The 144,179-nt window shown below is 40.2% G+C and overlaps 5 protein-coding genes across 10 annotated transcripts; 2 read left to right on the top strand and 3 right to left on the bottom strand.

The window, feature by feature from the left end:
• Positions 1-22,855: 22,855 nt before the first annotated feature.
• On the bottom strand, positions 22,856-34,328 carry LOC120109027 (ubiquitin carboxyl-terminal hydrolase 24-like). Of its 4 annotated transcripts, none has more exons than XM_088702836.2 (8): positions 33,845-34,300; positions 33,505-33,618; positions 31,795-32,463; positions 31,518-31,702; positions 29,841-30,088; positions 27,943-28,085; positions 23,519-23,695; positions 22,856-23,198 (listed from the first exon to the last, which is right to left on the bottom strand). In XM_088702836.2, the coding sequence occupies exons 3-8, from the start codon at positions 32,188-32,190 to the stop codon at positions 23,010-23,012; spliced, it is 1,338 nt and encodes a 445-aa protein (XP_088558962.2). In that variant the 5' UTR covers positions 32,191-32,463; positions 33,505-33,618; positions 33,845-34,300; the 3' UTR covers positions 22,856-23,009. The 4 variants fall into 4 exon arrangements, with proteins under 4 accessions (XP_088558962.2, XP_038978690.3, XP_038978688.3 ...); XM_039122762.3 differs by having other exon boundaries at positions 31,795-32,460; XM_039122760.3 differs by lacking the exon at positions 33,505-33,618 and having other exon boundaries at positions 31,795-32,460; positions 33,845-34,328.
• Positions 34,329-58,191: 23,863 nt separating this feature from the next.
• On the top strand, positions 58,192-61,220 carry LOC103698576 (pentatricopeptide (PPR) repeat-containing protein). The gene has a single exon (XM_026801644.4). The coding sequence runs from the start codon at positions 58,788-58,790 to the stop codon at positions 60,945-60,947; it is 2,160 nt and encodes a 719-aa protein (XP_026657445.4). The 5' UTR covers positions 58,192-58,787; the 3' UTR covers positions 60,948-61,220.
• A 13,284-nt stretch (positions 61,221-74,504) lies between these two features.
• GPT (UDP-glcnac-adolichol phosphate glcnac-1-p-transferase) lies at positions 74,505-86,674 on the top strand. Of its 2 annotated transcripts, XM_008778760.6 has the most exons (11): positions 74,507-74,920; positions 75,481-75,568; positions 76,780-76,871; positions 76,996-77,114; positions 80,398-80,513; positions 80,632-80,759; positions 80,873-80,959; positions 85,125-85,185; positions 85,267-85,307; positions 85,384-85,504; positions 86,374-86,674. In XM_008778760.6, the coding sequence occupies exons 1-11, from the start codon at positions 74,577-74,579 to the stop codon at positions 86,431-86,433; spliced, it is 1,257 nt and encodes a 418-aa protein (XP_008776982.1). In that variant the 5' UTR covers positions 74,507-74,576; the 3' UTR covers positions 86,434-86,674. The 2 variants fall into 2 exon arrangements, 1 of the variants encoding a protein (XP_008776982.1); XR_015967983.2 differs by lacking the exon at positions 85,125-85,185 and having other exon boundaries at positions 74,505-74,920.
• A 1,859-nt stretch (positions 86,675-88,533) lies between these two features.
• Positions 88,534-96,397, bottom strand: LIS (WD-40 repeat family protein / small nuclear ribonucleoprotein Prp4p-like protein). Its single transcript, XM_008778761.6, has 5 exons — positions 95,526-96,397; positions 89,789-90,242; positions 89,464-89,661; positions 89,277-89,358; positions 88,534-88,829 (listed from the first exon to the last, which is right to left on the bottom strand). Exons 1-5 carry the CDS (start codon positions 96,284-96,286, stop codon positions 88,735-88,737), a joined length of 1,590 nt encoding a protein of 529 aa, XP_008776983.3. The 5' UTR covers positions 96,287-96,397; the 3' UTR covers positions 88,534-88,734.
• An 11,360-nt stretch (positions 96,398-107,757) lies between these two features.
• Positions 107,758-118,219, bottom strand: LOC103698726 (uncharacterized). Of its 2 annotated transcripts, XR_016396164.1 has the most exons (3): positions 118,088-118,157; positions 114,597-114,666; positions 107,758-114,490 (listed from the first exon to the last, which is right to left on the bottom strand). XR_016396164.1 is itself a non-coding variant. In XM_088702835.2 (2 exons), the coding sequence occupies exons 1-2, from the start codon at positions 118,215-118,217 to the stop codon at positions 115,193-115,195; spliced, it is 1,200 nt and encodes a 399-aa protein (XP_088558961.2). In that variant the 5' UTR covers positions 118,218-118,219; the 3' UTR covers positions 114,790-115,192. The 2 variants fall into 2 exon arrangements, 1 of the variants encoding a protein (XP_088558961.2); XM_088702835.2 differs by lacking the exons at positions 107,758-114,490; positions 114,597-114,666 and adding an exon at positions 114,790-116,262 and having other exon boundaries at positions 118,088-118,219.
• Positions 118,220-144,179: the final 25,960 nt, after the last annotated feature.

Raw genomic sequence — 144,179 nt, 5'->3', positions numbered from 1 at the left:
GATACGCGCGTTCTTTGAGGCGGATGCGGCCTGGGGCGCGAGCGGAGATACGTGGACCTAGGGGTACAGGCCACCCGGAGTGTCCTGCACAAAGAATGCGATTAAGGAGAATGACGCTTAGGAAATCGCGGGAAGATACGCCTCGAGAGCCGGATCGGCTCCGGATTCAATGCGCCCGCATTTATTGGAGCCACCCGCATCGGAACGACCGGGGGGCCGCAGTTTGGCTATAAATATAGGTGCAGGTGCGATGAAGCCTGCCAAGCCGGAGCTGTTCAGGTTGCCATGGATCGTGGGCCTCCTCTCTGACGCATGGTTGAGAGACCCCTACCGAAGGAACGGGAGACGCGCCCTTCGCGACTTCCGCCAACTAGCCGTTTCATCTGGGATCAACAAGGAGGTTCTCCCCGGCGGAACTCCGCTCTAGGCGTTTCATCCGGGATCACGTCTCTCCTCCTTGAAGTTCGGCCTCCCGATTGAGCTCCGCACCAGGCGCTTGATCCGGGACCGCGCCTCCATATGCTCTTCTCCCATGTATTCCTTCTCTCCCCTAACACTGGGGAGGACCGGAATATCCCTTGGAGGTGGCGTTCCCCTGGAGGCAGCGGGAGCTTCGTCTGCGGCGGCTCCTCGTCTTTTTCGTGAGGCGTGGATGGCGCCTCTGGGTAGGAGCAGTATGGACTTCTCCTTCGTCCAGTTCTTCTTCATCCGCGCCGGCTCTTCGTCTTCTTCGTGAGATGCCGATGGCGCCTCCGGTTGGAAGCACCCACTCCCGGCGGGATTGCAGCCGCTTCGGATGGAGGTTTCGGGATCCCAGATCTTCAGCTCCTCGGAGTCTCCACCTCTTCTTTACTTTCTTTACGCCCTAATTCCCCTCTGGAAATTCCTTGTAATCACACGAGCACGCCATTGTAACCAGAAATTATTGAAATGAAAAGTGTTATACATTTTTGAACTGTCTTTCTGGCATTGTCGTTCTACTGGTAATACATCCGCAGGTTAGCGGAATTCCAGCTCCTTGGAATTTCTCGACCATCTAGGGCCTCCAACTGGTAGGAGCCAGGTCGGTTTACCCAGCGAACCCTATACGGGCCTTCCCAATTTGGCGCTAGCTTCCCACCTTCCGCAGGTTGAGATGCTTTAGCTCGCCTTAGCACCAGATCTCCGATTCTGAAAAGCTTCGGTCGGACCTTGGAGTTGTAATATCGGGCCACCCTCCGCTGATACATCGCCATCCGAACCTGCGCCACTTCCCTTGCTTCTTCCAAGAGATCCAGGTTCCCTCGGAGTTGCTCCGAATTGGCCTTGGGTCGGTGCGCGGCCACCCGAGGTGAGGGGAGTCCGAGGTCCACGGGGACAACGGCTTCCGTGCCATAGGTTAGGCTGAAAGGCGTCTCCCCGGTAGGGGTCCAATGCGTGGTCCGATACGCCCAAAGGACGTTCTCGAGTTCTTCGACCCAAGCTTGCCCCGTCCGACCGATTCGTGCTTTGATTCCTTGGAGGATTGTCCGATTTGTGACCTCGGCCTCGCCGTTGGTTTGGGGATGCGACACAGATGTGAACCGATGCTCGATCCCAAACTCCTCGCAGAAGTCACGGAAATGCTTGTTGTCGAACTGTCGACCATTATCCGAGATGAGGACCCGAGGTACCCCAAATCGGACAATGATGTTCTTCTTCACGAACTTCCGGACTTGCGCCTCCGTGATAGTGGCCAGCGGCTCTGCCTCCACCCACTTGGTGAAGTAGTCGATTGCAATAATCAAAAATTTCCGCTGAGCTGAAGCGACGGGGAATGGTCCGAGGATATCCATTCCCCACTGGGCGAAGGGCCAGGGTGCAGTGATTGGCGCCAAGGGGACAGAAGGGACTCTCTGGACGTTGGCGTGGCGCTGGCAGGCGTCGCATTTCCGTACATGATCCTTTGAGTCCTCCAACAAGGTAGGCCAATAATAGCCTTGCCTCATGATCTTGTGCGCCAAGGACCTAGCCCCCAAGTGTGATCCGCAAACGCCTTCGTGGACTTCGCCGAGGACGTAGGTCGCTTCCGAGGGGCGGAGGCACTTTAAGAGGGGGGCGGTGAACGAGGTCCGATACAGCCTCCCTTCATAGAGTACGTAGTGGGCGGACTTCATAACAAGTCGCCGAGCTTGATCTTCGTCTTCAGGGAGGATCCCTTCGGCGAGGTAGGCGACAAGCGGGTCCATCCAAGACGGCTCCGGATCAATCGCCATCACCGCTCCAGCCTCGCCGATGCTCGGGGCATCCAGGGTCTCCAGGTAGATCGCCCTCGACAAGTTGTGCGCGTCTGCGCTCACTAAGCGGGACAACTTGTCGGCCCTGGCATTTTCACTTCTTGGGACCTGCTGGATGTCGACACTGCCGAGGTCGGGAATGAGTGCTTGCACCTTCCGGACGTAATTCTGCATGGTCGGGTTCCGGGCTTCGAACTCCCCACGGACCTGCCCGACTACCAGCTGGGAGTCGGTGAAGACCTTCAGGCGCCGGATGCCGAGCTCCTTGGTGAGTTTGAGTCCCGTGACTAGGGCCTCGTACTCCGCCTCGTTGTTGGTCACTGGAAATTCGAACCTCAAGGCATACTCGGCTATCACTCCATCTGGACTGGTAAGGACCAGCCCGGCCCCTCCACCTTCGGGGTTCGACGACCCATCGATGTGAAGCGTCCAAATCGGGAGGTCGAGGCTGGGTGTTTCCGGCGACCTAGGTTCCGCCTCCTGCACCGTGCACTCAGCGAGGAAATCCGCGAGCGCCTGGGCCTTGATGGCGGGTCGGGGCTGGTAGCGGATGTCGAACTCACCAAGTTCTATTGCCCACTTCACCAGCCGTCCCGCATTCTCTGGATTGCTGAGGATCTGCCGCAGCGGTTGATCGGTCAAGAGGGTGACAGAATGGGCCTGGAAATAGGGGCGAAGCCTCCTGGTCGCGGTCAGCAGCGCGAAGGCGATCTTTTCAGCCTTCGTATACCGCGTCTCGGCATCCCGTAGGACCCGGCTGATGTAGTACACAGGCTTCTGGAGCTTTGCCTCTTCCCGAACCAGTACCGCACTGACTGCAGTTGGGGAGACCGCCAGATAGAGGTAGAACATCTCCCCTTCTTGCAGCTTGGACAGCAGGGGAGGAGACGCCAAGTATTCCTTGAGCTGGTCGAATGCTGCTTGACATTCGGCCGTCCAGAGGAAGTCTTTCGGACGTTTCAACACCTTGAAGAAAGGTTGGCAGCGTTCGGCCGATTTTGCCACAAATCGTCCGAGCGCGGCGACCCTCCCAGCGAGCTCCTGAACCTCCTTCACTTTGGTCGGAGGGGACATATCTTGGATGGCCTTGATTTTGTCCGGGTTGGCTTCGATCCCCCGCTGGTTGACAATGAAACCGAGGAATCTCCCGGCCGAAGTGCCAAAGGCGCACTTCGCTGGGTTCAGCTTCATGTGAAACTTCCGCAAGGTGGCGAAAGTCTCCTCCAGATCCGCGATGTGCTGGTCTGCAGGGCGGCTCTTCACCAGCATATCGTCCACGTACACCTCCATGTTCCGGCCGATTTGCTCTTTGAAGATTTTGTTGACGAGGCGCTGGTAAGTGGCGCCAGCATTCTTCAGACCGAAGGGCATTACCTTGTAACAGTACAGCCCCCGGTCTGTTATAAAGGCAGTTTTCTCCTCGTCCTGTGGAGCCATCATTATCTGGTTGTAGCCGGAGAAGGCGTCCATGAAAGACAGCAGCTGATATCCGGAAGTCGCGTCGACCAGTTGGTCTATCCGCGGAAGCGGAAAGCTATCCTTGGGGCATGCCTTGTTCAGGTCGGTGTAGTCGACGCACATCCTCCACTTTCCGCTTGCCTTCCGGACAAGTACGACATTTGCCAGCCATTCGGGGTAGCTGACCTCCCTTATGAATCCTGCCTCCAAGAGTTTGTCTACCTCCTGGTCGACCACTCGGATCCGATCCGGGGCACAGTGTCTCTTCTTCTGTTTTACCGGTCGGCGGGTCGGGTCGACGTTGAGGGCGTGAGAAATGACCTCCGGGTCGATCTCAGGTACATCGGCCGCCGACCAGGCAAACACATCGACATTGGCTCGGAGGAATTCCACCAACCGGGCCCGAGCTCCCAGGTCGAGATTGGCGCCGACCCGGATCGTCCTGTCCGGGCGACCTTCCTCGAGGGGAACTTCGATCACACCCTCGGCCGGCTCCCCGTGCCGCAAGACCACCTGGTCTCTGGCGTCGAGGGACTCGACGCTTAAGGCTTCTACGGGCTTCTTCCCTTTGAGAGTTGCTAGGAAACATTGCCTTGCGGTCGGTTGGTCACCTCGGACCTCTCCAATCCCGGCCGTCGTGGGGAACCGCATGAGCAAGTGGTACGTAGAGACCACCGCGCGAAGGGCGTTCAGTCCGGGTCGTCCGAGGATAGCGTTGTAGGCCGAGGGAACACGGACGACCAAGAACCCGAGCCGCACCGTGGCTTCTGCGGGTGCAACGCCCGCAGTCACAGGCTGCTCAACGACACCTTCGGCCGAGATAGCGTCACCAGTGAATCCTATGAGGGGGGTGGATGTTTTGTGCAACAATTGTCTGGACAAGCTCATCTTTTGGAAGGCCTCGTAAAACAAAATATCAGCTGAGCTTCCACTATCCACAAGAACACGCCTTACATCATAGTTTGCCATAGTGAGGGAGATCACCATGGCGTCATCGTGGGGGGTCTGAACCCCCTTTACATCTTCATCACAAAAAGTGATTACATTACCGACCCTCTGCCTCTTCGCGACGGCTGTCCCTGACGCTTCAGTCGAGCCCCCTGCGTTCCTCTCGGGCCGGGGGCAGCCCCCAGTGATAGTGTGGATCACGCCCGCGACGGGTCGATTCTGCTCCCGAGGCTCCTGAGGGGCCGGGTCGGCCGGACGCGGGTCTGTAGGGGGACGTCGGTCGTTCACATATCGACCGAGACGCCCTCGACGGATGAGAGCCTCGATCTCGTCCCGAAGCTGGAAGCAGTCTTCGGTGTCGTGGCCGTGGTCCCGGTGGTACTCACAGTACGCCCGAGAGGGCCTCCTCCCAGGAATCTTCTTCATCTGTCTCGGGACCGGGAGGTCCTCCCGCCCCTTGATTTCCATGAGGATCTGGGCCCGGGGAGTCAGGAGAGGAGTGTACCGGTTGAAACGTCGGGGCGGAGAACGAGAGCGTAGGGCGCCGTGGTTCCTCGCCGGCGACAGGCTCCTGCGCCGACGTTGAGGCGTCGGGCTCCTCCTCTGGCGTGCCTCTTTTCGCCTTTTCTTCCCGAGCTTTGGAGGGATCTCGGCGCCCTCCTTGCTCCGGTGGGCGGCCGCCTCCTCGGCGTCCGCATACTGGTTCGCCCGGGACAACAGCTCCGGGAAGCTCCGCGGCAGGCGTTTGTCCAGGGAGAAGGTGAGTCTGCCCTTTCGGAAGCCACGCTTCAGGGCTGAAAGAGCCACTTCCTGGCTCAGGTTCCGGACTTCCAGCGTAGCCTTGTTGAAGCGGGTAAGATAATCCCGCAAGCTTCTCCCTCGTTTTGCCGGACATCAAAGAGGGAGTCGGAGACCAGTCGCCGCCGGCTACTGACGGCGAAATGGGTGATGAAGAGGCGAGTAAACTGGTCGAAGGACTGGATTGAGTTAGCCCCCAAGCCGGCGAACCACGCCCTTGCCGGGCCACGGAGGGTCGCCGGGAAGGCCTTGCAGAGGAGAGGATCTGATGCTCCGTGGAGGAGCATAAGAGTCCTGAAACTCTCGATGTGATCCCGCGGGTCCGCCGCCCCGTCATAGGGCTCGATCGCCGGCATTTTAAACCCCGGCGGATTCGGGGTCCGCAGGATCCTCGAGGCAAGCGCCGGCTGGGAGGAGATCTCCAAGTCGGCGAAGGGATCTTTGGAGTGGCCCTTCAGGACCTGGAGTTGTCGGTGGAGATCGTCCACCCGCCGGTCCAGGGAGCGCGACCGATGGGTGGGGGACAAGGTGCACCGAGAGGGGGACCGACTGGAGCGCGGGTTCCTTGAGGACTGGGGGGTCTGGGAACGCGCCCGGGCCCGCCTCTCGTACCCCGCGCAGCTCCGATGGGAAGGTCCCGGCAGAATGGACCGTGCTCGAGAATCTTCCTCGCGCCGGCGCTCCTCCCCATGGGAGAGGAAGGAGCGCGGGTTGAGGAGGACAGGCGAGCGCTCAGGGAGCAGCGGCTCCTGGGCCCGCTGCGGCGCCCGAGACATCACACCCTGCAGGTTCTGCACTGCCTCCGCGAGGGTGCGAACCTGCTGGGCTAACTGGTCGAACTGAGCGGCTTCGACCATCTGAATGGGGGGTGGAATGGTGGAGTGTTGCTGAGAATGTGTTGGAGACGCAGCGGCCTCCCGGCCGGAGGCGCGAGAGGCCCCACGACCGGAGGCATTGGAAGCTCCACGACCACCTCGCCGTGCCATTACGATCGCTCTGAGATTCGGGCCCTTCCTCTAGCGCCATCTGTTGCGGGATTTTCACCCTGGCAACAGCCTTAGTCCCAACCGAGCCGAGCAGAAAGAGACCGCGTCCCCCACGAGGTATTGTCCGCTTTGGGCGCTCCGGTCCGCGCGTCCAGCGCTGACGGAGGGAGATGTTTCCGGCCCGCGCGTCCAGCGCTGACGGGGGGATTGCCCTCACGGTTTTGTCCCACAAAAGGGCCCTCGTGAGGAAAAGGCTTCGCCCTCCTCATTATGAGGCACGGAACCTTTCCGCTCTAGCCGATGTGGGACTAAATTCAAGGCCTCCTCCCCCCCCCCCACAACATAGCCCCCCCAGCGGGAAGGTTCCGGCCAGGTTTTACCCCAACGGGCCCCCACAGTCCTGGAGGGTAGTCAATGGAGAGAGGAGGCTTGCCCTCCTTCTAGCGCCATCTGTTGCTGGTGGTCCAAACCGAGAACGATTGGCACAGCGGTGTGAACGGGGTTCCGTTTGGGTTGCCTTGGTTGGTGTTGATTGCGCTCCACTTTCCACCGGGAAACCTGCAAGCAAGCCTCGCACCACCACTGGGGTAGTGGGGGCCCTCCGACGATCAAGTCAGAGGAGATTGGAGGAGAAGGAAAGATAATAGTAGCAAGTAGGAGAATGCTCTGGAAGTTCTTGCTTACCCTCCCCCTTCTCCCTCCAGCCGCATATATACCAGGCTGGGGGGCCCTTTTGGGGGGTTGGTCATCGTGTAGCACGATGGAGCTGCCACTGACATGGCCGTTACAGGGCGTCGTGGGGCAGCGCTGGGTACGGCCATGACAGGGCGTAGTGGAGCTCCGCTTTGTACAGCTGTTACAGGGGATCGTGGAGCAGCGCCGGATACGACCGTTGCAGGGAGTAGTGGAGCAGAGGGCCGCGGCGTGCCTCTGGGAAATAGCCTGTCGTTGTCGAGAGATGTCCGACTCGGGGTCGGGCTGCGGAGACGAAGATGTCCGACTCGGGGTCGGATTGCTGGATCAAGGGGCAGCCGACTCGGGGTCGGGCTGCGGAGCCGAAGATGTCCGACTCGGGGTCGGATTGCTGGATCAAGGGGCAGCCGACTCGGGGTCGGGCTGCGGAGCTGAAGATGTCCGACTCGGGGTCGGATTGCTGGATCAAGGGGCTGCCGTAGTCTTCCTGGGCGCGCGTGCCGGTCACGTGGGGCATGGTGGCTAAGTTCCCCCGTAACACTTTTTAATTCAATTTTTTTCAAAATGCTCACCATGTGTCACCATAAAATGCTTATTAGAAGCTCGGACATCGGAAGCTGGACCTTGGGGGGGGGGGGGGGGGGGGGCGGCCTGGGAATGTTCCACCTGAAATGCTCGACCTGAGAGCTTGATTTGGAAGTGCTCGGCCTCGGAACTAGGTTTGGGAGTGCTCGGCCTAGGAGCTCAACTCGGAGTGCTTGGCATGGAATGCTTGGTATGAAAGCTCGACCTAAAGTGCTTGACATGGGAGCTCGGCCTAGGAACTCAGCTTGGAGTGCTCAGCATGGGAGCTCCGCTTGAAATGTTCGACATATGTGCTTGGCTTAGGAGCTCGACCTAAAGTGCTCGGCATGGGAGCTCGGCATAGGAGCTCAACCTGGAGTGCTCGGCATGGGAGCTCGGCCTGGAGTATGCAACCTAGGAGATGGGCTTGGAGTGCCTGGTGTAGGAGCTTGGTCTAGAATACTCAGTATAGGAGCTCAGCCTGGGAGCCTTTGGCCGTTTATTTTCCTCCCCCTTTGGGATCCCTTAGCCCTATTTATACATAGAAGAGCATGGATCTGTTATGTTTTGGAGGCAAAAATTAAAGATTGCTGTAACCTCCTTTTTTTTTTTTTTTTTTTTACCTAAATTTAAATCCGTTGTAATCTCATTTTTTTGTTTGGACGCTACCATTTTTTTTTCTTTACAAAATGCTCACTGTATATCGACCGCAATGGATGAATTAACTTTAAGGCACATCAAGCGCTATTGATTTTTGTCGCATTATTATGGCCTGCGACAATAACACGTGAGGCATGCTATGATAAAATAGCAGGGTATCAAAATTTTTTGATGTCCCATCACATGCCGCCCACGTTGTGCCTTGCAATCATTTAGTAAAATATGGCCACCATCCATTTAGTCCAATTATTTTGTCTATTTACTTTGAAAGGATATCATTTTTATTTATGTAGACTACGAAAAAATAAAATAATAACCACAAATCTCATTATATAACAATAAATACGATCATAAATAACATATAAGGAACAACCAACTGTTGGGTGCCTATAAGATACGACAAGTGTGATGCATTTTTTTCATCTGACATCAGCCTTTGTCGCAGATCAACATGAAAGTCCTTGACATCACATGCACAAAGAGAAAGTTATTATCATAGCAAGAGTCTTTAAAATTGTTAAACTATTTCCTACAATGCTGCTAATAAATTAATTTGACGGTGGAGTAATCAACCTATATATAATTTGCTGTACCAATCTGAATGAGATGGTACGATGCATATCGTATAATACCGATATTCGATATAGATGTATATCGATATTTTATGTAAAAAAAAATTTATATGGTATCGATATAGTGCTAGTATAGTATTGAGTCTGAGTTCGGTATGGCATGGGGACGGCAGATATACAGAAGTTTGTTTGATTGTTTGCGTAGTTATTTATATGCAGAATTTCGGATGGGACAACAATGACCTGGTCGGCTCTTATAAGTGGGGAGGCGTGTTATTTGTTTACGGTGAGCCACGATGTTGATGGGTGGGAGTACGAGAAGGACTCCTACGGAAATGGAGCAATCAGAATTGTCCAATTGGAGGCCCTGGCCGAGATCATACGGCTATGATCGCGTGGAGAGGAGTGGGTACAGGCTAAGGTGGGGGTGGCCCCACACACGATTTGTGCGTACCCGTGGAGCGATGGGGGAGATAAAGTAGAAGCTAGAAATATTAATTTGTGGAGTCACACCGGATCACAGGAGAAGGTGGTGGCATTTGTGTTTATGCGGTCATTGTTTGCATCATTAAAGGGGGAGGGGAGAGCGCTTGGCAGATTCTGTTAGAAGGCGAGTCATATGGGCATGCTAGGTCAGATCTACATCTAGAAATGTTTGATGCTTGTTGGTGAGTCTTGACTCATTTAGGAACGTACATATATTCCAAAAAGCGAACAGTGCGGCTGACTGGATCGCCTCCTTCGCAGCACATCATGCCGGAGCCTTCTCTTGGAATGGCATTGATTCCATTTTGTGGGGACAAGTCCATATTTTGTATTTTGGTATTTTGATTCTTCGTGGCGTATTCACACATAAGACGCCGATAATAATAATAATAATTAAAAAAAAAAGAGAGGAGAGGTACTAAGATAAAAGGGTTTTGACTGTTACAAAGGGTGGTTAAATGGAATTTGGAGAACGATTACATATATTGATCACCATATGAATTATAAAAACCATGGGAGGAAGGCCATGTTAGATTTTTATTAAATAATAATTAAAAGTTTTCATACTTAAAACATATATATTATGTATATATGTTAAGAAGGGAGTGTGGTGTGGATGGTTGGTGTGCCCGCTTGAGGTGCTTGAGGTAGGTGGTTCGAATCTCTGTTCCCTCCTTTTTTAAATCTCTCATATCGAGGATTTATTTACGTGAAGGCTCGGTTCTGTGCCTGTGCTCGTCCGACCCGACGGTCTTTGCGCTCGAGCCTGTGCTCGCTCGGCCCTGCTCGTCCGAGGTTACTTGCGCCTCACAGGCCCTGCTCGTCCAAGGTTCCTTGTGCCTGTGCGACCAGAGATTCTTTGCGCATGTGCCCTGCTCGTCCGAGTTTCCTTGCGCTCGTGCTTCTGCTCGTCGGCCCTGCTCGTCCGAGGTTCCTTATGCCTGTGCTCGTCCGAGGTGCCGAGGCTGAGGTCGGACCACAGGTGTGATGAGCCCAGAGGAGCCGAGGTCGGACAACGGGTACGATGAGCCAAGAGGTGCGTGGGCCGTGCCTCGCACCCATAGCACGAGGAGCCACGTCGCTTCCTCGTTAGCACCTCTTCGCAACCGACCTCGCATCCGCTGGCCATACTCCCAGTGTTTTTTCAAACTTTCTTACCGGTTTTGACCGTTGGATCGGTTTTGGGTCGCGTCTGTCCCGAAGAAGTCTATAAATAGACCTCTTCGGATTAGACAGGTGACATATATAATTTGAAAGCAGAAAACTACTATTCTCCCTGTTTGCTATTTTTCTTTCAATCAACGGGCTTGCTGCATACTGATTCTGGGTTCGAAAGCTTCTTTGATCCGTGCAAATCATTGAGGCAGAAGGAACAGTGCGAGAGGCTGTTGTATCTCAGGAGTAGAACGCCATCCAAGCCTAGTGCACTGTAAGGCGGCGAAATCTACTTCAAGGAAAGTGACCAACATACCACGCCTCAGCATCTCGGGTTCCATTTTTCCACTTTCTCTATTTATTTTCTCTAAGCCTATTTCTGCCTATTATTTATTGAAGTAGAGTATTATAGATTTAAAATTTTCTGGGACAGTATATTCCCAACATTCTTGAAGTAGATTCTCCTACATATAATAGGCTAGTACTTAGAGTTACCCCAATGGCCAATGCAAGTGACCCGGTTCCTCCTGAAAAATTTAATGGAAATAACTTTAAGCGTTGGAGACAGAAAATGGAAATCTTCTTAACCACACTTGGGTTATTTTCCATAATCTTTGACTCTCCTCCAAATGAGGAAGAGAATGAACCAGCTAGAACTTGTAATTTGGAGGAATTTAAGAAGAAAGACTACCTGTGTAGGGGAAGGATTCTGTCCTATCTTACTGATCCCCTTTTTGATGTCTACTGCACTTTTAAAACCTCCAAGAAGATTTGGGATGATCTTAATAAGAAATATGGTATCCAAGATGCCGGAATGGACAAGTATGCTGCTAGTCAATTCCTGTCTTATAAGATGGTTGACACCAAGCCCGTAGTTGATCAAGCCCACGAGTTAACAGTAATTTATCATGAATTAGGCTTAAGGGGAATGGGTATAACTGAGAGCCTTCAAGTTGCTTGTACCATTGACAAGCTCCCACCTTCTTGGAAAGACTTTGGGTTATCCCTGAAACATAAAACCGAGGATATGACAATGAAAACTCTATTGTCTGCCATTAGGATCCAAGAACAACACCTTGAGAAAGATAATGAGCAACTCATGAATCCTGAGCTTCTAACCAAGGTGAACTTTGTAGAAGGCCAGAATAAGACCCATAAGTTCAAATTTGAAAAGGGTGGACCTAGAAACAAAAGAAAACCTATGAAGCCAAAACATCATATCAATAAGACTGATCGGAAGCCGATTTGCTACAATTATGGGAAACTCGGTCATATGGCTCGAGTATGCCGGATGAAGAGGAAGAAGTATCAGAACTATGAACATGCGCTTTCTCAACCTGCAAATCCACAAACCAACATGGTGCTATCCAGTACTGGTCCTACTAGTACTGATGATCGGTATGTAACTTTAAGTCCAGAATTAAATTTGGCAATTTGCTCTACCGATTGGTTAGTGGATACAGGTGCGAATGTTCATATGTGTACTGATCATACCCTTTTTACTACTTATCAGGTCCGGAGTGGCCTAACAGTAACTATGGGGAACTCCACCTCGGCACGAGTGCTTGGAACTGGAAAAGTACTTCTAAGGCTTACGTCTGGGAATGTGCTTACACTATTTAATGTGTACCATGTGCCCGATGGAAGGAGGAATCTGATCAGTGGATCTCTTCTAAATAGAAGTGGTTATTCTTTGTTATTTCAATCTAAGAAAGTGATTATAACAAAGAATGGAACATTTGTAGGCAAAGGCTATGAGTGTGATGGCTTGTATGTAATAAATAATGTATCTTTGGATTTTCCTTCTGATAACAATAATAAAATTGTGCTTTCAATATGTTCTTCATCTCTTTGGCATGCTAGATTAGGACATGTGAATAATAACACTATTAAAAGAATGATTAGCTCTGGTTTATTACCTAATGTTTCATTAAATGAAAAGGAAAGGTGCCAAATTTGTGTTCAATCTAAACAACCTAGAAAACCATTTAAAATAGTAAATAGAAATTCAACTTTATTAGAATTAATACATTCAGATGTATGTGATCTAAATGGAACTTTGACTAAAGGGGGTAGAAGGTATTTCATTACCTTCATAGATGATTATTCTAAGTATTGTCAAGTTTATTTAATGAAATCTAAAGATGAAGCATTTGAGATGTTTAAGACTTATAAATCTTTAGTAGAAAATCAACTTGACAAGAGAATAAAGATTCTCAGGTCAGACAGAGGAGGAGAATACACCTCTAATGACTTGAATGAATTCTGTAGAGTTAATGGAATTCTACATGAAGTTACACCTCCCTATTCACCTCAGTCTAATGGAGTGGCTGAAAGGAAAAATAGGACTCTGCAAGATATGGTAAGATCTTTGCTTGCCAACTCAGGTTTACCTGAGGTTTGGTGGGGGGAAGCAATGCTTACTGCATGTTTTCTGCTTAATAGGGTTCTATTTAAAGGTTCTAATAAATCTCCTTATGAACTTTGGAAAGGAAGAAAACCTAACCTAAATTTTGTAAAAGTTTGGAGTTGTTTGGCTAAGGTTAATATTCCTTTAATCAAGAAAAGAAAATTAGGACCTAATACTTTTGATACTGTGTTTCTTGGTTATTCTCTTAATAGTGTTACTTATAGGTTCTTAGTCATTAATTCTTATATTAATGGCATAGATAAGAATACTATAATTGAATCTAAAGATGCTTCTTTCTTTGGAGACATTTTTCCATTTAAGGATAAAATAGAAAAGCATGTAATAGATAGATCTAATGATGCATCTTGTAGTTCGCCATCTAATTCTCTAATTATTCCTAATAATGAAAATGAAAATGAACTTAATGATATTAATGAACTTGGTAAAGGAAAAAGAATTAGGAAAAAGAAAGATTTTGGATCTGATTTCTATACTTTTATGGTTGAAGATGATCCTAAAACTTATAAAGATGCTATGAACTCATTAGATTCTATGTTTTGGAAGGAAGCTATTAATAGTGAAATGAATTCACTTATGACTAATAAAACATGGTTTTTAACTGACTTACCACCTGGTAGTAAGGCTATAGGTTGTAAATGGATATTTAAGAAGAAATTAAGACCTGATGGTTCTATTGAAAAATACAAAGCAAGATTAGTTGCTAAGGATTTTTCTCAGAAAGAGGGTATTGACTACTTTGATACATATTCTCCTGTAACTAGGATAACCACAATTCGTACTTTAATTGCACTGGCTTCAATCCATAATTTGATAATTCATCAAATGGATGTCAAGACTGCCTTCCTTCATGGTGATTTAGAGGAAGAGATCTATATGGATCAGCCAGAGGGATTTGTGGCTCAAGGACAGGAAAGAAAAGTTTGTAGGTTAGTCAAATCTCTCTATGGTTTAAAACAAGCTCCTAAGCAATGGCATAGGAAATTTGATAAAATCATTGTTTCTTATGGCTTTAAAGCAAATGAATCAGATAAGTGCTTATATTCAAAGTTAGAAAATGATTCATCTATTATCTTGTGTTTATATGTTGATGATATTTTAATTTTTGGTACTGATATGAATATGGTGACTGATATCAAAACTTTCTTGTCTAATAATTTTGATATGAAAGATTTAGGTCAGGCAGAGGTAATTCTTGGTAACAGGATTACCAGAATACCTGATGGTATAATCTTTGATCAATCACAATATATTGAGAAAATATTGAAGAAATTTGATAAGTACAACTGTAAACCAGTGAGTACACCTTATGAGCATGGTTTGAACTTGAAGTGCAATAAAGGTGATCCAGTGGCCCAAGAGAAATATGCTCAAATTATTGGGACACTGATGTATGTTGCAAATACAAGTAGACCTGACATTTCTTATGCTATAGGAAAGCTCAGTAGGTTTAATAGTTGCCCTAGTCTTAGTCACTGGGAAGCACTGGATAGAGTACTTAGATACTTGAGAGGTACCATGTATTATGGTTTACATTACTCAAGATTTCCCGCTGTACTTGAAGGATACAGTGATGCTAGTTGGATTACTGATTCAGTGAATCGAAAAGGAACTAGTGGATACATATTCATGTTGGGTGGTGCAGCTGTTGCTTGGAGATCATCCAAACAAACTGTGATCACAAGATCCACTATGGAGGCTGAGATTGTAGCCTTAGATTCTGCAAGTCAAGAAGCAGAATGGTTTAAGAATCTTATGTCTGAAATACCTATTATGGAAAAGCCTATACCTGCTATCTCTTTGTTATGTGATAATGAAGCTGCAATTAATACTTGTAGAAATACTGAGTATAACAAGAGAAACAGAAAACACATTAGTGTGAGACATAAGACTATTAGATACCTAATTAAAAATGGTATCATAACTTTGGAATTTGTTGGATCTAAAGATAACCTAGCAGATCCTTTAACTAAAGGACTGGCTAGAAGCAAAGTCATAGAAACATCAAAGGGGATGGGACTGAAACCCATAAGGAATCATTGACAATGGCAACCCAACCTTTTCTGACTGGAGATCCCAAGACGAAAGGTTCAACGGGAAAAACAAGTTGTTTAATGATTAGTTAGCACTATAATAAAATGACTTTATGTCATTTGGTCTCTCCCTGTGATGTGAGTGCTAAATACAGCAGAGGTATACGGAAGAGTTTAAAACTCTGAATGAGTCCGAGACTATGGCAAGGTGCTGTGCTGCGAGCACCCTTAGAGGACTCACCTATGTGAGTGTGACTGTGTGGCCGCAGTCTATGGGGATAAGGGTTTAACCCCTAGAGCACTCATGAAACTGAGATATTGGTGCATAAGGCCAGAAAAAGCACCACCTATAATGAACCCAGTATTTGCATTTGTCATGGGTGAAGTATATAGAAATCTGAACCAAAGGATTTGGTTCAAAGCTTTTTAGCTACCACTATACCTTTCAGATGAAAATATACTTTCACTAGGTAAAGGTTCAAAGCCGCAAGCTACCTTTATTGAAGTCGTGACATAAACAAGCCCAGTTTGACTATTTTTTATTTTATATAGTTTTTGAAAACATTTTAATCAGGTGGGGGAATGTTAGATTTTTATTAAATAATAATTAAAAGTTTTCATACTTAAAACATATATATTATGTATATATGTTAAGAAGGGAGTGTGGTGTGGATGGTTGGTGTGCCCGCTTGAGGTGCTTGAGGTAGGTGGTTCGAATCTCTGTTCTCTCCTTTTTTAAATCTCTCATATGGAGGATTTATTTACGTGAAGACTCGGTTCTGTGCCTGTGCTCGTCCGACCCGACGGTCTTTGCGCTCGAGCCTGTGCTCGCTCGGCCCTGCTCGTCCGAGTTTCCTTGCGCTCGTGCTTCTGCTCGTCGGCCCTGCTCGTCCGAGGTTCCTTATGCCTGTGCTCGTCCGAGGTGCCGAGGCTGAGGTCGGACCACAGGTGTGATGAGCCCAGAGGAGCCGAGGTCGGACAACGGGTACGATGAGCCAAGAGGTGCGTGGGCCGTGCCTCGCACCCATAGCACGAGGAGCCACGTCGCTTCCTCGTTAGCACCTCTTCGCAACCGACCTCGCATCCGCTGGCCATACTCCCAGTGTTTTTTCAAACTTTCTTACCGGTTTTGACCGTTGGATCGGTTTTGGGTCGCGTCTGTCCCGAAGAAGTCTATAAATAGACCTCTTCGGATTAGACAGGTGACATATATAATTTGAAAGCAGAAAACTACTATTCTCCCTGTTTGCTATTTTTCTTTCAATCAACGGGCTTGCTGCATACTGATTCTGGGTTCGAAAGCTTCTTTGATCCGTGCAAATCATTGAGGCAGAAGGAACAGTGCGAGAGGCTGTTGTATCTCAGGAGTAGAACGCCATCCAAGCCTAGTGCACTGTAAGGCGGCGAAATCTACTTCAAGGAAAGTGACCAACATACCACGCCTCAGCATCTCGGGTTCCATTTTTCCACTTTCTCTATTTATTTTCTCTAAGCCTATTTCTGCCTATTATTTATTGAAGTAGAGTATTATAGATTTAAAATTTTCTGGGACAGTATATTCCCAACAGGCCACATGCAGAGGTGGGATGCCTACATTTAATTTCGAATCAGAAAGGTGTAATCTGGTGGGCAAACATTGTGTTGGGTACTGTACCTACTATTTACACATGATTCATCTGCTCTAACATTGGGTTCATAGCATTTAGGTTTTGGACATGGTTAGTTTTGCTAGCTGGGAAGAACAATAGGTTTTCATGATTTTAAGTACTCTAATCTGCTCAACTTTTTTTGACAATTTGCATCCAAGATACATGAAAAGATTTATTTATATCCCACAATGTTGAGATAGCAACGGATCGGATATAGATCAGATAGGTCATTATCCAGATCTATCCCATACTTGACTCAGGTAGGACGGGCGGGTAAAGTCTTAGAGTGGAATGGGAGGAGTAGAGTTAAATGTGGTGGATTGAATGGATCGGGTCAGATAAAACTATAAAAATTAAATTTTTTTTATTTGAAAAAAGAAATTTGTGAAGAGTTATATACATCCATTGCAAGTTGGATAAAAGCTATCTTATTCGAGTCAGGTCCAATCGGATATCTGATGGGACAGAGTAAATTGCCATCTCTAACAACATGCTTGAATAGGAAGAAGGTTTAGGCCTTTCTCTTTTTTTTTTTGTTTTGATTGGGACCGAAGAAGGTTTTAGGCTCCTATCCAACTTTAGATAATAAATTTTAAATGATATAGGTGGGGCTCAAACATAGGTATGCACTAACAACTCCCAGCAACTTGACTGGATAATAAATTTTAAATAGTGTACGTAGGAGGAGCTCTAGATTTCGAAACTTCACATATATGACTATGGGTATGTAGGGGCGGTAATGAGAGTTGATAGCTGGCTAACCAACCTAAAACCGACCTAGAATATAGATTTGGAGCATGGAAAAGAGGCCAAATAAGATATTGAATTAAGTATGTGTCTTAGAATTAGACTCAAAGTCTTAATGATTCAAGTTTGGATGTAGGCAAAAGTATACGTGAAACTAAAAAATTTACCGGATCATATAGTATACTCATGTCTTCAAGTTCAATAGGTTTAACTTTTCTCTTGCTATTTCCTCATGTCAATTGGAAAATAATTTTTCTTCCTCCTTTTCTCTTCAAGATTGCATCTTGGATTATTCTTTCCTTTCTCTTACAGTGAATCTAGCAATGGTTGTATAAATTCTCTAGAAATATTGATGCAACAAGTTGATAACAGCAATTAGCAACTTATCTCGAGTACAATTAGCTAAGTTTTTGGAGGTTGGTATCGATGACCTAGATTGGTAAGGAATGGTGCCGGCCATGACATGGAGTTTGGCTGTAGTGTACAAATTGACTTGGTTTTTGACTAGTGTATGTGTATCTTATTGGTTTGGCCTCTATGAGCCATGTAGCCATAAAAAGTTCTATTTGCCATGTAAATTCTAAAATATTATATTAAATATTTCTCGAGAGGAAGAGATTAGGCTACCTTTTAAATATGATGCTTTGACCCATCTCGATTATCCTATGAACACCTGCCATTAATTTGGCCATACATGGCATGCACAAGAGCGTTCCTTTTCCTTTAGGGTTGTGAACAATACCAAAGCTGATGCAGGACAACTGCAGGAATGAGAGGGAAGGGGGAAGAAGAGGAGGGGAAGAGGGGAAGAAGAAGAGAAAGAGGAGAGGAGGAGGAAGAAGAAGAAGACTAATTTTCATGCATTAATTCATTAAAAAAAATAACAAATGCATGCCCTATATATATATAGGGCCACCAAATAACAAATAAGTCCCAACTAAAAAAACAATTCGAAAGAGGCCCTCATAAGACAATATGCAAACTAATCCAACCCACATAAAATAAATAATAATAAAAGAAAATCATCAATTAATCCAGCCACAATGAAAGTGGCTGGACCGTCTTCCTGCGACAACCATAATCCCGCAAAATAATCAGTCCAGTATTCGTGTCCGCACCAATGGAGTTGAAATACTGTAAAAAAATTTCATTATTTGCCTTCAATGGTGCCTCAAGACACATTCCCTGCCACTCAATATATGGCATCAAAGTAGTTGTTACAGATATCAAAACATGGGCCATTTATGAGTAAACATAATGGTCAACAAGACCAGGAATGGATTTGGAGTCTACAAAATCCAGCATCATTTTATAACTTAATTTACTTACAAAACTGACAAGCGGGCAAGTAATCCAAGTCACCAAAACCCACAAGATCACATGATGAATATAAGCATTACCATATGAACCAACTAAAATCTAGTCCGATGTGACACTAGAAAGGGAGAGGTAGAGAACGAGATGTGAATCACACTCTGATAGACTAATTATACAAGCTTATTAGCTAGCTATTCTAGCCTCACTTTTATACCATCCAAGTATTTTTTTTTTTTTTTTTGTTGTTGTTATTGTTGTAGTAATGGGCATGCAGGACTTTTTGAGAACTTAATTTAGTTCAATTTGTGAGACTGATCAGTGGGCAAGCAATCCAAGTTACCTCACCACCGGATCACATGACTGATTAGCATTACTACATGAACCAAACTCAAATCTTGGTGCGATGCAACACGAGAAAAAAGGAGACAGGAAGCGAGATGAGCTTTAAAGTATTTCTTGTTTGTAGATTATCTTTTCTTGATCATCAAAATGTGAAATTTTAAGAAGAAAACCTGCAAGCAAAGGTGGGCCCTGCATCGTTCCATGATATGGTTAGTGATCAGGTCCAGCATCTTCTCGTAGCGTCGGCAACTAATGGTCGGGAGTAGGCTATTTTCCCAATATATTTGCCAGTTTATCAGGACTTCCATCGGTTGGAAATATTTTTGCCTAAAACTATTATATTTTTATTTTAAAAAGTCTTATAAAAGAATAATCTACTAAAATATATTAAAAAATTGAAAAGAGTTTGCCTGGATTGAGACGTGTGATATACACTATCTTAAAAATATGATTCGCCCCCTACGTGCAGGTTTGCGGCAATTTCGTCCCCAAGATACAACAATTCGGCTCAGTTCGATTCTTCTCTAACGAGCACGATCGCTATGGAGGCTTGATCCGACCGACTCCTTTAGTTGTCCAGAAAAGATGAAAAACAAAAAGTTGAAGGATGGAAGAACTGTGTTTGTGAAAGAAACTCTCGGAAGACAAAGTACCAGTGAGAAAGAGATTGGATTGGATTAATTTTAGTGAAGTCTATTTATAGATTCTATCCGACGACCGAAGAGACGCAATAGTTCCAAAGATACATAATGTTTCGGAAGGGCTATAGCTTTTTGGAAGTCAATGTTTTCTTTGAAGAGTCACAACTCTGAGCAAAATAGGGGCATCTCACAAAAGAATATTTTAAAGCATTTAAAACAACTAGAGTTTAGGGGATAAGAAAATTTAAATTTTCTTTTAATTAAAACTCCAACACCATCTATCCTTGATCTTGACAAAATGTTCCATTTCATGTTGCCTAATTTGCAAAATAAAGACGCTTCACGTTGAAAGCATTTATCTCAAAAACAATTTAGTGTTCAGGAGACATGGATTCCTTCGATTCTGCGCGACCTATTGGATCAAATACTATGGTCAATGGTTGTGTTTTAGTTATTCTAATGCCCAAATACATCAAAATTAATTGTATAGACACTCAACTAGTTTCTTAACTTTTTTGAGAAAAGGGAGGAAATAACTCTATCCGCTAAACTATATTATTATTGCGTGCATCTGAGTTCATGTGCAGGTGCTTAAGTTGGTATCACACAAACCCTCACTCCCCTTCAAGCTGCATGATAATAAACAAACATATACGATAATTTTCACGAGCAAAGAAGGGGACAGACTTGGAGACCATATAAAAACTCCATATGCACTCGGCATTTCAAGAAAGACACATGGCTAACCAGTGCACAAGTAATCCAATTTACCTAATTTGCGAGACCGAACCAGCGTTACTCTATTAACCAACCCATATCACAATGCATCACCAAAAAGAAGAGGTAAAGTGGGTTTGTGCCGGAGCCCAGAGAGTTAACCGTCCTGAGCCCACGGGTGGGGAGAGTACGAGTAAAATCGGCCGGCGTGCCCAACACACGGTCATTTCTGTCTGTATCGAATATTCTCCTGGCAGGATGGGGGCCTAGTGGGAGCTGCTATGCGGAAGTGGGCTTGTCCCTTTCTTCCCCCTTCCCCTTTTCATATATCCAAAAAAAAAAAAAAGAAGAGGTGAATTTTACTTTAATAAAGACTTATTGCATCATTGTATAAGTTAATCTACCCTGCCATCGATTTTATCTTGCAATCTTTCACATGGATAATACATTCTAAAGTAACAATTTATTGCACTGAAGAGTGAAGCGTTACCTTAATATAATCATTATATGTAGAGATACATGCACTGAGAAGTCAAAGGCTCCTAAGATGGATGAGTCTTGCTTTTTTTTTTTTTAATTTTTTATTTTTTGGATATGACTAAGTTAGTATCCAAATATGGCATGTGTGATACCCATGGCCAATATATATATATATATATATATATAGAGAGAGAGAGAGAGAGACATGAGGTAGAGATATTTGAACTACAGGACATGTCTTGTAAATGATCATAGAAAAGTTCACTCAATCTCTCTTGTTGGTTTGCAAATACAACAACCGTGATTGGAAACCTATATCGACCAAAGAAGTACCATTTTGATTCTTTCGACAAGTCTTACGTGGCTGGTTTAAATGGTCTTCAGCACCAATCAATCCATGGACCTACATGCATTTGAGGGACCAAAATGGGTCCAACCTTTCTTAACCATATAACCTTATGCCTTTAACTGCACTAATGCCTTATGTGATTTGTTTTTTTTTTTTAAACAAATTACAAAAACTTTTTTAATATTAGAGATAAATTACAATTACACTATAAAAAACCAACGCTTACTTTCCTAAGATTTATTTTTATCTAATATTTTAATCCATAAGTTAATAAAATATTAATCAAATTGTTAACTTTAAATGAGACTCAAATATCATGTCAGAAAAAAAAAAATGACCCAAATAATCTAACATGACATAATAGCCACTCAAGTGCATAACAAAATATATGTATCCTCCTTCTCATTCAAGAATAATTTTGACTTAAGGTAAATGGATTTACTAATGCCGTTATTTTAACATTTTAACCAGATGTAAGTGTAGGTTTTACAAACTAGTATAGTTTTTACAAATTATTAGATATAAGTATAAAAAATATAAACTTAAAGAAGGATTTTATAATTTATTTATTTTTGGTTGGTCCCAGCAACACCGTTCCTAAGGTCCAGATTTATTTAAGTTCATCACAAACTTTTGTTTTTTATTTTTTTGAAAAGAAAGATACAGCCCATCCCTAATCAAAATCGTCAGAAAAAAACCAACTCGCATGAATATATCATTATGAGTCATTTTAATGGTGGGATAGAATCTTCTCCAATCCAAAATTGAGACCATAATTATGACATAGGCCTCCTGAGTTTATTGAATGTTTATGTTAACGTCCACCTATTTAAGCAACGGTAAAATTTGCATGTACGCAATTATTAAAGTTCAAAAGTCTCCGATTACGGCCCCTATTTTACCTGAGCTCATGAGTGTGGCTCAAGAAGAAAGAAGTTAAGCAAAAGCAGAAGGCCTGGAAATATGTCAAAGTTTTTCGCTGTTGATTGCCTAAAAAGTGTTGCAGGTATTGAAGCAATTGCAATTGAAAAGTATCATTATTTTCAAAATCAGAAACAAAGAAAAGCATCCAAGCATCCATTATTTAGCTTCACTCAAAAGAACCAATATGGTACGTCAGGACAGTTCATGGTAAGCGCTCAAGCCAATTCCACACCACACCTTTAGAGTTGACCATGATGGGTTCAATTTTGAGAAATCTGTTGTTTTAAAGACTAAGTAATGGCCATCAAATTAGGATGGAATAATCTGTTCGAGTTTTAGCAATCATTTCATTGCCTAGCTCTTTTATGCGGCCAATAATCTCAATTCATTCAAACTAAAGCATGCCTAAACTTAGTAGTGCCAAAAAATACACTATCAAAAATACAAGATTAGAAGCTTTACCACCAACCCCACATACCCATTCCCATACGGCAAGATGTATGTCCCCAGGATCCCTCTATCCATCTATTTATCAATCCATCTATATCTATATATATATATATATATATGTATGTATATATATACTAACTTGTAAATTTTTAATGACTTTTTGTTACAACATTTCCACACTGGGAGTTAGAAAAACAAGAAGGTACACCAGCAAAATCCAGCTCAATTAGCTTTATATACATTATCAACATTGTTTCTTTTGGTCCACAGTTTTCGGCAATTTTATTGACATATAGATCAGCTAAATAACAGTTAAGCATAAACACCAACATGACTATAGAAGAACACGCCACCCACTTATGTTTGTCTGTAAAAGAGAACATATGCCTGGTCATGCAGGACTTCGTTTGTATCCACAGCCGTGACAGATGCATCATCAAACCGAAGCCAGCAATCATCAGAATACCTTGCATCGGCAGTATAATGACCTCTAGAGGGCTCTCTACCATGGTGAGTGATGGTGGCCACGAGCTCATATTTCCGACCCTGCATAAATAAATTGGGAAAAGCGAAAATCTAATGATTCTGTAGGCCAGTCCGGCATCCAGAACAGTAATTAAAAAAATTGTGTCGAATTTCCAGATGTAGATTTCTCCCGTTCCCCATCTTTTCTATTTTCACCCTTGTTTAAGCTTCAAATAAAAGGAATTCAACCGATCTGATAGTAGATGTCAGATGTGGTATGGAATCGAAAGTAACTAAAAATTGAACAGAGGAGGAAAGAAGGACAGAAGGTTTAGAGGCATAATCTGGAAAGAAATCGGGAAATAGCACAAACAGAAATACAAGAGGATGAAAAATGTCACCTTTGATGATGGAGAGACAAGTAACTCACGGCCAAGCACTAGCTCAAGGGGGAACCCGACAGGCTTACTCAATTTTGTGCTTCCTTTTCTTCCATAGCTAAACCTCATCAAATGAAGTATCATTATCTTGGACAGTGTCTGTATTTTTATAGACTTGCTAGCACTAACCACCCCAGCCTGCACAAAATTGTTTCAATCCATAAGAACCAAGAAATAATTTGACACTGGAAGGGATGCGATGGTTAAGGACCTTTTCAATCCTTTCTTCTATTAACAGGTTCATAACAAAAGATATAAAATAGAACACGAAGAATTTGCTAAACGACATATTACTATAAAAGAGAATGCCTATGCATAGCATGAATTTCAATTCTTTAACGATTTTTATGCTGTAATATGTGAAGGTGAGTTCAATGAAAGTATGGCCAGCAGTCATAATGGTCTGGACTTTAACTCAGCATGAAGTATGGGAGCAATAGTTTGACATAGTTCAAGACATAATTTTATATTATTGGTTAGACTCGTATTCCCAAAAAACATGCATGAATGATAACTGATGCAGTCCACATTACATTTGCAGCAAAAGGAGTTTGCTTGGCTAGTTTCTGCACTGAATGCTACTGAAAATAAGCATCCTATCTTTTCATTAATGGTTTAGCATAAGATCATTCGAATTCGAAAAATTCGAACCACAAAGGAAACTCCAAATAATGATTTTCATAAAGAATAACTGATGTTTGTCGGTTGAGAAACATTGAAATCTGGTCTCTTTTTTTTGAAAAAAACTTATGACAAAAAATAATTGTAATGTCATATTGATCTAAAAAAAATTATTTCCCCTTAAGCAATTCGTAGAAGGATTTGCAGAGGATGACCTTGGAGCATAAGAGGCTAAAAGAAAAAGGCTGCAATTGTCTTGTAGAAACAACTTTCATGGATGATTAACCAGATATAAATCCTGATAGCAGTTAGCTAACAACAACTACCCATAAGTGACTACTTTTGCAACATTGATTCTAATGAGGACATGGACTGAGATGTTTCTACCAGTATGAGAACATGTCGAGTGTCACGTGAATGTGATACTGTAATGATGTAATGTATGGCAAGAAGTTCCACCTACCTTGAAACCCATATAGTGTCTATAAATGTTAGGCAGAAAACAAGGTGCCAGATGAGAGTTGAGTATAGCAGTGGTAGGAAGCTGTGGATATATATAATTTGTATGTATATATATATATATATATATATGTTTATATATATATATATTTGGAAATGTTAGAAAAAATTAAGTTGAATCTTTGAAGTTGCATTTGCAGCGAGCATGCTTAAATAATTTGGTCAAAGGATGATCGGAAATGCTGAGAGGTACACAGGTATTGATGAAGAGTAGGTAAAGAGGAGACATCTAAGAAGAAATGAATGAAAGAAAGATGGAAGAATCCTAAGATGCTTCCCAATAGCAGTGCACTTAGCTGTTGCTTGAAACGAAGAGTAAAGGGAGACGTAAAAGCTAGCATTAGAGTAGCACTATGAACTGATGCAGGATTGAAAGAGGAGGTTTCATGACTTCTGCTATCATGCATGGTACTTGGCTATGATCTAGAGTTGAATTGGCATCTCTCCCCCCTCCTGCCCAAAAAAAAGTGTACATGTGTGCACTTATCTGCTGATTGAGATGAATAGTAAAGGAGATGCAAAAGCCCCAACTACAGTAGCAATGTGAACTCATATGGGATTAAGAGAGACTATCTCCTCCCCTCCTCGACACACACACACACACAAAAACAAAAACAAATCCCCCTCCAGACCTATGCGTGCACTTATCTGTTGATTGAAGTGATTGGCAAAGGGAGATGAAAATGCCAGAATAAGAGTAGCAATGTGAGCTAATCTAAGATGGAGACAGATAGCAGCTTTCATGTCTTCTGTTACTTGAATTATACCTGCCTATGGTCTAGGGTTCGATTGGCATCTCCCCCTCTCTATCCAACCTTCCCCTCTCTCCCTATCTCACCCCCCCCCACAACAACAAACCAAAAAAATAGTGTGTGCATTTGCACATGAGCAAGTTCATGTATGTACCTTTCTATTCCAGGTGTGTAACTTTCTGTTGCAACTAAAGGCATATCTTCCTAGTTCCCACTAACCAACTTTAGCCAAGAACCAAGAACTTTGCATTTTGAAGTAGCTGCGCACCTCCCACAAGCCTAGTGGCACAAAGAAATGTTAAACTAATTTGTGGAAGATCCTAGTGGCGTAAGCGAAAAATGTTGGCACAATTTGTGAAAGAGTTTAATCTGAGGTTGGCAGTTAATCGTAAAGATCTGCTTGATTTTTTCACGGAGAGTTTTTAGTTAAAGATTCATCCTCCACGGCAAACTCCAAGTTGTAGGGAGGAGGGACCTAAGTATGAGGAAGGTATCGAGGAATCACATCAGATTTTTGACTTTGTATATTAAAAAAACTTTGTTAGAAAAATTATGGCAACAATAGTAAAACCTGCCATCAAACTTGCATGAATTGTTCATACTTCTTAACTATGTTGCCCAAACACAATAATATTTGGAATTTAGGGTTTGTCATGGCATATTTTAGAGTCTGAACACTTTCAGATGTTAAGAGAAAACAGTCCTAGCACTCTTTGTATAGCCTTAAGTGTCAGCATTTGGCATGGCCATTCGACACTTCAATGCAAATGTACTTTGCACTCAACCATCTAAAATAAAAAAAGATGTCCCAATGCACAAGGCTCCTGCAACTACAGGATCTGGGGAGGGGTAGATGTACACAACTTTATTCCTGCATGCAGAGAAATTGTTTTCGTCTTTCAAACCCGTGATACCGAGGTCACAATAAAGCAACCTATCATTAAGCCCTGCCCTCTTACTCAACCATCTAAAATGCAAAACTTTATTGAGATAGTGTGTTTGAAGTTTGAGCACTTTTGTTTACATACCTTTTCTTCTTTTTCTTCCATGATACATAGCATTTTTTATTAACAATTATCACTAAGTAGCCAACCTAGTAAACTAATATACTTTTATACAGTTTGTATATTTGCTTTGTATTAAACTGTCCTTGTTTCACTTTCTTTGGAGAATTTTAAGTGCCGTCCGCAATGTGACACCCAACATTAGGCTACAATGTCAGATGTTGAGGTAACACTCTCAAAAATTCATTTTCATCCTCCAGGCTCACCAATCAATGTTTTTATGGCTAGTCAAATGCTCATTGTTGCAAAAGATATGTCAGCTGTAAATAATGCTGTTCTAATAATAAAGAATGCTCCTCAAGCATGAAGATGAAGTTTACTGTTAACTTCATGAGATAACTGACATTTTAAAAAGAAAGCATATCTTGACTGCAGTTTAACTGGTTCATATCTTGAGTGCTTATCTGCAATGTTGATAAGGTTGGGATCGAATCGTAAACCATAAAGGTTAGATTGGATTGGATCGGATCCGCTCAAGTATCAGATTGTAGATTCAAAGATTTTTCCTGATTTGTTTAAAATTTTTTAAAATATAGAACATATACAGATATTAAAAAAAGAGCCAACTGTGATGTAGATGAATGGAGAATAAGAGCACATACACATAAAAAATTTAGTTTTCACCAATTCTAAGTCCATATATAGCATGTTCAATGAAATAAAAACTGTCTACATACTTGCGAATTGCGATATTCAAATACGACAATAAATTCAATTATCCCTTTTAGGTAGGGTTTTTGAAAAACTAAAAACACAAGATTTCAACATGTGCTTGTGACTATGAAAATTTTGCATCTTATTTTTAACTTCACAAACTCCAATAACAAGCTTGCTTATTTTATAACTTGAAACTTAGTAGAGATAAGAAATTTAAAAGTTATATACTTTAAAGAAATCACAAAAAACAGACACATGATTTAATAAGTAAATAGCATAGTCGAGTTGGATTTATGAACCAAGGGGCTGTGTAATTCATCATACAGATCTATATCCTATATTCCCAACCGATTCTGATCCAAGTATGAGAACTGGATTATTTAGGGCCTTTCTAATCTGGATAGATCCGGATTGTGAATTGTAAGATTTTAACAACAATGCTTTCGTGATCCTTGCTGCAAAGTTCATATGTGAATATACATTCTAAAGCATACACTATTTATAGATTTCCCCGAAGGGCTATCATCTACCATTCATGGGCTGGCAAGGTACAACATTGTACCCTCTACCAGTCATGTACCTTTGTACCATTCTCGTACCTGTCTGGCCGAGAACATACCATATGGTATGGACCAATAGAGGATGGTAGATAAATTCTTGGTTTCCCCAAATCTAGTCAAGGATATTGGAGGAATATGAATTTGAAAATAAGATTTCTTCCAAATGGCTCTTTATAACAAATTATATCAGATAATAAAGCACGGATCTATACCTTGCCAGATGAAGTTTTGTATCCTTCGAGAGTTTCTGGAGCAGAAAACAAATGAAATGCATCTCTAATAGTATGAACAGCTTCAGGAAAAATATCAAGATGGAGCAAAAGGAAGGGCTGAACTGTAGCCGAAGCCTTGTTGCCTGCATCATAAAACATTAAAATTAATCCAACTACGCATCATGAGGAATTATTCATCATATATCATCAATGTATTGTCAGTAGAATCAGTATCAATATTGAATAAACTACATCATCCATTGCTGGACATGACAAAGTATCAGCTCACAGTATCTAAATAACTGGGAAATTCAAGGGCACAGCTACACAGACACGTGAATACAAGATATCGGGCCTCTGATTCTCAAGCTGGAGGATTTGAGGACATGGCTGCCAACTAAACTACATGACCACTTGTACTCCACGATGAAAATATCAAAGAGCAGATATAAAGCAAGTGTCAAGAGACATAAAAGCACTATCAGGAAATACATACAACAAGGACCTAGCATTTCAAACAGAAAGACAGCTCATACTATTTTGAATTTCGAAGAGTGGCTACAGTTAGTATTCATGGACCTGCAGACTCCAAGTGACAAGGAATCTTTTGTGAGCTAATAACAGAATAAAAGAAACATGGTAAAAATTAATTTTCATACAAGGTTCCAAATAACTGAGATAAGGCTTGTAGGCAAGGGTGTGTTTGATAAAGTTGTTGTGGGATATATTATAGGTGGGCACTGGTTAGTATTAACTTAAGGTTATAAAATTAGCATTTCATTATCAGCATCAAAACTAAAATCAGATTAAAAAAAAAAAAACAAAAAGTCATCATGTGTTAATATAACAAACAGTCTAAGATGCCCTGATGCTTTAATTTTGAAGGCAAGCCTGGCTTTTGAAGCTAACATAAATGCTTAGCATGGAACCCATAGACAGGTAAAGATTTACTCAAAAATTAATCCAAATAATGAGGTAGAACTTTTCTATCAAAAGTACCAGTAGCAACCACCATCTTACTCAAAGAAACTACCACAAATCCATATAGTATTATTCACAGGAGAAGGGCATCAAGAGTATGAGCTATCCAGCTAATAAATATATTTGATCATACGGGATTCAAAACATGGCTTTAAATAATTACATCATCATTAATACTCTTACCAACTTCAATTTTAAATTCAAAAATTTCTATAGGAACCTAAGGTTAAAAAAATGTAATAGGAATAACTATTCACAATTTCAAGTTAGGTACAAACTTAATGTGACTCAGCCTGCTGCAAATAATACTTTTTAACTAGAATCATTCAACTAAAGCGAATTAATATTATTAAAAACCAATTTTCATGTTTTTAGTGAATTTCCCCAAGCATATGAGCCCCCTGTGCATTTCCCTTAGCTGACAGAGATTAAGCATAAGAAAAATGCAATCAGTTCATAAACCTGCTTCTTCAAGTCACCCTGAATGCAAATAGTCATTTTAAAAGAATAACCAATATTGCCAACGCATCAGACATTTTATTATGGTTACAAAAGTATATCAAGCAACGGCAATTTTAAGACAGCAGCAAAATTAGTTTGTTAAGGTGTTACAGCTACACAAGTGTCTATGGTTAGAAGTTAGAACAAATAATAATCTCCATCAAATCAAAAGCCATATCATTTGAGATCATTCTCATGAATCCACATGCAAGAACCTACAATAGCATCACCCAAAAAAACCGTTAAAGAGCTGGCCAAGGAGATAGAGAATTGAATATTCGTGCTTCCAAACAGAGAAACCTATAATTAGGAAACTGCCAGATTTGGAGATGTTACTGAACAAGTAGAGAAGAATATATACAAACACTTAACACTACTTGCACTCTAATCTCTATAATGCAACAAAGCCAACCTACCTGTGGTCTTCACAACACTTCTTAATTGACCCCCAAAAATTGCACTTAACTCAGATGGCACAAAGTTCTGAGTTCTGGTCACTTCAGACTTGTTTTTTGGCCCAACAGTTTCCCAACCATCTTCTTCAGAAGAAGAAATCAGAGGCAATTTTGCTTCATTAGAACTAGGAGATTGGCCATCAAGTTTCAACAGTTCATCGTGCATTTGATTCATAACAAAACTCAAAAACTCCTGAGCATCTTCTTGTCTGCAAAAGAATTGATGTTTAGATAATAGGTAGATGACTAAGAAAATACTCCATCTTACTGATAAAGTCGCTTAAGCAAGGCATTAAAGGCACATGCCTATTGTTTGCCTTTCGCCAGAGAGAAAAATATGGATCTGATGATAAAAACCATCAAATAAAAAATGAATGAATGCTTACAAGAAATATTCAAGCGAATGACATAATTTGTTCTTAAATCTGCATGCAGTGGTTACGTAATTAGAATTCACCAAGACTACAGCATAGTATCACTGTCTAGATAGTTTTGAACTTTTCTTGGCCTATACAAAGAGTAAATCAAAAACCTTGAGGAAGAATTATAGACTTGGAACTAAAATACTTCCCTGTTAGAATGCAGCATGCATGGACACAGACATGCACAAACACATGGAAGTCAAGGCTTTAGACCAAGTTCATCTACTTGCTTTGGGTTATACAGCCATCATAGTTTTATCATCAGGCAGTTCTTCTATTAATGGAAACTATTAATTCTGCATACTTTTAAGTGACAAAACCAAAAGCAAGAACAAAGATATATGATCGATGAGATAAGTTCATAAAGTATCAAGATCTATTATCCTTCATCGATTTTTTAGTGAGCTTTTAGGCCAAGTTTTGTAGTACTTGTTTATAATACCCATACCAATATCCAACTGGTATAGTGTCAGTACGATCCTTGTTCTTGGTACTAGCACTTGACTAAGTAGGACTGGCAATCAACAGGTCAGGTCATGTTTGGGTTGGGTTGATGACATATATCAAGACCCATGGGACTTGACCGGAACCCAACCCGATCCTTCATGCTAGTGGGTCAAGAATTTCTAACCGAACTCAACCCACAGCCAACCTGCCAACCTGCAACCTACCCACTGACCCATTTAAGGCCCAAGGCTATTTAGTTTTAGGCTTTATGTTAAAATGGGCAGGCTATCTTTTTTATAGCATTCGGACTATTTATGCTACAACTCATCTCTCCTTCTAGTTCTAAGCCATTGGATGATCCAAACACACATATATTACATAATTTTCTAAAATATATATGAATATCAATATAAATATCTTAAAAATATATGGATTATATACCCCCCTCCCCCCTCTCTCTCTATGAACCAATAGGTTGAGGAGGCTTTATTGGAACCTCATCAGACTCGCTGGCGGGTTAAGATTGGCTGACCCACACTTGACTTGTGAACCTGATGGGTTGGGTCTTGGTCGGGTAAATGGTATGGGTCAAAAGTTGCCACCCTTCGACTGAGTATCTTTCTGCTACCATTACGAGTTGGCATGCTCGGTACAGGCCAGTACAGCTCAATACTACAAACCATGCCATAATCACAATTAACATAAGCAAACTGTTATCACTTGATGCTATGGAAGGAAATCAGAACAAGAGCATTGTACAAGCACACACCTTGGCCTGCCTGATATTCCAGTTGGTAAATCCGGGGTAAACCTTTTCAGAACAGGATCAAACATAACGGGACTGAAAGACTTGGTTTCAAGAGCTCCTCGCTCGTTATTCTTCAGGCATGAATCATCAGGCATGCCAAATTCAGAGATAAACTCCACAAATGCAATTAATGTTGGATAGCCAATCTAAATAGAAGCAAGTAATCTAAATAAGGATAAGGAAAACACCAAAAAAAAAGAAAAAAAATCATATAAGTAGTGTTGTGAGTTATTAAAACCTTAGGAATGTCTCGATTCCTTAGATCTTGCAAAAGCTGAACAAATGGTGAACAGGAGAGAAGTGCCTGCAGTGTTGCATTAAGGAAGCACATATTTCCTGAATTTATTAAGCCTCGTGGAAGAATTCGTGTAGCCAATGATGCTTTCTCCCTTGATGTTTCTGGGACATCCACCACAGGATTCACAACTGCTGAGGAATCAACTAATATGTTCTTGCATTTAGGTGTTTGAATTCCATCCTTGTGCAAGTTTGGGTTTGATAATGACTCTGCATCAGCAGATTCATTTTCAGATATTTGCAAAGGAACTATATCTAAGGCATCACTTTCATTTTCAGTAACCCCATCAGTGCGGGAAAAACAAGGGTTATGGCCTCCATTTGCTTGGGCCTCCATATCTTTTTTGAAAGTATTACATGCTTTGGCCTTCTCAATCTTGGTCTTTTTGTCATCTGCAACCAGCTTTGAACCTTGGATATCCTTTGATCTTCCAAATGAATCAGTTTCTTTGGGTTCAGCAATCAAACATTTAGATGACTTTGGAGAAGAAAAGTCTAAAGATTTGGATTGCAACCCTGCCTTTTCCAAAGGATGCACATTGCTTTCGACTAACTGTCTTTGGAATAACCTAGTCTCATCTTCGGTGAATGACCCAAATATTAGGACCTACTAAAGCAAATGCAGACAAGATTAAAGGGGGAAAGATATACTATAATGTAGCATAAAAGTAAAGATTTTTGAAAGCTTCAAATTCCGGTGAGATAGAAGTATGTCTCTTGCAGAGAGGCAAAATCTGTAATCAGTCAAAAAATAAAAGGTGAAATTATAATAATTAACAATAAAGTAACATCACATATTAAAATGAACATATTAAAAGTTGCCAGCATGCACGACCATGATCTACAACAATCACATGAAGAAGAATATCTAGAGAGTTTAAAAGTTTTGTGCAATTAACTTAGTGGAGACCTAATCTACCAGAAGCATTTATTTGCACAGCACATCTGTACTAGCTTTGCAAGCATTGATGAATATTTGTAAAATTTGTTTCTTAGCATATTTTCCACCAACATTTAAGTCCAAATGATGCATCAAATAGCAATGAAACTTATCTTAAACTAAAATTTGCCTATAGTGTAAATTTGGACCACATGAATCAGCCTAATCAAACCACCACCCTTAATCCAACTCTCCATGCCAATGCCATACTTAGAACCTAGCCTATCATGTTTACGGCTGAACTTGAATGTGCATCAGATACCATCAACATTGATATATGCAAATGCCAGACATCATCCATATGGAATATATGGGACTGATACCTATCCAATTTACAAGGAGAATAGATTTGTAATATGATCAGTAATAAAGTGAACCAACCTATGATAATGAATAAGCATATTTAGTCTCCATACATATAATAATTGCTGAATTGATTGCGCTATGCTGTCTAGTCAAATTAGTAAAAAGAGACACCCAACATCCCATCTGAATTTATGAAAGACAGACTAGAGCTATCCAACATCCCATGTTTTACTGAACCTATTACAAGGTTAAGTTCCAATCCAAATAGCGCTCTAAATGAAAGAATGGATTGTTGTATTACTGTGCTGTCATGAATGAAACCTGATATACTGCATTCAATAATAAATAATAGATTCCATATACAGATAAGAAATAACAAAAATTATTAGGAAATCCTGTTGATACCTATGCATCCTCCAAAACAGGCACATCAAGGGAGCAGTTCCGGAAGTGGCAAGTTGACCTCTTGGCCGCTAAACCAAAGTAGCAGGGAACAGAAAGCCAAATTTTTCTACATGCCTAAATTTTTCAATTTGAGATGAAATCCTCATCAAGCTTCCAATCTCAATGATAACGTAATGAAAATCCTTACTTTCTCAACAAACCAAGGAATACCCAAATCACAAAATCGAACACCAAAAAACTAAACAGTCCAAAGATGAAAACTTTATTACTCCTTAGTGATGCATAGAGAGCAAAAACAAAGAGGCAAGATTACAAAGACTAGGGTTTCACAAAGATGTACCTTGTGATCGCTCATTTTGACCGAGGAGTCAAAGAACCACCACTAAACAACGGGAAAACGTCAAAAAAAGCTTCTTTTTTCTGGCGATCGGAGCAGGAAGGGAGCCGTATGGGGGAAGAAGGATCAGGAGAGGAAATTAATATTTGGAACCCGGTCCCGAGGAGGCGAGCCAAGAAGGTGAGGCCGAGGGAAGACATGAAAGGAGGCGAGGCGAGGAGAGGGAGAGAAGGGAGGAGGGCGAATAACATTTAAGAGGGGGCTCCTCCTCTCTCCAGGCCGCCTCGATCAGGATACCGCCGCCCGAGCGGAGCATCGACCGCAGGAGAGTTGAGGCGAAGCGCAAGAAGGAATGGAGGCTTCCGCAAATAAGAGGAAAGAGAGAGATTTAGTTTGGGAGATGCGTGAAAATTAAAACTTTATTGTGGGTGGAGAGCAGGGCGTTGAGAGGGGCAGGTGGTTTCCCTAGCTTGTGTTGATTTTAGCCGAATAATAATCAGCAAGTATTGGCAATATATTATATTAAAAAAATAAAAATTCATAAGAAATTATTTTGTTGTAAATTTATTAAATTTTTATTTTTTAATTATAAGTATTATGATAATAAATAACTAACATGATGTGGCATGTAAGGATTTGTCCAGCTCGTGACTTATGTGGCAAATTACGTGCATCCGAAAATTTTCTGAAGCATTCTAGTCGAGCTTTTTTAGGCAGACCAAAAGGCTAGATAGGGCATATCAGAAGTGGTCAATCTCTGAAACCAACACCTCTCAGCTTAGCTCGGTGACCTCCACGACTGATTCGGAAAGAGCAGAGTGCTCCTTGCAGAAGAAACAGCTTGGTCCTTTCGTCTCAAAGGTGCACGCAATTCAGCCACATGTTAAATTGTTACAGCATGTCTCCAGAGCTATTATGCTATGCCAGCAGTTTATCATGATACGACCTCGAGTTTGTTGGGATTCAATTTTAGAAAATTTGGGGCTCTAGCTACAAATAGGTCCAAAGGCTCTTTAGAAAAGAGGAAGAAAAAATCACTTCAGCTAAGGAAGACTTTATCTCTCTGTTTTTTTTACCCCTCTTTCTTCATTCCCACTGCAAATTCTCCCTAACTTGAGCATCGAAAGATCAAGCCGGAGCCAATCTGGCAAGCTCTCGTTCTTGTTTATTGTCTTGTTGGTCTATGGAGTTAGTCTACCTTGATGTCCTGGGATCGGCGGCACCAACAATAATGATTAAAATTGTTATTTCAACAGGCCTTGCTATATTAGTGATGGAAGAGAGTAGAGAATTTTTTTTTTAAAAAAAGAGTTTCTTTGGTATTGTTGTTGCTTTGCGTCACTATTTCTGTACAAATTAGGCAAGTAGCAAATGGTAATAGATGTTAAAGACAATATTTGCTCAAAATTTTTGCTATTCCTCTTTCCTAGGATATATGAAAATAGGAAGAGAAAACAAAAATAATAGCAGATGAATTCTTAGACATATTAAAAATTCTAGAAATTAAGATTTTTGAATCCTTGAGTGCAGGAAATTTCAGAAAGAGTATGGGTCTAGTAACTCCCTCTTCCTCTCTTTTGATCTTTTCTCCTTTATTTTATATTTTTACCGATCCTCATTGCACATGCCTTTAGCTTAGTACCTAACTCTCAGAATCAATACAAAATATATCCAGACTCGAAGAACAAAATAAAATACCAAGTTATATTAACATCTTCTTTTCCTTCTTTAGTAGCTAACTAGCCGGCGGTTATATTAGTTTTCCAATAAGTGGCAACTATGTAATGATATTCCACATTGTACAAAAGAACAAATATATCCTAAATCCGTAGCCTAATCATCCAAGGGACAAGATAGTTACTTTCAATTATTAACCCTCATATTAATAGTTATTTGCAGGTCTAAGTAGTACAACTGTATATAAGAGGTTAATAATTAGAAAGGATCAAGTATATGCAAAAGGTAGCATAGTGGGGTTAGATCTAAACAAAAAACCAGCCTCTACCCCTTCTTGCCTAGACTAAAGTAACCATCTATCTTGTTCCTATTTAATCCACTTTGGTTGTGCATAAACAATCCTATTTTTAGGAGACTTGTCATTATGTTGAGTCAAGCACATCTCCTTTGTATGATCCCTTGATAATTTCTCACCTATAAAAAATATAAATGAGTTTCTATTTTTCAACATGCGTCAAAACAAATTTAAAAAATATTGCAAAAAAAAAAAACAACAGTCCTCATGCCTTAAATCCACTTGTAGCCATTCTGCATTTATCCAATTGGTCAGGGAGGGATACTGGACCTCCTATCTCTTCCATCCATCCCTTGCCACCCCTCTCTTGAATATCTGCATGCAACAAATTAGATTTCAAGACACAAGCCCGACATTTTCTGTATACCATTTTAAGAATTTAAAGTTGAAGGTTGTATGGATTATGTTAAATGGCTTGATTGTAATATGTGTGTTTGTGACTCAGAACTCAAATGCATAAATATAATAATGGAGATATTAGTATTTTATCTGATTAAGGATAATGTTGTACTATGAGTAAATCAACAAAACCCTTAAATATCCTTCATGCTATAGTTTAACATATGATGATTCTTTGTTTTGTAAACATTGAAAGCACTGTAGGTCATCATTGCAAGTATAAAATAAAGCTTATTGGATTGCTTTTGCAAAGAAGTGTTTATGCATAAAGCCACTGCAAATGATTAACTTTAAAGAAAAGCTACTTTCCAAGAATGTTTCACTGAGTTACTATTTATTTACTTTCAAAATTATCAAGTCAAAAGTTTTAGAGAATATTAGCAGAATTCCCTAGAGATCAAGCGAGCCCAATTTGATTGAAACAAAGAAAATAGAGAGCTAGCTCAATACATCAAGATCTGCTTGTGTGGAGACTTGACATCCTGACTCAAGCACAATCTGCTCAAGACATATCCCACCATCATCCCATATAGGGGAGCAAACGAGCTGAGCAACTCACGACCTGCTCGAGCTCAACTTGAGTCCAAGTTCGACTTGAGTTGGCTATTATCAAGCTTATATAGCAAAAAACTAGGTTCGAAGGCTCACGAGCCAAGCCAAGTGTGCGTGTATAATTTATAATATATATTATTAATTTATATTTTAATATGTATTATTTATATTTTTTAATTTGACCTAACTTCTAATTTTTAGCTAATTTTTTAATGATATCGAAGGCTCCGGCTTGAACAGTTCGAGTATGGCTTGATATTCGAGTCGAGTCAGGTCGATCTCAAGTATTACCTTTTTTTTTTTTATTGAGTTCGAGCTTGAATATTAAGCCTTGATTGATCTCAAGTCTAAATTTTGAGTTTGATTATTTCGAACCAAGTCGAGCTCAAACCTCTAGTTACTTGACTCAGCTTAAAATGGTACGATGACATGACCTCTTGCCTTTGGAGGCATGGGGCAAGGTTTTAATTTTTCCACGACTACACCTAGGGACATCTGCAAATGGCTCGAATCATTTTCACACTCAGTCCCATACCTACGACCTCACCCCTACTATATGTCAACAAATCTCCTGCTGCTACCTTCTTCTCCTCCTGCTCCGCTTCGTCCAATTCTCGTGCTCTTGCTCTTGCTCTTGTTGGAAGCCTTTGCAGCAGTAGTAAAAGGAGGCAAGGAAAGGAGCTGGCGATGGTGAGGGCCAGGCCGCCGAGCACCAACAGCCTCATCCTTGCCTTCGTCTTCTCCTTCTCCCTCATTGTCGGCACCATCTTCACCTCTATCTGGATCGCCGATAAGCTTGATGAGAAGTCACACCCCGAATCTAGAGTGTAACAGACATCGCATACCTACAGGGTGGACCACACAAGCATGTAAGGCTACAGATTAAGTCATAATAATCTTAAAAGAATCATAATAATAATTCGATTTCAGAAACTAATTTAATCAAGTTCTAAACAAAATTATTTGTATAATCAATTGTCCCAAGATAATATAAGTCAAAATATGCTAACTAATTATTATTGTTCAAATCGAATAAAATGTTCAAACTGAACTAAACTAATCTAAACTTGAAATCCAAATGATCACAAATATCTTCAGAAGATCGTGCACTTCCCCCATGTCCTGAGCAATCATGATTCAGAATTTAAAAAATAGAAAAAGATAGAATAATGAGCTAGCCCCATAGCAACATAACACAATAGAGTGGGGTCTAAACATGCCAATTAAATAATTTAATAGCAAGATACTGACTGAAAATAAATCAACTTTTGTAATACATACATTTTTCTAAAATTTATTTTTTATTATTTTCATAAACTGATAGTAGAGACCCAACATCAGGCAATGGCCATGTTGGTATAGGTCAGATACAGGATGCATAAAGTGCCAGATACCACTTTTCTAATTACCAATGGCTCGGTGTCGAAACCAGTTTCTTAGCTTACAAGTCGACAAAGCCAATGAATAATTCCCATTGGCGGAACCAGACCATAGCTTTACTGAGACTACATGTATATAAAATAAATTTCATAATTTATCCAGTTATATTTTTCAAATTTTATCTTATAAGAATAACATAACACATAACATATTTTAAAATAATTATAATAATAATATGCCTGACCCATTTAATCTAGTATAAAATAGAGATTACATTTAAAGTTAATAAACTAATCATAACTTTATCAAAGATCAAAAAACATACTTTGAAGCATCAGTTTACTTACCTCTTTTCGCTTCAAAATCTCACTTTTTAGTTAGATGGGTCATGTTCACCTGTTTTAATATCATTAAAATACCATTAATTTTATCATTATCTTAGTAGCCAACAAAAGTCACAAATCAAAATACTATTGGAGAATACAACCTCATACCCAAATCAGGATGAAGCAAATGCAAGGTTGATCAGGGGCAATACCCGACTGCATGGATTAGTCTGAAGAAGATGAACTAAACTAATCAAGATGAGCTATAATTGAAGTGGCTCAATAAATATCAAAGATAACCAAATTCTAGGAGATATTTGAGAAGGATGAGAAACTGGGTCGATATGCCGCCCGAGTATCAGAGCAGTCTAGGGCCTTCACCTAGGGGTCAACTTAGATTTGAGCAAAGAAAGTTAGAGCTTTGAACTAAGATCCCTAGATCAGTTTAGAGAGAGAAAGAGTCTCAATCTAGGTTTAATCAGAGGTCTGGGTTTGGTCAGTCATCGGCACGAGTCATCCCTACATCTAATCCATAGGCCAAAGAGGAATCAGATTAACAAATGAATAAGGACAAAATGGGAAGAAAAGGAGAAATAAGAAGAAGAAAATAGGAAGGAGGAGAGGGAAGAGGAGAGAAGAGGCCGGGGGGGTGCCAGGATTCGGTGGTCAAGCATGGTTGAGCTACCAGCAGAGGTGGCGACTGCCTCGGCTACGACGACGATGACTAAGGACCACAACCACGACTGGAGATGGTGGCGACGGCTGGTGGGAATAGTCATGCGTGGCCAAAATAGAGAAGGAGAGAGAATAGGAGGGGCAGCACCTTTAGCTGCGTTGGTGGCGGCTTTCTCAGCCTAAGGGAGTGGTGATGGGATGGGGAACTCATCAACAAGCGACCATGGTGGCAACTCTTGGCCGTTGGTAGTGGACTTTGGCGGAAAGAAAGATTGGTCTCGAAATAGAGAAATAAGACAATGGAAAAACTACAGAGAGAAGGAGGGGCTTCATGCTGTGGTGCTCGGCCAAGGTGGCACACCGGCATTGGAGAAGAAGCAGGGAGGAGAGGGCTTCACGGTGGATCGAGCGGAGGGAAATTAGGGTATTTATATAGGGTTTTAGGGGAAGAAGAAGAAGAAGAAAAGGAAACAAAAGTAGCTAAGAGGGTGATAGCAGTTGTTGCAGGGGTTGACGGCGATCCGAAAATCTTGCTCCAAAAAGATGAGCAAGTTGTTGCTATTCCATGAGCTCGCAACTGTTTGAGACGGGGAACGTCTTAAGGCTTCATTTGATACTACACGCACTATTAACTTCTTTTCCTCATCTTCATTTTTGTTGTAATATGTTGGAAATAATGCAATCACTTCCTTTGAACAAATTAGGACACAATTATTTTTGTACCAACTATGCACAATTCTATGGGAACTAAGTAGTTCAATAATAGAGAAGACAAACATGAGCTTCAAAGTAGATATACTGATTCTTGTGTTCAATTCCTGAACAAGGATAGCAACCAGATCATTGTGCCTCCCAAAACAATGCGTCGTTGGCATCACACCAGTATTAAGGGTGGCAATTGGGTTGATTCGGTTCGGATACGAATGGGTTGGATGCTGATCGGGTCAAAAATTCGTCAACCCGAATCTCACGTGTTCATTAAACAGGTCAAAATTTTATATTTGAATTAGACCTATTTATTCAATAGGTAATCCGACCAAAACCACATAAGCTATTTATGAAATAAGTAAGTCAGGTTAAATGGATTAAATATATTTTTAACAGATTAAATGGGCTTAAATAGGTTAAACAAGTTAAGCGGGTCGGGTTAAACAGATTAGAAATAAGTTAAGCTGATTTTATTGGGTGAATAGGTTTTAAATATGTTAAATGGGTCAGCTTATGATCCGACCGAATTATTAGGATCATAATGGGTTAAACGGGTCGAAGGTCTATACCTAAATCCAACCTATTTAATAAACAAGTCTAGATAGGTTGACCTGTTTATAATTCAAACTCGTTTATGTCAAATCCAAACCTTCCAAAAGTGGGTCGTTCGTGCGTCAGGTTGGTGGATCGGATCATAAATTGTCATCCCTAACCAGTATTATCCATGCTAGCACCAATGTTGGAACAATATTTTCCTCACAATTTAATCTTAAAATTCTCTTATTCTAAGATTGCAGGTGCTGGTGAAGAGTAGGAAGGAAGCACAATTTAGCTGAAGGATAGTGAAGCCAGCAGAAACATGCAAATGCCATGGCTGCCATCATCTAGAATTTGCTCCAATAAATAATACCATACAATTTTCATTTCCGTAGAATAACCATGTATACTATATAACAGAAGTTACCAACCTATATTTTTGTATCTGAAGAGAAAAATCAACGATGGTGGCATATACAAAATTAAATCCAGTATAATTGCAACGATAACTGCAATCTTTCAACAGATTATGCTGACAGAGGGTACACTGGAACCATTTGACATATATCCAATATCTCAGAAAATATATCACTTGCAACGAGTTCATATGTAGGAAGTTTTATTTTCCAAGCAACACAAATCAGAAAAAATGTAACTTCAGAAGAAAAAAAAAATCAAAAAAACAACTAATAACCAACATGCAAAAAATAAATCATATAAATTTTGATGTAATGTAATGAAATCAGAAGAAATGTAATGTAAAGTTTTTTCTTCAGAAATTTAAGTGGTTTTAATTTTAATGGTGTTTTAATGTGGCAATAATCCTGTGTTGCTGCGGCAAACAGCGAAGCCGGCAGCAGGCAAATCTTTGATAATGCAACAAATATTTTACATGCAGCAACCTTGACAAACCTTTCAGCAGCCGCTGACTATTGACATAAATAACCATATTCCCAAGAAACACATTAGGCAGATCTCAATTACGTATTTTAACTAAATTAAAGGCAACGAGAAAAGAGTCTACTGTGGAAGGCAATCAATCAGATGAGACATTCAAACATGCTCGCTGATTTGCCAATAGCCGTGGCGTTCGAATTTGGATGGTAGTTGGGCGAAAAATCAGAATTTTGTAAAGAAGGCTTCAAATTTTTAAACTTCACTGCTTCCTTTATTAGAAATAGTTTTAAGTAATTAAATTAATTTCATATCCTAAGTAGAATAGGATGCCAACTGCTTAACCACAAAAACGATTTTTTAGTTTTGTATTTATTTTTTATAAATTAGATTTCCGTCATGCGTCACCGAGCCTTAATTGCTCCGTTAGGAATTGATTGCGTTGGATTCCTATTTGGAAATACTACATACCATAAATATTTGTTTCAAAATCTATATATAAGTTGCACCATTGCATCGTCAGTTGCAACTCTCAAGGTTACGATCAATCAAAATCTCTTATTTTGAAAGAGAGAACATATGGCTTCTTCTAACGAGACTCGTTTCCTGCAATTGCAAACCCAGTGGAGCAGAGCCGAGGATAAAATTTTCGAGCTTGCTCTTGTTCAATACCCAGATGGAACGCCAAATAGGTGGTCCTTGATCACAGCGAAGCTTCCAGGGAAGACGCTATCTCAAGTGTTTCATCATTACCAGGTGCTCATCTATGACTTGGAGTTAATTGAATCCGGAAGAGTGGAGATACCGGATTATGAAGACAACGAGGAAGAAGGCGTCGGTTCTGGTGAGGAACGCCCGCAGGATGCACCACGATGAGGCGAGGAGATCGAGGAGGAGGGCTGACAACCCATAGTTCAAGGCGAAACAGGAATAGCTTTTACATGCATATGGGAATAGCTAGCTTTTATTATTTCAGAAAGATCTACTAGTTCTTACTTCTTGCTTTCGTTGCCCATGCCATCTAACTAGGATAGCCTAAATTTATTTACTTTGTTTTTAAGGTTTCTTAGCACGTTCTTGCAGGTTGTCTTGGATTCCGCCTGGACTGTGGAGGTAACAGCAAGAATTATCTGCGCCTTTGTATGGGTTCTGGGCTTTTTGAGAAAATAGTCGGTCGCTTAGTCTTGTCCTCTCGAAATAAAACGAAGTCTAGCTTTGTTGTCACTACATGGATTATTGCGAACATTTGTATTACGAATGAGCATTAGTATGTAGTCGTCATCATCATCATCATATATATATATATATATATATATATATATATATATATATATATATATATATATATATATATATATATATATATATATATATATATATATATATATATATGCATGCATTCTCTGTCTTATCCAAGTCTCACGATGTGATTTTTTCTCATGTTACATTAAGGAGAATAAAGAGAGTACTTTTTTCTCATGTTACAAATTAACTAACATCAAAGTTACTAATCAGAATGAAATATTACAAAACAACAAAACAAATCCAATGCCTTCATCATTTTCTACAAAGTAATTGTTGTGGGAGGGGGCCGAACATAGTTCCACATCGGCTAGTAGCGGAAAGTTTCTGTGCCTTAATTGGAGGGCATAACCCTTTCATCTCGAGGCGCCTTTTGAAGGGCAAAACCGTGAGGAGGGCTCGGGGTATGCTCGACCCCCAAAGTGGACAATACCTCGGGAGGAACGCGGTCCTCTTTCTCTGCTAGCTTAATGTGGGCTATGTTGTTGCACGAGGCTCCGGCCAAAGCGCCGTCCCTGCAACAGATGGCGTCGTCTGTGGGAAGCGCCCTCTTGCCGCAGACTACCCCAGACTGGGAGGCGCACTGAACCTTCCCACTGGGGGGTTATGTTGTGGGAGGGGGCCGAACATAGTCCCACATCGGCTAGAAGCGGAAATGTTCTGTGCCTTAATTGGGGGGCAAAGCCCTTTCCTCTCGAGGCGCCTTTTGAAGGGCAAAACCGTGAGGAGGGCTCTGGGTACGATCCCCAAAACGGACAATACCTCGGGAGGAACGCGGTCCTCTTTTTCTGCTAGCTTAATGTGGGCTATGCTGTTGCGCGAGGCTCCGGCCAAAACACCGTCCCCGTAACAGTAATAAATGTGTTTCATGATTTCTTTACCGACTCAATCAAAACAGACGTTGAATCATGGAATAACATAGAACAGTAGTAACTTGAAGACTTTATTACTCTTTAGGGTTTTGCAAGATTGCGGTAAGCTTCCAGATATAAATTCTGGCACAAAGTGAAAAATGCATGTTGGTGTTTTAACTTGAAAAGATGCGTACTAGGATACTAGAAATAGGATTTGAGCTCAAGAATCGATGCATAATAATGCATCACAAATTTTTGGTGGACAAGCATAAGAGAGAGTGAAATGTTTCACATACCTAGTCATGATAGAAATAATTATATCCATCTATTTTTTTGAAGTAGATTGCAGTTCGCGATGGAGAAGGCAACGAGTTTGAGTGAAAATGAAAAGATATTTGCAATCATTTGTAGGCAGATATGTTCCCAAAGTAAAAGGAACGCTTTCTTGTTACATTTGTTTAAGTACGTTGGCTAGCCTTCGGGTAACGTCGGACATGATTAAGGTGCCTTCAAATAATCTATCTCACTCGAAAGTGGGAAGCAAAGCTAACTGCAAGACCTAGAATCCCTTAATTAGCTCAAACAATCTGAAGTTCTGAACTAATACCGGTCTTGCATTTAGTTCAAATAATTTGAATTAAAAATAATCATAGGATCTAGAGTCCAACAACTTGCTCAAAGTCTAAAACAACTAAAGCACCTAGATACATGCAGCTATCTCAATCTAAAAGAAGGTAAAATGGTGTTTAGGGTTGATGGCCTTGCTTACTTTTTTTTTAAATTTTTAGTACAAAAAAGAGCTAGATTGTTGCATGCCAAAGGTCAAATCATATCGCTTGTGTAACAAGATTGGGTATTAATTTTTGATCAATTGATTTGCATATTTATTTTGTACAACTATGAAATAGATCCAAGAATGAGGATATTATTTGGAGCTAACCCTAAATAGTAGGAAAAAAGGCTAAATAATTGTGATTGTTATGATGCACAATCTTAAGCACGTCACAAATAAAAAAAAAAGAAATTTTGAAAATTATGGTATCGTTTAATTATTTGAAATTTCGATTTTTTTTAGGAGTATATTATTTGTAGGATTCGGACATAATTATCAGTAATGCATTTTGAATTTCAAATGTATCTTGAAACCTATAGTTATTGATAGCTATTGGATTTAATATGAGAAATTTATTGTCGCATCTAATGGCCGATTAGCTATTGGATTTAATTTAGATTTGGATCGGATCGGTTTGGGTCAACCCAAGCCATCCATGGTTCGGGTCCTTGATGGCATTCCGGTGGCCTTAGTTTGGAGGAGTGGGGCAAGGGAACAAGAAAAAGGAGACTGGATGGAAGGTGGTGGATGGAGAAGAAGACAACTCAAAGAGAGAACAAAAAAATCTCTTGTGAACCGAGCTCTCTACTTTAATATAATTACATGTAAACCAAAAAAGCCAACCAATTCATCAGTAATAGCTAACGAATACTGCCCGTTCATCTCAGATCTGATGGTGCAATATTTTTATTATTTTATTACTTCCGATCTTTGGCTTCTTGGTTTATCTATATTTGTATCTAGCTGTGACTGTGTGTCTCTAATGACTGTGGAAGCTTGAGGAGGAGAAAAGTGAGGAAAAGAAGGCTAAGAGGAGACAAAGAAGGAGAAAAGTGAAGAAGAGAAGGCTAAGAGAAGAAGAAGAAGAAGGAGAAAAGTAAAGAAGAGAAGGCTAAGAGAAGATATACAGAGCGGTGCTTGGCATGAGGCTTCTTCCAACGGATACGGAAATCATTACTTACCTCCGGATGCGAGTGGAGGGTTCTCCACTCCCTCCTGTGCTGATGCATGAGTGCGATGTCTATGCACAAGAACCATGAAACCTCCCAAGTACACGATTCCTCCTCTTTTTTCTCTTCTTGTTCTTCTTCGGGTTTCGCTTTTCATGTTATTATCTTTTGTTTCTTTTTTTGGTATCACCAGCAGGAACGAGTTCTTGATATATTGCTTTGCCTAAAACCCTAAAGGGGCATTTGGTATGGGATGATCGGCCCAAGATCAAGGATTATGGGGGTGGAGGTGGTGAGATCACCCCGTTTGGTTGCACCACGATGATCCTACGTGGCGGTGATCCTAAATCACCTCCACTACTCAAATCACCCCCAAACCCGGTGATGGGATACCTGTCCTTGAGGTCAGAAATCCAAGATCACCTCATGGCAATGATCCTAAGTTGAAAATTATAGACCAAAATACCCCTCAACCATTTTTTATCTTGAGTCGTTACCTCTTCCCTATCTTTGCTCCGATCTCTCCCATCTCTCTGCTCTCCTTTCCAGCGAGCGCAAAAGGAGTTCGAAGGCATTCAGCGGTGACTTCCGACGGGGATCCGAGAGGCCTCAAAGATTCAGGCATGTACTCTTTGCTCTCCATCGTGTTCTTATTTATTTATTTATTTTTGACTGAATTGATCTGTAAAAAAGAAAGGAAGCTCCCCCTTGATGGAAGGGTGGTGGAGAGTTTCCTGGCCTGTAGAGGGGAGGGGGGGGAGGAGAGGGAGACTCCTTGCCAGACCAAAAGGAAGCAAAAGCCCCACATAAAATGGGAACAAGAGCTGGCTACGAGTCTTCCTCCTTGATGGAAGGGAGGTGGAGAGTTTCTTGGCCAGCAGAGGGAAGGAGGGAGGAGAGGGAGGCTCCTTGCCTAACCAAAAGGAAGCAAAGGCTCCATATAAAATGGGAACAGGAGCTGGCTATGAGTCTTCCCCCTTGATGGAAGGGAGGTGGAGAGTTTTCTGGCCTGCAAAGGGGAGGGGGGGAGGAGAGGGAGGCTCCTTGCATGGTGAGCCCCATCTCCTTGTGCCCATTCAGGCACAATTCTACTTTACATAAGTAGACCAAAAGGAAGCAAAGGCCTCATATAAAATGGGAACAGGAGCTGGCTACGAGTCTTCCCCCTTGATGGAAGGGAGGTGGAGAGTTTCCTGGCCTGCAGAGGGGAGGGGGGGGGGGGGGGGGGGGAGGAGAGGGAGGCTCCTTGCCTGATCCAGTGTGAAGCAAAGGCCCCATATAAAATGGGAACAGGAGCTATCTACGAGTCTTCCCCCTTGATGGAAGGGAGGTGGAGAGTTTCCTGGCCTGCAGAGGGGTTGAATGGTTGTTGTGCTATGATGTTGCAGTTGCTACTTGGGTACTCGAAGGGGAGATGGTGGGATGAGATTTTTATTAGTTAGATGGAGTGAATTTCTCATAATGCCCTTGCCAGTGAATTTGTCCAGATTTGTAACTTAAGGTGTGCCTGGATGGTATGAACTGATCTTATCTATATTTAAATAATTCCTAATTCTCTGGATTATGTAAATAGTTAAAGACATGATAGGCTAACAAGAATATAAACTTGTAGGTATATATGCTTTACTACATAGCCGCATTTTTTTAAAGTGGTCAATGTTTCATTATAGTTCTGTATTATTAGAGAATTTGTGTCTGGGTCTTTTTTTCCTCCTCTCTATGGCTACTTGTTGGTTATTGTACCATACCTGTGAATTTGTCCCTTTCTAGACAAATTCTTTCCTTCACCTTGACCATGAAGTGCCATGGGATAACCTATTCCTATTCTGGTCTTGCTTGACATGGTAAAGATAAGTTCATAGATAAGTTCCTTATGTGGTTTTCTTTTGAGATTAAAAGAAAGCTTGGCCTGTAAAATTAAACTGTTTGCAGTAATGGCTCGATTTCCAAGGTCAAGGCATTTGTAGTTACTTGGTGTCTTACTTTTTTGAATGAAAATGATGGAGCACATATACTTCCGCATACAATTGCTTACTACTCTCATATTTAGGAATCAATCTAATTTGAGATTAAGATGGAAAATGAATTTAGTTAGTAGGCAGTACATAAGGTCTATGAATTTGGGTAAAATTGTGTTTGATAGTGACTTAGCCTTTGTTGAAAATATACGGATGGATAGTAGAGTCTTTCACAAATTATGTCATTTACTAAAAACACAAGGAAGACTCAAATCCTTTAAAAACATGGATGTAGAGGAAATGGTTGCCATATTTTTATATATAATTTCACATGATGTGAAGAATAGGATAATTAAGAGACAAGTGCCCGTTCTAGCGAAAACAATAAGTAGACAATTTCATGTTGTTCTCAACTTTGTGCTACGTCTCCATTCCATGTTGTTACGAAAACCTGAAGCTGTGACGGAGAACTGTACAGATGAGAGGTGGAAGTGGTTCAAGGTACTCTTTACCACTACTTTTAGTTGTATCAATTAAATTATACTACTAAACTAAATAAACTATCTTATAAATGTAGAACTGCCTCGGAGCACTTGATGGAACATACATAAAGGTCAATGTAGAGAAGGTCGACAAGCCTAGGTATCGAAGCTGCAAGAGTGAGATTGCTACTAATGTCCTTGGTGTTTGTACTCGAGACATGCAATTCATTTATGTATTACCTGGGTGGGAGGGATCAGCTACTGATTTTCGAGTGCTTCAAGATGCCATTTTGAGGAGAAATGGCTTGAAGATGCCCCAAGGTAAGTAAAAAAATGATAAATAGAATAGCCAAATTCTCATACCAAGTGATGCATAACTTATTTTGAAAGTAATTATTGTATTTTACAATATACATGTTACTATTATCTATGTGATATTGGATACGCAAATGCTGAAGGCTTTTTGGCTCCTTATAGAGGACAAAGATACCATTTGAATGAGTGGAGACAGAGTCAACAACCCGCAAATGCTCATGAGTTCTTTAACATGAAGCACTCTCGGGCTAGGAATGTTATAGAGAGGTGCTTTGGGTTGCTAAAAGGAAGATGGGCAATTCTAAGGTCTAAGTCATTTTACTCTGTAAAAACCCAATGTAGAATCATAAGTGCTTGTTGTCTTCTTCACAACTTTAGCAGAGAAGAAATGCCTATTGACCCAATGGACATCGAGGTTGTTGAGGATGTCACTAGCTCACAAGAGGAAGAAGTTAGTGATAGGATAACCTATGTAGAGACAAGTGATGCTTGGGCTGCTTTCAGGAAGAATTTGGCGAATGATATGTTCGAGCAATGGTTGAATAGTCAAAATGCATAGGCTAATATGTTTAATAAAATTTCTATTTGTACTTGAACAAATTTTTTATGTTATTTTTGTAATGTCATCATCTATTTTGCTGTTGTTTTATCTATTATGTTTGCTTTATAATATTCAATGATTTATTTGCCACTTCTTTTATTCAATTAAATATGTACAATTACTTGTGTCCAATGTGTGCAATATATTATTCTTTCTGTCTAATTTTCAGGATGGAAGAACAACTTTTTCAAGGAAATAAAAAAGCAAATACAAGGGCAGACAAAACTACTTCCTTGAAAAGAATTTGGACAAAGACTGAAGATGCAAAGCTGGTTGAGTGCCTTATTGACGTAGTGAATGCTGGTGGTTGGGAGGGTGATAATGGCACATTTAGGCCAGGATTTCACCAACATTTGGAGAGAATGATGGAAAAAAAGCTTCTTGGTTGTGGACTGAGAGGAAATCCATACATTGAAAATCATGTGAAGTTACTAAAAAAGCAATACAATGCAATTGCAGAAATGTTAGGACCAAACTGTTCGAGATTTGGATGGAATGATAGAGAGAAATGTGTGGTGGTAGACAAAGATGTTTATGACCTATGGGTGAAAGTATTACATAAATATATGCTTTCTAAGTTTGCTTTCAACTTATGCCTTTTCAATATAATTCTTCACTTGTTTGTATTTCTAAAATTATTAATAATTTTTGTTTTGTGTTGACAGAGTCATCCCCATGTAGCTGGCCTGAGAAACAAGCCTTTCCCTTATTATGAAGACTTGTCAATTGTGTTTGGTAAGGATAGAGCAAATGGGGAGGGTGCAGAGGATCGAGCTGATGCTTGTGAACAAATTGAGAAAGAGGAGGAAGCTTTAGGTGATACTATGAGTTTGGAAGATGATATGGATGCTGAGGGAGGTTCTCCGAATGCAATAGATTCACCACCATCTATTTGCCAACCTACAGGCATTGGTACTAGTATTGCAACAATTGGCAAGAAAAAATGAAGCTTAGTAAGTAAAAAGAGAAAGCACAATGATACTGCCATGGAGAACTTGGTCACTGAGATGGGAAAGATAAGCAGTGCATGTGAACTTGTGAAGGGAGTAAGGAAGACTTCAAGAAAATTGCAAACTTTTTTGAGAAGAAGGGGCAAAGTGATGAGAGGCGTATGGCTTTGTTTGAGGAGATTATGAAGATTGAAGATTTGAGTGAGGATGATATGTTGATTGCTGGCGAGGTTATTAACAAAGATAAGTCCAAAATTGACTTCTTTTTTACCCTGCCTCAATAGTTCAAGAGAAGATATATGCTAAAGCAGTTAGAAGGCGGTCCATATAGACCCTCATTTGACTTTGATCCAGTGTGATGCTACCTAGACATCTTCACATTTATACTTTAGATGTTTGTGGCTTCGGTGGAGTTTTGATGTTTATGGCTTTTTATTGATTCGAGTGTTATAATTTTTAGTGTTATCAGTATATATGCTATTGTTTTGCCTTTTCTATCTAAATTATATCCAGGACATTGAACCATTCCCCTCTCTTTTCTCATGATCAAATAGAAATTATGTGCTGCAACAGCTCATCTTGGAATTTTGCAGTACCAAAATTGGTGGCATATTGCATTAAGGATAATTGCTCACACTGAAAATATGTGGCATTTCGCTAGATCGCTTGGACATTGCTGATTGTCCATAAGTAATTTGTCTCTTTTGGTCATTGCCGATTCTGCATTCTTAGTGTTATCAGTATATATGCTGCTGTTTTGCCTTTTCTATCTAAACTATATCCAGAATATTGAACCATTTCCCTCTCTTTTCTTAAGATCAAATGGAAATTATGTGCTGCAACAGCTCATCTTGGAATTTTGCAGTACCAAAATTGGCGGCATATTGCATTAAGGATAATTCGTCACACTGGAAATATGTGGCATTTCGCTAGATCACTTGGTCATTGTCTCTATAGTAAATTTTATTGGCATGAATGGTCGTCAAAGAATCAAAAAGAATTTTTTTATGGGGGAATAAGCAAAAGAAACTTATTAAGGGCTACTAAAAGTAGAATATGTGACAAAATTACGGAGCTATTATAATAATTAGCATATTGACTTATATTTTTAATTTATGAGAATTAAAAACATGTAAAAAAATCTAACTAAGATATATCAGGGGTATTTGTGGTATTATGTGGTCGGTGATCTTGGATTCCTGTACCATATCAAAAAAGTTACTTATGGATATCCAGGAATTTTTAATCACTGGACCATGGCCAACCAAACACCGTGATCTTAGATCAATGAGGATCAAATCACCCCAGTATTCGAATCACCGGGGATCTTAGATCACTGTGGTGATCCTGTTGGGGTTACCAAACGCCCCCTAATTGAAACTCGAGATTCTTCTTCTTCTTTTTTTGGTATCACCAGCAAAAATGAGTTCTTCATATATTGCTTTGCCTAAAACCCTAATAAAAAGCCGAGATCCTTCTTCTTCTTTTTGTGGTGTCACCAGCAAGAATGAGTTCTTGATATATTGCGTTACCTAAAACCCTAACAAAAACCCGAGATCCTTCTTCTTCTTTTTTCTCCCCCATCCTTCTCCTCCTTTTTCTTCAGGTTGCAAGTGAACCGATGGTTCGACTCTCACTTCCGGACTTCGTGGAGTTTCTTGTAGTTCCTTCTTGCCTTCCGTTCTTGTTTTCTTTCGTCAGTTCTATATTTTTACATTAATGTGAATATCGTAAATCTTGTTTTTCGATTTTCAATTATTTAGAAAGGAAAAAAATTTTGATGGCTGGATTGCTTTCTAGACTCGATCTACAGGAGATTTTATGCATGGAGTAGGGGAGGAGGTGTACTACTTCACTTCTAGGCACAGGGCGAGTGCCGACGGGAGTGGCTGCAGGGCAAACCGCATTGCTGGGGAGGGCTTCTGGCATGGCAATGCCCGAGGCCAACTCATCTTCAAGAATGGCTCCTCCGAGGTGATCGGGCACAAGACGTCCCTTGTCTTCAAATTCAGAGACAACCAGAGGAAGAGGCTGCACCCCAACTAGATCATGCATGAGTACCTCCTCCACTCCCCTGATGGCAAGGTATGTAATTTTTCTATTTTTTCCCCTCTCTTCTGAATCTAATTTTGTTATGATCTTCCGTTATAGTTTTGTTTAATATATTTGATTATCTATTACTTCGTGACTACTGCCCTTGGTTTTGCAGTTTCAGGAGATGGCTCTGTGCAGAATTTATCCCAAGAAGGACAACAAAGAAGTTGGTGATGATTTTTCTGCCGCACATGACCGCAAGAGAAGACAGATACATGCTACAAGGCCGACGCCGCTCTTCGATTAGGCCTATGAGGCCAAAGATTGTAGCAGCAGTGATGGTGTTGTGAATGTGACTGCTGCTTGGACGGAGCAAGAGATTGCATCTTAGTTGGTGCCACCGCTAGGAGTACTGTCGATGACCGCTCCACCAGCACCACTATCCCTCCTTCCACTTCTCGTGATGCTGGCTTCATCAATTCTAACATCTTGAACTGGATCGACAGCGTGATCTTAGCACCACCATCTTCTCCTATATCAGTTTTTTCTGGCAGCCAACCTATGGAGGTGCCACCGCCACTTCTGGCGATGCTGACTTCATCGATTCTGACATCTTGAGCTGGGTGGACAACGTGATCTTAGCACCACCATCTTCTCCTACATCAGTTCCTTTTGGCAGCCAACCTATGGAAGTGCCACCACTAGGAGTACTTGTGGATGACCACTCCACTGACACCACTGTCCCCCCTTCCACTTCTGGCGATGTTGGCTTCATCGATTCTGACATCTTGAACTGGGTCGACAACGTGATCTTAGCACCACCATCTTTTCCTACATCAATTTCTTCTTGCAGCCAACCTATAGAGATGCCTATGTCATCGAATGGTCAAAACTTTAGTGATGCCGATGTCTTGGAGTGGATTGATAGCTTAGTAGCAGAGGATGGCCCAATAGCACAGTCATCTTCTTTTTGCAACCAGATCTCCAATCTTCTCAGAGTGGGCAGCTATCTTGGAAGCTAAAGAGGATGCGTTTGCACTTGGACTTCTATAGTTGTGCGATTTTGCCTCCCTTGTGCTTAGGTAGATATTGTATTGAGTTGAAAAGTGTATTTAAACTCTTTTTAGATTTATTTTTTACCACCCATGTGCTTTCATAGATATTCAACGTGTTGATAAGTGTATTTAAACTCTTTTGCAAATTAATGAGATAAATGTTTCTTAGTTTTTTCATTCATAATTTGGTGAGGTTGTAATTTTGATCAAACCATGCATATATTGCATGCACCTACTCGTACCATAAAATCAGGAATCAAATAATATTTTTTTGACTTTCTAGAAGTTCAACTTTGATGAAGTGTGGTTAATGTTTCTTTTTTTCTTTATTGAAAAAAATGAATTATAATTAACTATTCCACGGAATAAAGTTATACCATATTGCCACTTGCCAGTTATATTTTACGTACCATATACTGATCTTCTCATAGAGCTGCCAATCCATACCAAACCCGAACTTTGGGTGGGCTTGTGGAAATAGTGAATTCAACATAACTTGAATTCAGATTGCAGTTGGCTGAGGTGTCCGGTGACATGACTTGACTTAAGCTAGTTCATATGATTTTGATAAGCTAAGCAAACAAGCGCTGAAAAATTTAAAATAGATCGAAAACCAAGAACAAATACAATAACAAGGAATTTTTGGGGAGCATTGCACCAATTATCATTTAGATTTTTGGGGCTACAACTAGATCAGGCTAGGTCCATATCTAGACTAACACAGCACAACCAAAACTACTAGCTTTATGGCTAGGTCCATATCTTGACCAACCCAGCACATCTTCGCGGAATACAACATACACTAAACTAGATTGGTCAAATGATACTGTGTGACGAAACATTAAGATATATATGCATGTATATTTGTATATGTATAAGTATGCATGCATGCATGTATGTATGTATATATGTATCCATGTATATGTGTGCATTTATTACGTATGTGTGTATGTATGTGATATGTATAATGTATGTATGTGTGCGCATATATGTATTATGTATGTATGTCTATGTACATACATAATATATATGTATGTTTGCATGCATGCATATGTATATGTGTATGCGGGTTTGTACGTACATTAGTTAAGCTCGAAAATGTTCTCATATCACTTTTGAATCAACGAATATCCCGGCTGATGCTTCCAGACTATTTCATCTCATCGCACCGCTTCTGGCTTCACCCACAGCAGCGTACCGGATTCCTGAACGTTTCAGCATAACGGCGTAACAGCACCTGACATTCCATAACAGCCTCTGACATCTTGTAACAGCCTCATAACCGATTACTTTTCAGCACTAATTCTCCATGAGAATTCTGTATATAATGTAAGCAAATATTCTGAAATGTAGTGATCTTCTACCTAGCATTACAATCAATGTTTACATGGTATCAGAGCAGGAAGGTCCTGCTTGATACCTCTAACTCTTCTTCTCTTCCAAAAATCCATGTCTGAGCATTCCATTGATCTCGAAGTCCACCTCCCCATGGCTTCTCCTGGATCAGTCGACGCTACCAGGATCGACGAATCAATGAGAAATGTAGGAGATCATGAAATCCCTTCCAGGTTGAAGTTCTTGCTGAACAGAATTGGTTCTCTAGTTCCCACCTCCCTCACACCAGATAACTTTCTAACCTGGAAGTCTCAAATTACAAGGATTTTCAAGGCCAATGGCTATTTTGGTTTTCTAGATGGTTCATCCAGAATCACTCTTTCCAGTGCTACGAATCCAGCTGCTTATGAATCCTGGTTGGAGACTGATCAACTTCTTGCATCAGCTCTCAACTCCACCATCTCCCCTTCCGTTTTACCATATGTTGTCAACCTGGACTACTGTCATCAAATTTGGGAAACTCTCCACTGCAGATTGAGCTCCTCAACACGATCGCACATTATTCAACTCAAGAATGAGTTGCATAATCTCAAGAAGGCTGATCTTCCAATGGCTCAATTTCTAAACAACGTCAGAACCAAAATCGATGCTCTGTCTGCAGCCGGTTCCCATATTGATTCTGAAGATATTGTTCTTCATATTTTAAATGGATTACCGGCATCATTTGATTCCTTTGCAACTGCAATTAGGACCAGGTCCTCTGCTATCCCCCTAGATGAGTTCTACGCTCTGTTGTCCAGTGAAGAAATCATTCTCAGCAATAAATCAAGTCAGCAATCAACTCCTCTTGATTCGTCCTTTGCATTACTTTCCACCAGAGGACGAGGACGTTTTTGGAGATCTCAGGCATCTCCCAGAGGCCGTGGACGCTTCAGTCGTTTTTCCAATCCAAGAACTGAAGCATGGCGTTATTCTGGTCGCGGCCAATCCATCATCGAATGTCAAATATGCAAAAAGCCTGGACATTCTGCAGTTAACTGCTGGTATCGCCATGACACCAGCTTCAAAGGAGGACCTCCACATGCTAATGCACATCAAGCTTTCCTCTCATCTTCTTCACCTGAAGCTTCCTCCCCTGACTGGATTATAGATAGCGGGGCCACCACTCATATGACATCTTCTCCGGCTGCTTTTCAACATGCTTCATCCTATTTTGGCTCCAACAATGTTTCCGTTGGAAATGGAGAAACTCTACCTGTTACTCAAACAGGAGACGGTATTCTTTTCACTCCCAACCACAAGTTTAAGCTATCCAAACTTCTACTTGTTCCAGATATATCTCACAACCTCTTGTCTGTTCACAAACTTGCATCTGAAAATGATTGTATTCTTACCTTTGATGCTGCTGGGTGTATTATCAAGGACAAATACACTCTTCAGACTCTGTTTCAGGGACGCTGTTCTAATGGTCTTTACAAAATCCCCTTCCACTTCAACCAGTCTTCTACCATTTCAACACCTAAAGCTCTGCTGGCTCATACTTCAGCATCTCTATGGCACCTTCGTCTCGGTCACCCTGCCAGCAATGTTGCAACTCACATAACCAAACTCAAGGGCATTCAGCTCAATCAGTCTTCTTCTCTGTGTTCCTCGTGCTGTATGGCAAAAAGCAGTCGCCTAGTATTTCATTCTACCACAATTTCCTCCACGATACCTCTTCAACTCATCCACTCCGACGTTTGGGGACCTTCTCCTCATCCCTCAGCATCTGGTTTTAGATACTATGTCTTATTTCTTGACGATTTTTCTAGATTTTCCTGGGTATATCCCATGAAATGTAAATCAGAAGTGTTCTCCAATTTTCTGAATTTTAAGAACCTTGCTGAAAACCAGTTCTCTACTAAAATTAAATGTTTTCGGTCTGACGGTGGGGGCGAATTCAACAACACCATCTTTCATTCTTTCTTCTCTAAAATGGGTATTGTCCATCAAATGTCGGCACCCTACACTCCGGAGCAAAACGGCGCAGCAGAACGCAAACACCGTCATATAATCGAAGTTCTTCGAAGCCTGCTTATACACTCAAGTGTTCCACCTCAATTCTGGGTGGAGGCCCTTCATACAGCAGTGTTCTTAATCAATAAATTACCTACACCTCTTCTCAATCACAAATCCCCGCATGAAGTTCTACTACAAAAACCACCGGACTACAATTTTCTACGAGTATTCGGGTGCCAATGTTTTCCATGGCTTCGACCGTATGCTCAGAACAAGCTCTCACCTAGATCTGCTCCCTGCATTTTCCTTGGGTATTCTGCAAATCACAAAGCATATAGATGCTACAATCCAGCTACAGGATGTGTTTTCATTTCCAGGCACGTCAGATTTAATGAGGTATGTTTTCCTTTCTCTCAAGCTCATCAGTCTACCTCTCAAGAACCACCATTGCTTCCATTCCCATTACTCGTTCCACCTTCCAACATACATACTACACTCCCACCTGCTACAAATCACACAGCACCTTCAGACACAAGTCAGAATCCTTCCTTCTCCTCTCCACAGCCACCTTGCAACTCTGATATTCCTGTCTCTACACACCCTTCTCCATTATCATCTCAACAACCTGCTGAATTCCTGCTACAACCCATCATATGATCACTAGATCCAAAACTGAATCGCTAAAACCAAAAAGAATTTTTTCTCTGGTCACTATGACTACATCTCCTCAAGAACCTACTTGTTATACAACGGCATCTTCTGATCCCCTTTGGAGGAAAGCTATGTCGCAAGAATTTGATGCGTTGCTTCAACAAAATACTTGGGATCTCATTCCAAGACCCTCCACACAAAATATTCTTGGCTGCAAATGGACCTACCGTATCAAACAAAATTCGGATGGTTCCATTGCACGCTACAAAGCCAGATTGGTCGCCCAAGGGTTCAAGCAACAGTATGGAATAGACTATTTTGAAACATTTACACCTGTGGCAAAATTTCAAACAATCAGGATTTTAATCGTATTGGCTTTATCATCCGGTTGGTCTATCAAACAGATAGACGTTTCAAATGCATTCTTGCACGGCACCTTAGATGAAGTGGTTCTAATGGAACAGCCTCGTGGTTTCATAGATCCCCTAAAGAGCAATTATGTATGCAAGCTTAACAAGGCAATCTATGGCCTCAAACAAGCTCCGAGACGTTGGTTTGCCACATTTACGGACTTCCTGATACAACTGGGTTTTCAATTTAGCAGCGCAGACCCATCCCTTCTCACTTTTCATCAACGGGACATTGCCATGTATGTTCTAATTTATGTCGATGACATCCTAATTACAGGAAATATTGATGCTGCAGTTTCTGATCTGCTTCTTCAACTCCATAAACGGTTTCTTATCAAAGATCTGGGACAACTTTCCTTTTTCCTGGGCATTCAAGCTTCTTATTCCCCCTCCGGAGTCACTCTTCATCAATCCAAATATGCAGCACACATTCTCAAAAAGGCCGGAATGTCAGACTGCAAACCGGTGCATTCTCCTTTATCCACTAAAACACTAATTTCAGATGATTCTGATACCTTTTCAGATCCAAAATATTTTCGTAGTCTGACAGGCTCTCTTCAATATCTTACTATTACCCGTCCTGACATCACTTTTGCGGTGAATTATATTAGCCAATACATGCACAGGCCACTAAACATTCACTTTCAGATGCTGAAGCGAATTCTTCGCTACATACAAGGTTCCATGAATTACTGTCTTCAATTCACTCCGGGGAAATTAAATCTTTCTGCCTACTGCGATGCCGATTGGGCAGGAAATCAGAGTGATCGACGATCCACAACTGGTTTTTGTATATTTCTCGGCCCAAATCTCATTTCATGGCAAGCAAAAAAACAGCCGACCGTTGCCCGTTCTTCAACAGAGGCAGAATATCGCGGCCTTGCTGCAACCACATCCGAAATTATCTGGTTAAGAAGGTTACTTAAAGATTTTCGAATTCCCATTTCCTCTTCCATATATTTATTTTCAGATAACATCTCTGCCATGTTACTTGCTTCAAATCCAATTTTCCATGCACGCACAAAACACATTGAAGTGGATTACCACTTCATTCGGGAAAAAGTTCAATCGAAAGAAATCAGACTTGCTCATATCTCCTCCATAGACCAGCCGGCTGATATCTTCACAAAAGCCTTGTCCACCAAACGACACCATTCTATCATCTCCAAGCTTCACGTTGGTCCAACATGTTCAGCTTGAGGGGGCCTGTTCTCATATCACTTTTGAATCAACGAATATCCCGGCTGATGCTTCCAGACTATTTCATCTCATCGCACTGCTTCTGGCTTCACCCACAGCAGCGTACCGGATTCCTGAACGTTTCAGCATAACGGCGTAACAGCACCTGACATTCCATAACAGCCTCTGACATCTTGTAACAGCCTCATAACCGATTACTTTTCAGCACTAATTCTCTATGAGAATTCTGTATATAATGTAAGCAAATATTCTGAAATGTAGTGATCTTCTACCTAGCATTACAATCAATGTTTACAGAAAACCATGGTTGAATACGTCGACGATAAAACCAAGTATTGTCATTGCTTTAGCAAAGCAAGAGGCATCCATAGAAGGTGATGTGCTAAGAACGTGAATCAAGAAGAAAAAAAACATCTTCCTTGCCCATCCCGCCCTTTCTATAGTTTGTCTTCTCCCTCTCCTTCTGTTAGAACCCATCCCAGACCCAGCGTTAAATCCTTTCTCGCCGAAGAAGAAATGGTTGGGCTGGCTCGAAATGCCCTAGAGCAATCCCGAAATTCCATCGCTGTCCTTCACCTTCGTCCTCGACCTCCCAATCTCCCCCGATGGCGATCTCTGAGCTCCGGCGAGCCCGGCGGCTCCCGCGGTAAGGACAGCGCCGGCAGAGGTGGAGCAGAGGAGCCGGTGAGGAAGCTCGGGGTCCTCCTCCAGGGCGGCCGATTCCAGGCCTCTCTATCCCTCGCCAAAGCCCTAATTCGCTCCAACAAAGCCCTATTCCCTTCTCCTTTCCACCTCTACCGAGCCCTCTTCCTCTTCTTCCCTTCTCCAATCCCCTCCGCCGCCAGTCTCCTCGTCGCCGCCTGCGCCCACCTCAAATTGCCCGACGACGGCCTCCATCTCGTATCACACATTGCCGAGAGCCGCCACCCGTTCCCCTCTCTCGCCTCCTGTAATCTTCTTCTCGAAACCCTCGTCCCTCTCGGAAGGTGGTCCGATGCCCAATCCCTCTTCTCCCAGATCGTGGCCTCCGGGACCAGTCCTGATACTTTTACCTATAACAAGCTCATCCAGTCCAAGGTCAAATTGGGCGATCTCAATGGAGCAGTGGCATTGCTGGACCAGATGGAGAGGAAAGATCAGCTAAAGCCCAATGCTTTTACATACAATGTCTTGATCTCTGGTCTGTGGAAGGAGCATCGAGGGAAGCATGCTGTCAAGCTGTTTGACGAAATGCTTGAGAGAAAAATTGCGGCGACGCAAGTTACGTACAACACCATGGTTGATGGATACTGCAAAGCTGGGAACTTGGATGCTGCTTTTGGGCTTCGCGATCAAATGTTGGATGCAGGATTCAAGCCGAACTTGAAAACCTACAATGCTTTGATTTCCGGGCTCTGTCGTGCTGCCCGTATGGAGGAGTGCATAAAGTTGTTGGGAGAGATGGAGGCTAATGGGCTCATACCGGATGGGCTTACTTATAGTATTTTATTCGACGAGCATGCAAAGTGTGGGAATTCAGAAGTCTCTGTGGCGCTCTTTGAAGAAATGGCAGGGAAATGTGGTAAAATAGGGGACTACACATGTAGCATTCTGTTGAATAGGCTCTGCAAGGATGGGAAGGTTTCAAAGGTGGAAGGGGCCATGGAGAGGCTAGTGGAGAAGGGCATGGTTCCGACGACGGTGGCTTACAATACCATCGTCGATGGATACCGACGGGTTGGCGACCTGGAGGGGGCATTCGCAGCGGTGAGGCGGATGGAGTTGCATGGACTGAAACCAAATTGTGTAACTTACAATTCGCTCATGCATGGGTTGTGTAAGTTGCAGAAGATGGCTGAGGCAGAGGAATTGGTGATGGAGATGGGAAAGAATGGAGTGGCCCCGAGTGTGGAGACTTACAATATCCTGATTGATGCCCATGGACGGGCTGGCCGGTTCGAGAGGTGTTTAGAAATTCTTGATGAGATGCCAGAGAAGATGGGGCTTAAGCCAAATGTGGTATCCTATGGCTCTCTTGTGAATGGCTTGTGCAAGAAGGGAAAACTCCTCGAAGCAGAAGCCATCTTCCATGACATGGTGAATAGAGAAATTTCACCCAATGTGCAGGTCTGTAACATGCTTATTGATGCATATTGTGAAGAAGGTAAGTTCCAGAAAGCCCGTGCGCTGATTGAGGACATGAAGGGAGGAGGGATCTCTCCAAGTGTCGTAACTTATAATACTCTCATAAAAGGTCTTTGTAAAGAAGGGCGTATATCTGAAGCTGAAGAACTGACCCTTTGTCTAGAAGATGGTGGTCTGAGGCCCGATGTAGTTACATGCAATATAATGATCTCGGCACACTGCAACGGCGGCAATACACATAGAGCTTTGGAGGTATACGAAGAGATGGAGAAGTTAGGAATCAAACCAACTCTAATCACATATCGTGCATTAATAAGTGCAATGTGTAATGAAGGAAGGATGGAAGAAGTTGATAAGTTACATCAGCAGATGTTGCAGAGGAATATGGCTCCTAATAGAGGCATTTATAACTTACTTTCACATGGGTATGCAAAATGTGGAGATGAACGCAAGGTTCTTTCTTTACAGAAAGAGATGGCCGAGAAGGGCATATTAATTGAAGAGATGAGAAGAAATAATTCGGTAATGGATAAATTTGCAGTTCAGATGTGAGTGACATATTGCTTGATATAGAATTAAAGACTTAAACCAGCAGTGTTGCCGGTAATTTGCTGTTCAAAGGGTTTCCCAAGCTAAATGATTGCCTTCAATACCTTTTCCATGTCAAGCATGACAAGCATTCTCTTGTCAGAAATTTAAGTCACCACAACACACTCAAAATTTCACATCTGTCATCCTTGAGCAAAAGGGTTTCTAATGAAGCAAGCCACCATATATAGCTTAACTCTGTGAGCAATATGTGTATAAAAATGCCAGTCTTTTTCCAACAGTGCATTATTGTTTCTCCATGCCCATTTTGCTGAGAAACACTGGATTTTTCATCACCACCTTGATGAGCTATAGTGACAGCCAGACAAAGGACCATGAGAATCCAGTTTATTTTGGGTATGTATATCTGACCATAAATCCACCTTGATGTCTGGACAACCTTGACACGTGGAAAACAACCCAAAGCATGACACTGCTTGACAATTCAGGATGTTGCTGAGATGATGGCTTGGCTAGTAACTATAGCAGCAAGAGTGGCTACCACAAAAACAGGCCAAAACACAGGTTCTTCGATAAAAATGCAAACACAACATAAACATATTATGTCTGAGCAAACGTTTGCATAATCTGAAGGTATTGACGCTTACCCGGAATGGATTCATAGAAGCTTATAGGTATATCAGAAACATTTTTAGAAAGAAATGCTGCCTGCCCCATATACTGCAATACCAGACAAGGGTAAATGGCAGCAACAAAAGCAACCTGCACATAACAAGAATGTCACCGAGTTTCACAGTATAAATCACATGAATCAGGTAAGAAAGTGTACATGCAAAGATTGCAGGAGAAATACAAGTAGGTAATACTGGATACATGACCTTTCCGAAAAAAAAGTGCCAACGTGCCCACCAAAACAAAATCTATATGCTCTTTCAACCTTAGAGTGAATTCTTTACGGTACAAACTAAGGTTTACTATGCTGGTACCGGGTACCGTACTGGTTGCCGGCGGCACAAGTCGGTACGGATCATGCCGGGCCTACACCGAGAAAAGAAATCAGCCGGAGCCAGAGAAAGAGAAGAGAATGAGAGAGCAAGCGGGGGAGGGAGAGAGAAGAAGTGGTTGCGGTAAATATTGCATAATTAAGAAAAAATATTTTTTAAAAAATAAGTGATGCCAGTAATGAGTTTGCCGACTTAAATTTAAAACCTGTAAAAATAAAATGGGCCTCCTCCGGGCCCCTGTTTTGAATGAAGTAGGGGACCGGAGGTGGAGCCCAACTCCACGTCTCCCTGGCCTTTGCCTTCTCCGCGCGGAGGCTCCAGCCGCGGGCCTCCGTCCCTCCCCACTCTCTCTCTCTCTCTCTCTCTCTTTCTCTTTTTTCTTCTCCTTCTCTCCTTCCAACGACGGCGTCTCAGTTGGGTTGCCGGAACCATCCCGATCTGCTGCCGGTACGGCTCGGGACGCTCTAAATCAGGTGGTTCCGACTATACCAAACTAAACCGATCAAGAACCAGGATGGCTCGGTCCCTTAATAGGCACCCCACCCCCCCCCCCCCCCCCCCTCCCTCCGAAGGTTTCAACCCTTTTGATCGATCGATCGATCTCTCCCTCTCACTCAATTGATCTCTCTTCCCCCCTCTTCCGCCATGATGGAGCTCAAAGCTCCATGGCACGTGTCGCCAAAGACCACCAGTGATGGTCACTTAGATGCTCCCCACAATCAATCCCGATAGCAACTCTCATGAGCTCTCTCTTTCTCACTCCCTCTCCCCCCTCTACCCATCCCTTTTTCGCTTTTTATTCTCCTCTTTGACCCTAGGTTCTCCCAAAGTTAGGGTTAGGGTTTTTCCTCCCTCTCTCCCCCTCTCTCCCCTCCCATCTAGGGCTGTTAACGGGCCGAGCTGCTCAGGCTCGGCTCGAGCCCGGCTCGGTAAAAGCCCGTTTAAATTCGAGCCCGAGCCCAAGCTCGAGCCCGAGCAGCTCACGAGCCCAAATGAGGGTTCAGTCCAATTCCATTTAATTTCTTAAAATCGGATTGAATTAGTTCAAGTTCGGACTCATTCCCTCCTCCTCTTTCTTTTTCTTTTCCTCTCCTCTCTTCTGGGTTTCTCCATAACCTTCCAGCCCCTCTTTCTTCTCCGTATCTCCACCTTTCTTTTCTTCTCTCTGCCGACTCCTCCACCGGCGACATAGGAGGGCAGGAGAAGCACAGCGGGTATGGGAATCTGTACAGCCAAGGGTACAGGGTGGAGACGGCGGCCCTGAGCACGGCGCTGTTCGACGACGGGCTGAGCTGTGGGGTGTGCTTCGAGATCAAGTGCACCGGGGAGCCCCTCCATCCTCATCACTGCCGCCAACTTCTGCCCCCCTCAACTACGCCCTCCCCTCCGACAATGGCAGCTGGTGCAACCCTCCTCGACCCCACTTCGACCTCGCCATGCCCATGTTCCTCAAGATCGCCCAGTACCATGCCGGCATCGTCCCCATCTCTTACCGTAGGTACATACATACCTATTACCGCCCCACCCCACCACGGCACCACCCCTTGCTTTCTTCTTCTTCTTCTTTTTTTTTTTCATCCTCCACCGTAGATCTTCTAATACTGCCTAGTTCCACCTTTTTTTTTTTTTTTACCTTTCTTTCTTTCCTTCCTTCTTTCTTCTCTTCTTCTTCTTTTCTTTCTTTCTTTCCTTCCTTCGTTCTTCTCTCAGAAGACGAACCGAGCTTGGAGTCGGAGATGAGGAGGGCTGAGGCTCGGTCTCGCGCTCGGGCTTGGGCAAATGAGCTTTACGAGCCCGAGCCCGAGCCGGGCTGTGCTTAGCGAGCTCGAGCCCGAGCCTAATACAGGGCTCGGTACCGAGCCCGAGCCCGAGCCCGAGCCTAGACTTTTGTGAAACGAGCCGAGCCGAGCTCGAGGAGGCTCGGGCTCGTTAACAGCCCTACTCCCATCCTCCTCTCTCGCCCCCCCCCCCCTCTCCTTAAAAGAAAATCTCTTAAAAGAATACTAGAAGAAGTGGGATAAATCTCGAAAGTAAGGCTTTAAATCTTTTTTTCTTTCATTGATATTTTAAAAAATATACATAGCCTCTATTAATAATGTGAAATTTGCCCTAACATAATTTGGGTCGAATTTCTATTCCTAATCTTAATAAGACTCTTTTTTTCTCAAATAGATATCTAGTAAAAAAAAAAAAGCTTTCGGTTTGACTAACTCATTTCGGAGCCTAAACGATATAATTTTGGCCTGATTCAACTCCCTCAAAGTTGTAGATCTCAAAAAAATACCCAATTTCAAAAAAAAATATCGTATGATCAAATTATAGCGTCATAAAGTTTGGCCTGTGACTCGGCTTTCTGATATTGCAGATCTCACTCCTGAACCCGGTCTAGCCCTGCTCGTAGTAGTCAAAATGGTCCACATTGAGTCTGGTGATCCTTCTAGATCATCGGATAGATATGTTAGGCATCGAGTAGCACACATTAACCTAGTGTGAAGTAGTGAAACATGGATCCAAGGAAACATCTCCATCAAATGTTTCTTGTAGTATGACCCTCAATACCCTCCCGCTACATCCTAGATGTACAAAAATTTGCATTGCCATCTGTTGTCGAATTTCTGTTTACCTAAAATACGCTAAACAGATCGTTGTTAGAACTGACAAACAAAGTTTAATTTAATTTTACTCTTACCTTTTCTACTCGAAGAATAGCGGTCGTAAGAGGTCGATCCATAGGGAGGCAATTGGAGTTGCATAAAAAATTAAAACGTTTGCTCGGATTCAAAATCGATTTTTGAATAATAGAAGAAAAAACATTATGTCGAGGATGTTGAATGATTCTCTAGTTTACCTGAGAATGTTTTTTATTTGAAAATAAACAAAGAAAAGAAAGAAAACTTTGCAATTGAACTTTGATGCAGAGTAGGGGTCGATTTCTAGAGACAGAATATAAATTAAAATCGCCAATCGAACAGCAAAGATTAATTACAGGATTATCTTAAAACTAAAAATTCTAGAATGCATACAAGAAATTGTAGAATATTAAATTAAAACTTAGGCATGGATTTCATAAAAGAAAAATTATTGCATAAAAAGTAGAAATTAAACTGAACCTAGAACATGAATTGCATGAAAGAAAATTGCTTGATTTCATAAAAAGAAAACTAATTACAAAAATAAAAAGGAAGATTGGAAGCCTAATGCTTCTTTTCTTCTGCAAAGAAAGCAAGAAATAACAAGAAACTCCCTCTTCTTTTCTTCTGCAAATAATAAGAAAATAAGAAAAGAAAACAGAGCATGGCTCCCAAAACAAATAAAATAGAATACTCTTTTCTCTTTTTTTTTTATTTCCTTCTTCTCGGAAAACAGAGGTTTCCCCTGTTTCTTTTGAACCGAGCTTTCTTCTTCCTCCAACCGAGCTGAGAACCCCAAAGCCCCTCCACCGAGCACACCACCCTCCCCAGCCGAGAGCTCCTCTTATAGATCGCCCATCCCCTTCGTGGCCAATGATAGATTGATTGCGTGGAGAGCATCGTCCGAGATGCTTCATCCAGAATGGCAGAATGGATCACGGGCTGCTGGGATTCCGGGGCGTGGTGCGGGAGAGCAGATCGCGGAAGGACGTGAATCCGTAGGAGAATGGCTGGGTCACGAGCTGATTGCGGATGCGGAAGATGAATGTGGATGGGATTTGCTGGGAATTTCGAATGGGAAGAGAGCTAGGATCACGCTTGCAGTCGGACGGAAGGAGCTGGATCACAGGCGGAAGCTTTGTGGACGCCGGATTGGAAGCGGGAGGAAGGCGTGGATCCGGGTGAAGAGCTTCAGAGGATCTTCATTATTTGGTGAAGTACGGATGCGGTGGAGGTTGGATCGCAGGAAGCTGGGATTGGATCCGGATGCGTCACTGGCGGAAGCAGAGGCGGAGGAGCTGCAGACGGACGCTGGATGCTGAGACGGAGAAGAAAATGGCTGGATCACGGCTTGCATCACGGTTGGGATGCTGGGATTTCGAATCCGGCTCGGACGCGATGCTGGGATTGATCGCGGAATCCGGACAACGATTGTGGGAGGCTGGATCACGGGATCACTTGGAGGCCGCCACGGGATCGACGGGAGGAAGCTGGAACTCGGAAGCCCTACATCCTAGCCGCTCACGATAGTCCCAAGCCATGATCGGAAGAAGGAGACGGCTGGCTGCTTCGTGGGTTTCCCTCTTTGGACCATGGGAGGATAGGCACACCGGATGTGAACTGCAGGATGCTGGGAGGAGCCAATCGGAATGGATTTGTTCGGGATGTTGATGATTGGCTGGGCAGATGGCCGAGAAGGAAATGATCGCGGGGCCTTGATGCGGGGCTGATCTGGAAGGTGATCCGATGGACGGCGCGGATGCTGGGACGTCGCAACGTGTTGAAGACGTGATGCTGATGATGAACCGTGGGATAGCTAGCACAATGTGGGAAATCACTCGGGAGCAAATGTGCTCGACCAGGTCATGGTAGGATTGGGCCTGCGCAATCTGTACCAAATACGCATTTAAACTTTAATTTGTAACAACCTGTACCAAACGAAAATATAATATTAAACCGGTGAATTTATCATTATCAGTTAGCAATAACACTAATTTAGGTGATATGTAGATCACACTTTTGTGCTCTCATCACCATCGTACATGAACATTTTAACAGACCTTAAGGAGAGTGCATCAATGAGATATGTCATTTCCAAATCATGTAATATTTCTCTCACTCTCTTTTACTTTTTTTAATCTTTTCTCGTTCTCTATCCATTGCATAATGGATATCACATAAGCATTTTCATTATACAAAGGAGGGGTTTGGAGACTAGTTGTTGACATCCATTCTTATTTCCTTCTAAAAAATGTACAAAAATAGCGAAACCCTCGTTGATGATGGGGCAAAAACATGATTTTTAAAAGGCATTAACCACTTTCTCAACACTCAGTTTGCTAGTTAACAGGCGAGTCCACCAACAAAGGCATCTTTGGCACCGCTTGGTGTTAAACCACCATTCATTAGGATCACCTAGACCTGTGAAGGTGTTATCTCTTGGTTGGTCCAAATGAACCAGTGAAACATGTGTAATGGCGATGAGATGGTGGAAAATGGAGATGTGTTGTAGGTCCTCGCCTTCTTTGGAGCAACAAGCAAGATTGATGGTTGTAGATTTCTCTTGCCACTTTTCTCTGGTGGTTTAGAGCATGCTCAGTCAGCCTAGGGGTCTTTGTGGGATGGCTGCAAGAGAGAGAGAGAGAGAGAGAGAGAGAGAGAGAGAGAGAGAGATGCTAGTCTATACGGAATAGGATTTTTTTTGGGTACAACGATGGCTCACATGCAATGGGTATGAATGCGACTAACAAAATCAGGAAAAAAGGAGGTCAAGCAATGGCTCAGGCACGGACCTATGGTTGGCTCAAAAAAGATGTGAGACCCTGAAACTAGGCCCGGTCCATTGACTGGCCTAGCCCAAGGATTTCAGCCTCATGTGCGGCGCACGTGAGGGCGTGTGATGAGGGGGGAGCCATCCCGAAGAAGCCGGCTTCCCTGTTTTTAGGGCTCCATCCTCCTCTCTTTGAGACCACCGGAAGAGGAGCCGCTAGACCTCCTTCCTTGGGCGATCTTCTTCCCCGTGCAGCCGCCCAAGAGGGAGAGGGAGGGAGAGAGAGAGAGAGTCGAGAAGCCACGGCACGGATCTTCCTCTTTCTCCATTGCCGCCGGAAAGAAGCCGCCGGATCTTCGCCGGGGCTAAGGTAAGGGTTTCTACCCCTTATTTCTTTGTTATACCATTTGAAAGAAAGAAAGAAAGAAAGAAGAAGAGAGGGAAGAAGGAGAAGGCCAACCGTCGCGGGCTCTTCTTCTTCTCTCGTCCGCATGCCTCCTCCGCGGGAAGAAGGAGAGGGCTGGCCGTCGCGGGCGCCACAGGCCTCGACTTGGCCTCTCCCGAGCTCGCCGACCTCCCTTCGCGGGAGAAGAAAGAAGAAGAAAGAAAGGGGGGGAAGGAGAAAAAGTCGGGAGAAGAGGAGGAGGAGAAAGAAAAAGAAAGAAGAAAGAAGGGGGGGGGGAGGAAGAAAGAAGTCGGGAGAAGCTTCTGGAGAAGAAGAGAAGAAAAGAAAAGAAAAAGAAAAGAGAAGGAAAGAAAAGAAAAGGAAAGAAAAAGAAAATAATAATAATAATAATAATAATAATAATAATAATAATAATAATAATAATAATAATAATAAAATAAAGGGAAGAGGGTGGTTTACGGGTATGAACCCGAATCCGAATCCGAACACGAACCCGGGGTGCTAGACACTTCTACAGGGTCGACTCTGAGAGAATGTTAAGATTTAATATATATATATATATAGTGATGAATTTTAAAAGAAAAGCATGATTTTTGGATATTAGGTTTTGCGAGGGATTTGTTAGATTAATCGGATTTGTTGTGGATCGCATTCGAAGTAAGTAATGAACTGCCTTCTCTAGACTCTTCATTTATATAATATTATTTTTGCATTGAATAAATTGTTAATGAATTTATATGTGATTTATCAATTTTACGAGATAATGATTTGAATGAAAAATAGATAGGTGAAATTGGAATAATATTTTTTGGATATATTTACTGTTCTTGCATCGTATATGCATATTTAGATTGGATTATGATATATCTATTATGTTACAAAAGAATTTTGATGTGCATCAGATTTGGAACTCTCAGCCTGACTATGTTTTGGACCCTATCAATTGAAGGTTATGCATTGGCAATTCTGGCCCTACCACAAGGTATAAGTGCGATATTCTGGCCCACTTCGCAAGATATAAGTGCAGTATTCTGGCTCACTCCGCAGGGTATAAGTGCGGTTCTGTTTCTGGCCAGCCACAGGGTATAAGTGTAGTCGTAGTTAAAGGCTGTTAAGATGAATGTGATTTATTTCGAATCAGATTTACGATTATGCATATGGATATTTGAAAGATATGGATTTCAATGAATTTGTGTTTGAAAATGAATTGATTATGTTATTATGTTAATTCATCGAAATTTGTAATTTATATTTTATGTTATTATATGAATTGACTAGTTAAGGTGTTTATTTACTTACTTGGCTGTTTAGCTCATTATACAATTTCTTATTGTTTTACAGATTCCGAGAACTAACCTATCGGGATTTTAAAATGGGAGAGTGACTAGAGGGATTGTGACACAAGTTATCTTAGATTAGGATTTACTTACATTGATGTTTTATTTTTATTGTTCCGCTGCGTATTTAGAACTGTGAGACTTTATAATTTGTGTGAGTCAATGGAATAAGATTGCATTTATTTCAACTGAATTATTTTAGTTACATTTTTGAGATTTGGTTAAAATGCCTTGCATGCTCGTGGGAAGAGTTTTCTACGGGTGTGCGGCGGTTGGCGCGGACCCCCGGCTCGCGATCTCGGGTCAGAGGCGTGACAGAAAGTCTGTAGAGTGGTGAGCTGTAAAGGAGGCAATCCAATCAGCAGCACCATTTGGCAGAGAGGAAGAAGGAGAGGCTGCCTTTAAATAATGAAAAATATAAATGAAAGCCATATTATGCAAGGATTAACTAGAACAGACGCCTGAAATTAAAATAACAAAATAATGAAAAGGAGAAACTGTGATGGAGAGAGGGAGACGGGAAGAGAGCTAAGCTATGGAGAAGATGAAAGAGTCCCTATAGCCTCTCACCTTGCCAACGCTTACGGGAAAAAGACAGAGCCCCATCAGGGATCCTCTACTCTTCTCAGAACCACCAGAGCCCATGCTAGGGCCTCTCCATAGCTCTTGCACTCTGGAGGAATCTTGCCATTCAAACAACTAGAGAACGTCAGAAACTATTCTGATAGCAAGCATTTAAACCATTTACACCAATATTCTAGCATTGAATCTGTTTGATCCGTGCAGTATATATTCAAAAAGTCAGGTATAACTTGCATTCCGGAGCTCAGAATTGAGTGTTGTAAAATGAAGTATATTCCCTTTTTTAATAAGTAAAATACTTTAGAAAAAATTTGATAGTAGGACCATGTGTCGAGAAATGGTATATGTTGAATTCCTTACTGGATGCTTTCCAACACAAATATAATATTGACCATATTTTAACGAATAAAATATTTTCTAAAACTTTTGGAATTAGGACCATGTGTCAATTTTTTGAGTACTAAAAGCAGGACATCTATAACTACTTGATCCGTGGAGGTTACAAAGGAAATGGGATATCCTTGACAACCAAAGATTACACCTTGAATAGTTTGAGTGAGACCAATTGTGGCATGAAATTGCCAGTGCCAAGGATGTCGTCCAAGGTGGACATGTTTATGTAGTTGATAGAATGAATACTGACAAATGTGTTTGGTGTCTTGCAAAAATCATGTTTTGCCCCATCATTAACTACCGGCTAGTGTTTTTCTATGACATTTTTTCTAATATATTTTGCTAGAAAGAAAGAATGAACGTCAACAATTGGTCTCCAAACATTTCCCATTGTAAATAAGGATAAGCGTTTATGCTACATTAATGGAAGATAGGACGTACATGGTGGAGTGAGAATATATATAATGAATTTCAAGAGAATATCCTATGAGCACCGTATAAAAGCTAACCGAAGGCACCCTGCTAGAGACTGAATATGCAAAAATGACCGAAAGTGCACTAATATAAAGTAGGTTGGATGGAGATATATTAAGTGTTTTAGTTTATTAAGCATGACTATTGACTTGACTGGTGGTATAAGGTCAGGATGCGGAGTAGTAGAAGGATAGCTAGTGTCAGTTACCAGAATAGCTAGGAGTGGAAGGTAAACATGGGTAGCAATTGTTAGAGTGAGCAGTTATTATCTTTTAGTATAAATTAGTGAATTTGTATGTTGAATGGACTTTTCGACATCCAACTTATCAATGAATTTTGTTTTATCTTAGCTTACATTACTAGAAGAATTATACCTTATGAGTAGTATTAACTAGATTTTTACTACTGTTTGGGCTGGAAATAGGCTCGAGTTGACCTGAGCCCCATTAGGTCGGGCCGACTTTGAGCATACTATGGGCTAAGCTTGAAAGAGTTTAGACCAAGTTTGGGTTTAAATATAGAGTTCATTTGTTTTTGAGGCAGGCCTCGAGTGTGCCATTGGTCCGGCCCGAGCTTGAAACCCGATTGCGAGCTCAAACATGGCCTGAAATGGAGCCCAAATTTACGTCCGTATCAATTTATTTTTGTATGTTGTTATTTAGAGAGAATAATGAAAAAGTAAAGGATAAATTACAATGGGTTTAGCTGGGAGTACTCTATCATGTATCATTTACTAGTGTTATAGGAGAGAGCTCAATTTTTAGTTAGTTCATTTACTTATGAAGCAATATTATGAAATATTAAACTTCAATCAGATTCTGGCCAAAACTATTTTTGGCCCAAATGGGTAATTCGAGCTGGCCCAATTGGGTTGGGATTGGGCTCGGGCTTGGGCTTGGGCATGGGTCGGGCTCGAGCTTGAGCTTAGATGGGATTCATATATCTAATCAAAGAAATTCGGATCCGATTTAGATTTGGATCGGATCTTCATGGTTCGGATCCTCGAGGGCGTGTGGGTGGCCTTGGTTTGGAGGACTGACAATGGATTGGATAAGCCATTACCGATACCCATTTTGTACTTGCATTGAAGCGGGGCGCAGTGTGTAAAGTCTTAGGATGGGATGGGATGGATGAAGTTAGACAGAGCCAGTTAGACATATTGGGTTAGATAAAGCTTAAAAATTCTTTTTTTTTCATACAAATCTCTCTCTCTCTCTCTCTCTCTCTCTCTCTCTCTCTCTCTCTCTTTTCTTTTTTTCTTTTTTTTTTTTTTTGGGACAAGAGTTTTGTGAAGGGTTATATATATATCTAGATCGGATTCTACTATTACCTATATCTACTTTGGATTCGCTGCAGGTTGGATAAAACCCATCTCATTAAGATCGGATCATGTCAAGTACTTAATAGGATGGAGTAAATTGTCATCTTTAGTTTTACCAATTTGGTCGATATTGGTGTCATAATGTTGGAAGAAAAGAAACTATAAACACTATATTGCTAGAGAGCCGTTACAAAAACCAATTATTAGTTAACGCCCGTTTTACCAAACAATCACACTTCATTCTCATACAACCACAAGCAATTCATGTCTGATAATATGTACATTATGACTTGAATCCATGTTCTCCATTCACGAGCCATAGCTGAAAAATAGGAATTATAGATTATTGCACTAGAGGGGATGTACAGAATTTGCTAAAGTTTTTTTGCTAGAGTTAATATGAGAATTTTCACATCTTGGTGGGATGTGGGCCTCTTACCTGCAACCGGGACCCAACGAGTTTGGATATATTTGGCACCAAAGAATGATTGATATTCTTTTAGAGCATCAACCGTTGGATCGCTTCTTCACGCCTCTCACAGCACTTCAAACTCTCAAAACTTGGTGCTCTTGCAAAAATGCGTTCACGAAACTAATCTCCCAAGTATAGGAGAGTCGTACGAGTAATAAATTCTCGGAAGTCCGAGGTCGATTCCCCAGAGAACGGTCTATGAATTATTAGCGTAATTTTTAAATGTAATTTTCAGTTGATTTTCAGAAATTAAAAGCAAAGAATAATAGATCAATAAATAAAGTTCAATGATATAGAGAAGGCTAGGGATCCGGAATCCTCCTTGACAATATTACTCTCAATAAATAAACTCGGCGATTCTTGATTAAGGATTAATATGATAAAGTAGTTCTAATCATGGAGTATATAATCTGAGAACATGAATTCAACATCCAAGTATTTATCGTGCCGGTTACGTCTACGACAAATCAAGCATCAAAACAATCCATGCATCAATATATATAAACCATACAAGATCTATCTCATAGATGAGTATGCAAGAATCAAAAACATACCAATGGATATTAAACAATTAGAATACAAGTTTAGAGTATACTTGATGAAAGCAACATGCCAAGGGCTCATCCATCACCCTTTGCCAAAAGAAATCAGCCCTCCATTAAAACATTAAACTCTCCCTCCCTTTTTCTTTTCTTTTCAGAAGAACAGGGCATCCCTTGTTTCTTCCTTCTTCTTTTTTTTCTTTCCTAATGGCTCAGCAGGTTACTCTCTTCTTCCTCCCAATGAGCCTCCTCCCCTGTTTTCTTTTCTTCAATGGCCCCGTTGCTTTTCCCAGCCGAGAGAGCTATATAGTTGGCATTCAATCCCTCCCTTTGCACTCGACGGAAGGGCTGCATCTCGGGCGGATCAGGATGCTGGGAGCTTGATGCGGGAGCTGGGATCACGGGCGAATGAGGCGTCTGATGCGGGTCCGGTAGCACGAAATCATGGTTTCAGGCGGATGCTGGGGCTGCGCGTGGGGATGGCTCGCAGAAGAAGAGGATGCACAAAATCATCACGGATAGCTGGGAGTGATCGCGGGCGGATCAGGAGGTTGGACTTGCGTGGGATCGACGCTGGGATGAGTCGTCGATCTGCAAGACGCCCGGAAGGGAGCTGATCGCGGACTGCTGGGTGGTCGCCGAGATGCTCATGAATGGCTGGAACGGAGGAAGAAGCGGCCGCCGATTTCGGTTTGCTGAATGGCTGCAGGCGGGATCAGCGGGATGGGCGTGGGAGAAGAGCGGGATGCTGGGGGCTTCACGGGTGGCTCGCAGGAGAATAGGCTGCACACGGACGCTGTGAAGGAGGCGGTGATTGCACGGACGGCTGGGAGGAGCGTGAGATGGGCGGAAGAGGAGCAGGTCACGGATCCGGAATGCTGAAATCTCGGACACGGGGCTGATCGCAGAAGGCTTGCTTCGCGGATGCTGTGGAGGAAGCTGGGAGATCCGTGGGTGTTGGGATGATGGCGAATCCAGAAGGAAAGAAATCACCACGTTGTGAATGTGGACGGCTGGGATGATGAAGGAAGTTGGGAGATCCAATTGCAGATCTTCTTGGCTTGATGAATCTAAGCCCTTGGATGTTTCATTTCGTATTGCCTCCAGGTGGCTGCCATGTGTCCCTCGGGTGCAAGTGTGCTTGACCAGGTTCAATTCTGTTCTAGTGTAATCAGACTTGAAGTCGACCAAATGCACATTTAAACTTTGATTTACGATAATCTGTGCCAAATAAAATATAAAATTAATGCAGTCCTTTTATCATTATTTATTAGTAATAATATTAATTTAAGCAACGTGTAGAACGTACTTTTGTGCTCTCATCACTCTCACTATACAAATCTCAAAGCGGCTTTTTCAAGATCAAACGTTGGATTTGGGCGAAGGAAGATGAATCCTTCTTTCGAGCGAAAGATACACCCCCTATCCGGGCCCACTAATGGGTCGGCGCCAAACCCTTATTCTACAGTGGACTTTTTGACACATCATACGTCCAATCAGTATCAAACACGTCATCACACACATCCAGATACGCTAAACCACGCGAGCTTGTCGAATCCCCACCTGCAACGTCAGCAGACTCCCCGCACACCCCCCCCCCCCCCCCCCCCCCCCCCCCCTTCTTCCTATTTCCACCCAAACTTGTTCCCGCGGAACCCTTTAACTCGCTCACGTGTAGTTCCCTGACGCCTCTCCGCCGCCATGGCGACGCGCCGGAAATCCTCTTCGACCGCCGGAAAACCCGAGGAGATTCTCTCCGAAGACCGGAAGGCCTCGCCTGATGACCCTCCGTTGGCGTCTCCGAAGCTAGGGCTCATCCTCTCCGCCTCCGCCCTCTTCTTCGCCCCTTTCTTCTACCTCCTCTTCTATCACTACCAGATCGAGCCCGAGTTGCGGCGATCCATCGCCATCAGTGCTGCCATGAGCTTCGGTGGCTTCGTCGTGGCCGTCAGGATGATCCCGGTAGCCGCCCGCTACGTATTGAGAAGGAATATGTTCGGCTACGACATCAACAAGAAGGGCACTCCTCAAGGGGCCATCAAAGTGTCAGTTTTCTGATAAAATCTGCCATTTACGTTTCATATTTTAGTTTATGGTACGGCATAACTTGATGCGTCTACTTTTATTGGGTAAATTGATTGCTTTTGAGTTTCTATCTTTATTAAATTTCAACTTGAGTAGAGATATCGGAATTATTTAATACTGTTGGTGCAATTTGGTTAGCCTTTCTTTGATTTGAAAGTACAATTTGGACATTGCATTGGAGCCATGCAAGAGTTTAGTAGGTTAATTGAGTTGATCGATATCTTTTTTATAACCTTGGTGAACTAACATGTATATATTTTCTATAATTCGAGTGTTTTTATAATTAATTTTCCTTTATAATCCCCACATTTAAGTCTCTCATGCAGATCATATGTAGACTAAGGTAAAATGAATATTGACATGGAACGAGTTTACTGGAAGAATGCTACATGAGCTCATTACTAATTGTGCAATGGGCATTGTTGAACACATACTTTAATGAAAATTAACCTTGCTCTTTGTCTTTCAGTATCCAATTCGGTGGAGTTGATCTTAATATTTCTTTCTTTGAATTTTTCAGGCCCGAGTCATTGGGAATTGTGATTGGTATTGTCTACTTGGTTATTGCTATTCTGTTTCAGCATTTCAACTTCACATCAGACTCCAGTGTATGTTATCTATTCTTTGTTGTGTGGGCAATATGTTGGTGCATCATATATGTCTATTTTTTCTAGTAAAATTTAAATCAGCCAAGTGTAATAGTTTGTATACTGTTTAATTCCTATTTTATGAATGAAACCTTAGGTGCCGATTTTGAAATGTGACTGCATGATTTTTTGGCAAAGGGTTGTGCGTGCTCACTTTGTGTTAAAATATAGAAGCCTATCTAATTTGAGTAATACATGAGTTCTTGTTAGAAAGTGGGCTTATGCTTTACTCTTTGTACTGGATTTTGATTGCTGTTTAGAGCCAAAAAAAAAGAGAAGCAAATTGTAGGCAGCTTGTGACTCCTTTTAGTGACAAAATAGTCCTTTAAAATAGCCTCCTTGGATGTTGGAAACTTGGCTTTGTCGACAAGATTATAAACATTGAGTCCCTTGTAAAATTTGAAACATCACACTACTTCGATTATGGTATATTTTCTGCAGACACTACTTAAGCTGTTCAACTGTGACATTGTTGATTCGACAGAATGCCACATTTTTTGGCATGAGATGGAATGCAATTTTATAGCCTTTACATTTATGTCTTTCATATTGAATAAGAATCAGTATAGTGGAAGGTACATCCTTGACAATGTGATGACAATTTGTAATTTCACTTATTACTTGTAAGCCATTTATCTTAACAATTGAATAACATGTCAATGAAAACTTGTATCCATTCTGGTTTCAATGCACTGTTTTGCTTAACAATTTCAATCATTTAAAGTTATATGAGCTTAGCTTGATTTGAAACTAGCATATCTCCTGTTTGGTAATATGCATGATCTTGGGAATCTCAGAGAAAAGTAAGAGTTGGTGCCAACTGGGACTCCTAGTCACTAACCCTTATTATCCACCTAAAGTAGGATGATATGGAAACTTAAAAAGTAGGAAAAGAGCAACAGATTTTCTTCTTTTTCATTTTTGTCAGGAAAAATGAGATAAATACTCTCCATCCAATATTTTTCTCACTTGTTCGCTTAGTATATATAGATTTTTCATGTTTAAATATGGAAACATGTGTATTGAATTTTAAAGGGCCCCGGCTCTGACTTTCTCTAAAATAATGAAACCATTTAGTTTTTATTAATTCTTTTCACTGAAAATATCTACATGTTCTGATCCATACTGGATTTTGAGTTGGACTTTGGCTAAGTATTGCACACTTAATGCAGTGGCTTGTCGAATACAATGCAGCACTAGCATCTATCTGCTTCATGATTCTTCTTGGATTTGTTGATGATGTTCTCGATATTCCATGGAGAATGTAAGTCCTTGATATCTTTCGTAGCTACACAAGTTTCCTTCATCTACTTGTGTAGTTCAGCTTTTTTATTTGAAAAGTTGTTTTGTGATTGCAAGACTGATTTAGATTTCACTACGGAGAACAGAAAATTGGTTTTGCCCTCATTTGCAGCACTTCCCCTTTTGATGGCATATGCTGGACATACTACTATAATCATACCAAAGCCTCTTGTTCAGTATGTTGGAGTAGCAGTTCTGGATTTAGGTGAGCTCATAATCTGCTAAGCTTATGTTTTTTCCTTTTTTTAATTTATAATCCATCAGTTGCAGTTGCCACTTTGTGAATGATAAAGAATACAATAAAGAATACAAACTTTTGTTTTTTAAAAGATTTCTATTTTATTATGTGAATTTTCTGGTAGGGCGCAGATATCTCATGATATTTTTCCTCTGCATTCTATAGATTTTTCATGTTGATAGAATTTCTTTGACGTTTTTTTTTTATATGAGAATAGAATCTGTCATGAAGTGTGATTAATCTAAATTCCGCTTAATCATAATGCCCTCCAAGTTGGGTATAAAATTGGAAAAATGTTAGTACCTAAAATCAAGATATGACACTCATCAAGGAAACTTGATCTAGGAAACCTAAGTGTCATATTACAATTTCTTTGCAATGAACAAGCTTAAATAAGTTTTTCCTTTCTGATTACATTCATGTACAATTTGGTTCCTCTGTTATTGTAATCGTTAGATGTCAAGCAATAAATATGGCGCCCAAAGATGTGATATCCATAATGTTGTTTATCATAGATGTTCGGGTGCATAGATGCTATTTCCATGATCGTACGTATTCTATGTATGGTCATTATCATGATACGATTATGAAGTTTCATTTAGTCTGAAACATGCTTTGCCAAGGTTTTTGGACAATGATATTTGCATGTTGAATCCTGCTTCTTTGAAGTTGTAGTCTTGATAATCTATCAGTGCCTTGAATGATGATGTGGCTTGAATAAATGTTGAGTTATCTTTTCAAGAGTCAAGTCTAGGCTTCAGAATCTCTACTTACAGTTTGGGTTTAAAAGATGATGTTCTACTTACAACATAGGCTCAAAAAAAATCTTTGAAGATTCCAGAGTAATGCTTAAGGATAGGTTGCTTGTCTTGGCATTGATGTCTGGAATTTAAAGTGTTAGGATTGAGGTTATACTTAAAACTTCTAAAGAAATTATTATGAGACAAAAATTTACCAGGAACTTTAGGAATATTAAATAGGGATTGAAAGAATCTCTTATAAGTGGACAACATTGGCAAACAGAATGAAAGTAATTACAAAAAGGTTAGCCTTACCCCCGCTTGCGGAGATGCTGTATCCATGATTCAAACCCATGATTTCTATGTCACTATGGAGCAATCTTCAAACCCATGATTGCTAACCACATCACATTCACAATAAAGGTTGAGTCTGGTAGCATAGTTGTGTTCAGAGTAACATCATGAAGGATTACAATATAGCACAACAACAGGATAGAACATGGATGGAAGGTAAGAAGAATTAAGCTTTGAACAGTGATTTCCTTTTCAGGTTAGAATTGGTCAGTTCGAAATGCTTTGATTATGTTGCAGTCAAGATTAACTTTGAGGGTTCTTTGGCATTGACAATAAGCAGTTCAACAACTATGATCTAGTTCACATCGCTAAACATGCTGCTCCTGAAGCTATCAAGCAACTAAGTGGATCCCAATAGAAAAATAATGCCAGTGATGGCACCAGATAAAAATTTAGAATAGCTTCATTTTGCATAACACTTCTTAATTAATTATTGAATTATTATGTTCCCAGCCTAAAATGCACCCCACCTGTCATACATGACCTATATTTTCTGAAGGATCCACTTGAGATTCAAGAAATGGCTCTCTAAGATTGATTCTGATGCTTGACATGTCTTCGATTGTTAATGTGCATGAACCTGAAATCTGAGCCATATGGGGAGCTGAGAGACCTTCTGAAAATCATGTTGATGAATGCAGGGAAATATCCAGCAGGAAATCCACACTGTTCCATCTGTGGAATAGAGAGGTTAAGACAAGGAAGGCCTATGTTTATTGGTGAAGGCTAAGGAAATAAGGAAAGAGAATGTTGACTAATGACTATAAGAGTGTAGATTTGAAATCCAGATATATGTGACATAGAGGAAAGGAGGGAGATGTTTGGGGTGTTAATGTAACAACATAGGACCTCACCCAAAATGGTTAGCTGAAAGGTATTATTTGGGTTCGTTGATCCTGAATAAGTACCCAAAATTTTTTTGGCGAATAAGTGATGTGAAACTAAACACACTTCCACACAGGTCCTCACATACTTTTTCCGTTCAAGTCCTGATGTCCTCGTCAGGCTAAGGGTTCAAATTTATTCAAATCTAATCACAAGCACGACAGGCCCGTGGTCAACCTCCATCAACCCGACTGTAATAGCCCCTAGTCCACATAGGCTATGGGCCGAGTTCACTTTATACCATTTGTCATAACCTGGACCTCACCCAAAAAACCTAGTCAGAAGATATTATTTGGATTTCTTGATGCTATATAAGTAAGCAATATCTACTCGGTGAATAACCGATGTGGAACTAAACACACGCCCGCACGGTTCCTCACAGTTAAGTAGGTGGAATTTGAATTCTCTAGGGAGAGTTGATATTGATAAAGATATTGGCAATGTCCTTGTTGTGTTCTTTGGTGAAGTTACTAGGTGGACATCTCTAATGCGTGTTAGCAAATGGTTTATTGATATACACTAGAACTGATTTGCTTCAGCTTTCGACCCTGTTGACTTTCTGTTGCTAAATCAGAATCAAGAAAAGATAAAATGTTGTACAAAGGATATTGGAAAGATATAGGTAGGCAAGTGTTCATTTTGGGAGAACAAGGAGGAAGTGAATAATGAATGCAAGGAGATAGCAGATTAGTGGGCATCAGGAAAAATGTGACTCGTACATAAAAGATTAGGTGTTAGTTCCCTTGAGGAAGGACAAGCATATGAGTGACAAAGTGCAAATGATTTACGAGCGATCCTCTGGAAAAACAAGAAAAAATGCATTGAGGCACAGTGGTGTGTCTCCTAAAAGATTTGTCATGTGGAAATTACACTTGGATGCTGTTTGCTCACGAAATTAAAGAAATTTTTTTTATCCTCTTGTTGAAGTTTATCTGTTGTTTTATAACTAAATTTGGCATTTTGACCAAATTAAATATATGCAACACTGTGAGTATTTTCACGGCTTGGCATTTGGATATTCATGACTTGTTACGAAAGCTATTTCAAGATGTGTTTTTTGGATCTGAAAAGTATGGATGACAATATTTTAACATGATATAATAATTTTAAAACCAGGGGTTTAAGGCGTGTTTTACTCTTTTTTTTATCCGCACCAATCCTGTGTTTGATTATTAGAATTTTATTTTAATCATATACAACATCCTTATTTTTTTGGGTAGAGATACAACATCCTTTAGTCTGATGGTTTTGTTATTGTTCTGAAAGGACAGGTTGGATATACAAGCTATATATGGGCATGCTAGCAGTCTTCTGTACAAACTCTATAAATATACATGCAGGGCTAAATGGACTTGAAGCTGGGCAGACAGTCGTTATATCAGCTGCAGTAAGAACAAGGCTGAATGCAACATTAAACTCTGTCAATTGTTCGATTCTAGCTATGCTACTTTTGTCATGCTTGGATATCTGATATGTCAAAGAATAAGCCATAGCTTCAATTGCAGATTTTAATACACAATATAATGCAAATTGGTGCATCAGCGGACCCTGAATATAAACAGGCCCATGCATTCTCTATTTACCTTGTTCTGCCTCTGCTGACTACTTCATTAGCTTTACTTTCTTATAACTGGTAATGACAACAAGGGAATATTCATTGTACACTTATTATTCATATTTGCATAACCTGTTTCTAAAGGTTTATCTCAGTAAAGCTGAATGTTACTGGTTCATTTTTTATATCAGGTACCCTTCATCGGTTTTTGTTGGTGATACCTACACTTACTTTGCTGGAATGGCTATGGCTGTAGTAGGAATACTTGGCCATTTTAGGTAAATTGCCTTCCATTATATTTAAGTTTGTTATCTATCTAACTTGCTATGCACCATTAATTATTAGTCAGTAAATGCTCTGTGCCGACACTATAATTTGCAGTGACCAATATATGGTAAATTTACAAGCCGTTATATGACTATATAACGATTTGTAAAGGTTTTTCAAAATTAAAAAAATGGTAAATTCAAAAATTGTCTGGCATAAATTTGATTTCTATTTATGTGAATGCCCCTCCAGTTTGTTAGCGCATATAACTCAAGCTATCCTTTAAAGCAAGGTATGCCGTCTCGGTACCGGGCCCTATGCCAGTGCCACCCTATTTCTATATCGGTGCATTTGGTACGACGCCGGTTTGGTGTATCGAGTGTCGGTATGGCTCTCATACCACATACTGGTACCGAACTAGTACGGTATCATACATCTTGTACCATCCGGTTTAGTACGGTATGGCATACCTTGCTTTAAAGCCTTGAAAAGTTGGCTTCATGATCATGGACTTCCACTCATGGCATTAATACAACTTTTATAATAAATGCAAAACACTTTACTATTCATTCCAATCTAGTTTTTCAAAATAGACAGAAGAAAGAGATCATCGAAGGAGGAGTGTACTCATAAAACCACAGAATTTTAAAAATTTATAGAAGTATAAAACCTAAATCTAAAATAAAAGAAATTTAAAAAATATAGGAAATTGTGGAAGGCAGTATAGATTTCTGTTTATATCTGAAGAAATGCCATTTAGCATGTTATCAAGAAATGCTTGTGTCCTACAATTTGTTTATTAGGAGTTAGCATGTTTTCTTAATTGTTTTAAAGTCAGTGATCCAACTTAAGATCACCCATATTCTATTATTCTATTATTCTATTGTAAACTCTGGTAGCTTGACTGTACCTTCCATCCGTCCTTCACTTGTATGAAAAACTCTATCTTGTTTGTTTATCCTATCTACAGATATACCTTTTATTCCATAATTAGTATACCCCACCTGGTTAAGATCTCGTTCTTTTGGAGTGTAGTTATCAATCTGCATGTTGATAATAAACCTTTTACTAGAGTGGATCATATGTTTTCCATCTTTTTTCTCATACTACACATGCCATCTGTCCTTTTATCATGTCAATTGCACTTGCCAAATCCCAGTTTTAGTTTAAGTTAAGTTTCCATTGTACCATGTATTTTTATCAACAGGTTGCGTTTTGATCTGAACGTGATCTGATCTGGGGAAGAATTTAATCCACTTTCCATATAATGACTAAACAATAATTGAATCAGGTTGAAGTTTGGGTCATTCCATCTTGATAAATGACCCTACTTGGAAATGTATGATATACAATATATATAGTACATCATAATTAATATATATTAAATAGTATATAATGTAGAATGTATAGTATATAGTATATAATATGTAAAATATAATATACAATATATAATATATAATATATTATCTATTATATACGATACACAATATACTATATAATATATAATATAAGATATATAGTCTATAATGTTATATTTAGTTTTAGAAAGAGGATCAACCACATCCATTTAAATTGTTAACTTGCTTTTTTCTCCTGTGCTCCTTCTGTTTCGTTACTTCCCAATCATTACATTCTTTCCTTGTCTTCCATAACTTTAGGTGATTCTTATAAAACAAGACAACCAAGAGAAAAATTTTGAGAGCCACGGCTGTAACCTTCACTTCTTTCCTTTGATTTTCCACCTGTTGCTTTCCCATCTAGTTTCTCTTCTTACCTTCCACAGTCCACCCCTCCTCCCTGCTCTCCCTTGCTACGGATAACCTATATCACATGGAATCATAATTCCCCAAATGCCCACCATATGCTCCTTCATGGGCGAACCCTCCTCGTAGATTCCACTCCTTCCCTACTGCTCGTCTCAAGCACCATCATATCCATAGGTTTCTTCGTATTCGCATTTTCTTTTTTTCTTTTTGGTCTTTGATTCATCTTGGTTGTGATTTTTATTCAATTATTTACTAAATTCATGCCACAATTACTACCACAACAATCATTAATGTCCTTCTGTTTTGGGAGATGGCAACCCATGCTTGTGCTATCTCCTCCCCTACGGCAAATCCACCTTGTGAACAATAGTGTTTAGGAGAATAAATCACAGCAGCATTCCTCATATACGAGTGCATCCTAGGACAAACTAATATAGGATCACTGTGGAATGATAGTGTTTAGGAGATAAAACTGTGGTCAACATATAAAGCTACCACGTGGCAATTTAAAACAGAAGCACCTTGGGATTGGTGTTTGGTAAAAATAAAGAAGAGCGCTCATCTTTACATTGTGGACTAGGGATAACTTGCTGGTTACATTAATTCTCAAAATGAAAATGGCATCTATTTCTTTCCTTGTTGTAATGGGAGAGCAAAATACATGCATCTATTTCTTTCCTTGTTTCTGTGCGTTTCTGTGCCAGTGTATCTCTGAAAGAGAGAGAGAGGAGGGCATGTATACAGATAGAGAGAGAAGTGGAGGGAGGAAATGACTGTTGATAGAGAGAAGGGGGCTTGTGTAACTTGCATTGGAACTAGAAAGGTCCTTGAGGCTATTTTTGGAGTGACGTCTTGGTTTCATGAATAAACAGAAAAGGGTCAGTTTTCCTGTCATGCTTAGGTGTCAATATTCTAGGGGAGGGTGTGGTTACATTGGAGGGGAAAGCTAGGCTTGGTTGCCTCACATCCCTCTGCCTTCTATATATTGGAGGTTGTGATTGGCAATGATGATTTTCTGATAGAAATTCTGCTTCTCCTCCTCCCTAGCCAGGTTGAAGGCTCGATCCTATCTGCGCAAAATTAATGATGTAATGTCTAACTTGATAATTCAGTCCATGTGTGAAGAATCAATTGTTTTCAGGATTCCTAGTGCATCAAGTGGTCATGATATAGAAAATTTTAGAGGAGGGATGCTACAATTTTTTGATTTGATATATGGTTTAGAGGCATCAAAATCAGTTGAATTTTGTTGCTTATGTTTTAAGATTTCTATATCTTGTTTGATAATTTTTATTTTGTGATATTTATGATTTACAATATATTTCGTGATGCTATCTTTTGTTGGTATTGTACATTTTTTGTCTCGCAGTATATGGGAAAGAAGACTTAAAGCAAATTACTATTCATTTATTAATGTTTTAAAATATCATTATCAATAGTGTAAATGCTCAACTTTGGGGCCTATCAGAAATTTTACACCGATAGAATTGATGATTTAATCCTATTGGTAAGACTCTACCTTAATTCTCTCTTTACACATGCACACACACACACACACACACACACACACACACACACACACACACGTATGTATGTATATATATATGCATATATGTGTGTGTGTGTGTGTGTGCATAAATCTTATGTCTGTATTTATAGTGTATATATGTGTTTTTGTTCGTCTGCAATTGAATCCTCATATCTGGGTGATATTTCTGTCATCTATGAGGTGTGGGATTCCAGAAAACACCACTAATACATGGAAAAAAAACCTTTTTCCTTTTTTTTGAAAAAGGGCAGTCTAGTGCATGGGCTACCATCATTGTGGGGTTTGGGGAGAGTCAGATATATGCGGCCTTACTTCCGTGTACAGAGAGGTTGTTTTCGTGTTTCCAGTCGATGACCTCTAGGTTATATTGGAGCAACTTTTACCATTACGCCAGGGCTCACCCTGTATTGTTTTGATACTTGTGGGATTGGTGAGTTATAGGATTCCCTATCTGGTCCGGAAGGGCATGGATTCCGTTTCTTCTTTGGAGAATATTATTATTGCCTTTCTAGTTAAGGTTTATGTGTAACAACATGCAAGCTCTGAATTCAAAATTAAAGAATTTTCCTGTTTAGAATAGGAACTACTAAAAGTTGATGGGAAGAGTCTTCCATAGTTCTACGGAAGTGATTGACGAGCTATGTTTATATGGCTGACAGAATTCATGTGTGTTTGTACAAGCACAGATGCATGTGCCTACCAATATGCTTTAGTATTTCTGGGATGTCAATTCCACATGTATGCATATGCGTGCAGCTTTTTCCTTTTTATGTTTGTTACATGGATGATTGTGCTATATATTCATATCCCAGCGATGTTTATTTTGGTATATACTAACCAGCATTATCTCTGTACTTGCAGTGAGACGCTCTTGCTTTTCTTCTTGCCTCAAGTTCTGAATTTCCTGTACTCATGTCCTCAAGTCTGTATAAATCTAAATATAAATTTATCTATTACTACTGCTCAGGCTTCTCATTCTTTCTTTACTCTCATTACCCTGCAGCTTTTTAAGATCATTCCTTGTCCAAGGCATCGCCTGCCAAGGTAGTTTTTGTTTAAATTTAATCCTCAAGCATTTTATATTGTGCTTTCTCCATGACAAAAAACCTTGGTTCTTCAGGTTTGATCCTCAGACAGGACTTTTGACTGGGACGAAGGATGGGACCCTTGTAAACCTATTCCTAAGATTGTTTGGCCGGTGCTCAGAGAAGTCGCTTTGCATTAGACTTCTTATTTTTCAGGTAACTCTATACGACAGTTTGCTTTCATACTTAGGTGCAACTGTAATTGTACTTACTACTCCCATGTTCATATGGCTGTATGCTGGACTAATGATCTGCAAGCACCATTCAGCAACCAAGGTCACTTTTTGGATGGATGATAACTTTAAAATTGCATAAATCGATTTATTATAACATATAGATGGTGAAATAGATGGCTAACACTCCCTGTGGGTATTCCCGATCCATTTAGATCTCACTCACCTTGTTAGTATTTTCAGTCCTCCCATATCCCAGCAATTCCCATAAAAAAACCATTATTTGTGTTATAGAACCTTCTGCTCGTAGTGAGATAAACATCCTGTAAACTACAGATGGCCTTTTGACTGAAAATAGATGAAATATTTTGGCTTCTGAGATGGCTTGCCATAGTTCTATTATTGCACTGTGCCATCACATAGCCTAGCAATCTCAGTCAAAAACCACCACTTGGTGTTACAAGACCCTCTTACTATGGCAAGACAAACATGTCGCTGTTTACTGGGAATTCTGTTTTCCACTTTGTTAATACTTATCTCCATCACACCCCTATGATAACTCACCATTTATTGAAATTCCATGTCAGCGGTTATTGGATCTCAGTGCCATGCATGATATATTCCCTCTGCTCATTTATCTTTTAGTTGCACTAGGCTGTGATATTCGAGCCTTAAGGACATCTCTATCTTCATTCATTCATTTATGCTGTTCTGATTTGTTGCCCTCATGTATCATACTGGAGCTGCAAAGAACCTCCTTTATTGCATTCTTTCCTTTTCTTTTTTTTCTTTTGGTTTTCCCCTATCTGCTGTTTGTAGTGATGTTGACGTTATCTAAATGGCCCCACGCAGGCTTTGTCATGCCTTCTATGTTTCGGGTTGAGGCATTTCCTTGCTGGATGGTACAAATGAGACCACTGTAAGCTACATCCTTCCTTGCTGATTTCATTGATATCCAGGAATTTTAGCAGAGCGGTATCGGAATTTTTGTAATCTGGCTTGTAATATTAGAAACAGAATGGCACATTCGTTGTCAATTTTTCCTCGGCCCATGAGATGCGTGGTTCTCTAATTGGTCTGTGATGATTTATACAAATTATCATGCAGCTTGCCAGACATGGTTGAGATCATTAAAAGCATTTCACTTTATTCATGGGAAAGCTCAATTTCCTAAAAGTTATGGTAATTTTTTAAAAAAATATTTTTATTCTTTTAGATAGAATAGAGTAAGGTTTTTCTCTTTTTTTTTTTTTTAAGGTATGACAGGTATTTTATGCTTTTTTTTTTTTAGAAAAGTAAACTATTTTAGATTGTGCCATTTTTTTCATGGTCGACCGAATTTGTAAAATTTAATTTTTTTAGGTATTATATATTTAGCCATTAGTTTTTTAGAAAAATATTTTAATGAGAATTATTTCTATGAACCGAGCTGAGCACGTGGAGGTGGCGCATCCGCCGTGATGCGATACCAGAAGATTACGCGTGCTAGTTGTCTTCGAAGAATCTTCAAACCACCAATATCCAAGCAGGCCCTTACGAGCTTTTACCCTTTGGTGAGGCACACCTCAGAGAACTTGAGACCATAATAGACTTTTACGGTGATACGTTGATTGGTGAGTATCCCCGTCTCTCGTTATTTTCTCTGGTTTATTTTCTTATTGCTCCAATCTTTTTTTTCTCGTTTTTTCCCCTTAACCAGGCGGCGGGGGGGGGGGGGGGGGGGGGGGGGGGGGGGGGGGCGAGTAACTTGAATTTTTGCCCCCGGATGTTGATTTTAGATCCGGAGCTAACCCATTGAAAAACCAGGCCGGGTCCGGAGGGGAGAGAGAGAGAGAGAGAGAGAAGAGGAATTTACGAGCTACCAGCCTACCAAGGGCCTGTTTGGTGAGTTCCCAGACCAATCCCGCTGGATTTATGCTGACAGCGGCACTTTATTGCAATAAGCAGACTCCACCTGTGCCCATTTATTGTGGAGGAAATACAAATCCGCAGGCCTTTTTAGCTTTTGGATATTCTTGGAGCAATACCCCCAACAGAACCTAAATGTGAAGCCGTTCCCTTAGAAATTCCAAGCAAGTGCTCGGTTGGTATCATCCCTTGTCACTTGACAAAGGGGAACTGGTTCAATTGAGAAGGTGTAGGATAGCAAAGATGAGAATTAAGAGAAACCTGAACTATAGAAAAACTACAGATGGATTAAGCTTGGAGGGTACCATCCCATTGGCTAGAAGATAGGGTGCGATCCCAGAGATCGGCCCCTTTCTGGAAGTACACACGGGCCGTCAGATCTACTCTAGGCCACCAGAACCCATCTTGACACTAAGTTCGTAAAACCCTTCAGCTTCTACCAGCGGCTTAAGTAACGCAAGCCTTTTTTTTTTTTGGAAAAAGAAAAATTTTCCGGCCACAACCTTTCAGTTTCAGTAGGGAAAGTAGAGGAAAACAATGAATCTTACAATACATGAAAATATGTATATCTACTACTACAGCAACAGCCAAAGAATGGCATTCAAGCTGTCCCAAGGCTTCCATACATCCCGCTCCTCATGTTCCCAAAAGCCTCATCAAACGTATCCCTCTTCTCCACCCGTGCATCCTCCTGTTTCTCTTCTCATTTTTCCAGAAATTTGTGGGGAAAAAAGGCAAAAACAGGAGCTCATAAAAGAAGTCAAGCATCGTGGATCTACCCATCACCTGCAAGAAAAGAAGTAAAATAAAAGGCTAAGGGGCACTGATCTAATTCTGCGAATTTTTCAAGGGAGATCACAATCATCAATCACAAATTCAAAATTGGAAAAGGTGTAATAGGAAAAACATGTTAGAAACGTCTCATCAGAAAATCAAAAGAAAAACATGTTAAAAATCCAGAGTCCAACTATAATTTCTTTCATGGAAGGTCATAACCATCCATCTAGAGCTCATCTTTTGGGAAAGAAATCTAAAGAAAGAAGACATGCTGGTGGTCACATGACAAACCTAACAGAGTCCAACCATATGATTTCTTCGCTGAGATCTAGGAATCCACCTGGTCCTTCATATGCATTGCATGTAATCAGTTCCAGTATACATATTAAGAAACAAAGCTAAGAGCTACTCCAAGATTTGCTCATGCAGCAACAGATTAGAGTTGTATCCATAGCTCAAGCAAACAGGGAAGCAAAGAGCGCTCCAGCCAAAACATAATGAGAAAAGAATCCCAAGATTGAGTTGATTTTAATCGACGTCCATAGCCTTCTCCTTTTCTTTGCATCGGCTGGTCCAAATCTTGATAGTCCGATCGTGTGAAACAGTTGCTATCTGTTGTCCATCTGCATGCACACAATACCAACATAAAGTGAGGGACAAAGAATGCCCAGAGATGTCAAAAAACGGAAAAAGAAAAATGAAAAAATGGGAACCGCTTGAAGGGATAGAATATGTCTTTCCAAAGTGCTTGCCAAAGAAGAACATTGAAGGCTTGTCTGGTCACCAGGTATTTATTAAAACAAGTTCATGCAAAACCTAAAATAGATCAGTTTTATGGAATTGTTTCGTCATTTACTTCTCAGTTCTCGTAAAAACTGGTTTGGAAGTTTCAAAAAAAAAATCAATTTATGCAAAAGATGTCTAGACTGTTCTTTATGAAACCTGTTGTACGCAATCATTTTATAGTTACCAGTTGTAATAAAACTGACAGACAACTAAATGACGTAAATGGGAACATGTTCTCCAGTGCCCCTGCTTGTAACATAGTCAAATAAGCATATGCCACTCACCTCCTGTAATATCCAAACTGGTAACTTTAGCTTCATGTCCAGCCAAAGTTTTGACAGGTTTAAAATCTTGAGCTGACCATACCTGATACAGACAGATGTATCATAGGTAAGACTGCAGTATAAATAATAAAAACAGAGGGAAGTGCAAGTCTATCATTTTCAATTAGTTGAGATGGGAGAAGCATACCATTGCTTTGGTGTCATACGATGCAGTTGCCAGAAAATACCCTTCCTGGGGTTCAAACTTCACTTGTGAAATAAGGTGCGAATGAGCTGGCATAGTATACAAACTCTTTCTTTTCCTCAGATCCCATATTCGGCATGTATTATCTTCACTGCCAGTGGCTAAACGATAACCATTAGGAGAGAAGCTAATGCCAAGGACCTGCAAACATGCACAAGACAGTAAAAAAATTGGTTAAAAAGGGTACTCATTTAACATTAGGAAACCATTTTCACCCACAAGTCAATTAGCATGATCAAGGAAAATCAGAAGGGCATGAAAAACTTACTGGCTTAACATGGCCTTCAAAGGCAAGAATGCTTCTACCAGTACGAAGGTCCCATACACGAGCAAGAGCATCAAGACCACAAGAGGCAACTAAGGATCCATCAGGATGGAAACAAATCCCATACACACTTCTGCTATGTCCCTCCTGAAGTAGCAACTCTGTCCCGGTATTGATGTCCCACAGTCTCCATGTCTTATCAAAGCTAGCAGTTCCCAGGTATTTTCCAGATGGATGAAAGGCAATCCTTGCAAGACGATCTAGATGACCATCAAATGATCTAATAAGAGAACCATCAATGTTCCATAATTTCGCAGTTCTATCAGCTGATGCAGTTGCTAAACAGTTATCCACAGGAGAGAATGCCACATCAGTTGCACGCTCCGTGTGACCCTTCAAGGTTGCAACTTTTTCTACCTTTGGCATGCTCCATATCTTAGTAACCCCACTCCATGAACTAGAGGAACAGACATATGACATAGATATAAGTTAACAAAGAGAAAAAATGCATACATTTTATCAAAGTTACAAAGGATTTGATTATACTCTAGCTAGATCTGAAAGGCATCAAGAAGGACATCTTGCAAAGTAGGAAAAGAAGCCATGTCAAAAAGCAAATTCGAAAAAAGAGAATAAAACCTCTGTATAACATCTCATAATGGTTTGCATGTTAAGAATCTACAAATACTGATTAACCAAAATAGAAGTAAATGTTACCAGCATATTGTTCATACTAGAAGAAAATAGTAAAGAAAATACGTGAAAACAACCAAAACATGGATTATTTCAACTGATTACGATGTGCAGGTACCACTGTTTCATTCCAGTGCTTGGCATGCATGCACAGGCACGAAGCCACACCACATCCTGGTTCAAGCCTGGACATATTTTGCGCCTCTACCTGCCTATCAGCCCAGCTGGCTCAGTGGCTCTTTAACCCTTGTACTAGGAAACCAGTGTTGATATTCAACTCAACATCATTATTGGAACTAATAAAACCACAGTTTCAGAATACATTGCAAGTCAAGCAGCAAATAAGCCAGGTCATCCGGAATAAAATTCAGAATTTAGGCAATTCAACCTAAAAATGTACTGCTTTATCAAATCAGAGTCAAAATCAAGTCCTGAAGCTAGCTTCAGTCATATCTAGGCCTTACTCAATTAAGTTGAAGCCTATCTGAAACATAATATGGGTAAGATGAAGCCCGAAGTTGAGAATCAGCTCCGACCCAGCTTGACCTAAAAATCTGAATCAGACTCGTACCTAACTTATATATAAATTTCCTGACTGCTATGGTATTTATGCAAGTAAATTCCTGGGAATGTATATGATGTACATGGACTCCCAGGTTTAATTTTGTATCTGCATATCCAAATGAATCTAAATTAGGTTTCTAACTCTTTCAATATTTCTATCCGGAGTTATATCATTTTAATAGAAATGGGCATGTTTCATACATGCCCATTTTTATAAACCTATGGACAAATTTCTTCCAAAAATCATCCAAGATATTGCATTTTGGAAATTGAAAGTTCGTGCAGCACAGGGTATGTGCCATGTACACGAACTGTAATCAGCAACATTAATGAGCATCAGCTAAATCATCAGGAGCAAATGTGCCTTCTCAGAACAACCTCAGCAGGGGCATGACACAAATTTAGCATAAAGCAACTGTCCATATAATACATTTAACTAAGGGAACCAGAAGTTTCTTCTTCCTGAAACATCCCCTGAAAGTGGCATTATGGAAAAAGTTACATGGTGATAGTCCTGCTCCCTAGGAATTATCTTTTCTCAAGTCTTCATGCCAGGTTCAAAATTCTGAGGTTTCATGAATCTAAAGTGTTATTACAATTTCAACTAACTCTATAAATGTATATTCTGTGGGACATTATTGGCTGAATTTCTAACAGCTATCTAGACCCAAACCTGACCGAACACATCACTGATAAATTGGGTGTGGATCTGATGGCAAAGCCCAACCAGATGGGTCTAAATTCCTCCCTTGCAATACTATCCTTGGCTACAGAAGGGTGGCTGGTTCTGGACCATGCAGGCCTAGTAACTTGACCAGTTTGCAGACCTAGATGTGAACCACTAGTATAGTGATAGTGCTATTTCTTTTTAATTGTAGTCCTAGAAGGGAAAAGACATTCTATATTGTTGTTGAGATGGCTACTCAGTGAACATGGCTACTTCAAATACTAAATTCAGCTTTCGTGCTTTTTTTTGTGGGAAAGGAAAGAGAGGGGGGTGGGAGGGATTATTATTTATGCCTTTTTTGGTTCACTAAACCTTTAATTAGAAATTTTTATAGATGTAAGGGCAGAACGGACTCTAGTCTCATAGGTAAACATCCATGTTCACTAAACCTTTAAAGATTATGCACTATTACGGTAGGACACTATAATCATGGGAATACAATGCACTATGGAAGAGATTGCTCATTTGAATTTTTGCTAATTCACCACATATGCATGTGCCACTGACCATTTTCATCAACCAAATATCAAGATTTGCTACAACCATATTATATTTTCATTTATTGCATTAGAACCTTCAATATATCGATACCAAATTATTACAAAATATTTTACTATTTTGATTTTATAATACATTGATGGGAGCAATGATTTTTGAACCATCCTAAACTGGTCAATTTGGAGCATACTGAACTGAACTAGATAGGAACCGTGATGGTTTAGGCACCTAAAAAAGGGGGGTAAAGGGTACATTGGTAAGAATAGGTCCAAACAAGGGTGAACAACTGGTTTAGCCCGATTCCAGATGGTTTTGACCAAGATCGCCTAGGTTGAATCGGGGCCCTAATACAAAATTCTTGATCCCCTAATTCGATTCAATCAATTGATCAATCTCTATTTTCTCTCCTCTTCAAAACCCTAGCCACCACATCCCATTCCCCTCCTCTGGCACTATGATGCCTCCTCCGAACCTCGAGCTCTTGATCCCCACGAGCTTCCATCCTATACCAATCCCTAATCCTCACCCACTCTCTCTCTTGCACTGTTTCGCCTTGATCCCTCCACCTCACTCTCCTCTTGAGCCCGTTAACTTCTGACGACGATGACACCCTCCTCTCTCCCTTCTAGCGACAACAATTGATAATAATGCCCTCCTCTCTCCCTTTCGGCAATCATGTCTGACGACACCCTCCTTCCTTCCTTGTCTGATCTCTTTGCTTCGCCCTCCTTGCCTTTCACCGATAGCGATGGCTCGATGGTGATAGGATCCCCACTGCCATGGCAACCACCAAGTCCCATGGCCCCATTGTGGCGGCATCCCTTCCCCTTCACTCTTTAGATTTAGTAGAGCGACACCAAACTATGTACCATGTTAGTAGGTATGATATGGTACCGTATCAACCTAGTTCCTGGCCAGTACGACATCTAGTATCGGTTTTGCAGACCTTGGATTGGAGAATAGTGCTCTATATATACACATGATGAAAACAAATAACTTATGATCCTCTATTTCTAAGATATAATTATCCTTAGAATGGGTTGGAAGATATTCATCAAAAGAGCTTTCATTAGTTCATTGGACCTGCATGTGCTAATTACAACGATTGAAGATGCAAAGTAAATACATTTTTAAAAAAGTATGAGAATCTAGTTACATTTGACAATAGTTTTAATAAATGCCCTCAATTGCCCTTAGAATTGCAACTCAATTGCCAGTTCTTTTTGTCATAAGACAGGATGCAAAGTTTGGCAACTGTTTTAAGATCTGGTTACAGTTGAAGTCGCATTTACAACAAAAGAAACACTCAAAAAGTTGTAACTGCAGTTCTTGGACGATGTAGCATTTCAGCAATGTGTAACCAAAAACATCCTTTGTAGTTAAACAACTCCTTGGAGCTCGAAAACACTCTTACTTCTTCAAATTATATTGATTAATAACAACTCATTGTCAGTTTTATGTCTTTGAACTTATAGAATAGCCAACCTCAATTCTCACTTCTCCATTCCAGATAAGTAGCGTCACATCTTAAATCCTGATAGCCTGCCAGTTACATCAACTTTAGTACCAGCACAACAACTTTAGCATCAACACTTAAGTTTGAATCATCACTTAGGACTAGAAGAAGATAAGTTTGAATCATCATTTAGAATCAAAAGAAGAAGATGAGTCTGAATCATCACTTAAGCAGAAAAACCCTGCCAGTCACATCAACACTAGTACCAGAACAACTTTGGTATCATCACTAAGAAGAAAAAGAAGAAGAGGTTGAAAAAGAAACAGGCAGCAGGTAGCAGAGGGAGGAGGAAGAGGAGCTAGTCCAGCATGGGAAGAACACGACAGGGGAGGAAAAAAATAGGGGATCTAGTCCCTGTTCAAGCAGCTGAAGAAGAACGAGAAGAAGGAGAAAAAAAAGAGGGGACTTAGTCCTTGTTCCAACACACCGGGCTGGTGGGGGAGAGGAAGGAGAAAGAGGAGACTCGGTCCCTTTATAACAAGGGAAGAAGAACATGAAGAAGATGGAGAAAAAAAATACAGGACTCTATTCAAGTAGAGGAAGAAGAACTGAAAGGAGAAAAACAGGGGACTCAGTCCCTATTCCAATAGAAGAGGGGGGAGAAGGAGAGGGAGAAAAAGCACAGGATTTACTCCTTCAAGCAGGCGGAGATGTACGTGAAGGAGAAAGAAACAGGGACCTAGTCCCTACTCCAACACGAGGGAAGAGGAGGAGGTGAAGAAAATTATGCAAAGAGGCCCTGCTACCTGTTACCACCGGAAGAGTCCAGAAGTTGCCATAGAGGAGAGGCTTGCTGCCCTACTGCAGGAAGATTCCCTGCTACTACCAGAAGTCCCTGCTACTGTTGGAGCAGGCTAGAAGCTGCCGGAGAGGAGAGGTGGGAGAAGGAGAACGCCATAACAAACCCAACACTAAATTTGAACTACTTTCTTCCCCTTTTCCCCGACTAAAGAAGCCACTTAATTGATTGGTAGAAAGCTGAGATTTGTGTCCATGCCTCCTTTAAATAAGGATTGGTGCTTTAGGGTTTCAACGAGGTGCATGCCTCTGCGCCTTTTCCACATCTGTTTGAAATGGTTGCACCTGTGCCAAAGTGAGGTACTAGGGGTGCACCTTGCTGGTGCTTTAGGCCTAGGCATGCCTTTCACAACAGTGATCATAAGCATGCAAAGAAACAAAAACTTCCATGATATTGGCCACAACAACATCCTATGAAATCCTCTATCAAGAAGTCCATAACAAGGGCAACTAATCCAAAACATGGATAATTGGCTTATAAATGGCTTACTTTGGCAGGATTCAAAGGATATGGAAATCAACATGCTTGTTATTCAAGCAACTAGAGAGCATGTAGGTGGCAATTATCAACAGTCAGCAGAGAAATAATGAAGTAGGTTAAGATGACCAGAAAGTATGAAACACACTGCTATCAGATAAGTCTACTAAGAAAAGACTTTTTCTGTTGACAACACCATTAACTTTCCATCAAAGAGGCAGGCTTTGCCTAGCTCCCAATCTGCATGAATCTTCCTTGTCAATCTCCAATGTGTCTAGGAACAAGATCAATATGACGAGCATCATGCATTCAGTGATATCATTAGAAAGATGTGAAAACGTCTCATGGGTCAAAATGGAAAGTTTAGATCCCTTTGCTTTTTTAAGATTATATTTAGCACCAATATTCAGGGGTGAAGAATTGGAATTGACTTATAAGATGAGTATAAGAAGGAGGAAATGATTACCTTATCGCAAGCATTGTTCCATCATGGGAGAAGGAACACCCGGAGAGAGGCCGGTCGTCACCAATCTCACTGCATTCAAGAGCAAACCCACCCGCCTGGTTCACAACGAACTCCGCCTCGGCATCCTCGTCCTCGTCGGGATCATCCCTCCTACGCCTCGCCCTCTCAATCCTAGACTCCGCCCTAGCAAGCGAGTACCTCGCAATGTCGATCCTCGCCTGGAGAAGCTCCTGAGATCCCTCGGTGTAGAAAGGGTACTGCTGAGGCCCCTCCTCCTCCGCCGGGGCGGCGGCGGCGGCGGCGGCCTGCTCGTCGTCGTGGGCCTTTAGGAGGCGCTCGAGCTGGCCCTCGGCGTCAAGTCGGACCATGATGGAGCGTAGGCGGTCGCGGCGCTCCATCTCGCGCTCACCGAAGAGAGTGACGGGCTCGCCGAGGCGGCGGAGGCGGGCGCGGACGGCGGAGTCGTTGGTGGGGACGGCCATAGCGTAGGCTCGGCGCTTCATCAGGAGCTCTTGGACGGCCTTCTCCTGGCGCTCCCGGGCGAGGCGGCTCTCCTCGGAGACCTCGTAGTCGTCAGCGGAGGGGCGAGGAGAGGAGCCCTCGCGGTCGGAGTCGGAGTCCGTGCGGGCGGCGCCGGCGCGGGCGCGGAGGACGGCGGCGGGGGGCGGCGGGATGGGGGCGATGGGCGGCGGAGCCGCCGCTGGGGGGACGACCGCAGGGGCCGGGGAAGAGGTTAGTGTCTGGGGTTCGTCTTCCTCCATGGCTTCGAGAAGGGAAAGCTAATCGAGGGAGAGACTTGTTAGGGTTTTGGTGAGAAGAGGGAAGAGAGAGGAAGGAAAAGCCCCCGATTTGTACTGAATGGAACCCTCAATTATTTATATGTTCCTGAGTTCTGTGCACATAGAAATATAGAATAGAGTATCCCAGTAGTGCATTTTCAGAAATTTCCCTCTCGACCTCAAACTATTTAGAAAATCTATATTTTATTTCTAAAAACAAAAATTTTAATAATTTTTCTCACCTCTTCTAATATCAATATAAGTCACTACATTATTCTTTAATAACTTATCCTTTTAAATTTATCCATATTAGAAGTCCCCCATGAACTTATCAAACAATTTGGACTCCCCTTCCATTAATTCCTATCGTTTCAGTATTATTAGAAAAGTAAAAAAATGTAATTAATGATATTTTACAGGCTTTTCTTTCAAAATTTATAATATTTTATTATATTTATGTATTACTATAAAATTATGTTTTCTGAAAATACAAATAAAACTCCATATCAAACATAATAATGACTTTATAACTACTAATAGCTACGGTATACTAACTATAGGAGGCTATACTTTTATTACATATTTTATTAACAATTAAAATTATTTTCAGATTATAATTTTTTTTATAAGCCATTACCAGCTATTGTAATGAGATCTAATGACTTATAATAACAAACTAAAAATACTAAAATGATTAAGTAAAAGTAAAACTATCTCTTCTTTGGAATAAAAATCTTGAAAATATTTTAAATATATTTTTATAAAATTGCAAAGTTCTTTATATTAAATTAGCTTTTTCATAAATATTAGAAAATAAAATTTAAGTGACTTTTATTGTCGGCATATGATGAGGTTTTAATAGAGTGGAACCCAAGGAGGATGGTTACATCCATCATCTTGCTATTCATAGTATAGGAGGAGTAGAATAGTTACACCCATCTTCCCACAGTCTATGATCTGAGAAGAGGAATAACACTACTTATGCGAAACAAATGTCCAACAGGAATAGTGGCACTCGTCTTACCACTTACGAAAAGCCACTTATAAATATCAAATTGTAATGTTGAAAAGAACCCTTTAATAATCTAATATATCAATATATTTTATCTTATTTTAGCTTACCAGTATTTTTTACTAAAGTTGATCATGGGTCGAGCTTGAGTACTAGAAAATATCAAATTTTACATAAGCTTGGCCTGAAGCCCAACTAAGATAATTAGAGTTTAGGCTTGAGGCTCGGTCCATTTTTAGCTTTATTTTCTCCCTTAGAAATAGTGTTAACTTAATTTAGATCTTTACCATTGTAGCCCAGACTCGATCCATCCTTGTCTAAAATCATCTCCTTCAAACAGTGGTGTGACGGTGGTGAAAGTTCTTGAAGGTTAAAGCACTTGAACCCACACGCTACTCTCTTATCCTGCCTTCAATCATCATCTTTTTAACTACTCTAATGCTAGTGGCACGCCCATACATTTATTTAACTTGCCATTTGACTTATACTAACAAATTCTCTAGTACATTCATCTCCTTCGGCGGTGTGAAAGACATTTTGCGCAAACAAGTTTCATAGCATACCTAGTAGGATACTATTGCATAACTGCTATCATGTCGTTGCGTCCAAAGATTAACGAAGTGGTTGTGAGTAAAATAGCCACTATGCTAAGGCTACTTATGAAGAGGTACATGGTATCTTCATTTTGGATGGTAGAACAAGTCGAAAGACTTGTTTACGTTATTCAAAGCCAGTAGTATGCACCATAACATGTTTCAGTATATATTGTGGTAGAATTAGTTGATCCTGTCTTTATGGCAGATGAATTAGTTTTATAATTGCTACGGCATAAGAATGCTGAAGCTCTTAAGACATCTTTCCTTCAGGCTTTAGCTTACTAGGAGGATAAGTCTGAATACTATCCTATGGAATCCTCAGGATTCACACACTGGGGTAAAGACAAAATTAACCTACAAGAGGATGTAGGAGTAGATTTTGCCAAATAGATAATCAACAATGCTTCGGTCAGACCAATGTTCGGAGGTGGGCTTTGGTCATCCTTATCTGCAGATAGTTGTTAGGAGGAATGTTGGTGGAATCATATTGACACTAGTCCTTTTTACTAAAGTCAGGCATCTCCTAATGGAGGACAACTAACCAACCAACTTATGATGCAGTTTGCCCCTATCTAGAGAGCTGAGGACAACTACCTTCCAAGGTACCACGACCACCTCTTTATTGAAACATTTCTTATTTTTTCATTGGCTGCACTTTTCTCCTTTCTCCTCCCTGCCCCTGCCACCCCAAGGCTACCACCTCCAGTGTTGCCTTCACCCTACCCTAGCCACTGCAGTTGCTCCCTTGCTGCTGCAGCCAACCCTCGCAGTGGCTTCCATACTTCCACTGCAACCACAAAGATTGGCAGCAGTCTCCTGCACTCGTGATTAGCCGGTGCTTCTCAAAATCCAATTGTATCACTCCCACTCCCATGGTATATACACAGTTGCTCCGGAGTCAGCCATATAGCTTCATGAAATCCAAGTAGCATAAGAATCTGATGAAGATGAGAAGGGAACAGCGTAGAAGGCTCGCATTGCAATAGAATAGATTTCAAGAATTTAAATTAAAATTTTAAGAAAAAATGAGCGACTAAGTATCACGAGATCAAAGTTAAGAAGTCATTATATAAGTTTTCTAAGGCTATAATTTATTATATTTTCTCATTCATAAATAAAGTACTTTATTTTTAGATTATAATATTTTATGTTTTACGAGATATTACCAGCTACTGTAACAATCTCTAATAACTTATAACAACAAACTAAAAATATTAAAAATATTATATCAAAATAATAGTGTCTTTTCCTGAAAAAAAAAAAAATCTTGGAAAATATCTGATATATTGCCGTCAAACTGTAAAGTTTTTTTTTTAATGTTAACTAAGCTTTTTTTTTTTCTTCAAATTGTTAGAAAATAAAGTATAAGAGACTTTTATTAATTATTAGTTTGATTGATATTTTTTAAATTTACTACTATTGTTTGCTTCTTCTACTTCTTTCCATTACAAGAGCAAAACTCACAAGCAAAATCCCGCTGTATATCAAATTATATATTTTCCAATGAGATCAAATGATAATATAATAATTATTTAAAACTACAGTAAATCATTTGATCATATATTATTAAATTAAAAGTAGTACTTTTCATGTTTTTGTATGGCCATTATTAGTCTTAACAATTCTATTAAATAATTTATATGAGCAAACTATATAAATATGCACACACACAAATATATGTGAGTATATATATACATATATACATGTTTGTATATATGCATGTACACAGTAAGCATAAGTGTACATTATATACACACACAACACAAACATATATACTCATATGTATAAATTATTTATATAATTTATATTTTTGGATGTAGTTATTAGTTATGATAATTCTAACATACATACATACATACATTCATATATATATACAAACATGTATATATACATATATACATAAATATGTACACACATGTATATAGTAAGCATGTACGTACATTCCTATAAATAAACTTAAATATATATATATATGCATGCATACATGTGCATTTACATATATGTATTTACATATATTTGTATACATATAATTAATAGAGCTATTAAGATATAATTTTTTAAGAGTTTTAAAATATAAATGGTAAAAAGTCTTCATCTTAAATGATTTAAGTGATTCTCCACAAGCATAGCATGCGCATTCATTAGTTTTATATAAAAGTTTAGAAAAGATGCCATCTTTGCATGAATAGCCACTTTCATTGTCTATTTATGTTTTCAGATTCCGTATAGTCATCTGAATAATGATTTTGCTCCTTCCTCAGTTCCTCTATCTACGTGCTGTGCGCACAACGAGGTAAACCATTTCGTCTCTCCTTGAAGTCGCGTAGTATGCCATAGTTATATACCCGCTCTGCATCCACCCCTGCAAGTGGATCTTGTGGAAATAATATTCGTAATATTTTTGATCTTGTAGAAATAATATTCTTAATATTTTTTCTCCCTTGTCCATGGTGGTGGCCTCGTGAACATAGACTCCCTGGGATAAGTCAATTCTCTCTTATTGCATCACACCAAGAATTCGAAAACCTGGCTTTCTTCATCTTAACCCTGGTAGGAGTGTGACTTCCCCAGCTTGTTGGAGCAGGTAAACTCTCACAATAGATCCAGATTTAAACCACCATGGACCACCACCATCTACACTAAGATAAGGGCATTTCTGTAGACCCTTATCTACACTCGATCCTTTTACAATGGTGCAGCGAAAAAAACAACAATCGTAAAGATTTGCAGTACTATTACAGAAGCAATAGAGGAAAACCTGCGTGCACGAGTTCCATGATGTATATAAAAAAAAAGGACAATAAAGCACATTACTCTAAAAGAATGAGATAGTTGAAGTCATAAATCTACAGACTTATGTCTCATAAAGGTTGGCAGTTAGTCGTACCATCTTTCTAAACCTCACTTAGACCCTTACACCTATAGCAGATGAAATCTCGATGCTTTCCTATTGAACTGCGAGGTACATATAGGAGGAAGAAGTGTTAACAGAATAACAAACTGGGAGTGATTCATGGACTGATCACACCCTTGGAGATATACATGAATCGCTCAGCCCATGCAGGAATATCGGAAGAGTAGTTGAAGGGAAAGGTTATTCGATGTTCCCGATACGCCCCTGCAAGACATTGGTACCATGAGCTGCATCGATCTTGGAACTAAGCAGGTGAAACCGCTGGCGAGGAAGCCTTGGTGAGCAGGTACGTGAGCTGATCAACGGTGCTAATATGAGAGACATTCAGGATTCCCTTGGCGACCAAATCACGAACAAAATGCAAGTCAATGGCAATATGTTTCATGCGAGAGTGCATGATGGGATTAAAGCTGAGTTGAGTAGCGCCAATATTATCACAGAATAGCGTAGGTGCAGCTGGAATCTGGAGGCCGAGTTCCGAAAAAAGAGATCGGATCCAGACTAATTCAGAGGAGGCAGTAGCAAGAGCCCGGTATTCTGCTTCAGTAGAAGAGCGTGCAACAGCTTGTTGCTTCCTTGTGCTCTAGGATATCAGATAGTCGCTAAGAAAGATGTAAGCTGTGGTAGAAGTTCGATCATCCAAGTTACCAGCCCAGTCGGCATCTGAATACGCATGAAGAGTAAAATTTGGGTCGCGACGAAGGAGAATACCGTGATGAATAGTGTGTTTGAGATAGCGCAAGACTCGCTTCATTTCTATCTAATGTTGCATGGTAGGTTTGTGCATAAACTGAGCGAGCTTGTTCATGGAAAAGGTAATATCATGTCTGGTGAAGCCGAGATATTGAAGAGCTCCAATTATGCGGCGATATGCAGTACTGTCCACGACACCGGAGCCATTATCCAAAGACAGGTGTTCTTTTGTGCTAAGAGGAGTAGTGATAGCCTTAGTGCCACTCATGTGAGAATGATCTAATAGGTCCCGAATGTATTCGTGCTGGGAAAGAAATAGACCTTGAGTAGTAGACAGAACTTTGCTGCCAAGAAAAAAATGCAGCGGTCCTAAATCTTTCAGAAAGAAGTGAATGCTTAACTTGTGGACAACATGGGAGATCTCTGCTGGGTGACTTCCAATGATGATGATATCATCCACGTATACAAGGATGTATATGATGATGAAGTCCTTGTGATAGATGAACAATGACGAATCTACCTTGGAGTTGAAGAAACCAAGATTAAGAAGACACGAGCTGAGTTCCTGGTACCAGGCATGTGGATCCTATTTTAAATCATAGATCGATTTCTTCAACCGACAGACATGAGAAGGACAAGCGGAGTCAAGAAAACCAAGAGGTTGAGCCATATACACTTGCTCAGTGAGAGTGCCATAAAGGAAGGCATTGTTAACATCTAATTGCCGTAAACGCCAACCCTTCAAAACTGCAATAGCGAGAGCTGTCCGAATTGTAACCAGTTTCCCAACAGGGCTAAAGGTTTTGGTATAGTCAATCTCCAGGCGTTGATGAAAGCCCTTGGCAACGAGTCGTGCCTTATACCGAGCAATGGATCCATCAGGGTCGTTTGATGCGAAACACCCACTTGCAACCAACTAGGTTGCCGAAAGCCGGACGTGGTACCAGGTCCCAAGTCCCATGGCGGATGAGGGCATTGAACTCATCGAACATGGCCTATCGCCAGTGAGGGTCTTTGAGTGCTTGTGTAACACAAGTGGGCTCGATGGGTGGAGGAAGGGGGTGCTTGGTGACAAGATAAAGTTGTTTAGTTTTAAAAATATGATTGCAGGATCTGGTGATCATTGGGTGTATACGAGTAGGAGTGGGAGGTGGAGGAGTATGAACGGGAACAGGGACTGGACTCGAGGATGGAACTGGCTGAGCCTTAGAAGATAAGGGCTCAGATTGTCGTGTAGAGGTGCCAAGGAGAATGGTGGAGCGCGAACCTACAAGAGAAGACATGTCAGTTGAAGGTGTAACTACCGGTGGCACTAGCGGCATCAGAAAATCTGCTACAGCTTCCCTTGGAGAGGCCGAAGGTGAGGAGCAAGCAGTGGAAGACAGGTAGAGAGCCTCATCAAAGACAACATGCCGGGAGATGTATATTTTGGAGGAGTCAAGATCCATGCATTTGTAGGCACTTTGGGATATAGAGTATCCAAGGAAAAGACAGGGTCTCAACTTGGGATCAAGTTTACTGGATGTATAGGGTTTGAGCTAAGGGTAACACTGATAGCCGAAGATCCTGAGTTTGGCTGGATTAGGGGGTCGGCCAAAGAGCACTTCAAACGGACATTTATTGTCGAGGAGAGGAGTAGGCAGTTGGTTGATGAGGTAGACGGCAGTTTGAAAAGCATGAGATCAAAAAGACGATGGGAGAGAGGCTTGATGAAGAAGAGTGAGGCTAGTTTCGACTATTTGTCGGTGACAACGTTCACTCGTTCCATTTTGTTGGGGGGTATGGGGTGCAGTTGTATACCAACTGATGCCATGGAGCAGGAGATAGGGTTGGAGCTTGGTAAATTCACCCCCATTATCAGAGTAGAGATTTGTGATAGAGAAGCCAAATTGCTTTTCGAGCATAGGTTTTAGTTGTTGAAAGATAGACAAAACGTCTGATTTACGAATGAGAGGGAAGAGCCAGTAGTATTTGGTGTAGTGATCAACAAAGATCACATGGTAGCGGTAGCCATCAATGGAGCAGTGGCTCATTGGACCCCAAAGATTAGTGTAAAGGTATTATAAGGGACGGGTACTCGTCAGAGAAGTTTGGCGAAAGGGAAGACGATGACTTTTATTGCACTGACAAAAAATATATAAAGAGTTCCCATGCGAGGAAGATAGAAGGGGAATAGGAAAACGACTAAGTTCTCTTGAAAGAATTTTGTTGGAGGGATGGCCTAAGTGACGATGCCAGACATCAATGGCGGTGCATTTACAGACGAGGGAAGTAGCAGAAGTAGATTTCACTGATGCCGGTGGTGGATAAACCCCGTCCTGACATCTATCTTGAAGGAGCATCACCTTCGTTCTCTGATCCTTCACAAGAAAATGAAACGGATGAAATTCCAAGAAGACATCATTGTCTTTAGTGAAGCTATGAAATGAAATCAGGTTTGTATTAATCGACAGAATGCAAAGAGTATTAGAAAGTTTGAATGGACGAGTGGTGGAGGGGATGGTCGTAGAGCCAACATGTGTTAAACCTGATCCATCACCGATGACAACCTCATCGGTGCCATCATATTCTGAGTGAATTGAGAGATTGGTAAGATCGGAAGTGACGTTGTGGGATGCCGCCGAATCAACGAGCCATTTCTTGTTCGAAGAAGAAGAGGTAGGAGATGCGCAGTTGACAGAGGCGCTAGGTCGCAGCTTCACACAACATGTTTTAGCAGAGTGTCTTGGTATGTCACAAAGTTGGCAAGTAATGGAGACCGTATCATGACGATGATGAGGCCTAGACTTGCCAGAATGAGGCCGAGAGTTCTTCTTGTTCGGGAACTTGTGGAAGTTGGAAGCCCGGCGTTGAGTGGAATGGGCAGTCGCAACCATAGTGGCAATGGATGTCTCCAGTTGATGGTAGCTCTCATGGCCGAGCAACAAATCATGCAGTTCCTTAAAGGTGAGAGGATTCTCACGAGCACGGATTGGAGCACCAATATCTCGATAATTTGGTCCGAGTCCATTAAGGACATGAAGACTGATGTCGTCTGCTGAGAGAGGAGTATCAATAATATCTAACTCATTAGCAATAATCTTCACAGCATGCAAGAAGTCGATCACAGATTGTGAACCACGTTGGATATGGGTAAGATCCTCTTTTAGCTGCATGACTCTGGTACGAGAACGATTGGCATAGAATCGAGTAAGTTTTGACCAAGCTATATGAGACATCTCCGATATAGCAATCAGTGGAATAACGGCTTTGAAAACTGAAGCCAAGATTGCATGAAACAGGAGCTTGTCCTGCCGAAACCAGAGAAGATACGTTGGAGATGGAGATGTTGAGGCTGAGGAGGAGAAGTAGGACATGTCTTCCTTCGGTGGACATGGGTTTGTACCGTCAACATAGCGTATGAGATCATAGCCGATGAGGAGGGAGACAAATTGTGCACGCTAAGAGGGGAAGTTAGATGACGTGAGCTTCGAAGGAAGTTGGGTTGCTGCATTGATTGAGATTAGCTATGGAGTAGTGGTGGTGGGGTTATTAACAATAGCAAGGGTAACATTAAAGGAATCGCTGGAAGCCATGAGAAAAAGAAAAGATCGCTTTCTTCTCGTTGGAGAAAAGAGAGCTCTGATACCATATAGCGGATGAAATCTCTATGCTTTCCTATTGAACTGTGAGGTACATATAGGAGGCAGAAGTGTTAATAGAACAACAAACTAGGAGTGATTCATGGACTGATCACACCCTTGGAGATATACATGAATCGCTCAGCCCATGTAGGAATATCAGAAAAGTAGTTGGAGGGAAAGGTTATTCGATTTTTCTGACAACACCTTCTCTCAATAACTATGAATTCGGCCAGCATCGTATCGCTGACAAAGCAACCTAATATACACATAATGCTTATTTAGTAAAACCAAAGGTGGCGAAGCCTCCCATTCAATCAGAACACACATCTTTCAAGATACTAATGCAGCTCTCTTATCTCCTCGTCATCCTCATTGTTGTCCTCTTCTTTCCACTCCATTTCCATCTCTATCTTGTCCTCCTCCTTCCCTTCTACAAAATAAGGTAAGGTTTCATCTCCCTCCTTGAGAGCTCACTCCAAGTTAATTAATCAAAGGTTTTCCAAGAGGTGCATTATTGCTTGTGTCGAGTATGCTATTTGTAGCAATAATAAATACTCATATACACACTTTTAAATAGAAACAGGTGAAAAACTTCAAAACCTCAAAAATCTCACAATGCATCAATTATTATAACCATAGCGATTTTCACCTTTTTTTTTTTTTCCCACTCAAATGCCCTAACCACCTTCTCTAACTAGCACAAGCGCTTTTCGGCTCAAAAAATTCTGGTTGACACAAATGGACTCGAAGTCTCTCAATCTCTTCTAAGGACTACAAAAAAAAAAAAATCCACTCCTTTCTCAAAATATAATTAGTTATTGAATAAAATAAAAACTTGCTTTTCTAAGTTCTGAGTTTGATACGGACTAAAACAGTTTGCAATCTCTTGTAAGAGTTTATCAACTAAAAAAAAAGGGACTGAGGGACAATCGAGTTTATCAACTAAAAATATTACTTAAAGGACTGCTAATTGATCTCAAATTATTTGTAAGTTTTCCAAGTTCCGTACAAAGATTGTAGTATCATTCGCAGTCTTGAGATAAAATAGTTTGCTAATCAGGTATATTATTCTTAGAAAACTAGCAATGAAGCATATGCAATGTATATTCGAGGGAAGAAACAGGAATCTTAGTTTCTAATCTATTTGAAAGTTGAATTAGAAAAAAAGCAATAGATTCAGTTTATTGAAAAATTTTTCTAGGGGTGGTGTTATAATATTTATAAAGGTGAGAAAGCTAGTAAGATTATTGGCATATTCTTAAAATTACTAGAAAGCATACCCTTGGAATAAAAATTGATATATAGAGTCAAGAGACTATTTCCTGATCTCAAAACTGTCATTTATGGATCTAGTTTTCCAGTTCTGTTGGTATGTTTTGTTAAAAAGATAAAGATCCAAGGATACACCCCGAAATTCCCAAAGAAACCATCCCCTCTGCTCTGCAGTCAGTCAAACAGATGGTGTAATCAATGTGTGTCAATCTCACTCTGTCGGGTTAAGTCTACATAAGAAAATATCATCCTTACCCATGAGGCCATGAGCCACAAGGCATGATACAAAGTTCTGCTAAGAATTATGTTCTTGAGGAAACTTCTAAAGCTTAATCAAGCTGCTACTATTATTTGCTGTTTATACCAGCAATAACAGGCTTGTCTTATTTTGATCCAACAATTTTTTTTATTAAAAACAATCACAATGTGAAACTTCAAATAGAAATACAGCCATAAGCAAAGACTGCAACTGCTTCTCAGTACAGCAACCAAGGTGCCTTCACCATGCTAGTATTTCTCGCATGCAAGAAAAATGAATTTATCCACCTAAAAAGATAATGGTTGACCATAATTCCATAAATTGGTAATAAACGTTGTTCAGAATGTGCCTGGAAAGAGCATGAACGGTGTTCTTCGTGCTACTCAGCTCGGGATTAGTGTGATTTCTGAGTCCAAAACGGCATTTTGTCACCAACAGAAACATTTTAAGGCTCAGAACAATTATCTCCTATAAATGACTGAAATTTTTTGCATGCACATGAATGAGTTTGGTGATGGATGATTCTGATTCTGTAGCTTGCGACATTCACCATGGTGCCAGCACTAAACCATAGCAATTACCAACCTTTCATCTTCTACAACTCTACCACCATCTTGTTTTAATATAAAGTTATAAACTTAGCATGCTCCATGCAGGGGGGCATTAACAACTGTGATTTTCTAACATGAATGCAACAACGTCCTTTATTAAATAACGAGACAAAAGCGCGAATAAATTGGGTAGTTTTGATATGATCGCACCATGCTCCATGCAAGGAGATATGGAAAACTGTGATTTTCCAACATGAATGCAACAACGTCCTCCCCTAAAGAAAAAAAATAAAAGAGCAAATAAGTTAGGCACACTCAGCAAACAGTATATGTTTTTCCTTACATGAAAAAACTATGAGTTTGATTTTTTACACAGGAGGATAATTGATTCTTTTATATATATACAGGATACGCTTGTTGACAGGCTTTCTACACTTGCGTAGTCGACACAATATATTACTTCCATCTATCCTACTTACAAGCTCCCGAACAAAATCAGATACCGCCCTTCCAAATGAAATCATACTTAGATCTTTCTTAACTTCAATGACAGAGACATCATATACATATAGCCAGCACAGACAGAACATCAGTAATTTAACTACATACTAGCTCCAGTCCTGGCTGAAACAATAATCCATATAAGTTACGGGATTTACAAAACAAAATATAGATAAAAGTGAAGAGTTTCCAAGATCCATGGCATAGATCATCCAATATGCATTTGTGTTTCTCTTCGCATCATCAGTACATGCCACATAAGATGGCGCAGACAACTGTTCAAACCATGCTTCATGTGCCATTAAAAAAGAATTCTAAACACCTGCTTAAAAACACATAATTTGAAGACCGCTGCTCCTCTGCTAACTTTTAACTGAAGAGAATTGAATTTAACCTATGAATATAATGCTTGTCTTGCCCATTTACTGCAAAAGTAAAGAGATCATAGACAAACTTCAAACAGTTATCACAAGCATGGGTTGCAAGCAATCCGTAGCCCAGAGTTTATATGTCAGTTGGTAGACTTGAATTCACATAAACAAAATGGAGGCAACTATCTAATCATCTATGTAATGAGAAAAAACTTGAGTGTATCAGGAATAAACTTCTTTGCAAAAGTTGATAGGATTGGATTAATAAACCGTAGTTCTAATCAAGTCAGAAATTTGCAAGACAATAGAGGTGATCTTAACATCAAATGAAAGAAATACAACTTTATACCACTAGGACTCATACAAGGATAAGCTACAAAAATTCCGAGTACAAAGCAGCACCAGAAAGCAACAAGCGCCATCAAAAGCACAACCTAAACGATAATAGTATTGCCTTATAATTGAGGTGATAGAGGAATTATAAAACTGGAGAACCATGTCCTGAGATCCACCATCCTATCAACAAAAATAAATCCAAACTAACTCCACAGAATACAAGACAAGACAGGTAAAAGCAACAAAAGTAAACACTGAGCTAAGATTACATGGAAAGATACTAGACCGTATCATCAGCAAAGCTCACACTAATCTTGCATTCCTCCTCACATACATGTCAAGCAACAGAACTCGATTTCTATATAATTACTATCAAAAATGTAGGTGAAGGATAGCAAGCAGACTAAAATATATGTAGTCAGGAATCCGAAATATTCATCTATAACCTAATATAAGGCTGCTCAACAGCAGATTTCTCCACACCTCTGAAAACAACAATAAAGTCTAGACCACTCACCTCGCTTCGACTCTCCTAAATGGGCCGGTCTCCAATCTCTGTGATTTAGCCAATAAAAGCGATTAAGGAAGCCTATTAGTCTTGTCTCTCTATAGCTGCGCAAGGTTTAAAAGAACAACCTTTAGAACCATTTTAGAGTGGCCTATCAAGACAATATTTCAATAACACTGATATTCTCAAAAGAATGAATCCTCACTGAGATCATCATTTACCATACACAAGAAATTAAGAATAACTTTTTTACCAAGATTAATCTGGAGAAGGTACACTTGAGAATAAAAATCAGCTGTTTTGATGGTTGTTTTAGGCATTATAACAGAAAATAAAAGCTAATAATTGAAAATTAACAGATTATTTGCTCAAGCCACTTTTTCACATTATAAAATAGAATTTTGAATTTAAAATATGTTCTATCATATTCAGTTGAACAGTGGACCAATAACAGCCACCATCTGGAGGCGTCCAAAACATTCTATCACATTATGTTCTATTCAAGAAGAAACATCTGATGGATGGCCTTGATTCCATCGACCAAGATAGTCTACCGTAGATTTGATAATTACTTTTGAACTTTAAGTTCACACATTCTTACCATCATATATTTGACAACTTTTTTTTTTGGGGTGTGTGTGGGTTGGCTTCACAGATGAAAGAAGTTTCTGTTACAACATTAGACTACCATTTCGGCAGTCAGCAATGGTAAGCATGCAAGCACGGCTTTTAAAATTCTCACTTGACATGGTGGACAGGGTCACCTAGTAAACCATCTCTTTAATAGCGAACCTTGGTATATCCCTAAATTGTTTTGCCAATATTTGCCTTCTAGTCATGTAGCCACCTCATTCATTCCCCATTGCTCCCTACTAGCCCGTATGGCAGCCGGAAACTTGGTCTCCTCCATGTCATCTAGGTCGTAGACCTCGTAATCTGCTGGATTCCAAGAGTGATAGGACAGTGGTTCTCCTACCCTCAAGGGGGAGAAGTTTCTGTGACAATATTAAAGATGCTGACTAACATTTCAGAACTCAGCAATGGCAAGCATGGCTTTTAAAATTCTCACTTGTCATGGTGGACAGGGTCACCACCTAATCCTTGCTTTTATTAAAATTCTTGCTTTTCAGCTCCATCACTAACCACCTAATCCAGAAATTTTTAAAACCACTCCTTATCAACAAAAGAAAAAGGCTGCATATATTATCATCATACATTTGCAAATTATCCATGATCTTTCATGAGTTATTTTTTTAATTTAAATTAATTAATTTATAATTTTACAAATTTCTAGAAATTCCTATTTGTCTCAAAAATTACTTCTAAACAATATTATATAATTTTAAATTTTCAAAATACTTTATTGTATTATTTTCATATTAAATCTACAAAAGTATGTATAGTTGACTAACATATAATACATGCTCCAAAAAAATTGTTTAGAATATCTTTACATGCAATTCAAATTGCATGAATTTTTGAATTGATAATGTTAACTTAAATAAAATCTTGAAAATTAAATTTTAAAATAAGGCTAATATAGCCTCTGATAAGAGGTACCACATTTATTTTTCAGCCATTAAGCATTAATAGCCTAATTAATCTAGAAATTACTTTAAGATTGAAATTTTATTCAAAAGCAATTAATATATTGAAAACCAATCAAATTGCTGTCATAAATAGATAACCATATCGCATGTTAGACCTCAAGCATGATACTAATTTTTGGAATCCAACATCTCCATTACTTTTTATTAATTTTAATCCAAAATATATTTTTAAAAGTTATACCATTGTGTAAACCTAACGAAGATCTATGATATATCATGAAATTATGCCAAGATACAAAATTTTGGCCAAAGTTCTCCTTGCTCCCCCTTACACTCTCTCCCTCTCCTCCTCTCCGCTCTTTCTCCTCTCGTATTGCTCTCTTTCTCCTCTCATATGTTGCTCATGAGCGAAATAGAGAGAGAAAAGGGTCTGATGACCTTTTCGTCCTCAATAATCAAGGGAGGGAGGGTTTAAGGGCCCGAACTATGCCCTTATCGGGCTGAACTACATGGAATCGCTTGGCTTCCAACAACTCTCAGCCTATGAAGAGACCATGAACTAGAATAGTTTGTGGTTGCGAAGATACGATAAGGAATAAATTAGGCAGTTTGATCCAATAATCCTATACGATGACAATATATGCATATAGTTGTATACTAAGGCTGCATCTGGGTCGGGTTGATCCGAGACCCGACCCGATCCGACCCACTTAGACCCGACCCGACGCATTTTGGAGGAATCGTGGGGCAGGGTCCTAAAATTGGACCCGTTTCATTTTTCGGATTGGGTCTGGGTCTATTGAATTCAAACCCGACCCGACTCGACCCATTTGAAATTTGGGTAATTTTGGATTTTCAATTCTACGACCTGACCCGATCCGATCCGAATCTGTAAAATTATTTGGGCTCGCGGGTTACAACCAACCCAACCCGAATCTGTAAACTTATTTAGGCCTGCAGGCTGCAGGCCGTGAGGGTGCAAATACAAGTTTTGAAGCCATAGATGGGTTAACCCAACCCGGACCCAAATCAGGCCCAAATTTTTTGGGTTGGGTCCGGATTATACATGGACTCCATCTAACCCGAATGACCTGTTGGGTCAAAAATTATAGCGGTGGACCCAATTGACCCAACTCGATCTTCTATCGGGTCGGGTTTGGGTCCAAAATTAGGACCCGAACAAGAAATCAGATTTGGTCAGGGTCACACATTACCTGACCCGACCTATTTTCACCCCTATTGTATACATAGGGCTACTAATATAAAAGCAATATGAATGACAGGATACTCCTCTAACCATTGGAGTTGACATGTACACGCACCACATACATGCATGCATATGCATACACATGAGTGTGTGTTGGGTGAAGGGTTGAGGTGAAGCGTTGAGGAGAACTTGCAAGCAAACAACCTTAGACAAATGTATGCACCCTATAATTAGATAATATGGGCCTCTACAAGCAGGATAAATAGCATAAATATTCCAAGTGCAATATGCCAGAAACATTATTGGAGATTCTACCTAGAAAGGTAGAACAATTATTAATGATATGGATTCTGTAAGATTCTTAAATCCCTTCTATATACAACAATGAAATCAACAAACTCCAATCCCCATTAAACAAAACTACCATGTTTTCAGCAATCCTACTCTTTAATTATGATTTCTAAATCACTTCAATATATAGAAGATCAGATATGTAGCAATGAAACCAACAGCCTCCACACTCCTCATTAAACAAAACTAGACTACCCCATTTTCAGCAATTGTAATATTTAATTAAAACAGCAAGCAAAAATAATAGAAGCCGATTTTCCATAAAGAACCATATACCAGGTAGTTAAAAACGAAAAAAGATTCCAGCAGGATTACAAAAGCCCATAGGATATCCTCAACCTAGAACCATGAAGCCCTCCATCATTGAGATAATTTTAAGTCTCTTGGTCTATTCTCAAAATGCTAGCTCCATATGAACCCTTTTTCTATTTATGACTACAAAGGCTTTCATCAATCATCCCCTTTCCTATTCAGCTTTTCTTGCCACCTGTTAAGAGAGTGGTTCCTGGTTCAAGTGGCCCGCCTTTCCTCACCTATACCAGCTGCCATGCACCACCCCATAGGAACAATTTCTGAGCCCTAGGAAGCAGAACACGCCATCACCTACAGACCTTTCCTCTGCCGGGGACTTCCATACATCGTCATATGCTGGACATTAGTTGCCCTGGTGTATATGCTGGAGTACTCCTGTGGCTGATGTGTCACCCATACATTCTGGGCTTGGCCCCGTCCTCATCCTAGAACCATGAACCCTCCATCATAGACATAATTTTAGTTCTCTGGGCCTATTCTCATATGGGATTTTATAGCAGGAACAGATTTTACCATCTAGAAAAGCTGCCATCTTCAAAAATCCCCTTCAGATTCCCAAAACATTGCTGCCATGTTTCTAGAAGAACCACCAGAAAATGTGCAGTGTAATCCTGGTCTATGGTATGATACATGGGGTTTGCCTGTTAATTAGGGGCCACCTTTGCCCTTGGCAGTTCCTAAAGGGATGTGGTCTACAGCCATTTTGAGGAGGTTTTTGGGAAGATGAAGCATTTTCATTCTCAAAATACGAAGCAAAGAGAACGAAGTATTTAAGCTATGGTACATTAACTGCAAGTGGTTAAGCTTTTCAACACTTGTATCCTTGCCATGGTTCTGGCGTCATGCTGTCTAATGCTTAAAATGAGCACTTATCCTAGTTTGGTTGCTATAATTGCAGCTTAGGCATAAAATTCACAAAGAAGTAACTCTTTTGTCTCTTGTGTCTTTGGAGACTTTTGAGCCCACACATTCTAAAATTCAACAATCTTCTGTTGGCTTTGATCTTTCTCAAAATCCCTTCATCTCGATAATAAGCAAGAAGCTGTCTATGGTTAAAACGAGCCCTTATCCTAGTTTGGTTGCTACAATTGCAGCATACACATCAAATTCACAAAGAACTAACTCTTTTGTCTCTTTGGAGACTTGAGCCCACACATCCTAAAATTCAACAATCTTCTGTTGGCCTTAATCTATCTCAAAATCCCTTCATCTCGATAATAAGCAAGAAGCAGAATATTTCCCCTTCCACATCTTCAGCATATTTATGAGCCTTAATTCTTCCACTCCACTATACTTGTAATAATTAAAATTCTCGCCTACAACCACATAAACCAATAGGTAATTACATATACGTGATATGCATTCAAGTCTAGAGGTTAAATCTAATGCATGATTCATATTGGGAATCATAGTGATGAGAATAAATATTCAGTACACAGTCACGACATATAGCAGAAAACTAAATCTAATGCATGATTCGTACTGGGAATAGTAGTGATGAGCATAAACATGCAGACCACAGACATGAAATATAGTAGAAGATATAACTTCTTTGTCATGTGCAAATGCAAAGGATGGAAAAGGCATGAGATTAGGAAGTGCTTAAACATGGGACTGAATTTATCATAAACACTTGCCATCAAAGCAAATGAAAATCCACATAGGCAGTCAACTGAATGAATGCCAAACACTTGTTATTAAAGCAATATAACACCCACAGACATTTATAATTGTTGACAGCTTTACCATATTTTCATAATTTCAACAAAAACATATCCATTGTATATGTTATCTCTATCATATTTGCCTGGTTTCAACAAAATGCATGTATGGCATGCATTAACATTATAGACACATTTTTTTGGGAATCTTTGTCAGTAACAAGTATTCACTGTAATGATACTAAACATGATACCCTGCAGCAAAAAAACACTTCTCACCAATCTTTAATTCAATGTTTGACCACAGACAGAGTCATCCAATAATTTAACACTTACCCGTTTTTTGTCCTCTTGTCAATCTTTCAACGTTTGACCATCAAAAGGTTCATCAGCTTTGTACCAGCACTTTCAGGCTGACTGTGCGCTAACTGCAGAAGCTACAAGACAGACTAACAGAGCATACTATGGCCTGCAAAAAGATGCATGAAGACATTACTCAAGAATGTGGGACTCTACAAAGTTTGGTATCATAAACAACCTTTAGATACCAATAAATATGGTAAGATATACAGCACCTTCATAAATTTATGTTAGTTTTCTGGGATCCATGTATATCAAGAAACAAAGACCAGTAGATAACAGCATCTGCATTGAGAAATTTGATAAGCTCAGTGCATAAATTAGTGAAAGAACACTTGAACATGCAAAACTAGCATGCCAAGACGAAGAAGAAGAAGAAGAGTGAAAAATATGTGAATCACAGACAAGTAGGCACTCAAAATAGCTCACTGAATACTATATAGCACAATAATACCAAATTACAACAAATGAAGAATTACATAGACTTCTCATGCAAGAAAGCAAAATACAAAGCTTCAATAACAGCATAGGTTGACACTGTATGCCCAATTCCATGTCAAAGGTAAAGCAATTTTCTTGTCCCTTAATGCAGGTTCTCATGAGAAAGATCGACAAATCAACAAACATGATCAAACATATTCGGACAATATTTCTTCATTGCCATGCATGGATTGATTCGCCTGATCTTTGATGATTTATTGGACCAAAACAATGCATGGAGCTCCATTGTCCCATAGCATGAGGTGGTTTATCTCACACTATCATAACCATAGTGTGTCCACTTCTTTCCCCTGCAGTTTCTCAAGTTATTTTATGTGCGGCGATCTTCCCCCTGGAATCTTAGATTAGCATATCTTGATCCAAAGCGGTTTCTGTTCCGCTTTCTGCCATTAGTCTTGTTCTCCCAATGCCCCCATGAACATCCCCCTTGATTGACCCATGAACCATCCCGCAAAACTCCACCATCCCAAACACTGCTCTGATTCGACACATTGCAACTATCCTGCACAGCTCTACTACCCCAGCCACTATTCTTTGAGCCAACATAATTGTCAGAGACTTTATCCCAACTGATCGAATTTGCTGCATTGCCATTATTATCACCATTTACAGGCTCAGCTTCAGTGTCATCCCCCCACCCATCCGGAACAATATCCTTTATGTCAATCCATTCAATGAAATTTGCTGCATTGCCAGAGTTAGTATTATTATCACCATTTACAGGCTCAGCTTCAGTGTCATCTCCCCACCCTTCTGGAACAATATCCTTTATGTCAATCCATCCAATCATTGGTACTAGTTCATCTGCAACAGTAGGAATGGGCATATTGAGAGAGTTACCATTCTCACCACTACCTTCATCCCTGCTGACTAACTTTGATGCATCGCCACATTCAGCATTTACAGTATGAGGCTCAGGTTTGGTGTCATTCATGGGGAATAGATCATCAGAATCCCCCACCACCGATGGAATGCGACATTCATGCAGACCTGGATCCTTTGATTGAAACCATCCAGTTGCCAGAATTGGTTTATCTGCAACACTAGAAGAACCTCCAGGAGAACTTGCACCAGATGGCTGTTTATACACATCTTCTAGATCCTCTACTAGCTGAGGATCAATATATGCATCATCAGAAACCATGTCAATATGCATATCAGGATCAGGCAGAGGAAGATTACAGTGGAGACCATTAATCTCTGCCCAGTACCGGGCCTTTGCATTCCTGAAAGCCTCTTCTCCTGCTGAATCATTCCATTTGACAATGTCATCATACCACCCCATCACATTCTTGACATCACAAATCCTATGCCATGGGATTCGGCACACCTCAGTGCAGAAATTCTTCTCCCACAGAGGAACCGAACACTCTGATGTCCCTATTTTTTTTGCAAAAAGGAATAAACTTTACTGAAAATAGAAGAAAAGGCACAACCAGTTAAGGAAACATTAAGCATTTCCATTTTCTAAGAGAACAAACCCATCTGAACTTGAAATGCCAAAAATATATCCAAATTCTTGACACAACTACCATAAAATACAAATACGAAAGCATACTTCTCTAGAGAACCTCCACAGTTCAAGCGATTAAAGAAAATAGAGAACCAAAGGCATTGATATTAACTTATAATTCAGGTTATTGAAGAAAATATATAAGTGATAGAAACCATTCACAATTATTTATGTTTAAAAAAAAAAATTCAATCATTTTCCACCGTTCTCCTTTATTGTTGCATCAAGACATTAAATGGTATTCAGTTGTGGCAAAATGACTACGTTCCATTTTCAGTCCCTAAACAGTAACTAGCTCAGCTTTCAGCTAAAATACGACGTAACAAAATCAAATTTCCTAAACAACTCCAATTAATAAGATAGCCATCCCGAACTTGATCCTTGGCCACAATCACATAGAGGAACAATCAAAATAGACCGGAAAGCTCTCCATATATAAAGAATTACTGCCAGAGGCATAAGCAAAGAACTACATGCAGATATACATAAACAACAGAAATGAATCAAAGGACTCTACATCTTTTTATTTTTCCCCTTTGTGTAAGCATAAACAAATCAGCTAAACATCATATAGTGAATACCTAATGGGAGAGGAAAAACCTGACATTCAGATCAGACTCCATATTCACAAAGCACAACAGAATGCAGAAACGATATATTAAATTCATACCAATACCCCAAAAAAACTCAATATTAAACAAAATAGAACTTTCAGAATCGAATAAGATTCCATCACAATACCATGCACAAAAAAGAATAAAGAAATAAATAAATTGAGTAAAACCGTATCAAAACCCGAGAATACCCCATCTCCAAATAGCTATACCAAACCAAGCACAACATCAATAAAAATTAGAGCTTTAAGCATCTGAAACCCACAGGATTCGGTCATAGCACCCCCAAACAAATCCCAAAAACTAAACTTTTTTTTGGTACAAAAAAAAAACTTCGGGACAAAAAAAATAGAGCAAACTTTTCTTCTCTGCGAAGCAAAAGAGTGAAAAGAAAGTATAACATCCATTGTTTTAAGGTAGAAAAACCCCAAGAGTCACCCAACTCCACTTACTTAAGCCAAATCAAATACAGTATCAATAAAAACCAAAACTTTAAGAATATAAACGCAAAGGATTCGCTCACTGTCCTCAGCAACGAAAAAAATCCAGAAAAAGAGAGAAGCTCTAGGGGGCAAATGATAAACACTCCCACGACCAAAAGCTGATGAGGGTAAAACCCCTCAGGAATCACTCATCCACACATGCCTATACCGGATCGAAAACAACATCCAAAAAAAAAGAAAAAAAGAAAAAAACTCTGAACTTCAAGCATCTCATAACCCATAGGTTTCGCTCATATCACCCATGCAGCAGGAAAAATATATGTAGAAGCAAAATATGAACTTTGGAGGAAAAAGACAAAGCAAGAGAGAGCAAAACCCATTCAAATCCCTCATTTGACCGACAACAAATGAAAGAAAACAAAAGCAAGATCAAATACTTAAGTATCAAAAACCCAGCAAGTCGTCCATGCAACAGAAGATGCAACGAAAGTATTAAACTCTGCCACTTCTGGGAGAAAGCAAACACGAAGAACCCTCGAATGAAGCCCAGAAAACGCACGCCAAAGTCGCGATTTTTATGTGTGTGCGCGCGCGCGCGTGTGAGAGAGAGTTGGGGCAAAGAGTGCGTATACTACCAGGCGATGGCGATGGCGGCGGCCTGCCGTACCGTGGCGGCGGCCTCGCGGTGGCCCCCACCCACCCCCTGTCCCTACGCTGCTGCTGGTACCCTCCATGCCACGCCCCCCTCCTCCGCATGGACCGCATCCCCAGCCCCGTCTCTTTCTATACCTAAAACAAAAATAAAAAAATAAAAAAAAAGAGAAAAAATTATCCCCCACCCATGACAGTACCCACCAAATATTTTAGACAGAAAGAGAGGCCCACCACCCCGCTCTATCTGCCAGATAGAAGGTAAATATTTTTTTTTAGAGAGACAACTGATAGAGTACGGGGGGATTTGGAGAAATGTTCAAGAGAAAGAACACCCCCCCTTCCTCAAACCAGATAATCTCTGTCAGAAACCAAGAAAGCGAAGTACAGAGAAAAGGAGGAGAAAATTTTCAGAGAGTGAGGGTGGAGAGACGTCTTGTGTAGGGAATATGGAGGAGCTAAGTGGTATTTAAAGGAAAAAAAGTGGCGAATATTTCGATTTTTTGGGAGATGAATAATACGGGGCCGAACACGAGGCGCTTCATGAAGCGGTATTCCGTATTACGTGGCGAATGTTCTCTACGTCTTATTCCCACTAAATTAATTTTCTTTCCTTCTTTAAAAAAGAATTTCTCTCTCCTCCTTAATTCCTTTCCTTTTACATATTACTCGAATTAATAGGATTGTTGTCTTAAAGGTTAATTGGCAGGTGGAGAGTTGGATTTGGAGCTAGGAAATTAATTGTGGAATGTCATTGTTTTGATTTATTTTTTTTTATCTCTATTTTGTTACCGACCGGCGCTTTCTGCTGGGTCCACTCTGACACCAGACGTCATCCGAGAGTTTAGTTTGAGTTTGTCAGAGTTGGGGGTGGCGCTTTACGTTACGCACCAAGGATCACAATCCATGGTAAGGTTCGAGGACACGTCGTTGGCTAGCCTAGGTAGGTAGCGGTGCAATTAGGTCAGACTAGAGGCAACGATACCGCAGGTGACCGTATACCGTGGGAGTGAGAACATGGTAGTTAGGTAAATAGTAGCATTAGGTTTAGTTACAAATTTAAAGATGTTTGATTACTATAAGGGGTAGGTGTCGTATGTAAACTTTGATTTGTCGTTGCATAATTAATGGACAAGATTCTACCTTGCTCTGATAGTGAGGCATTGCCAGCTAGCGTATATTTTAATTGTTCGGGTTGGTACTTTTATTATTTTTCGATAATTTGCCATTGTCAACCGGCATAGTTATTGAGGCTTGATCAAGATGTTGGTTATGACAATAACAAATTCTAGTACAAGTTTCTATTACTTAGATATGACTAACTACTATTATAGTTGTTAGAATTTTTTTTTTGGTTCTTCGATAATCTAGAATTGTCGGCTAGTATAGCTGTTAAGGTTTGAGATATCTCTTTTGATCATTGTGTGGGGCTGATGGTTAGGGCATGCATGAAAAGTTCTCGTGCAGGATTTGTATTACTTAGATAGAATGAAGTATTGACAATTGCAGAATTTAGTGGCATTAAGTTTGGTTATAGTTAGGGCATTGTTTACACCTCATCTCAATAACCTAGGTGCCATCAATATAAACAAATCTAAGAGATCAGGACAGATGAAAGTTATGTGATCTTTGTTAGGCCTAACAAGATTTGGCTACGATAGTTTGACCAGGAAAAGTATAAAAAATGCAGGCCAAAAGAATAGGGCTCGACCATGATGTGTGCAGGCATAGGCTGAAGGATGTTGATTTTATCTTGGAATATGAATAGTCTTGTGGTCATGCTGAACGTGTAGTGCATGGAATCATTGGGCGAACTGTTGAAATCACTGAAGATAGTGACGTGCCAAGAATTCGATGGTTTTTCTATAGTTTTGTTATAAATGATGAATTGTAATTTGAACAAAAAGTTGTTTCACCCATCAATGAAACATGTTGATTTATATCTTTACCTTTATATATCTTTAAATTACTTGCTTTTAGTTTTATACTAGAATTCTAATTTACCAGCATGAGTAGTAAAAGCATAATTTAATCATAGCCTTAGCTATACCCTCTTCTTCCTTCTTTAAAACTGATAGTGTGATAGTAATAAAAATACTTAAAGATCAAAACATCTAGACTTGCATTACTTTCGACATCATCCTTTGATCATTCTATTTCTAGCTGATCTAATGATAGTGGCACATTCATGCATTAAACACAATCTAGCTACAAGGATTGTCACCCTCATCTCGATGAGAAAAAAGGCCAATAAAGTTTCTAGCATGGCTGGTGGGACAGTCACATAACTCTTATCATGCCACCATTAAAGAAGATTGATGTTCTAGTAGCTGAATACCAAGCAATCCATCATACCACGTTGAGGAGCCTCCATACTCTCAGGCAAGGCCATTCGAATTACCTCCTCTAGCTTCATAGAGAGTCGAGGACTTTGGCGATCAAGAGAGCTCAACTCCACCAAGGAAGCTTAACCATGAAAGCTATACTCCTTAGGCAGAGAGGTCTCCTTCACCAGCTGGTTCTCTTTGTGATATGGTCGCACAAATCAAGTTTCATATGGATGAGAATCAACATAACATTTTGAAGGCTGTTATCAATTAGATGGCCACGGTGTTAAGGCTATTCATAGAACAATATGAAGTTTGTTATGCATCAGTGGCAAAATAGGCCAAATGACTTATTTCATTTATCACTAATTAGAAGCTTTCAGCCTATGAGAAAGGTAACGCCAAACTCTATCATGGTAGGACCTTGCGACTTCAAGACCAGAGTGACAAAGAAACTGATCCGAGGGCAAGTTCTTCCGATGGCCAAATCGAGCACATAGCTAGTGATAATGTGATTCCTTCACGACTATCATTTGAGCCTAGGGTGGGTGCTAGCCAACTTGATCCTTGTAATTCTATTCGAAGAAATATTGGTGGAGTCTTACCAATGCTAGTCCTGATTACAAGAGTTGGTCATCCTGTTGGGGCTAATGAAGGACTTTAAAATATCCATCATCCAACCCATGCCTGCATCATGGGCTGAGGAGCAACCTCCTCAATGGTTGCCTCCACTACCACTACAGTAGTCTGTAGCACTCAATCTCCATGCTAGGAGGCAGCCTCCTCAATGAGGTGCTACTACCTCTGCCTTAACAACCATGGCACCGAACTTCCATACCGGGGGGAAACAATAATGTAATCAAGGTACCCTTAAGATATGTCACAACTTATCCGAGCTGCAACATTGACACTGAGAGATGAAAGCTAGGAAAGCAAATAGGATTAGTTACCTCTGCAGTTCTAGTTGTTCAATAATTCAAACCACACTCAAAGGTAGGGCATTTTTTATTGATATTGGAACTTATGTGCCAGAAACAATAGTATCTCCAATTATAGCCCCTCTGGGATGTAAAATATATCTCTTATCACCATCCCCATAGTGTGTGAGACAAATATGTGCATTTTGAGTAGGGTGGAATTCTATGGTTACAATTCTATTAGATATGTCTTTTTTATTTCGTTGAAAATCAAACTGCATGTGATATGTGAACAATGAAAGTTGTATACTATGATCATAGTTGGGTATGGATAGGAGGGTATGAAATACATATGGTAAGTTACAGCAATGGTTGAAGAACCTAACATAGCTAGTGTTGTTGGAAATCTCTCTATCTTTAGCTGTCCTATTTGTGTTGTCTTCTATGTTTGGTACGTAAGTTAGTCAGTATGATTTTTTGATTGCAGTTCAGTCTTCCCTTAGTCCAATAGACTTGAGTCAATAGCAAAGAGGAACCAACCACGATTTAGCAACATGTCTGACTAGGCAACTATATGCTCTCTAAGTGGTGGAATAGAAAAATCTCTATCTCTATCCGAAGCAAGGGAGGGAAGAGAAAAGGTGGTGGTGACAACATTTCCATCTTATTTGAAGAACATGTCCATGTAATTATCGATAAAAGTTACACCATACACAAGCTTTAGATCAGAAAGGAAGAGACAAAATATTGCTAACATCCTTAAATGCAGGCTATACAAAATGGTTGGATAGGATTGAATGTGTACACCTTCTGGTCTTATCCATTTACAAACTCAACAGCAGATGTTGAAGCAGCCCAAAGAGCATTAAACTTCATAGTAGAGACTGGTAGCGCGGTGCCTTTGGTCTGTGTTGCTGATCCTTACCCTACTCAATGCATGTGATGATGGAGGTCATTTACAATTGTGTTTCTAGCCATAGGATAGTGACCCGATAGAAGTGAGTGTAGCCGGACCTTATTCATTGAAAGATCTATCTCGTGCCTGGTACTGCATGGTTCCGCTCTGCAAGAACTTCGAATCATTCTCTTGAAAATCATCCTCTTTATGATAAATGACTTGCCCCAAAATGATCTCTTCTCATTCAGAGCTTTCTTCCATGATAATAAATTTTTCATCGAAACTAGACCAAGCGGAGCATCCACTATAAGAAACATGCTTCCGAGCTGGAGGAGATTGATACTGAAAGACCACTTGTAAAGCACATAGCGCTCTCCTCGTGGGAACCTAGAGAAAAATGAAAATGGAAAGAAGGCGATTAACCATCCGTTCATTCATTTATCTTTTCAATTCGACGAACTACCCTCCATGCAACAGACAGACTTGTTGAGGATGACTTTTCCTACTTAGTTAGCTAATTATGAAGTAGAGAGGAAAAACTTCCTGAATGTGGCTCAATTGGTTGAGATGGTCGAGACCAACGACAATGCGCCTATCAACTTTTCTTATGGTCAATGTACCAGAAACCAAACCTAGAGTGGTATGACTAGGCTTATAAGTTCCCAAGAGGTTACAAAGTTCTAGATTCTCATGATTTTTAGGAGATGATAATCTATCCACTATCGAGCATATTGGCCGATTTTCAATCCAGTGTGGCAAACCTAGTGCCAACTACTTCCTAAAGCTTTGTTTATTTGCAAATTCACTAATTGGATTGGCCTTCACTTAGTACATGAATTTACCTCCCAACTCCATCCTCACATGGCAGGATTTGAAGTCTCAATTCTACGTGCAATTCTATCGAATCAAGCTCGAGGTATTGGTAGCTAATTTGGCTAGATTGGTTCAATAGCTTGGCAAGTTTGTGGAGCAGTTTATTGCCAAATTTAAGGGGGCTAGAAGCCATTGTTACACTTGCCTGAAAGAGGCCAAGTATGTAAAGATTGCATCAAATGACTTGAATATGAAACTGGGAGAGAAGTTTTCTAGGAAGGAGTTTGCAAACCTCTTTTAATTGACTACTCAAGCAGTTAATTATGAGACCATCTTGTGGGAGGAGCAGCAGAGAAGGGCATCCAAAGGGGCATTCACGAGGAACTTGAATTATAAAGTTTCAGCTTTGGAAGATGATGATTTTGATCAATGTAGTTTTGAGAGGGATGACTATAACAAGATTGATGTTGCGGAGATTCTCACTAGCAAGTTGTATGTCTACGAGGCATTGAGTAAGCTGGCCTCACAAAATCAGCTAGTGGGCTACCATTTTATAAACGTGATATGAAGTATTCTTTTATAAAGCACGAAAACGAAACAGATTTTTGACCATTTGTTCAAGGACAAGCAAACATGGCTACTTGAGGGAAATAAAATCTCTTTGCTCGAGGAGTTGAAGGACAAAAAAATTATTGCAAATGGTATCACAAATGGTGCCATCATACTACCAAGTGCATAGTCCTCTGAAATACCATTTAGAAAGCTATTGTGAATGGTAGATTGAAGTTTTATGAGAAGGACAAGGGCATCATTCTAATAGATGATGATCCTTTCCTTGAGGTAGAGGTAAATGTGGCTTCGGCAGGTTTGAGATTGTTAGTATCGAAGAGTGAAGACCTTTTGTTTTTTGAAGCACATTGCTATTGCTAGGGTACAAGAAGATGGAATGGATTATGGCTAGAGGATTTAGTTTAGGCAGGAGCATTTTTGGAGTGGATTCAAGAGGCTGAAAGCATTAAACTTCCATAAGGTAGGATCATGGTCTAATATTGTGAATACTGGTTACACCAGACCAATCAAGTCTCTAAAATTCAAGGATAAAAGGAAGCCCCCCCCACAACCCCCCCCCCCCCCCCCCCCCCCCCCGAACAATGTCAAGTGATGGAGACTTTCAATCATTCTAGAAAGATCGGTCTTAAGATTACTGTATCAAAGGACAATGCTCTATTTAAGTCTGAGAGTGACTTAGATGACCGAAGAAGGCCGACAACTCTTGACTTGGCCATTCAAGGGAATGTCAAGCTGATGGAGATGGCAAAAGATTAAGTTGTTGTCCAAGAATTGTAGTGTCCTAGATTCAAATGGAGGCCCAAGACTATTAAACCACTAGTTACTCTTCCTAACCAGTGGTACAAGGTTCAATTTAAGTATTACTTTCTCTATCACTATTACTATACTCAGTATATGACAAAGGCATAGAAATGATGAAGACCAAGGGTACTGGAGAGAAAATAAGTAGAAGAAAAGGTGCAGGTGATCGAGGAAGTCCAGCACCCTCAAGCTAAAATTATTGATACTTCGGCCATGAAGGCCAATATTCTTGAAAGTTTGGGAATAAAAGACACTAACACCAAGATCCAGTTTGGCTCCTTACCAAACAAGGTGGAGGTGAACATGGTGTTTACATTGCCCTATATCTTTTAAGTGAAGATCGGTCAACCGATAAGCATGGAAGGCAATATCAAGGAGCAAGGAGAATGCCTGAAGATCTTGGCTAACTCAGACACCAAAGAGATGACTTCTACTTGACAAGTCAGAAGACTGCTACTAATGATCAGCATTTTGAGGCCGCCATAGAAGTGTTTTAGAGATCTACAAGGGAGATGGGAAACATATTAAGCCCTTGTATAACATGTCCATATATTCGACAAGCTGCTAAGACAAGTGTTGGTGGATAATACGGTAGCATTCAATATTATGTTGAATTCAATGATGAGAAAGCTTGAGAAGAAGAAAGATTTGTTGGCAGCAAATGTAATAGTGACCAATTTCATGGATGACTCTTGTAAACTAAAAGAGATGTTACCAGTCCATATTTAGGCGGGAATCAGAGTATCAATGACTATTTCTTTTTTGTAATTGAAGCAGTCTCTAGTTACAACATATTACTAGAAAGAAATTAGATCCATGCCAATTACTGCATCTCGTCTTCCCTACACCAACTATTGATTGGATAGAATTTAGATGTAGATGATAGCCAGAACGAGGTGGAGGTTGTTATTGTAATCAACAAGCCTTTTTTGATGTGCTAATATAGTCGATACATAGCTTTATGATCCTAAACTTGGCTCTATCGAACTTTTATGGCAAAATAAATAGGAGGGTCTAACAAGTCCTATAGCCTCGCGTATAATGAGGACTAACTCTTTTAGGCTGGCATACATATTGAAGATGCCACAATCGATAGGTGTCGAACGACCATCTATTGAAGACCAGACCGATGGATGAAGCATCAAAAGGGGTTAAGGCTATGAAAGAAACCCTCGTGAGGTTAGTAGCCTATGTAGAGTTAGAACGGAGTTGAACTTTGGCCTGCATAACTAAATTCATATATGGAGAGAATTTTGATGAAATCTAGATGGAGGAACTCCGCCATGCTCTACCAAATTTGGAAGATACAAATGCCAAGGTGTAAGATCCCCTGGTAGAAGTCAATTTGGGCATCAACTCTCAATCATGATTGATATTTATCAGTGGGCTATTGAATTCCGAAGACAAGGAGAAAATGGTAGACATGCTTTAGAGGTACCTGAATTATTTTGCACGAGATTATATAGAGATGCTAGGCTTGGACCAAAAATTAGTTGAGCATAGATTGCTAATCAAAAAAGGGATCAAGCCCTATAAATAGCCCAAAAAGGAGGATGTCGGCCAAAGTAATTTGAACGGTCAAAGAAGAAGTTGAGAGATTATTCAAGACCAACTTCATGAAAATTTTTAGATACTAAATGGTTGGTAAATTTTGTATCGATAATCAAGAAGAATGGAAAGCTACATATGTGCATTGACTTTTGAGATATAAACACGACCACCCTAAAGGATCAATATGTTATGCTAGTCGTAGATATGTTGATTAATGCAGCAAGTCAATATGAAGTCCTATCATTAGTGGATGGCCATTCTGGCAATAATCAGATCTTCATTGTGAAAAAGGATATGCACAAGACCACTTTCCGGTACCCAGAATCAATTGGAATCTTTGAATAAGTGATGATGCCTTTCGACCTCAAAATCACAGGAGCCACTTATCAGAGGGCGATGAATGTAATCTTTTATGAAATGCTAGCTGATTTATAAAAATTTATATTGATGATGTGGTGGTAAAGTCATAGAGTATGCTCGAGCATCTGGTGTGTTTATAAAGATTATTTTAGAGGATGAGATCTCATCATCTAAAGATGAATATGCTGAGGTATGCATTCAGAGTTATTAGTGGTAATTTCTTAGGTTTATTGGTGCACCAAAGAGGAATAGATATGGACAACAATAACGCAAAGGCAATCATTCAAGCCCAACAAAAAAACCACCATGCAATAAGAAGCAATTACAAAAGCTACTTATGCAAATAAATTTTCTATGGAGGTTTATATCTAACTTTGCTGAAAAGATTTGATAATTTTTGCCCCTATTGAAGCTTCAAATTGGAAATGAATTTAGGTAGATCGATAAACATCAGTGTGTATTCAAGAAGATAAAAGACTATCTTGCCAACCCTCCTGCCCTAATTCTATCTAGAGTGGGAGTTCCATAAAAGTTATACATCTGCACAGCTGAAGATTCTGTCAGGTTCCTCTTGACTCATGACATTGAAGCTGGATGCAAACAAGTCATGTACTATTTGAACATAACATTGACAAAAATTGAATGGAAATATATGTTGGTCAACAAGCTTTGTTTGGTATTATATTATATTTGTATAAAGCTAAGATATTATATGCTTTCAGTTTCTGTTCAAGTAATTTGTATCATTGATATGATCAAGTATATATTGACTAAACCGATCATACATGGAAGGATTGGCATCCTAGTTCTCTTAGTAGTATGCACCTTAGAAGGCTATAAAGGATCAAGCCTCGACCGATTTTCTAGCTAATCACCCATGTGTAACTATTGATGAGCATATTATGTGGCATAAAGAGATTGGAGAGATCAGCTTTCACTCTTGGAGGTTATCATTCGATAGCTAGAAGATCGAGGGCCTGCTAGAGTAAGGGTCATTATCAAATCTACTACTAAAAAAGAACAACTCTCCTACTAGAAAATAACAGCTTTCTCCTTCTAATTGGGATTCCTCTATTCAAACAATTAGGCTAAGTATGAAGCTTGATAATTGCTCTAGAAATACTATTTGACATGGAGATCACAATAGTTAAAATTGAAGGTGACCCTCAAGTAGTAATTAAACAGCTATACCGAGATTACACTTTTGTGATTTTACATGAAGGCTATGAAGTTGATGGAGGGCTTCATTAAAGTGACCCTGAATTTATTCACTAGATTGAGAATGAAGAGGCTAATGAATTGGCACAGATAACATCAAGAGTTAAGATTTTTGTGGATATTTACGTTAAATTCATTACTATGGAAAAGAGGCTTCTTCCATCTGTATTCGAAAGACAAGTTGATATGCAACTGTGATATGAGGTGGGTGCCTTAGATGTCGGCTAGAAGGATTGGAGGTGCCCCCTTATCCAGTGTTTGATGAACCATTCTCCAAAACTGAAAGAAAGGTAAAGCTAAAGGCCATCAATTATATTCTAATGGTACAAGATGTAGCCAAATGTGAAGGAAAAAATTTCCGAGTTGTCCGATAAAATCGAACACCAGGCATGAAAAATCAGTTTTAATTTTTTTATTTTATTTATAACAATTATAAATATTAAATTTAACTTTTATGTAAAATTACCTCAAGCCCGTAGCGGAAGTTGGTCGAGGTAATTTGAATCTGGATCTGGATCTAGATCCCTGAAGGTAGCTCTGTAAGGCCTGGATCTGCAAGCCCTCTACTTCGCACGCACGTCGAGCTTCGTAGGAAGGTTGGACGATATCTGTATTTTGCAAAACCACTTTTTGCAAAAAGGACCCTAGAAGAAACACTTTTCTTTTCTTCTCTTCTTCTTCTTCCTTCTCTCCCGTTTCCAACCCGAGAGCTTCAATTTTGGACTGATCGCAGAGGAGAAGAGAGGAGACTAGAAAGCCGGATCTGAATGCTTGCCACTGGGAGAAGATTGAGAGAGAAGGACCACTTCTTCTCTCTTCCTCTTCTCCTTTAGAAAAATCCCACCGAAGCCGCCTCTGTCTGTGAAGTTTCTTCCCAAAATTTCACGGACAGATTCACACCTTTTTCTCTCTGATTCGTTCTGTATTCAAGAGGAAAACGTTGGTCTATCTATAGGCCAACGCAGAGAGGATTTAAGAGGAGTAATGACTGTCTTTACGAATCCATACGTTATAAATTCATAACGTTTGTTTCAAAAACAAACGTGGGGAAAAAACAGTAAATCCATCCGATAACAGCCGGATTTCAAAAATCAAATTTAACCGGAATGTAGCGGGTTCAAAACCGGACATTCCGGTCCAGACGGCAGAGCGGCCGGAGGCCAGACGGTGGCACGGTGTGGGGACGAAGCCGGGAGGAAGAAGGCTCTGTTTTCTCCTCCCAGGCTTTTCTCCATCGCGGTTCACAAAAAAATCCTTAAGGGTCCATGAGGGGGAGTGGTCCACGGGTCTATGGGAGTTTAAAAACAAGTCAGCCGTAACCATTTAACTGGGATTAGTCAAATAGAAAATGGGTTAGCCCATTTTGAAATAAAGCAAGCCTATTTGGTTCTAAACCAAATTGACAGCCCATTTGAATGATTTTTGACCCGAAAAAATTCCACATGAGTCCGACTCATGAGAGATACAATTAGGTCCAGTTTCGGCTCGATCCAAGTCCGACTTAGATCAGAACAAATATGAAATTAAATCCCAATTAAATCATGATCGAGCCCAATTACACTAATTTAGACCCAATCAAATCCAATCTCAACAATTGAGTCCTGATCAAGTTCAATTATATTAATTAAAACTTGATTGACCCGAAATACAGACTTAATTAGTTGTTCATCCATGAATTTTAGCATGTACGTCATGTTCAGTGCTAGCTGAACATAGACAGAACCAAATTCCAAATGACCCACAATTTAATTCTTAATTAAATTGGGTCAAGACCTTCCTACTTAGCTTGACTAATGTGCGTGACTCCGATAGGTTCGAACACTAAGCCGGTAGTACATGGACTACTCCATGCACTAATCGAGGTGACCATCTAGCAATGATACCCGACGTCCGGATAGGTCGAATATGCAAAGCAACATTCAAGAACCTAGACGTATGGTTGTTGCATAATTCATCCCTATGACCATCGATGCTCAAGATGACCTCAGAGTGGACTGTCGAACTCTGGGTCCGGTCATCCATAGTGTATTTCAATTAATCAAATCAAGTGACCATCACTTGGTTTACCCTGGCCAAGGTTTTACTGAATTGAAATACAGCGAGACATCAACTCCTATAATCTGGAGCGGTCAATCCCATCTTGACTCGTACACAGACTTCGCGAGTACTTGACTGCACCCAGCTTCCTTCCGATCCCTGAATTAGAAATTCAGGTCATCCAGTGCCTAAGTACAGTGAGTTGCTTGCAAGTCACCGTGACAGTCTCATGTCTAAGGGGTACTTATGCCCATACGCTTTGCGAGCTAACTCCCGACAGTGGAGTGCTACGCAGGTGAGTCACTGTTCAGTGATGATGTACTCCTACATCTCACCTGTATGCCATACAGTGTCTCCACACTTCTTGGTTTAAGAGGACAACCAACTAAATGACACACAACGACCTATACTTGACATAGCTATTGTCCAATTGACAGCTCATCATTTGGTCGCGAACTGGTTTAAGGACTAAATGATAAAACCTCTTTTATCCACTAAATTAGTCCTAAGGACTTCATCACAATACACAGGAGTTCAATTTGAAGATGTAACACTTGTGATGAATAGAAAATTGCCAGAATAAATTTTTATTCATTTTAATAAAAAATATATACATAATCCAATTTCTTACAATTAAAAATTGGCTTTGGGACACAATTCCCAACAACTCCCACTTGGACTAAAGCCAATTTGTACAGTATCTTATACCCATCTTCGATTTGTGATAATCGAACTCCTTTACAGAAAGGGCTTTAGTGAATGGGTCAGCTAAGTTCTCCTTTTCATCGATCTTCTGAAGATTGACGTCACCTCGTTCTACGATCTCTCGTACAAGGTGGTAGCGACGCAGAATGTGCTTGGTCCTGTGGTGAGACTTTGGCTCTTTTGCTTGTGCAATGGCTCCAGTATTGTCACAATACAAAAGAACTGGACCGTTGATTGAGGGAGCAACACCAAGTTGATTTACAAATTTCTTGATCCAAACAGCTTCCTTTGCCGCATCTGATGTAGCAACATACTCTGCTTCGCATACGGAATCGGCTACTGAATGCTGCTTGGAACTTTTCCAGCAGACTGCTCCTCCATTCAGGGTAAACACAAATCCTGACATACTCTTACTGTCATCATGGTCTGACTGAAAACTAGAGTCTGTAAACCCCACAAGTTTTAAGTCAGATTCTCCATAGATTAACCATTGGTCCTTAGTATTTCTTAAATACTTAAGGATGGTTTTCACCACCTTCCAATGGTTCTCACCCGGATCAGACTGATACCTACTCGCTACTGCTAGTGAGTAAGCAACATCCGGTCTTGTACATGTCATGGCGTACATGATAGAACCTATTGCAGAAGCATATGGGATTCTACTCATACGCTCTCTCTCTTCGGAAGTTGTCGGACAATCTTTCTTAGAGAGAGAAATTCCTTGGCCTATCGGAAGATAGCCCTTCTTGGAATTCTCCATGTTGAACCGCTTCAACATAGTGTCGATGTACGTGGATTGGGACAATCCAAGCAACCTCTTAGATCTATCTCTATAGATTTTCATCCCTAGGATGTAGGATGCTTCTCCCAGATCCTTCATGGAGAACTGTGATGACAGCCAGAGTTTCACATTTTGTAATGCAGGAATGTCATTTCCAATTAAGAGAATGTCATCCACATACAACACAAGAAATGTGATCACTAAACCGTTAACCCACTTGTAGACACAAGGTTCTTCTTCGTTCTTAACGAAGCCATATGTTTTGATAGTTTTATCGAAACGTATGTTCCAACTTCGAGAAGCTTGCTTAAGTCCATAAATGGACTTTTGTAGCTTGCATACTTTGGACTCGTCTATGGATGTGAAACCCTCAGGTTGTATCATATACACCTCTTCTTCCAGCTCTCCATTTAGAAAAGCTGTTTTTACATCCATTTGCCAAATTTCATAATCCATATATGCTGCTATAGCTAGCATGATCCGAATAGATTTTAGCATTGCCACAGGGGAAAAAGTCTCGTCATAATCGATACCATAACGTTGACGATACCCCTTGGCAACCAGACGGGCTTTATAGGTCTCCACCTTTCCGTCTGCGCCTCTCTTTCTTTTGAAGATCCATTTGCACCCTATGGATTTTATCCCTTCGGGTGGATCAACTAGTGTCCATACACTATTGATTTCCATGGATTTCATTTCGGATCTCATGGCATTAAGCCATAACTCAGAGTCGGACCTTTGCATAGCATCCATATAGGTAATCGGATCCTCATTGTTCTCATCAAGCTCAATGGGATCTGCGTCTTGGACCAAGAAACCGTAGTATCTGTCCACTTGACGCGGTACTCTACCTGATCGCCTTAATGGTGCTTCTACATTGGGCTCCAGGTTTGATCTAATCGAATCCGGTTCTGTGGGTTCAGTAGTTTGTGTTAAATCTTCCATCTGTTGAGCTTCATTAAGTTCAACCTTAGAGGCAACAATTCCTTCACTAAGGAATTCTTTTTCCAAAAAGGTTGCCTTAAGTCCTACGAACACCTTTTGTTCATTAGGAAGGTAGAAGTAATAACCCCTAGTTTCCTTGGGGTACCCTACAAAATAACACTTATCGGATCTAGGACCAAGTTTGTCAGTTTGAGAACGTTTAACATAAGCCGGACATCCCCAAACCCTAAGGTATGAAAGTGTCGGCTTACGCCCAGTCCATATCTCATATGGAGTCTTCTCAACAGACTTACTTGGAACCTTATTTAGTATTATACACGCAGACTCTAAAGCATAACCCCAAAAAGATACAGACAGACTAGTAAACCCCATCATGGATCGAACCATGTCTAACAGAGTTCGATTCCTTCTTTCGGATACACCATTGTGCTGAGGTGTTCCTGGAGGGGTCCATTGTGAGAGAATCCCATTCTCCTCTAGATAAGTCAAGAAATCACCAGAAAGGTATTCTCCTCCTCGGTCTGACCGAAGGATCTTAATACTCTTTCCAGTCTGTTTTTCTACTTCATTACGAAATTGTTTGAACATTTCAAATGATTCCGACTTATGCTTCATCAGATAGACATACCCATACCTGGATAGGTCATCTGTGAAGGTTATGAAGTAGGCATAACCACCTTTGGCACTTACGTTCATAGGTCCACATACATCAGTATGTATGAGGCCAAGAACATCGCTGGCTCGTTCACCCTTTCCAGAAAAAGGTGACTTGGTCATCTTACCCAGAAGACAGGATTCACAAGTTGGCAATGATTCACAAGTTGGCAATGATTCACAATCATTGATTTCTAAAATGCCCTGTTGGGCTAACCTGTTTATCCTGTTTTTATTTATGTGACCTAACCGGCAATGCCACAAATAGGCTTCATTGACATTATCTAACTTAGGGTGTTTATTAGAGGTGTACATTACATTCACAGGCAGTGATAGAGTATAAATGCCATATTTCAATTGTCCACGAAAAATTTTAATACCATTCAAAATGATATCACAAAAATTTTCTTTTATTGATAAACAATAACCATTTTTGGCCAAAAGGCCTACAGAGATGACATTCATTAAAAATGTTGGACAATAATGACAATCATCTAATATGACTACTCCAGATTCAAAAACAAGCTGAATGACTCCTAAAGCTAGGACTGGAACTGATCTTCCATCTCCAACGTTCAGGAATCTCTCGTCATTCTTGAATCTTCTACTAACTTGAAGTCCCTGCAACGAATTGCAAATATTAATTGGACTTCCGGTATCCAATACCCAAGTGGTAGAATCATAAATTGAAAAATTACAAGGTGTTATCATATAATTACCTTGTGCAGCAACTGTTTGCTGCTTTTTCTTCTTAGGCCTGTTTGGATCAAGGGACGCTATGTAAGCCGGACAGTTCCGCTTCCAATGACCCATCTTCTTACAGAAGAAGCATTCTGCCTTGCTCTTATCGGCTTTACGCTTCTTAGTCTGGCTGGGCTTAGAGACCCCAGCACGAGCTTTCTGCACCTTCTTCTTCTTTCCTTTCTTAAAGGAAGAAAGTCCTGCAGAAGTCCTACCTACCACATTCACCGACTCCTTTTTGAGTTGGTGATCCTTCTCATAGGTCTGCAGTAAACCTAGCAAACCATGATAGGATACTTCAGGTTTAGTCATTCTATAATGACTAAGGAAGGTCAGGTAGGACTTGGGAAGTGAATTCAAAATGGCATCCTTGCCCAATTGCTCGTGCAAAGGAAAGCCAAGTTTACTTAGGCGATCGATTTGTTCGACCATGTACAATACATGATCGGTGACCGATGCCCCTTCCCTCATGCGGGCATTGAATATAGCGCAGGAGGTCTTATGTCGTTCAACATCATCAGGTGTGCCGAAAGACTCCTTCAACATTTGAAGGATTTCCACTGGCTGCGCTTCCTCGAATTTACGACTAAACTCGTCATTCATCGAGGCCCTCATGATGCAACGCACTGTAGTGCGATCGTTGAGCCACTTCTGATAAGCGTCTCTGATTGCACGTGGTGCATTGGCTGCAGGTTCCTCAGGTGCAGGATCCGATATCACATACAGGATCCGCTCATGCTCTAATACTATTTTCATCTTTCGATACCAGCTATCGAAGTTAGGTCCATTAAGCTTATCATTGTCTAATAGTGTTCGGAGGGATAATGAGTTAGCCATATCTGAAAAATAAAGGAAAAAACCCGACTAATCAGTATATGATTTATTTAATCCTAAAGACTTGGACTTTAGTCTAAAGTTTTCTCCCACTATTTTAATCGAATTAATAGCCTCTACCTTTAATTCGAGGAATTACTTTAATTCCCTAGTGGGTACTAGAATCCGCATAGACTGCATACGGGCCCAAGGAAGGCTCGGCCAACCCATGTGCATCTAAGGGTAGGTACATTACCAATTATTTCTCTAAACAATTTCTAGCAATCAATTTTGCCCCAAGTGGTAATCAGTAGGCGGAGGCCTCCACTGAAAATCCTGGTTAGGTCCAACCATTAATGAACTAACTCGATGATACTACCTAATGTATGATCAGGCCCGAGGAAGGCTCGGCCAACCTAATCACAATTAGATAGCTCAAAAAGCTATCATATAATGAAGGATAATTCCAGTATTTAGAGGAACACCAGACGGAAGCGTCCTGCATGTTCAACTGTAATATTGGACCTATTATCATTCACCTTAATGGGAGGCTATGATCTAGTTATCTATATAACTTTATCATTTTAAGGACCTAATAATTTAGAGGATTTTAAATGATATGTAACCTGATCGATAATTCTAAATCCTCCCACTGATTTCACCAAATCATATAGAGAACTAGCTCTTATTGGTCTATTAGACACCTAAATCAGTCACACTGATTTCCTTAATGGCATGGGTGAGTGCCAAGTCTCAAGGTACCTTAATCAAAACTTGATCGACCAAATTGGCCAGGTAAGAGAGATCATGGGAGGGTTACGCCATTAACCTCTTTCCTAAACACCAACTATGTTGGCCAGGTAAGAGGTAGCCCCAATTAAAAACCATGATCAAATGCCGACTTACCTTAGACACCAATTGGTTTATCAAGTTGATTTAGGTTATCCTTGGGAACTCGAGCTCGACCACTGAGCCACAATCAGATCCAATTGAAATGTTTGGATATGATAAACTACAACTATTGAGTTTGATCATTTTATAAACCTTGATTTAGTATAGTTCAACTATTGATTAGATTAAATCATGTTTCTTAAGTTAGTCCATTTCAATTTGATTTCATGATTAGGTCTAACCTAGTCAACTAATCTGATTGTGCTAACCCATGCCCCAAATCCGATGTTCAAATTTAAATTTTAATTCGAATTTCAAATTTTGAATTTTAAATCTTTATTTGAAATTCAAATTTTAAATTTTAAATTCAACATTTAATTCTTTATTAAATGCATTATGATCATGGATTCAAGGTGTCAATTTATTCCAAATATAAACAATTTATATTTAAATTTTGTGGTCATAATAAATTTAAAACTAAAATTTCATAAACATCAATTATGCATAATTTCACAAAAATAAACTATTTATTTTATGATACAAATTAATCTCAATTTTGTGCTAGGACAACCTTTTCACTATAAGGGGTTAACCTTATAGCAGGACAACCTTATAATTCAGCACAAGATTGATATTTTATCAATAAATCTAGATCTAATCTAAATTTAAAAAATTAAATCATGCATAATTCTAGATATTATAGGCCAATTCCATCGGCCAACCTTGCTCTGATACCAGTTGAAGGAAAAAATTTCCGAGTTGTCCGATAAAATCGAACGCCAGGCATGAAAAATCAGTTTTAATTTTTTTTATTTTATTTATAACAATTATAAATATTAAATTTAACTTTTATGTAAAATTACCTCAAGCCCGTAGCGGAAGTTGGTCGAGGTAATTTGAATCTGGATCTGGATCTAGATCCCTGAAGGTAGCTCTGTAAGGCCTGGATCTGCAAGCCCTCTACTTCGCACGCACGTCGAGCTTCGTAGGAAGGTTGGACGATATCTGTATTTTGCAAAACCACTTTTTGCAAAAAGGACCCTAGAAGAAACACTTTTCTTTTCTTCTCTTCTTCTTCTTCCTTCTCTCCCGTTTCCAACCCGAGAGCTTCAATTTTGGACTGATCGCAGAGGAGAAGAGAGGAGACTAGAAAGCCGGATCTGAATGCTTGCCACTGGGAGAAGATTGAGAGAGAAGGACCACTTCTTCTCTCTTCCTCTTCTCCTTTAGAAAAATCCCACCGAAGCCGCCTCTGTCTGTGAAGTTTCTTCCCAAAATTTCACGGACAGATTCACACCTTTTTCTCTCTGATTCGTTCTGTATTCAAGAGGAAAACGTTGGTCTATCTATAGGCCAACGCAGAGAGGATTTAAGAGGAGTAATGACTGTCTTTACGAATCCATACGTTATAAATTCATAACGTTTGTTTCAAAAACAAACGTGGGGAAAAAACAGTAAATCCATCCGATAACAGCCGGATTTCAAAAATCAAATTTAACCGGAATGTAGCGGGTTCAAAACCGGACATTCCGGTCCAGACGGCAGAGCGGCCGGAGGCCAGACGGTGGCACGGTGTGGGGACGAAGCCGGGAGGAAGAAGGCTCTGTTTTCTCCTCCCAGGCTTTTCTCCATCGCGGTTCACAAAAAAATCCTTAAGGGTCCATGAGGGGGAGTGGTCCACGGGTCTATGGGAGTTTAAAAACAAGTCAGCCGTAACCATTTAACTGGGATTAGTCAAATAGGAAATGGGTTAGCCCATTTTGAAATAAAGCAAGCCTATTTGGTTCTAAACCAAATTGACAGCCCATTTGAATGATTTTTGACCCGAAAAAATTCCACATGAGTCCGACTCATGAGAGATACAATTAGGTCCAGTTTCGGCTCGATCCAAGTCCGACTTAGATCAGAACAAATATGAAATTAAATCCCAATTAAATCATGATCGAGCCCAATTACACTAATTTAGACCCAATCAAATCCAATCTCAACAATTGAGTCCTGATCAAGTTCAATTATATTAATTAAAACTTGATTGACCCGAAATACAGACTTAATTAGTTGTTCATCCATGAATTTTAGCATGTACCTCATGTTCAGTGCTAGCTGAACATAGACAGAACCAAATTCCAAATGAAACACAATTTAATTCTTAATTAAATTGGGTCAAGACCTTCCTACTTAGCTTGACTAATGTGCGTGACTCCGATAGGTTCGAACACTAAGCCGGTAGTACATGGACTACTCCATGCACTAATCGAGGTGACCATCTAGCAATGATACCCGACGTCCGGATAGGTCGAATATGCAAAGCAACATTCAAGAACCTAGACGTATGGTTGTTGCATAATTCATCCCTATGACCATCGATGCTCAAGATGACCTCAGAGTGGACTGTCGAACTCTGGGTCCGGTCATCCATAGTGTATTTCAATTAATCAAATCAAGTGACCATCACTTGGTTTACCCTGGCCAAGGTTTTACTGAATTGAAATACAGCGAGACATCAACTCCTATAATCTGGAGCGGTCAATCCCATCTTGACTCGTACACAGACTTCGCGAGTACTTGACTGCACCCAGCTTCCTTCCGATCCCTGAATTAGAAATTCAGGTCATCCAGTGCCTAAGTACAGTGAGTTGCTTGCAAGTCACCGTGACAGTCTCATGTCTAAGGGGTACTTATGCCCATACGCTTTGCGAGCTAACTCCCGACAGTGGAGTGCTACGCAGGTGAGTCACTGTTCAGTGATGATGTACTCCTACATCTCACCTGTATGCCATACAGTGTCTCCACACTTCTTGGTTTAAGAGGACAACCAACTAAATGACACACAACGACCTATACTTGACATAGCTATTGTCCAATTGACAGCTCATCATTTGGTCGCGAACTGGTTTAAGGACTAAATGATAAAACCTCTTTTATCCACTAAATTAGTCCTAAGGACTTCATCACAATACACAGGAGTTCAATTTGAAGATGTAACACTTGTGATGAATAGAAAATTGCCAGAATAAATTTTTATTCATTTTAATAAAAAATATATACATAATCCAATTTCTTACAATTAAAAATTGGCTTTGGGACACAATTCCCAACAAAATGAACCATTACTGAGGTGTCTTAATGAAGAGGAATCCATACTAGTAGTGGGCGAACTCCATGAAACATTTGTAGGACCCACTAGGTAAGTCCAAAAATATGATGGCTAATCATTAGATACGGTTAATGCTGGTCGAAGATGTTGGAAGATTGCATGAGACATGCTAAGAGGTGCTAGGTATGCTAAAGACATGGGTCATTGCATCTTATCATCAAATCGTGGCCATTCAGAGGTTTGGACATGGACTTGATTGGTTAGATTCATCTACCTTTATCAAGAGGTCATGAGTTCATCATCATGATTATAGACTATTTTACAAAGTGGATAGAATTGATGCCTATGAGGTTAGCAAATGAGTCTGGTATCATTAACTTCATTAAGCATCATATAAGTCATAGATTCGATTTACTAGAAATTATCATAACTGATCAAGGGACTATTTTACTAGTCAAGCCTTCTTGGCATTTGTGGAGATTAGTTTCCGCATTATTCATTCAACACCATATTACGTCCAAGGTAACGGATAGGCCGAATCAACTAATAAGATATTGGTGGCCAAAATTTACAAATCTGTTAGAGAAACGTTGACTGGCATGAAGTCCTTTCTAAAATATTATAGTGTATAGGACTTCTAAGAGATTGGCCACTAAAACAACTTCCTATTCCCTAACTTATAGTCATGATGTAGTACTACAAAATTGTCAAATCATATAGGGTGGCCCATTAGTTTGAGTTGACTAGTTAGGATTATGCTCAGTTCATGATGGCCAAGTTGGGGGAGTTGGATGAAATGAGGTTGGCAGTGTTAGACCAATTGCATATTTAGAAGCTTAAAGTTGCTTGTTCCTATGATAAAAAGGTTTAGCCAAAGTCTTTGGGCATTGGATACCTACTAGGGAAAAGAATACTCCCTATCAAGCTACAAGATACTCGATTTAGGAAGTAGTCTCTAAATTAAGAAGGACCATATATCGTTCATCAAGTACAGCTTGAAAAAGTTTATACTCTGAGGAATATTGGTTGTGAAGTTTATGGCCAATCCATTAATGGAAAGTATTTAAAGAAATATTATCTCATCTTTGAAAAGCACATCAAAAGGTACAAATTTAGAAGGCCACCATTTTTCACTTGTCGCTAATAAAATGGTATAATGAAAATACAAATATAAGGTCGATTGTCTGATACTCTCAAGGTACACACTCAACTCTTTTGACCTAATGGCTAACAACTTGGAGACAATCTTTTGCTATTGTCGGCCTATTGTCCTATAAGTCCTATAATCTTTAGGACGATCAGATATTTTGACCACCACGATAGTTCATCAATTGTAGTGGTGGTAAGCTAACGACAGTGGCCATGGCACAACAGGCATGGAGCTTCTACACAAACCTAGTCATTGAAGGTTGAAATGGAGAGGGGTCTATATGAATCAGCCTGAAGATGGTGAAGGTGAAGAATTATTTGAAGGGTGGATGTAAAGATGTTGACCTATCGATTGGAGGCTTTGGGTTAGAGGAATTCAATTTTGATGACGTTCCAATATAGTGAGCCAACTAGAAGCCAACAGATCAAAGCAGCTAGGTTGTTCTAACCAATACTCACTTTCACTCGCTATGGTGACTAGAAGGAGAATGGAGGGAGATACGAGTATGATTAGAAGGGTGAGAGATGAGCATCAAGAAAAGTATGTAAGGCCAATTTATAAAGGAGCATGTTTTATCAAGAGATAGAGGTAAGATTTCCATAAATCCTGAAGATCTTTTGAGAAGCATGTAGGCAAATTGAGTGTACGAGAACATTAAATGTAGAAAAAGTATATAGCAGAAGCATATAGTTTAGATGAATTGAAAAGTGTATGAGTAGATTGCCAACTGCCTAGGATAATGATGGTATTTCGGTAAATGGAAAATGATTGGTCATCGAATCGAGACAATAATTGCGGGTCTCCACTTTGCACTACCAAGGGGATGATGATATAGACATTCTATTAGAATTTCAATTATGAGCCAGTGAGATGTGGAGGGCATTGTGTACACATCATCTCAACAACTTAGATGACAACCCCGAGCAAGTGCCACACAGACGAAGTTAAGGGATAAGAACAGATGGAAGTCATGTGATCCCTACTAAACCTAACATGATTGGGCTATGACAGTCTAACCTGGATAAGTGTAGGAATATAGGCTAAAGGAATGGGACTCAACTATGATGCATGCAAGCATAAGCTGAAGGATGCTAATTTTATCTTAGAATAGGATTTGTCTTGTAGTTATGCTGCACATGAAGTGAATAAAATCATGGAACAAATTGCTGCAGTTGCTAAAAATCGTGATGAGCCAACACGGATGAGTATAGTAACTCAACGATTATTCTACAATTTTTGTTATAATTAATGGATTGTAATCTGAGCAAAAAGCTTTTTTGCTTATCAATAAAACTAATTTATCTTTATCTTTAAATTAATTCTTCAATAGGACTCTAATTTACCAATAGGAGGAGCAGTAGAGTAATTTAGTTATAGCCCCGATTACACTCTATCCTTTTTTCTTTCAAATGGATAGTGTAATGGTAATAAAAGTCCTTGAAAGTCAAGGCACTTAGACCCATGCTACTTTCATCATCACCATTTGATTTTTTCTATTTCTGGATAATCCAATGCTGGTGGCACGACCGTACATCTACGACAACCTAGCCATAAAACTTGTTACCCCTCATCTCGATAAGAAGAATAGGAAAACAGGCATGCATGACAAGTTCTAGTGTACGGCTTGTATTACTTGGATACAGTGAATTTTGGCAAGTGCAAGATTCAGTGAAGTTTAGTTATAGTTAGCCTGGTTCTTGTAGTCAAACTTGTGATATGTGGATTTCGAACAATCATCACATAGATATCATTATATTATTATCCAATAATCTAGGATTATTGATTAGTCTGGCAATCACAGGTAATAATAAGTGTGAGATACTGAATCTTGATTTGACATTTGCTTCCAATGGATGTGATTTTATCATTATCTAATTGTCAAACATGAGCTATTAGCAAGTAAGGTATGTTGGGACCTATAACAAGCTGGACATGTGAATCTTTACTAGTTATTATGTTTTGTGGATATGCTCTTGCTATATTTGAAAATCTAGCATTATTGGTTAGTTTGTAGGATTGTGATTTTGTTCTCTGATAATTTGACATCGTCAATTAGTATAATTGTCGAGGCTTGCTATCTAATTCTTGATAATTAGATTGGGATGAAGATTTGATCATGCATGCCAAGTTCTAGTACAAGGCCCCTGTTACTTGGATGGGTTGGATATTAGTAACTGCGGCATTTGGTAACATTAGGTTTACTCATATTAGCTAATTATCATGGTACAAAGCATAATATGAATTTTGATCATTTATCGCATTTAATAGATGTCATCATGTCATTACCTGATAATCTAGGATTGGCTAGTGTAGTTCTCATGGCTAATAATAAGTATGAGATGTGAATCATGATTGATGTTGCTTCGTATCGGTTGTGAGTACGTTATATCTAATCGTTGGACTTGCACAAACATCAAATAATATTCATTACAGATAATAACAAGTTGGGCATGTGAATCTTTATCAATTATCATACTAAGCAGATATGGTAATATTGTTAGTATCCGATAATCAAGCATTGTTCGCTAATAAGGGTTTGTCGGTGCTAATAACAAGTGGTATACGAGAACTTTGATCAATTATCATAATTAATAACAACTAGTGGAGGTCTTTTGGGGATAATAAAGTACTTTAGGTAAATCTTGAATTGTCATTATATTTAATGGATGCTATTCTTTTTTTATTTGATAGTTAGACATCATTGGCTAGTAAAGGTTTGTTGAGGTCAATACCAAGCATAATTGGTGAATCTTGACGTTGTGCTTGATGTATATGATCATATTATTTCATGATAATTAATCATTGCTTGCTAGTAAAGCTTTGTTGAGGCCGAATAAGCAAGACACCAAAACTTAATTGGTTGTCATATTTAATGGATATGATTCTCCTATAATACCTGATAATTAGACATTTATTGTCAAGAGAAAATTTGTTGGCAACAATACTAAGCATAATAGTTCTTTTTTAAGCTTCATAGTTTTTAAGACATGACATAAGATTTTATCAATTGAAAATTCATGTTTGAAAAGATAATCTTACATTATATGCTAAAAGAAAAATAAAGAGATTGATATACTGGTTATCATCTTGGGTTCCAACATGGATGTCAAAGTCCTTTGGATGTTATATTTAGTAAAACTCTCTCTACTTTTTCTAATACTATATTATTAGTTGATGAGGCTTTATCAAGAAATAACAAGCTTAAAAATATTATTTTAGCTTGACCGGTCACTTTAATATATATCGTGCTGTTATTATTCGATGTTGGACACTATGAGATACAAAACATTTGTTGGACTAATACATGCGCAGCAAGGGAACCTAAATTAGATATGGTTGTCTCGGGGCACATGAATATTGATTAATAATTATATTTGATATTACTATTTGAGTATAATACATTTTTAACAAGCTAGAAAAGGTTATTTGTTGCTAATAACAAACATATATTATAAGTGATTTTTGATTTAGAATGGATGTAATTCAATTGTTGTATGGATAATTTAATACTGCTAATTGGTGAATGTTCTTCAATGACATATGTTAGACATGGCTTGATTAAAGGTTCATACAACCTTCGCGCAATTAAGTGGACGGATTGCCTAAAGGGTTTTCGGCTAGTATCACTTCTAACATATCTATTAAAGGAAGAGTAAGATTGGATATATGTCAAAATTTTATTCATGAGGATCCATGTTAAAATTTTATTCATGTCTAGTATTACTTCTAACACATTGAGTAGTTAAAAACAAAAAAATGTTTCCCCCATTATTTACTTCCCTGTAAACTCACTTTCCAATTTTCTATACTTCTTACACTTATAAATGCAACCAAATGAGAACAAAAACAACAATAAAAGAAACCTTTTATTCAATCACATGATCCTTTAATTATCATAACCAAATTTATTAGGACTTTATAAAACCATTGTATCATTCCGTTTTGAATTTATAACTCATAAATGAGTTTTATTTTTAGGACCCCTCTATTAAATGCTAGTTTGGACCCAGTAATCACACAAAGAAATCAATTGAGTGATTGCTTGTACTGAGTTTTTTTTATGTGTCTCACATGCAATGTATGGGCATGGCCGAAAAAGAAAAATGCCAAAATATAGTGCATTAAAGTACTATTAAGCTTCAACCACCTCCACTATTTTTGTAACGCATATTTTCTCAATCACTCGCAAAGTGTAATTACCTGCCTATGAGGTGCTATATACATTTTGCTTTTCGACTAAAAATACACTTCATGCCTTTCTATAAGAGAGAGTAAAAAAAGAGTGCACCAACTAAACATGAAAGTGCATCAATATTCCACTTGTACGATAAGAAGTAAAATGCCCATCTAATGCATAGTGAGGAAGACGAAGAAGGAAAAGTCCAAAATTAAAAAAAATAGAAAAAAGAAAATAATAAATATAAATTTTTTACGTTTAAAACCCACATATTACAAAAAAGTTGCTAAATACAATTTAGAAGAAAAAAAAATCCTTGAACCAAAATGAAAATTTCAAAAAGCAGCCAAAGATTCTAATAAATTAACGTGACAATCTATATTTACATGCTTCGATATGTAATGTCTAATGGAGACAGTTGTGGTAAATTTACATGATCATGTTGTTTTGCTTGGCATGCAAACTCTTCTATAATTTAATAATCCATGCATTACCCATCCTTCATTGCTACGTCATGGATTTAAGTATTGTAAAGGGATACGAAGTTGCATAAAAGATTTGGCACTAAATACACGAGATGACATAAAAATATGGTGGGGCTTCTGTCGGAGCATGTCAACCTAACTGCAT

Source organism: Phoenix dactylifera, chromosome 8 (genome assembly GCF_051530095.1).
Source record: "Phoenix dactylifera cultivar Ajwa chromosome 8, Ajwa_hap1_PhDact_Kaust_v1.1, whole genome shotgun sequence".
Classification (NCBI taxonomy): domain Eukaryota; kingdom Viridiplantae; phylum Streptophyta; class Magnoliopsida; order Arecales; family Arecaceae; genus Phoenix; species Phoenix dactylifera.
The sequence above is the reverse complement of the archived record's forward strand: the minus strand, read 5'-3'. Positions and strand labels throughout refer to the sequence as shown.

Coding starts and splice junctions, on each gene's coding strand:
- LOC120109027 (XM_039122760.3), bottom strand. Junction 30,089..31,517: donor GGAATATCAGGCAGGCCAAG/GTGTGTGCTTGT, acceptor ATTCTTTTGCAG/ACAAGAAGATGCTCAGGAGT. Junction 23,696..27,942: donor ACAAAACTTCATCTGGCAAG/GTATAGATCCGT, acceptor AATTTTGTGCAG/GCTGGGGTGGTTAGTGCTAG.
- LOC103698576 (XM_026801644.4), top strand. CDS start 58,788: ATGGTTGGGCTGGCTCGAAATGCCCTAGAGCAATCCCGAAATTCCATC.
- GPT (XM_008778760.6), top strand. CDS start 74,577: ATGGCGACGCGCCGGAAATCCTCTTCGACCGCCGGAAAACCCGAGGAG. Junction 80,760..80,872: donor GCTTTACTTTCTTATAACTG/GTAATGACAACA, acceptor TTTTTATATCAG/GTACCCTTCATCGGTTTTTG. Junction 80,960..85,124: donor GGAATACTTGGCCATTTTAG/GTAAATTGCCTT, acceptor CTGTACTTGCAG/TGAGACGCTCTTGCTTTTCT.
- LIS (XM_008778761.6), bottom strand. CDS start 96,286: ATGGAGGAAGACGAACCCCAGACACTAACCTCTTCCCCGGCCCCTGCG. Junction 90,243..95,525: donor GGAACAATGCTTGCGATAAG/GTAATCATTTCC, acceptor CTGTTCCTCTAG/TTCATGGAGTGGGGTTACTA. Junction 89,662..89,788: donor TTGAAGGCCATGTTAAGCCA/GTAAGTTTTTCA, acceptor GCATGTTTGCAG/GTCCTTGGCATTAGCTTCTC.
- LOC103698726 (XM_088702835.2), bottom strand. CDS start 118,217: ATGCGGTCCATGCGGAGGAGGGGGGCGTGGCATGGAGGGTACCAGCAG. Junction 116,263..118,087: donor GCCGCCATCGCCATCGCCTG/GTAGTATACGCA, acceptor CAAAAAAAATAG/GGACATCAGAGTGTTCGGTT.